At 42.0% G+C, this 144179-nt stretch overlaps 4 protein-coding genes across 10 annotated transcripts; 2 read left to right on the top strand and 2 right to left on the bottom strand.

Moving 5' to 3' along the window:
* Window positions 1-20104: 20104 nt before the first annotated feature.
* phox2bb (paired like homeobox 2Bb) lies at window positions 20105-21857 on the top strand. The gene is made up of 3 exons (XM_035161855.1): window positions 20105-20345; window positions 21008-21195; window positions 21384-21857. The coding sequence occupies exons 1-3, from the start codon at window positions 20105-20107 to the stop codon at window positions 21810-21812; spliced, it is 858 nt and encodes a 285-aa protein (XP_035017746.1). The 3' UTR covers window positions 21813-21857.
* Window positions 21858-24208: 2351 nt separating this feature from the next.
* Window positions 24209-100979, bottom strand: LOC118112182 (LIM and calponin homology domains-containing protein 1). 6 transcript variants are annotated; one of them, XM_047340556.1, is made up of 30 exons: window positions 100867-100979; window positions 99650-99992; window positions 69336-69406; window positions 66485-66554; window positions 60064-60170; window positions 55971-56001; window positions 52558-52668; window positions 51280-51478; window positions 46246-46504; window positions 44807-45043; window positions 42363-42734; window positions 40850-40885; window positions 38835-38961; window positions 38348-38505; window positions 37564-38047; window positions 35998-36306; window positions 35343-35448; window positions 35120-35220; window positions 34914-35019; window positions 34386-34460; window positions 33563-33591; window positions 32638-32751; window positions 30282-30374; window positions 29965-30129; window positions 29773-29867; window positions 29432-29590; window positions 28174-28269; window positions 27615-27723; window positions 27160-27262; window positions 24209-26302 (listed from the first exon to the last, which is right to left on the bottom strand). In XM_047340556.1, the coding sequence occupies exons 2-30, from the start codon at window positions 99749-99751 to the stop codon at window positions 26277-26279; spliced, it is 4050 nt and encodes a 1349-aa protein (XP_047196512.1). In that variant the 5' UTR covers window positions 99752-99992; window positions 100867-100979; the 3' UTR covers window positions 24209-26276. The 6 variants fall into 6 exon arrangements, with proteins under 6 accessions (XP_047196512.1, XP_047196514.1, XP_047196515.1 ...); XM_047340558.1 differs by lacking the exons at window positions 99650-99992; window positions 100867-100979 and adding an exon at window positions 69543-69613; XM_047340559.1 differs by lacking the exons at window positions 99650-99992; window positions 100867-100979 and adding an exon at window positions 69513-69563.
* Window positions 100980-115440: 14461 nt separating this feature from the next.
* On the bottom strand, window positions 115441-117012 carry LOC118112417 (macrophage mannose receptor 1-like). Its single transcript, XM_035161706.2, has 3 exons — window positions 116881-117012; window positions 116404-116778; window positions 115441-116290 (listed from the first exon to the last, which is right to left on the bottom strand). The coding sequence occupies exons 1-3, from the start codon at window positions 116915-116917 to the stop codon at window positions 115908-115910; spliced, it is 795 nt and encodes a 264-aa protein (XP_035017597.1). The 5' UTR covers window positions 116918-117012; the 3' UTR covers window positions 115441-115907.
* A 3926-nt stretch (window positions 117013-120938) lies between these two features.
* LOC118112368 (transmembrane O-methyltransferase) lies at window positions 120939-124593 on the top strand. 2 transcript variants are annotated; one of them, XM_035161618.2, is made up of 4 exons: window positions 120939-121146; window positions 122146-122444; window positions 123655-123851; window positions 123927-124591. In XM_035161618.2, exons 2-4 carry the CDS (start codon window positions 122186-122188, stop codon window positions 124260-124262), a joined length of 792 nt encoding a protein of 263 aa, XP_035017509.1. In that variant the 5' UTR covers window positions 120939-121146; window positions 122146-122185; the 3' UTR covers window positions 124263-124591. The 2 variants fall into 2 exon arrangements, with proteins under 2 accessions (XP_035017509.1, XP_047196540.1); XM_047340584.1 differs by lacking the exon at window positions 120939-121146 and having other exon boundaries at window positions 122151-122444; window positions 123927-124593.
* Window positions 124594-144179: the final 19586 nt, after the last annotated feature.

The following is a 144179-nucleotide window of genomic DNA, read 5'->3' on the forward strand; positions in this document are numbered from 1 at the left end:
AGGCTAATCTGATTTCCAGCTCTGATAATGGAGGCCAGGCTAAATAAGAAAAATTCCAGGCAAATTTGTGCAAATGAAAAAGGATTCCTCCTGACATGATGGTACGGTGCAAGGCAGCCTCTAATGAGCAATAATCTGTCTAAGAGCTTCTCTCTCGGTTTCTCCCTCCATCTTCTATCTCATCCCGTCTCACCCTCATCCTCCTCCCCCCCAGCTCTCATCAGCTTCTCCTCCTTTCCTGAGGAGGTGCTTGTCACAGCCGTTATGACACAGAGACGGAGGAGAGGGTGGAGGAGGGAGATCCCGACAAGAACCGCTGGGTTTTATAATAGACACTGCTAAATAAAACACAAGGTCTTACCAAGCATTTACTTTATAGGAAACATGTGGAATATGGCAGAGATGAGAAGATTGATATCACTTTTATATTTTTGTAATTGATGGAACATAAACAAGCATTTTCACAAACTTTCTAAAAAACAAGGAGGAAATGACGATTCAACTTGAGACAGACGACTAAGATATAAATAATAAAAGGAGAAAAGATGCTGCGTCACAATGGAATCGTAAAAAACCAAACTATTAAAACAATTCTATGTGATTCCACCTGTGCTGGTTAGACAGACCCAGATCAGTTCTGTGTCCTTGTGTTGTGCTAAGCTGACGAGCTGTAGTGGAGATATGAGAGTGTTGACTCTCGTCTCACTATGTAAGAAAGGTATAAGGACATTTCTACAATATTATTTTGAATAAACTTATTCAAATTACAGCTACAACCAATACAACCTTCTACAGATTGTATGAAAATGCCTCATCAGCGTTCGAAACAGACTTAAAGTTGTGTTGAATCAATGTTGTGGTCATTTTGGAGGGTGCATAGTTTGTGGTGCTGTTGGACTGTGTTGTGTTTGGGGTATTTTCTCTGTCCTCACTGGTAGTAATGGTTTGGAAACTTTCAGGGGCTGTTAATGTGATGCTTATTCGCAGTTTAAAGTCAAAGGTCAAAGGTTAAACGTGAACATATAGTGATGCTTTTTCCTGTAAGTCTCTTCATTTATGAAACAAACAAACAACACAAGATCACCTGTTTCCCTCAAGTTTTATTTGTGTAGCAGTAAATCACAACACACATTATCTCATGGGTCTTTACACAGAACAGACGAAACTTTGAGAAAATCCAAACAGGAAGAAACCTCCAACAGATCCTGACTGGACGTGGGCGGCCGTCTGCCTCGACCGGCCGGGGTGAGGGGAGGAAAATGGGGGAGAGAAGAGAGAGAGACCTGGAACAGCTGTAAATACTGTGTGTATTTTTGTACACTAGGATTTAACTACAGCTCGAGAAACACACAACTGAAATGGCAATAACACTGAAGTATTTCTTCTTCTCCAGCACCAATAACCAGCAGCGTACACTGAACTGTAATATGTGTTATAACATCACAGTCCACAGCAGCAGCAGCGGCAGCAGGAAGACAATTTTAACTCCATAGACAAATAACACCCTCTCCCCGCCTTCCCCCCCTTCGGCAGCAGAAGCTTGGCTCTGTGTTCCTGACAACTTCCATAAATTATTGGAGATTTTCATATTTCAAATTTCATCTGCATTCATGCGCAGCGGCCAGGGCCCAGCGGAGGCCAGCGTGGGGGTGTCGGGTGTGGAGGCAGCAGCGGCAGCAGCAGCAGCGGCAGCAGCAGCAGCAGCCCCCTCGGTAGCAGCGCTGCCACCGGCTGCCTGGCTCGGTGGCCCCAGAGACCCTTGGCTAATTGAATTGCATCCCCTGATTAGATTATCCTTGCGGCAGCTTGCTGCCAATCTGAAGTATGGGTGCCTTCTATCCTACTTAACCCTTCTGCCCCCCACCCGCTGCTGCTGCAGGCACATACACACACACACAGTCACTAACGCACACACACACACACTCACACTCACACACACACAAGGCAGAGTGCCCAATATATTCAGGGGCCATCAAAGTTGGCCGGTTTTGTTATTTTTCTTTTGCATTGTCTTGCCTTGTAAAAGTGGCCATCTTTCAGCGCCTGGCCCTCACCACCACTCGCTCTTTGCCAAACAGCCGACTCTGGCAAACTGCGAGTGTCATTACTCCAAGTTTGTTTTTTCTGTTTGTTTTGCGTTTTGTTCAGCGGCTGCGACGCCAACTTTCTGAGGGAATGGATTTAACTGTGGAGACGAAGCCGCTGCTTCACCAACGTGTAGCTTCAGACTCAACAGGGATCAGTGACTGAAGCTGGGACTTACTGTTGATTCCATTTCTCCAGTTAAATTTAGTTTTATACCGATCAAAACTTAAGTATCCTCTGACTTTGTGGTTGTGTTTTAACATTAAACTTTCATTGTTATTGATGGATGGCACATGTAGTGCATATAATCTGTGCTTTTCTTGAATTTGCTAAATGCTCATAACATATTCTAGTTTCTAATAAATTTCCAAGTATATTCTATATTGTATCTTTCACTATGTGCTTGTGTTAGTGTGTTTTAACTTGAAAACCTTTTTGTGTACATTTTGTAATAAATATTTTTGTTATAAACTGATCTGTAATATGAAGAAATTAACTTTTGTCATGTCAAATTATTACATTTGAAAATAATTTGTAGATAACTCTGAAAAGGTCTGTTGTGCATATTGAATATGTAATTTGTGATATTTGAGAGACTTTACTCTCAAATATCAAATATCAAATATCAGTAAGTAAGTTGTCAACAAAGGCATTTGAAGAGGTGTGATTTTACAATGTACTTTTACTTTAATATTTTAATCTGAATACAGCTTTCATAACTGTACTGAACACCAAGAAAAACACATTATAAATGAAAATGTAAATATACCTCAAACAACAACCGTGATGTTTTCTGATGCTGCATGTGTGTAAACGTTGTTAAATCAAGATCAGTTGAGAAATGCACATTAATGCTGATCTTAATGATCGGTATCAATATTAAAAAGTGCCAACAACACGTTTACTTACAGAAATGCTGTATTTTTAAGTGAATCTTGTAATTTTCTATAACTGTGGATTAAAGCTGTCAGGGTAATTCATCAATCCGTGTCATTAAATACACATTGTGTTGTTATCTTTGGACAAAGAAATCCAAGCAAACATCACAAATGGACTCTCGCCTCATGACCCGGCAATGACTGCAAACGCCGCCTCAGCCCCCCCCACACCCCAGCCCCCCCGGTCTCTGGGACTCGCAGCCCATGTCATCTCGTGCGTTGCCACATTTCAGTTTTGGGCCGATGCATAACCCAGATGAATATAAGTGTTCGCTGAGGAAAAAGTCATGTTCTGATGTAATTATCATCTATTGCTTCCTGTAATCACATCAAATCTCTTTTGAACAATAATCTCATGGTGAAAGTCTGGGATCGGAGCCCTCCTCCCTGTTTATTGTTCTCCACTCCGGTAAAACACAATTCAATTGAGGACTCAGCTATTAGATTTTTCGCTCTGTAGAATAAACTGAAATCGTATTCTTGGTGGAAATTATCAATACGTCTTGGAAGAGCGAGAGTAAGAAGACGGAGCAAAAGTATATAGAGGCCGGGCGGAGAGAGAGAGAGAGAGAGAGAGAGAGAGAGAGAGAGAGAGAGAGAGAGAGAGAGAGAGAGAGGGAGGGAGGGAGGGTGAAATAGATGAAAGATGAGGAAGAGTGGATGGAAAGACTTTCACCAACTGGAAATTTATTGACATACTGAGGTCAGATGTATAAACTACCGTTTGCAAATCACATCAAAAACTGCAAAATACTGCTGCTTCACACAAGATACTTTATTGTGCGCCCGCTAAACCCATGAAATGAAGTACGTATTGAAATGTGGAGCAGACGTCCTGTACATAAAAAATACAATTTTAATGTTGCAACTAGTAAAAGAAATTAAGCCGAAATTGCCTTTTTTTTGTCGTGACACAGAAATTAAAGTTCTCAGAGAGCACTCAGCCTGAAAAGTTTCAAAAGATATGAGGCTCATTTATCAGATCAATTACAGCGTCAACAAAAGAACAGAGAATATTGCAGTGGTTTTTTTTTAATGTTCTTACACCGAAACAAAAAACAATAACTGTGCACCAACATAGCTGCAGTTCAGACCCATATTAGATCAGTTTCCTTTCTTCTCTAAGTGACTGTGACAGAATCTGAAGATAAAACAAAGTCCTACTTACAGATTTGGAAGCGATTGCTGCAGTGTTCTGCATCTGTCCTGTGACACATTGATGACATGCAGAGTTTGAGGCAAAGCAATAGCTGTAATCCGATCAGTGGAGTCCGACAGTAAACATGGACAGATGAAGAAATGAGATTTTTTTTAAAAGCCAGGGATTCTGTGTCTGCTAATAAGATATTTAAAAAACAGACAACAATAGCAGAGCTACCTCAGGCTATGGAGGTCAAAGGTCAAAGATCGGTCCCCCGATGGATCAAACTCTGTGGCTCAAAACGCTGGTTTTGGTTTTCTTGTATGAAAATAAACCAATTTGACTGATTGTGTCCGTTTCTTTGACACCTAAACTAAAAACATGTTAATTGATTGACAGCAATTAATCTAAAGAAAGAAAATCCCCTTGCAGAGTTTGAAATTATACACATTTATAGTCATTAATAAGGGGATTATGGGTAATTTCAGCCCTCATTTTTGTCTTGATGGCGAATTTTGACGACGGGGACATATCTTCAGTATCGATTGATCAGGATTTGGGGATTTTTAAAAGCAAATGAGGTCGATACAGACTCAAAAAACAAAATTTACACATGGTAGGAATTTAACCTGCAAAAACATTGTAGATATCAGAATAAAATGTAGGGAAATCGAACTGACTGTTTGCTAAACTCCTCCAGTGAACGGAGATCGTCTGTCACCAGCCTGATGAGCAGCATAAACAATATGAGGTGTGGCGTCTTTTACTTTTTAGCTTTTTCGAAAAATAAAAGCAAATCAAGGACTGAACAGTCTTCTGGTTTTAAAGCATTAGCATGTGTGGCAAAGAATATAATCCTAGATAAATAATGCTCCACAGTCAGACCTGCTGTCAGTGCAGGGGGGTGGTCAGAATACTACATTACCCATGAGCCTCAGCTGGGGAACAAAATGCCATAGTCCCAGAAGTCATCCAAAATTGATCCAGGATCCAAATGTTAATCGGTTCCAGCAGCAGATTGTTGGTTTTCTGAATCTTTAGCATCTGCAAACCGACAATTTTAAACACGCTGATAGTTCTTCTTCCTGTAGTTTCTATGTAAAAAGGCATCATGATACAAATCACAGAACAAGATACAAAGACCTGACGTCTCAAATGGAAGAGTTTCATGTTAATTGTTAATTTGGTCCTTGAGAAGAATAAATGAGACTTGATGAGCCCATTATCACTAAATACAAGGTTTCTCTTTGTTTCAGAATGAGGGAGAATTTTGAATTTTTACCCAAATCTGAGTAGTTTGCAGTTATTTCAAACTACGATGTAGAAATGTGTTCACCTGTTTGTGTGGGACCTGGAGGCTGAGGATGCTCAGGCACGCTCAGGTTGGCAGCCTCCCTGCCTCCCTCGCTGGCCCTCCGACCATCCATCCGTCCAGCCGGCTCTCCTGAGTCACTTTTCATAATTATTGAATTACATTCCTGGCAACCCATTAAGCAGGACATTCTCTTCTTAACCACCTGCTCTTCCCCCCTCCTCCGCCCCATTTTACGCCATCAATCTTTCAGCGTTACCGGAGCCCCTAAAAGCTTTCTGACTGCTCTATAATGGGGGACAGCGCGGGGTCAGGGGGTGCTACAGGACTGTGTGCTCAGAAGCAGTGATGCCTCAGCATTCGGGTGGGGAGCCGGGGAGAAGGGACGGGCGGTGGTGTGAGGGGGCAGCAGGGGTCACTCTGTGTGGCCTGGCTGTAAGAGGTCACTGGCTGGACCTTTGGCTCCAAACTAGAGGGAGAGAACACGTTTGTATGTGTCATTATTTGACTGTGCGTGTGTGTGTGTGTGTGTGTGTGTGTGTGTGTTTGTGTGTGTGTGTGTGTGTGGAGCCTGTTCAGGTGCTTCACAAATAGAGCTCATGTTAGATCCTATAAATCTAACATGTCCAATACTTTAATTGTTTCTATAAAATGCAGTTATTTATACTCTTGTGATGAACCAACGTTTCCTCGGCCTCCCTGTGCTGATTTCCTACATTTCCCAGAATGCACATTTCACATCCTCCAAACACGATGACAACATCAAACACTCACACTACAAAGTCAAATCAGTAACTGATCTGGAGCATTTTATTGTTTTCTCAAGTGTTGTTTCGAGGAGCAGGAATACATTTTCCCTTTTCAGTTTTTAATCGAGCACGAACGAGACGTCCACAAAGTGCTCAGACAACTTTTAATTGGAACTAAATTAAACAACATTTAATGTAGTGAGAAAACACTGAAGATGATGTAATCAAGAGCTCGATACATTATTATATAATATAATGTGGAAGATAGTGGTAATATTATACAGTGGCAGTACATTGTGTTACATTGTGAAGCAGTAAAATGATAGAGAGGAAAAAGTCACTCCACTTTGCGTCGTCATGAGCAGAGGAGCATTAAGGAAGTTATGATTTTACCTCTCTGTGCATTTGTTTATTTGTTTTTCAGCATAATGTCGTACTGAACGGATTTCCACGTGCAATTCTTGATCATTTTAAATTGCACATCGGAAAACATCATTGGGTTTTATCACTTAGTTTTCATCATCCACGTGGTTTCCCTTAAATAGTATAAACTATAAATATAAATAGTAAATCTGATCTGATCTGTTTCTTTCATTGGATTATATAAGATTTAAATACACTGTAAATTCTGTGATCCTCTCTGGTTCCACACATTCTAAGATGCATCTCAATTTACAGTGTTTACAGGCAGAATGATAATATTATACTGTTCAGTGTAATCTTGGCATCATTAGACACGTTGAGACGCTGAACACATGAACACCAGCAACATTTTGACTCGCAGGGCATTCTGGTATTTTAATGCACGCTGCTCTTTTCATGTCCAGGAGGTTCCAGTCGAGTCAATGTTAAGTGAATAGTAAGGTCGGGTTTGACTTTACCCTGCTGCTGTATCGACCCGCCTGTCAATACGACTGCAGGGGAAATCTATAAAGCGGGTAAATGTTATCACAACATCCGTTTGTGGGCGTGCACGTTCACTCATGCACGTAAGGCTTTAAAGGGCTTGAATAATGTGCATTGTTGTTTACCATTCATCTCCTCTTACATGGCTGTGTGCTACAAATAGAGAATTGTCCAAGATGGAGAGTGACACAATATTCAGATGTTCCTTTGTTTATGTTTTCACAGCTGAAAGTCTGAATCGTGGTCCAAACCAAGGTTCCTGTGTTTGCTACATTCACAGGTATCTTTTTGGTTGAATGGAGAAAATGCATGAACCAGTTCTCTTTGTTTGTCGTTTAAACTTTATATCGTAGGAGGTGAAGACTGCAGCAATCCATCCGGCAACTGGTCTGACAGTCTGAGCAATCCAAACCAGTCGGACTACATTTATGTCTGGATCACGGTCCGAGAAGCCAGAGGGTCCGGATCCAACAAGATGGGTGTGGAAGTGTCCTAAAAAGCTGCAGAGTCGATCTCTGTGATCGCATCTCTACGAGTTTGAACCACTGGTCATGTACGACATGTGAATGAGCTGCAGGTCCTGACAAGTGTAGCTGAACAAATGCGTTCGAGGAGTAAACAGTATCAGTGCAGATGGAGGGCTCGTGCCTCACCTCACAGCATGCTGCTCATTACCCAACGCTCAGATCCCAACACATATTATTCACCTCTGACAGCTCGCTGTGCTGCATAAAACAAACACACACTTCCACACACATGCACACGCTAATCTGTGTGTGTCGCTGCACACACACTCGAGAACACGTGTACACGTAAAGTAACAGGCTGCTGTGAATACATACATACTTCACAGCTCCTCAAATCCCTTATAACCTACTGTATGGACACATAGAGCACTGCATACTAAAGTGACCTTGCAGAATATTCTTAAACATATGCTACAGACACACACACACACACACACACACTCAGTGAGCATATGAGTAATGAACAACCTTAATAACACCTCCAACTTTTCCTCTTCTTCTCTCTGCTGGCTGTTTAAATTCACATCCCCCTTTAACGTCGCTCTAATCTCATTACTGCCGGCTAATAGCTCTCCTTCTGCTCCTCCCAGACGCTCTGCCCAGACCTTGGATAACACACACACACACACACACACACACACACACACACACACACACACACACACACACACACACACACACACACACACAGACACACACACACGTTCAGAGTGTGCGTGCTGCTGCTGCAGAGGAGCTGCATCTGCAAAGTGTGGCCCAGGGAAAAGAGCTGAGAGGAAGCGAGAGAGGGTGAAGTTGGTGTGTGGTGTTTATATGCATGCGGGTGAATGTTTTTGTGGGCGAGGGGTGGGGGGGGAATGGGTGATGGTGGTGGATCAGCAGCCAACTCCACTCTCTCTCTCTTTCTCTTCCCTGCAATACCAGCGCCTCCCCCCCCTCCTCCCCTCGAGTGAATCTATAGGGAGGGAAGGCAGAGACAGGTGCATTTCTCCACAAATTGAGTTAGCCAAGACATGCCACATCCAATTGGGCCAAATTGATGTGAGAGTTTGTGATGTCTGCCGTGGGTATTACAGCAAAGGTCAGTGTGCCGAGACAATGACATCAATCTGGTCCACGTGGCCGAGCACTCGGGCCCCCGCCAGCCCCCTGATTCAGATGCAAACCTGCAAACAGAGTCAGGGGAAGGAGAGGGCGGACGAACGCCGGTTTGCAAACTGGTGGGCATTTTGTGATTGCTTTTGAATGGGAAGCGAAATCAAGAAGTCGACACACCCAGGTTGTTGCCTCTGAATGACACATGCAGCTGGTGTTGGTCAGTGAATACTAAAGAAATCCATGAAAACAGATGTTTGGATTGTAAAGCCCAAAAAGTGATCAAGGCTTCAAAAGGGCCTGGATACTGGGTTTACTGCGAAACTTCAAGAAACCAGTTGACAGAATGTTATTCTCCGTCTGTGATGTGGCTCCATCAGCAAACAACTTCAGTCAGTGGCTAAATTTCCCAAGTGGCAGCAAATCAAATCACATTTATGCAAAATACTTTTGACATCGAACATCAAAGTGTTGTATTTCCCTATAGCATTGCACGTTAGCATTCATGACGGCCATGTTGTGTGTCCTGAGAAATGATTGTTTATAAACTTTATCCCGCTGTACAGGTTTGTACGATTTGGAGCCCGCCCACACACATGCTCGACCCATTGTGAGCCAGTCTCAGCTGTCAATCATGACATGTCACCCCATCTCAAACTAAACTCACCAGAAACACGAACACTTGAACATCTTTGTGATAAGAACTACTACTACTACTTTGACTTTTTGACTCTGACCCATGTCCTATCCACTAACATGGAGGAGGCATGGTTTATCACCCACACTGCAGCCAGTCAACAGAGATAAGGTACTTTGGATTCACTTTATGATTTTAACGGGTTCTTTCTAGGTCCATTTCTCATTCTTCCACCACGTTTTGTGGAAATCCGTTCTGTAGATTTCATCAACCAACCAACCAACCAACCAACCAACCAACCAACCAACCAAACGCCCTGCTCAAAGGTGCCTGGACAGCAGATTCTAACTCTCCTCTTCCTTGGTTGTGGGACTACAACCATTCTTTACTAAATCACCAATAATAACATCAATAATAATCTACGTCTGTTTCTGCAGGTCATGACGTCCATACAACTACGAGTTCTACTCACACATCATTACTCGCTCCACTGGATGTTTACGCCACATCGTCTCGAGTCCACAATCTTACAAATTCTGCCGGCGTAATTTTCCCTCCGAACACACTCTGCCTGTCAATTTCAGGTCCAGCACGTGAGTGGCAGTGGTTTAAGGCTCCTCGGCCTCTACTCTCAGGAAATCCAATAGAAACTTCATCATGCTGTCACCTCTGCCGGGCCCTGCAAAGCCAGATCTAAGGGGTATGGCTTTCATCCCACCTCTATTCAGAGAGCCATTCTCTTTGATCACATTAGCGTTATTGCTCCTCTTACGGTTCCCTCCGTCTTCTCACTGCTACTCTATATCTGCCCAAGGCTATTGGTTTTTTATTCTGCGGCTTCAATCTGGACTTGGACCAGGCCGAGCTCGACCAGCTTACACTGACGTTAATTCATATAAAAGCTATATGAACAGCCCAGTTCGACTCCTTGCTTCACAGGCTCACTCAATCAACGGGACATAACTCTTGACGGAGAGTATTAAGAGGTAAATAAACAGCCATAATAATTTACGGATGAATGTAGCAATAACTACCGAGTGCTCCCGTGTGTTCAGGTTTGTTTGACCTGAAATTTACTTTAAGCAAACATCAAAACTTTGTTGATAAAAGGTGGATGTTTTTAAGTGAAGGGCTCCCTCCATCTCCCACAACCCACCGGTGGCAGAACCAGGGAAGCTGCTGCGCTGTTCACTTTCTTTTAATTTTAACTTTGTTTTTCACCAGGTGACAAATTTTACAATAAACTATCTGCAAATCACCGGTCGATTAAGGACAAGTCATCATCTGCTCGGGTTTTTCTGGAGCTCATGGGATCCACGAAGAAGGTTTCAATTCATCCGCGGTCACCAGAGTCCCAGACTGGAGATTTGTCTGAGAGGCAATTTACTGTCATTTGCTGGAGAGCACCGGCCTGATGCATAAACATCGTTCTTAATATGCCAATTCATCATCGGGCAGCCAGGGGGATTCTGGGTGTGTTCTGATCAAATTTGCACCCAGCGATGATGAGGGGCATGTTGGTTTTGCTGCAGAAAAGTGCAGATCCAGCTATTTGTCACGTCAGGCTCACACAGGGGAGGGAGGATACTCAGCATAGAAATACAAGCGATAGAAAAGAGGCGTACCTCAGCAACCTTGCGGTCTCCTTTTGTGCAGCTAAGACAGATGGAATAAATTTGCCGCCGTGCTGGTGACTATAAATCGGTCAACTACTTTAGTTAAGACTGAAATATCTCAACAACTAGAGAACAAAAACTATTTTACAAACATTAATGGTGACTAACTGTGGTGATCCCCTCACATTAGCCTCACCATGAGGATGTTGTTGAGCAGGGGCGTTGCAACAGGGTGGGCAAAGCAAGCAATTGCCTGAGGCCCCCGAGCTGAGAGGGGGGCCCCACAAAAATGGCTGATAATATTAGTCCACAGCAACGGCAATTGAGACAGTGAGAGCCCCATTAGAGCCACTAACGTTCTGCCAAAAGCTTGATAATGAGGGGGTGGTGTGAGGGGTTCAACAGATGTAGGGCCCCCCAGGTCCATTTTTCCTAGGGCCCCTAAAATCCCATGAAGAGCCCCTGGTTATAAGTGAAATGTCCCGTCAATCATTGGTGGTAAAGTCATTAATGTTATAAAGGTTCATATTAACTAACTATTTGTTAGTTTTGATTGTTATGACCAGATTTCTTTAACTATGTAAAACTATCAATCATATTTCACATCTGATCTGCCAACTTCTTCTGTCAGTGTTTGTGTTAAGAACCATATCTCACCCACTTGCTATTGGAACAGCTACGAATACTCGTGCTTTCCACTGTGGTCAGACAACACATCCTATGAACTGGGTATTTTCTCTCCTATACCTCCTTTACTTATCTAAACAATTAGACAGTGTTTGTCTCAGAAAAGTGGAAAATACAGACATGCTACAGCTGCAGGTCCTGATTTCATCCCATGAGTTTGTGCCTCTCATCCTAAAAAACAATAGATTTTTAAACCATTACAACTAGACAAATGTATAGATTAATTAATTACATATTTTCAGCCATGGTTTCATATTTGGTAACGTTTGGTTGTGTTTTTGGAAACCAGTGGAGCACAGAAATAAGATATATCGGCTTTAGATTCACAAACTACTGGTTTGGCCCAAACTATTTGGTATTTGTTAACAAGCAAAAGAAAGAAAAACATAGAAGATCAGTGACTTATCCTTCAGAATTTCTATCATTACTTTCCTTAGAAATTCAATATACTGCTGTTGAAAGTTATTGAAGCAACATATGGGTTTTCTAAGCCACAAGCAGCGCAGCTCAACAACACTTATTGAGAAAAACACCCATTATCTGTGTCCCGGCCAGTTCTCGACCCTCGTATTGATTTCAGTGGAACCATCGAATCTACGTCTTCCAGCTCTGCGGCGCAGCCTCATCCTTCAGCGCTCAGAGAGCTGCCTTCTGGGAACAGGAAGTGAATCAGAGTCGGCAGTGGACAGGCACACGCTGATGACTCCCATCTGGCTGTTCTTTAAGTATTCCATCCAATCAAATTAGGTTTGATTGATCAACAGGCGCTGCCATTGGACGGTGGTCATGGCGATATATAAATCACGCTGTGCCATCAAGGCTTCTCGGAGGGAGAGCAAGAGCATCCATGAAATCCAAGGAACCTGACTTCCTCCTGTGTGATGTTGATAATTTGAGGTTTTCTGTGATGGGAGTGACGATGGTTTTCAAACACGGATGTGATGCAACAAAACATAAAGAGATTCTTGGTATTAAGGTGGAGAGATCAGAAATCAGTCACCTGGTATCATCACATCAAACTCTGGATTATATCAGATGTTGTTGGGAAGTTTGTTTATCAGATAAAGAAACTTTTACATCTCGATCGTTCTTAATTAAAGGTCCACAGTCTTATCTGTCGATTAATCATTAATACTTTTCACTTAAATTCATTTCAACACCACATTTATCCTTTGTGTTTGATGAGCTGCACAATAAAAGCTCAAGATAATGATTCTATCAAACTATGTTGGGATTAATAACTTACTTTTTATTCTTGTAATCGGAAACAATTTGGTGCTTTTGCTAAATTATGTTGTACTGGGGATAAAATAAGATAAATAGTTTGTATATTTTACCTTCAAAGTTGGTTATTAATCTCTAAAATACAAGTAAATCCAAAGCAAAATATGATAAACGCTAGTATTAATTAAAACTGGAATAATAGTCTGGCTTCTCCTGTTTAGAAACACAACTGATCTCCAGTAACATTTACTCAAGTATAAGTACAATTATCAAGTATAGCAGCTACTGTAATTGAGTATTTCCATTTAATGTTACTTAATACTTTTACATCACTACATTTATTAAACAGTTATAGTCACTGTTTTCTTTGCAGATTCCCACCAGACATGATTACAACAACATTTTATCAGCGAATAACTTCTGACACAGCAGCAACGATAAGTACTTTACCTCTGTACTTTTACTTAAAGGTAAACGTTTGACTGCCAGACTTCACTGTGGTGTTGCTACTTTCTGCACTGCTGTCGCCCAATGGCAGGATTTTAACATGATTCTAGACAAAAGGGAAGGTCAAGCAAAAACACTTCATTTGATACAAGACCTAAATCAGTCTGACCTCAACGTGATAGAGTTCAATCCCTGCCGATTTGTGGTATATCTAAAGTATCTGTTTATATACTTACACGTATCTACTTTGGGCATTTAACTTTCTTTTTAAAGTGCTTTCATCGGAGGTGTTTTCAGTGATGGTTGGTTTGACTGGAGCCTGCAGCTGAGTGGATGTGGCTCTACTGGACGTTTGCTGATGTCAACAAACTCCACAAGAATCAATTAAGATAAAAACCTTGAAGTGGGACTATATCCTAACAGGTGAAACAGAACTACAGAGGTTATAGTGACGTAGACACCAGTTAGACACACAAACACCTGAGTGGAGTCGGTCAACCACAGCAACTCAGACGGTGCCTGGATGAACAATGGAGGCTTCAAGGCACTGAAGCTGATTCAAGGGATGTTGGTCCTCAGTGATTAAAGCTTTATTCTAATATTAAATCATCACAGTCAACATGCAGCCTAATCTCTCCCTGATAGATTGTTGTGTTTGTGTCTCCGCGGGTCCACGGGGTCTGTGAGTGTCCTGTTGTGCATCTAAGTGGATGTGAGGCCCTTGTTGTGACTCTTTTGACTATATGGAAATCATAATTCACACGGAGCCGCCTGATGGTTTATGCAGATGGGCGGCTGGGGGCTAAAATAAAAGAGTCTGATATGTACAAGTGCAGGACGCGTGTTCGGCCATAACACATGAAAAGAATATGAAATTTGGGGGCTGCGGAGGCGAGACAAATTAGCAGCTTTACAAAAGTGATAGCAGGTGTTTACATGTGGAATGTTTTGCATATTGTAATGTTGGAGTAGGAGAAGTGTTGGGGGTAATAAACATCACAATGCGTCGGACAATAATCAATACGACGCACAATGACCTTGACGTTTTATGATGGATTGGGAGACGTGGCCTACTGTAATTGCTGCAGCCCTCCCTCCTCCGTCCTTCTCTCCATCCTTCCCTCCTTTCACCCGGACGCCTCCTCTCTCCTCCTCTCTCCCTCTTTCTCTCTCTTGGACATTAAAAACCGCTCCATCATTCTCGATGCGCCGCCTTGTCGCCTGCCGCTCAGATGACCATTAATCGCTTAATTCCAGTAAACCTACGTGCGCACAAAGGGCCGCTGTCTGCCGCTTAATGCATGTGTGATTAAGCTTTTAGGGCCGACCACACGGCATTATTAGCCAGCAGGTCCTTGTATAGAGGGCCAAATGCCTTCAGGGGCCTGAGGACGGTGCTGGGGAGGGGGTGGATGTGGATGTGGATGTGGAGAGGGAGGCAGGGAGTGTGGGAGGGGGCCAAGTTAATGACACTGACCCTTCCCCAACAGCTATTCAATTCAACAATAATAACGGGTCACGCAGCTGATTTATGGAGCTGGGGCTAATAATTGTCAATTGCTAATGCCCGGGTGTGTGTGGGGGGGGGTGCGGGGGCGATGCCAGTGAAAATATGGTTTGACCCCCACATGGGGGGTGAAATGCAGGAGGGAAGAGAAAAAATTGACAGATGATGTAGTTTTATCCCCTTAAAGCTAAAACACAATGCAGGTTAGGAAACATGCAGCAGTAGAGTCAGTGTGTGTGTGTGTGTGTGTCCGTGTGTGTGTGTGTGTGTGTGTGTGTGTGTGTGTGTGTGTGTGTGTGTGTGTGTGTGTGTGTGTGTGTGTCCGCATGGCTGCGATAAATTAATAACAAACCAAACAATGTGTCGTGGAGAGGCGGATTCAATTACTAAGTTTATTTACAGGGGGAAATCTCATGAAGGCCATTGACCAACGTTAAGCAGCAGCGCGGGATGAAACGATGACAAGAGCCCCGATAAGAATTTAATTCCATCTCATTTCGGACGATTTTATGAATCAGATTCTTGAACACTGGCAAGAGATTTAATGATCACATCTTTGCGAAATCTTATTTCAGAAGCGGTCGATGGCATTTCTCTGCGTTAATGTCGACTTAGAGGTTGGAGTAATTTAGTAATTGATTCCTTGCCTTGGCTCGCGCTCGTGCCAAGGCCGCGTTCGAGGGTAATATGTTTCCTAATCTTATCCCCCGGAATAAGATTTTTATGTTAATCCGCTGGCTGCGCTCTCGGTCACTCGGGGAGCGCGGATAAAGGCGCGGAGGGGCCGGAGAGGCCGGAGAGACGAGGCGGGATCTGCAGGAACCGCAGGCTGCAGCATCTGGAAGAACAACAGGGCGAGTCACTGGGAGACAACAGGGAAGATTGAGACTTTAAATAACATTGAGAAGTAAATATTTACCTTATTTAACTGCGTGGGGAATAAATCTGTTATTTCCACATTTATAGGCGAAATTAAAAAAGGAGAAACTGACCAACACAGACTTTCCTCCACTTTCTTATCAGTGCTTCACCTTATTTGTCAGTTTAACATTTAAAATGAGCTGCAAACATGCAACCATTACATTTAAGTATAACATATAAACGCCATGTGTCACCAGCTGATCACCAGCACAAGACAGATCGGTGCCAGGGACAGAACAAAAAAAGACCCAACCAGCTTAAAACGCGTAAAAACACCAGTCTCCTTCCACACAGACTGAAACACTGACGTCTTTTGTGCTGCACGTTTTTTTTTTTTTTATTCCTCGCAGACACAGAGCGAAGGCACCAGCTTCTAATTGAATTTCGTCTCTTCTCCAGATGTCACTTTCCATCTGTGCGCTTGGAAACGCGATGCGCCTTTTTACGCACCGGCCTGGAACACCTTAAAGTCTGCTTTAGTTCCCCCAACATTCAGCTGTGATGACTTCAGAGATCTAACAACTGCAGCATCACACAGAGCAAATATAAAACACTGATTGGTTTGTTTCTGGATAAAAAAACGTGATGTCTCAGGTCTCGTTCCAACAGTTTTTACAGGTGAAATCTAGAAACCTCGCCTTCATCCATTCCTGCCAAATTAAGACATCACACTAAATCGTCACGGGAGCACCCCCCCTACCCCCACCCCCACCCCACCCCCAAAATGATTTGTTTTTTGATCTGCTGGCGAGCCCCTCCCCTGCAACACGCGGCCTTATTAATAACCGTTTTGATAAGCGTAGGATCTCCTCGGGCGGAGGAGTGAGACATTGTCGGTGCAGTGTGACAGCGGGACCCTCCCATCGCTCGCTCGCTCTTTATCCTCCTCTGTTTCTTTGCCTTTTCGGGGGAGTGGATCCATCCAATCCATCCAGAGACAATGGCATTTTGTTCCTCTTTTTGTCCCTCCTGTCGACCCGCATTCCTATATTGCTGAGCAACGATAGTGCGCACTAAATGGAGAGGAGTCGCTCCCGCACACCGGCTATTGTGCGGCACTTGCCGGGAGAATTTAGGGTCTTGCACACATCGCATTTCCCTGATTTATTTAAGTGAAGGCACATGGTTAAAGCTCTTCATTTGCCACATAATTGCGAATTAACTGCAGCTTCCCCTTCAATTAAAGGACCATTATGTTACTGTAAATCACTGGTTTTACGCAGCGCTCCAGTGCCACCAGGCCCATGTGCACGTAAACTGCCTGGACGTGTTGCATCTTGCACAAATATCTCAAACAAAAAGAAAGACAGTTGAATAAGAAACATATTTTATTGCAGCTCAGAGACGCGCCTGTCGGATTTAATATTCTCGCATCAGATTCTCCTCCCGTGGCTCCTCGGCCCACCCGAACCAGCTGAAATAATTAAAAGATGTTGAAACTATAAAAGAGGGGGCGTCTCAATAGCTGGTGGAGCATGGTGCGGGGACTATAGAGCGTCAGGATAAAGAGCGGCCTCAGTGAAAGAAACCGATGGCTAAAAGCTATAATTGTATTTGCCTCGGCGAAATATCAGAAAAGACTCCTCGTTTCTTTGAGCGTTATTAGATTAATTCCCAGAGATGGGTTCTTTTCTCGCTGCCAGACGCGTGGAGGGAGGACGGTGAACCATTTGGCTCTTTGGTTTCAATAATCAAATTAACCATTTGGTACAACTTTTGGGTCCCAGCTCGTGTGTGGAGAAAAAGGAGGGGGGTGGGGGGGAATAAAAAAAGAAAACATTTACATAATAGGAACCGGGTCGTCTCAAGAAAGAATTAACTTTTCCTTTTTTAGTCTGGTTGATCTGTGAGGAGACAATGTGAGAAAGAGAAGAGGCAGAAACACACTGCAGCACGTCAGCGATTGTGGAGGCAAAATAATTGATGGCGAATCTGCAGCGGGTCCTTGTGTGTTCTAACAGAGAACCTGGAGCTGCACCTCGAGGCCACATGCACGAAACGCCCGGTGCCCTATTCTGTGTTTGAGGATAAATTATAAAGCAAGTGGACATTTCATTAGATTACAGCCACATTTGAGTTTTGGAGATGAAAATTAAAACGTGAAACTGAGGTGAAAAGGAATATCTCAACTTTTCTAATAATAAGATTTTAAAACGAAATTGACCCTCACAAGCTTCTGTCAACATCATTCGTTTTTAACATATAAACTCTCAATTATAAGGAATAAATGTTTTATGTGTTTAAATGGGGATTTTTTTTTCTTTTTTAACTCCATCCTTCCTCAACTGTGATGAAAAATAAGATCAATACTGTGAAGGACAAATCAAATCAAAGCCAAAGAATCTATAACAACACTACAATAAATAAATCTAATAGGTTGCGAGACAAACGTTGATAATATCCAGAGTCCAAACCGATGTCAGTGTCAGGTATGATGAAGAAATCCTGAAGCAAACACACACACAGGGAGAATTAAAACTCAAGTCCCTGTAAGAAGATGAGGATTTTAGAGCCTGAGAAGAAGAAGAAGAAGAAGAAGAAGATGAAGATGAAGATGAAGAGCAGAACACAGATCAATCACTGAAACACAACCGGAGGTGAAGAAATTTAAAAATCAAACACTCATCGAATAAATCCAATTGCTGCGCCATCATTCAAGTTGCGCCTTTTCGCGTTTGGATAATTTGGAAGAAGAAGAAAAAGAAAAAAGCTTCAAACGAGGACTTGAACTCGGTCTCGGTGAAAAAAAAGCCCGAAACACAGAGAGTGTGTGCGCGCCATAGAAAACGCTTCACCTTATTACACAAACCGAATTAACCACTCAGCCAATATAGTGCAGCCTAAGAGGTCCGATGAAAGCCTCACCAGTTCGTTACTTTCATTACAAAGATGTTATTTGCCAAATAAACGAAATAATGAAAGTAATAAAGACAATTACAAACTCATTTGAATCATAAGAAGAAGAAAAACCCACAGTTTAGCAGAGGTGCAGGAGGAGATTCAGGAAAAAAAACCCTGAATGAAGCCAATAAATCTGTTTAATACTCTGCGTAAAAATGTCACAAGCAGGGTTTGAAAACCCACTGAGACACTTCCTGAGTTTCATTTGAGGTTTAGTTGCTGCACAGAAATTGCAATGTGCTCATTTAAATGTTTGAAATCCTAATTAAAGCAATAACAAGTCATTAGCGTGAGGTGAGATGAGACAAACAGAAATCAAGGGGGAAAGCGTGTGGCACTATATCGTTTTGGATGTGATTGGTGCGCATGAGGGGAAATGAACCCGGAGAAGCCGTTTCTCTGCACGTTCAGTGTTAAAATTATATTTCTGTCATAGGAGAAAAATGAAATAGTGACATGGAATAATTCACCCACATGCAGATTACGTGAGTGTTTCTGTGGTAGAAAACGAGCCTCGTGAACTTGATTGTGATGAAACTACATATTTTCTGCTACCAGTTCCCAACGAGTCCTCGTATGTGCTCGATGATCGTGCCCGTGTTCCGGCTGCACTCATCGGGGGGGGACCACAGTCAGGAGCCGCAGTGAAAAGCGCCGGAGCAGACGGACGGAGAGAGGAGGCACGAGGGGGGGAAAATACTCTGTGAAATCCTGCCCAAGGTATACGGTCGCTTAAAAGGCTTAAAAGCTTGGAGAAAATTGGATCAGGGAGAATCGTCACCCAACTTTCATTATTTCCAAGTGGTGTGATTGAATTAAAGGGCAAGATGGTGGTTGGAGAGGAGTGGGGCGGATGGGTAGAGGGATGGAGGGATGGAGAGGTGGAGGCGGTGGAGGGGTGCGTAATGGCGTGGTATTAAATTCTAATTAGAGATGCAGGGGATCAATGATAGGGAGGTTGGACAGCCCGGGCCCCCAGTGCCAGCCCAATAGACTGATGAGTTATTGTCATGTAAAAAAGCGCTAGCAATAAGACCAAACGCTTTGCTATTGTCCAAGCGGAAAGAGCCAAGTTTATTATGAGGACTATATGCTCTAGAGACCTCGGGCTAGGCGGCTCTTAGGGGGATTTTCATAAAACAGGGCTAGGTTCCTATAAAGGAGGCCAGTTTTGGAGCAGGCGCTGAGCAGTGAACATCTACCCACCGTCCAGCCTCCTCCAGTCCAAACCAAATCCTCTCTCCCCCAAACTCAGACCGCGCGTCCTGCTCGCTTTCATTTTTTATTATTTTTTTTGTTCCTTTCCAAACCCCAGGTTTTTTTTTGGGGAGGTGGGTGTTTTTTTCTCCGCCGTGTTTTTTTTGGGTTTCTCGGGGAAGTGCAGCTTTCTAACTCCACCGAGCCTTCTCAAATGTATAAAATGGAGTATTCTTACCTAAATTCCTCTGCCTACGAGTCATGTATGGCCGGGATGGACACGTCGAGCTTGGCATCGGCCTATGCGGACTTCAGCTCGTGCAGCCAGGCCAGTGGTTTTCAGTACAATCCCATCAGGACCACGTTCGGGGCCACCTCCGGCTGCCCGTCCCTCACGCCGGGGTCCTGCAGCCTGGGGACCCTGCGGGACCACCAGAGCAGCCCGTATGCCGCAGGTAAGCAGCGGCTCCGGAGCCACAACCCCGACGTATTATAGGACGCCTTGATTGCATTTGAAAATGGAAATGTGTTTAGTATTTACCAAACGAAATTTGCTTACACAAATGAAAGAATTTATCACGTTAGAAGCGATTGCAGGCAAGGGGTAATTCGGTTACCGGGTTATACTATCCCAGTCACACCCAAAACCGCCAACAGAATTATCGTAAGCTGCCAAAATGATAGGCATAATTTATTTACTTTGCGATGAGACATAAAGCTTCGAAAATAATTAGATAACCAAAGACTAAAGCTCATTATTGACACCGATTCGGAGTTACAGTAGCAGCGCGCGGGGCAGGATGGGAACATTATGACAAGTTCTCAAACTCGAGCCTCAATCTGAGCAGCAACAATTAGTTTAACATTACAATTAACCGCATCACGGGTCAGCGACGTTATCAATTCACAACTAATTCACCCGCAACCGCGCGCGTAACCGGATTCAAAGCTTCGCCTCAGCGTCCTTAACCGGATTTTATACAAAAATATCGAATTTGAATTTACTTCCATTTGACAACACACACACACACACACACACACACACACGCTCCTCTTACTGATAAGACCTCTGCTGTACTTCGCACGTCTGACGGTGACATTTCTTTTCTGTTCACAGTTCCATACAAACTGTTCACGGACCACGGAGGACTGAACGAGAAGAGGAAGCAGAGGCGCATCCGGACCACGTTCACCAGCGCCCAGCTGAAGGAGCTGGAGCGGGTGTTCGCGGAGACGCACTACCCGGACATCTACACCAGAGAGGAGCTCGCACTCAAAATCGACCTGACTGAAGCCAGAGTGCAGGTACACAGCCGCTTGTTCTCCAGTTACGCGCAATTACGCACAGTTACGCACGGGTGGATTTATTATGCAAACAATTTTTTTTTAACATTATCACTATTTTTTAACAGTTTCTAGTTAAGTTTAATGCTTTCACGTGATGCTTTAGTGTTTCCCATCAACAGTTGTTAAACCCTTTCTCAATTTTCCAGGTGTGGTTTCAAAACCGACGCGCCAAGTTCCGCAAGCAGGAGCGGGCAGCTGCAGCGGCCGTGGCGGCAGCCAAGAACAATTCTGGGAAGAAGTCCGACCCCAGAGACGAAGACATCAAAGACAACAAATCCACCGACCCGGACAGCACAGGAGGCCCCGGCCCGAACCCGCTGCCCACCTCCAACTGCGGCGGACCGAGCCCCACCGGCGTGCAGGTCAACACCAACGGGAACGGACAGGTGGACCAGGCGAAGACCTCCGTGTCCACCGGCATGGGGGTGACAGCACCGGGCCAAGGCTGGGCCACCGCCCCGGGGACCATCACCTCCATCCCGGACTCACTGGGCGGCCCGTTCGCCAGCGTACTGTCGTCTTTGCAAAGACAGAACGGAGCCAAAGCGACATTAGTAAAGACCAGCATGTTCTAATGAAGCTCTGTGGCGGCGGAGGGAGGAGGAGAAAACACAGAGCAGAGGGAGAGAGAAGTTTCCTCCTTCTCCGGAGACTGAAAAAGCAAATTGCTCGAGACTCAAACGGACAATAAAACGCAGTTAATTAAACAGAAGACGATGACAACTCCTGTTCTTTTATTTTGTTGCCTTGCACCGTTTCTTGTGGTCAGTCTAAACACTTTCGCTGTAAAAATATCCATCTTGGCAAGTCGTTTGTTTTTCTTGAAACAAGTCGGGTGGATTGTTTCCGGTCATATTTTAGGGCTGAATATCTAAAGACAATAAGAAAACAAGTGTTGTGTTGAGATGATTCATGCGAGACTCCATCGAACGTATTCCTCGTGTTTTTAAAGGAAGAAAAACAACAACAACAACACACACAGACACACACACATCTCAGAGTGAAGAGTGGATGACGAAGACTTGTTAAGGTGAATATTTGTGGCAGTGGCCCATGAGCAAACACCCGACGTCTGAATCGCGTCGTTCAAGTCACATCACAAGTCAAGAGTTCAACAGCTGCTTTGTTCGGCAGAGACGTTTAACAGGCTCCACGAGGACAGACCCACGAACCCTGACACGACAAATATCACACTGTGGAAGAACGACAGCTGAGTTTTCTTTTTCCTTTAAACTATCGATATAAACACAATTATTTCCTCGAGAGAACAAAAAAAAAAAGGCACAAACTACTGCAATGTTCGCCCCCGTGACAGGAAACCTGTATGTTTTGTGTGTCTTTCTACGGCAGTGTTTTTGTGGCTCAAATTGTATAGTGTGAATACGTATTACTGTCTCCTATAGTTGAACCATAGGCCATACTCCCTCGTAGATCGATCATACAGAGTCTTTTTCGATGTTTTACAAAGATTTCCCTTGGAAGAATTTATTTTGGGTATAAAAAAAAGGGGGGAATGGATGCAAACATTGTATTTATTTCTATATAATTTGCATGTTGTCTCTTTGTCTGATTTTACAATGAGTTCCCTCCCATTTTGTGAGCATTGTGTAACATGTTTTGTCCCGGATCTGAAAGTTATTTATATGTAGGTAATGAATGCTTATATTTAAGAAGGAAATATTTCTACATGTGCACATAGTTTTCCAGGTGTACCATTGAAATGGTTGTTGATGATAAAAAAAATAATAGTCCAAGTTCATTTGGTCATGTTTTTCTTTTTGACAAACAAACTATTATCATTTATCATTATTAGTGTTATAGAAATCAACTTGACACGATCTTTAAGTATAAAATTCTTAAGTATTTGTTAGAATTTTCTGTCTCATAAAAATTAGTTTATTTTGAAAAGGCCCAAGATTTCAGCACCACGGACAGCAACGCACTGTTTCTCAATTCATTCAGTTTTCTGGATTTATTTTTACAAACAGTTTGGATACAGTTTGTATTTAGATGAACAGAATATCACATATTTCAATTCATTTACAGTCAGTCCTCTAATGTAGAATTAAATTCAGAAAATGAAAAAACAAGAAAATGTCCCAATAATGGGGAATAATAAATAAAAACCAGCAGAAATTGTGACACCGGTGATCAGACATTTAAAAAAATATTTAAAAAAAGAAAGTGTGTTTTAAAAAGCCTGATGTTGGGTTGATAATATATTTTAGAATATATTGAATTCGTCAGGTTGTGTGCGACTGGAGATTCAACTCAAAGGAAACATATTTATGGATTTAACAAACATTCACCACTGAGGCGTTAGAACCAAAATATATTTAACCACCAGTTTGTGGATTGGAATCAACACATTACATGATTTTATGCAACGGAGGTTTGGCAATTTTTGCAAACATGGAGCAGCTGAAATTACAAATTCAGTCACACATTTTCCAGATAGTTAGAATGTTGCCCCCCCCTTTACTTTAATCTGAGCTTCACATTTACCTAAATCAGTCCTATTAATCGATTAATTTCCAACAACAATTTGATCAATCACACATAAATCATATCTGGCAGAATCTAAAATAACTACAGTTACTTCTTCATTAAACAAAACACCAAACCCAAAAAATAGAATAGTAAAGTAAATTTTTTTTATTTTTGGTGTAGTGTTTATTCATTGTTGGATTTGTTTAGTCTGTTATTAGAGCAGAGATTCGTGCGGCTGTTTTTCCTTCATCTCAGGTTTCCAGCCTCAACAGGCACCTGGTTAATAACAAGTTTAAATTAGAGAAAAAGAAACTCAGGTTTGCAAAAAGAGACGTTAGTTTGTGTTTTTCATGTTTCACAGCCAGCGGCAGGAATTCATCTGCAGGATTAATCTGTACAAGTATATAAGCAGTTATGTTCGACAAAAATATCTGGTATTTATTCAAGGATCGCTTCAAAATTAAAAGACGAAGGCACGTGGTTTAAAATTTATAACATTTTATTTATAAACATACAGTATGCTATAAATGCCGTTGCATTTAAACATCAAATGAATCTATATTTCAGATAGTGTTCAGGTGAATATTACAATAAATACAGAACAGACGTTAAAGGTTTCCATTTCCCAGCTATCCCGTCAAAGAAGACCGTCTGAATGTAGAGCCTCCGTCTCAAAGATCCTGCTATAAGAGACTCAGCCGAGATTTACTCATCAACTAAATGAGGATAAAAAAAGAAAATACACAATCGGAACAGAAGCTTAAAAATACTGTAGATCAGAGAGATGAACCCGGAGAAGCGTGGCTATAGATGGAGGAGGAGGAGGAGGAGGAGGAGGAGGAGGAGGAGGAGGAGGAAGAGGAGGCTGCTAGTTTGCCTTCATACAGCAAATCATTTGGTTTTAGGCTTAAACGTGCATTTTATTTAAAAAAAACATCCACAATACACGACCGAGCTCTTCTCATACAAGTTCATAAAAAGAAAAGAAGCAACTGACTTGAAGTTTTTTCCAGCTGGCGGCACAGATCTTTAGTTTTCATCCAACCAAATATTGCACAGGTGCAACTGCTGCTGCTGGTGTGTGTGTGTGTGTGTGTGTGTGTGTGTGTGTGTGTGTGTGTTCATCTTACGTCGGCGGTTTTTTACGAGATGTAACATGTACTGGTGACTTTTTTTTTTTTTTTCTTATTTTATAAATGAATCCTACCACTGAGCAATTATCAAAATTACCTCAATTAATAGCATACAGGAGTCTAAATGGTTCTAGAGTCAAACATTCAAAATAAAATCAATGGTTTCCCCTGCAGTAGATAGATATATATATATTTATATATATACACTCTACAGGTATATTCTTCCAGATAGACAACAGACGTCCTTTCTTTGCATTGGGTTCGTCACTGCAAATCACAATAACAGGAATAACAGGGGAGCGATGTGAGAATAAAAAAAGTTCTGCAGTAAAGCGCGACGTGAGGGAGGGCTGCGGGTTTTAAGAGTTTAAATTTGGCCAAATCCCTCCCTACACCCCAGGTGTTTGTTTGTCTTCGTCCTGCGTCACCTTTGCTTTCTTAAGGCACATTAAAGTCCTGACTTCTCCTGACCCGAGCAACAACCTCCTGCGGCCCAGCAGCTGCTGTTGCCCCGATGATGACCTACATCCATAATATGTGTTTATATCAGAGGGTGTTTTCTTTTCCCCGAGCACAGACGAAGGGACGTGGGATCACTGTTTGGGCCAAAGGATCAAAAAAACAACCAGAAACTCACTACGGTGGATACAGAGGATTTATACTGACCTTCATTTCACTTTCTAAGTGAAGCTTGTAAAACCTTGTTGTTGTGGTCGTGTAGTTTTGCTGCAGGGACGTGAAATTATTAAAACTAATTCAGATCCAGCCTGTTGTGAGAAATTAAGAAGTCAGATCTGAGCTGCCTCATTTTTCAAATCCTGGGTTTTTCTGATTCTTATCAAATCTAATTATGAAAATAATCTTTCTTAAATGATGACATTAAACTAAACGATATACTGCATTTCCATCATATGGAACCGAAAGCGGAATATTAACATTATTTTTCCATCCAGAAAAGAATAGAATCTGATTCTACTTCTTGATTCAAACACCCATTTTTCTCTTTGTGTGCTCACTCTTGACAGTGAAGGACGTCGACTGTGTTCAGAGCGAATCTGTAATCTGCATCTTGTGTTTTTCTTTTCAACATGGCCGCCGCCACCCCCGAGCCGTCTCCCTCTCTCTCGCCGCATGATGGAACGGAGTCCGTGGTGGTTGCGTGGACCAATCAAATCCAGATTTCACTCACGTATCAGATGACATAAACACGATGAATATATTTATATATATATTTTTTTGTCATTGTCTGACTGTCCCCAGATCCCCAGTCGGCCCCACATGATGAATCTTCATTGGTTATTGAGCTGCAGAGGATGCAGAGACCCGGCCACACGCTGAAGGACATGATTTGCAGATAATCGGGTTAAAGCAGGGAAGGGGCTTCTTCTCTGAACCTTGTGCTTCTTCTGCCGGGCGTCACAACGTGGTCGGCTGTCCGGCCGCTTGAAAGGAGAAAAGACACAGAGAGGGAAGAAGAAGAACATTTTTACAAATCACGGTTTCTTTTCCTGGGATTTTAAGGTCGAGGCAGGAAAAAAAACTCATAATGAGTCAAGAGTCTTTTGATTGAATCTCTTGATTTGATTCTGTGGTTTCTCTGATCCCTCGGATGATATCCGCTGCTCAGAGGTTATTTAAACATGAGCGACTTTTCCTTTTTTTTTTTGCACAGTCAAGGTGAAAGGGATGGAAAGTTACAATCATCCTCTCTCCGCCGCAGCATCACCAGTTTCTCTCCACATCCATCCCTCCGTTCAGCGCAGCGCCACGGTGTCTGACACTTCTTCATTAAAGCTGCAGGTGAAGATTTTTATATTAAAAATCCCCCCTCGTATTATCAGCCTCACAGCAGGACGGCAATAAAGGATTAAAACCTTTGAAATGCACCTCGAATGTATTAATCATGAAATAGTGTCGTGTTTACTTTGAAAACAATAAATCAAACACAGTCACTTTCTCTTCCTGGTTCACGATCGCTGTGTTTACTGCTTTGTTGAAAAATGCATGTATTCATCTTTTTGTCCCCGATTCTTGAGAATGTTTATGAACCTTATGTAACAGGAGATTGTTCGTTTATTTCTGGTCGTGTTTCGTTGTTGACTGTGGTTGATATTTTTGGTAATCTGCTGACAGAACACGACCATATTCATAATTAATTTTTTGCTTCTGATGGATGGAGACAAGCATCAGATGATGGAAGAAGAGAGAGGAAGAGGAGGGTGTATGGAGACAGGCAGGGCAGAGAGTGGTGAGGGGGTGAGGACGACCTGGGATGGGGGATGGGGGGGGTGGTACTCACAGCGGGAGCGGATGTAGCACTGGTGGCAGTTGAGGAGGCCGTTTCGGATTCGAACGTCCGTGCCCGTGGTTGTGTCGCCTAACTGACCCTTACACACCCCACACTGAGGAGACACAGGCAGAGAGCAGCTTGAGGAATATGAAATAAGAATCTATTGGTTATTACAGCTGAATCTAATCGGACGAAGCTTGTGTTATTGTGTAAAAAACAACACAAAAGAAACACAACAATCAATGTGTCACTGCACGTCTCAGAATTATCTGCTCAATTCTGTCTGTGGCCCATTGGATTCCCATTTAATAATTTCTAAACAATCCTAAAACAGTGGTTAAACAAGAAGCTGCATGTGTATCTGCAATGAGCCGGATTCTCATTCTCACACAAACATAGAATGAGACTAAATCTTTGACTAAAGGAAACACGTGAGGAAGCCGATCCCCCTCTTCATCACCGACCTTAAAGCAGTGGATGTGGAAGTAGAGGCTGAGGGTCTCGATGATCATCGCCGCTCCCTTTCCCAGCGGCTGCCCACAGCTGGAGCACAGCTTCTTCCCGCTGACGGACCTGCAGGGGGACGGAGAGCCGCACAAAAACCTTTGACACTCGAAGGGAAACAAACGTCATTTCCCTAAATGTGACAGATTAACTGTGATGACGGTGGATGTGAGAGGGAGAACTGAGAAAGACAAGAAGAGGGAAGTGTTGATCAGACTGACACATGATTTAATATCTAACTGAAATACAAGGAGGCACAAAAACACAAAAACACAGCGACCAGCCTGAATATAAACAGGAAGACACGAGAATCGATGTGAAAAAGATATTATGGAGAACATGAACCACATGAAACTGTATTTCGTTGGACTGCGCTAAATTGGAAATGAGGCAGGCAGGTTGTGGTTGTACATGTGATGTTATGGGTGGAGAGATGCAGCGAAGCAGGAAATGACAAAGCAGAAATGAACCTCCCTCCCCCCCTCCCCTCCCCTGTGTGGGCTGTTTGTGATGCAGTACCTGTTGGGGGCTGGAGGCAGAGTGTCTGGAGGAGGTGGACATGCTGCAGGGGGCTTTGATGAGCTGCGGCTTGTGTTATTATCAATGGGACCCCCCCTGGAAATGGACAGTGACATGAGACATGATGGTGACTCATAGATACGGGCCACACAATTGGCTGCAGGAGTCGGGACGTGAACCAATACGAGCCAGGGGGCAACCGGCAAATCTACTCACAACTGTTTGGGCATTCTTTTAAAATTCAGTTTTCCTTCTGTACACGACTCTGATGATTATGTTTAAAAGATGTTATTCTTGTCATGGTGTTCTCTGACGTTGTACTGGGTGGTGGAGGGGAAACTACATGTGCTACAAGATGCCACCTGATGGACAAACAAGGGAACTGCAGCTGATGCAAAAAGATTCAGTATTGTACTTGTTACTACTCTAGTCGTCTGAAATTCACATTTACACCCGACATAAGAATGAAAGATGTAAGAAAACAAAACAGACATGAAGACATTTGTGTATAATAACAAAAAAACTGTATCCCTGTCATTTCAATGTGGAAGTAAATGAAACCTTCATGTTTGTAAATAGTATGTACAGTGTCCGTTCATTAATATGTATGTTGTCTATATATTGTGCGTCTGTACCAGTCAATTGTTTGTGGCCAAGTGTGTCTTGAATCACTCTGACATGTGAGAGGAACACAAATCCATGACAAGTTTTAAAATGACTGAGCTCATCATCTTTCTCAAACTGTGACATCTCTCTCTCTCTACCGTTCACACACACTCACACACCTCCTCTCTCTCTCTCTACCTACACACACACACACTCACACACCTCCTCTCTCTCTACCGTACACACACACTCACACACCTCCTCTCTCTCTCTCTCTCTCTCTCTACCGTTCACACACACTCACACACCTCCTCTCTCTCTCTCTACCGTACACACACACACACACTCACACACCTCCTCTCTCTCTCTACCGACACACACACACACTCACACCTCCTCTCTACCTCACACACACCACCTCCTCTCTCTCTCTCACCGTACACACACACTCACACACCTCCTCTCTCTCTCTCTCTCTCTCTCTACCGTCTCACACACTCACACACCTCCTCTCTCTCTACCGTACACACACACACACCTCCTCTCTCTCTTACCGTACACACACACACTCACACACCTCCTCTCTCTCTACCGTACACACACACTCACACACCTCCTCTCTCTCTCTCTCTCTCTCTCACCGTTCACACACCTCCTGTCTCCTGCAGACTGGCCGGCCTTGTTGCCGTCTGTCGTCAGGTCTTCTTGTTTCTTCACTGGAGTCGAGGGTTTGAGCGTCGCTGGAGGTTTCTGGCCGTTCTGCAGACTGTGGCCGAGTGTTTCCGGCTGACTGCTGCTGTGACTCACCAGGCTGAGGATCACAGGAGGGAAAGATGGTGTGCTGTAAAGTTTAAAGTCTAACTTTTAATATTGCCATCATAATAGTTATTGTGTTATTACCCAGCTCTACTTCAGAGCCTCATCCTAAATCACTGTTATTTTCTGAAACTGCTCAGATGCACCATTTCCTGCTTTGAGGCCGAGTTAACCAACCTTCTGCCTGTTTTCATGCTGTCGTCAGCAGTGCTGATGTCACTGGTCCTGTCGTTTTCTCGCCGTTTCCCCTCCGCGCTCTCCGTGCTCCCCCTCTGCACCGTCCAATCAGACAAACAGATAAAAGTCAGTCGATTTGTTTCCACTCTGGAGTTTTTACCTTCCTGCTGAACTAATCAATCAGTTACTCACCGACTGCCGCTCCAGAAGTTCTTGCTTGCGTTCCCAGTCGGCCAGTGAACGGACGATGGTGTCGTGGGGCTCAGCGGAGGAGGAGAGCTCCCCGCGGCTCGGGGACGGCAGCGCCGAGGAGCGAGGCGTGAGCGGCGCCACCGTCTCCTCCAGTATCCTGCGCTCCTGTTGTGATCGGAGGTGAGTTTAGCAACATGGCAGCACTGTCATCAGTTAGAAAATAAACTTTTATTTCAGTTTAAAAACACACGACTCACACAAACACTACACATTTCATTTAATAAACATGTGCCCCCGAAGCATAAACACACACACACCTCCTCATGGTACTTCCTCTCCTCCTCCGCCACCTCCCTTTGTGCCTTCTCCCACTCCTCCTTCAGCTTCTCCTGCTCACGGCGGTACTTCTCCTGTTACCATGGCAACAGACACATGAAATACAGCACAGAACCTCAACAAGGAGGAAGACTGAACTGTCTACGGGGGGGGGGAGCATCAAACGAGCTTTGAGAGGTTTTAAAAAAAAAATAAAAATAAAGCTTTCTGAATCTGAAATTTCTCTCCTGGTGCATCCTGCTTAATTTAATCCAGGAGGGGGCTGGTAGTGAGTGTATCTGATTTCCGTGAGAGACGCTCTGTGCATGTTCTCTGGATGTGAGCCTCGACTCAGAGACATAGATGGATGCAAAGGTAGCTTGATGTTCCTCTGTTATGGCCGAACACTTGCTCAGATCTGATTTTACTTGTTAGTGATTATAAAGCGAACAAAAGAGACCAGACGCAGGCGATGCAGACAAAAGGCAAGAAGCAGAGCATGCAGAGCACAGGGTTCCTACACAACTGTCATTTGAAAAGTTCCCCTAAATCCTTCAATTTCATTCAGGTTGTTACCTGATGTACGGTAACGTTAGAGCAAATCACAACATCCCTCTAGCACTTAGGATTATTCCACACAAGAACCGCTTTTGACTCCTTTTCTAAAGTCGTGTGTGAACCCTGAAATAAGACCAAATGAAAGAAGGAAGATTCAAAGTGAAAGCAACATGAATAAGACGGATGACGGACCAAGGTCGAAGCACAGAGACACGGCACAATACAAACCAGGGCACAAGCACATTGATGCACCAGACATTCATCCATTTTAGAGCATCTCATCTCAAACAATCAACTGCAACGACAGGGGAAGAGGAGGAACCTTTTCACGTCACCGTTACTTATCTAGAGACTGCAGATCAACGTTTAAAAAACACGTGGCCCTGAGATGCAGCTGGTATTGGCTGAGGAGGGAGAGGGTGATTTGGGCAGCAGCAACAGCAGCAACCTCGGGAAACAATGTCTGTGTTTTGTGCATGAGATGGAAACAAAAACCCAACTAGACGTTCTTCAATTGCACAAAGTCCCCATCTAGTGGCCAGAGGGTGCATCGTCAGGAGGAGATATGCTTTTAGAGGAGGGCACGCTCGGTGTAGAACAAACATGGAGGCAAGCTTTGCAGGTAGCAACGACATGTGGTTAATTCTTCTGACTGTGAACTGAGCAGATCAGTGACTGACGCACTGAAACTTACTGGGTTACTGGTTTAGATTCACTTACAGGGTCAGTTAATGGTCCCAGACATGTGAACACACCAGAATAACTTTGGTTTGAGTCACTTTGGTGAAGTTTAACCTTTTCAATAACATTTCATTCACCATATGTCAACATCTAATGAGTATAAATGCCGTTTAAACAGCAGTTATAATGTTGACTTTCAAGGAGATGAAGCCCAGTTTACAGCCAGAAATCTTTTTTCAATTGTTTAACTGCAAAACAAAAATTAAGGGTAAAAAATGTAGTTTATAAAAACTTGCATGTATTGACTGTTAGTTTTCTTCACAAGTCACGTGGATGACATAAGCAAATTACTAGAGCCCGACCAATTTACTGGTCGATGAGCCTTTCACAGTCATAACGGCATCTGCTTGTTTGTCTGCAGATATCAAAACTTATATTTTGCAGAATAAACGATGCAAAAAAGATGTAATTGTTTAGTTGTATTACTGTTTGATTTGTATCTTCTTATATCTTATTAATGTCTATTTATTCATAATAAAGTTCATGTTTAACCTGTAAAATATTCTAATAATAACTTTGATATTAAATGTAATGATGTGTGTTTGTGATTTGCTGAATCCACTGAGATGTTGTTGTGCAAGAGACCAGTTTGAATTAGTCAATAACAGAAAAACCTATGTTTCAAATATTGTGCATTCTAGTGCATTATTTACACTAAATCATTATCTACAACTGCATTTAGTAAAAATCTTTTTCCAGTGACAAAGCCTTTGATGAACTTTGATGAAGCTGCTGAATGTTTAAAAGAACCTAAACCTAATATGTGCTGCCTGCTGAACGTCTTAGTTTGACCTTAAATAATATAAAGAAAACTAGCTTCTCATTTAAGAATATATTTTTCCACTCAGGGGCGGAGTTTCACCTCAATTAATTCTTTCTGCCTCTAGGACAAGTTAGTAATCTACAAAAATGCAATAGTTTTGAAATTTAAAGTCAGTTCTGGATCTAATCCTCACAGTGTTGGTGCCTTGCTCTACCCACTGAGCTCCACAAGGAGTTGAACTCCTAACCTTGCAGACTCATGCGCCCATGCTTCACCCTATGAGGTTCACTGTGTACCTGCAGCATGCGCTCCTGCTCTTGCTGCCACCTTTCCTGACGCTTTCGCTCCTCATCCGGGTCCCAAGACCAGCGGTCTGCCCGCCTGGCCTGGGGCAACACCGGCACTGACACCTGATGGACCCCAACACACAGACACACACAGACACACACACACACAGAGAAACATACACACAAATCCACCCACACGCACACATCAACATGCACAAAATACCCCACACACGGCACACAGATAATCATGCATATATTCACACCCTCCCATAAACACACACACACACACACACACACACGCTCACACATACACATACACACACACACCAATGTGCACACACGTCCACCACAGGAAAAGAAGAAGGGAAGGGAGGAGACAGAAATAGTTGGTCTACCACAACAGCACTACTCCAATGCTAGCCAAAGGACTCCTACTAAGAAGAGAGGAGACAGAGAGAGAGAGAGAGATGAGCTCCAATGCAAACGGAAGCGGTCTCGGCCATCGTCGTACAGCATCGTCGTCTGTCATGCTACATCAACAGCTCGGTGTGACTCATGACATCGTGGCTGAGCGCTGACGTGGTGAGTTCAACGTCTGAACCAAAACATCACTAAGAACTAAAACCTGTTACCCAACAACTGTCCTTTTATTGGCTTGTGAGACACGATAATTAGAATTTATAGAATAATAGAATAATTCAAACTATACAGGATGTAAAGTGCTGACATTAAAACTAATGTTTTGCTTGTGTAAGTGAGAGAGTCTCTAAAAGCTCCCTGGAGGTTTTATTTTATCTTACCTGCAGGATGTGGTCATTTGTTTTTCTGTCTTTATCAGTGAAACTAAGCTACAGGAACCATCTGTGATGCAGGAGGTGATGAACCAGATGAGGTGCAGTGAAAAGGGCTTTTAGCTCAAATGATTATAACTCACATTTCCACGGAGATCCTTTTCTGGAGCCTCTGCAGAGTAAATATGAGAGAACATTATTTAAAATACAGTTTAAACAGATATTATAGAGACAGGTGATCAAAATAAATGTGTTTTTCTTTTTTTGATGGGACAGATGTTTGGAAGAACCTGAGAAAGGAAGATACAGATGAAAGTAGGCGACAGACGGACAAGGGGAGAAAACCAGTTCACCAGCAGCAACGAGTTTCATCTGAAGTTGTTCTTCTTGCTCTTTTGATTTTACATTTGAACATTTTCTTCTATAAACATAAACATTATATGAGCAGGTATAAAAAAGAATTTAGTCAGGATATGGATAGAAAACCTTTTAAAGCCAAATGTTGTTGCTTTTGGTTGAAAGGCAAAAAAATGCGAGACGTGAAACTGAGGCTTTCAAACTGTTACAGATAATTAAACTTATGATATGTTAGAAAATATTCTTTCAGTATATGAAATTAACGTGGTCAGTATTCCCTCAGATATCTGGTAGAACTATTTTCTTTAATCTTACATATGTAGATTATCTTTACCAATACATCCTGATCAACACGATCGAACAAATATGACTTCCAATAAATGATAAATAAATTATGAGCTGGACTAGAAAAAAATGTTGTTTGTGCATAATTGTAGCGCAAAACAATAAAAAACATTTAAGATGGAAAAAAAATCTGTGATCATCCAGAACCGGACACAAACACGAGTGAAGTGTCGTCCGACTGTTGCAGACGCAGCAGAGACTCTCTACACGTTCAGCACCTGAGGAAGGAAACACGAGCTCCGCTGATGAATGTAAGGATTTTACCTGGCGGAGCGAAGAACTCCCAACGTAACTTAGGGTTGCTGGTTGCCGGTGGAGAGATGACACTGTTTGCAAACTCTAAAGCGAAATAAAAAAAAATGTGCAGGTGGAGGGATAAGAGAGGGAATGAGGGAAGAAAGGAAGGGAAGAGGGATGGAAATGATGAGGGATAAAACAAATGTCAAAACCAGGAGCTGGAATGGACATTAGCAGAATTACAGAGGTCCTGTGACACTGAAGGATAAACAGACTCAAACTGGTCAACCAGTTTAAAAGTCCTTATAGAAGCTTCAATTTAGCTTTAAAGAAAATCTTTTCTACATAACTTGGTTCTACGAGGAATAAGAAGTTTAGTTCTTTCAATACATGTTTTTTTTGTTAGATCTCATTCCTTATTAGCTGTTTTTTTATTAATTAAACTTCACCCTAATTTCACTTAAGAAAACAAACAAACAGGAGGAGGAGAAAAACATGGAGGTGTATGGAAAAGAAGCTGCTGGCTTGGTGCTTGAACGTGAGCAGTTCACTGACCTGCTGTCAGTTCCTGTGCCGGGTGATATCCAGACGATCCTGGTGCCGTTAAGTTTGGGACGTTTTCTCCTCCCTGTGAAAACTCCTGGGAACTGGGAAAACTTGCCTGCGAGGAGATTCAAGGGTTAAACGAAGCACAGACGAGTGATCGCTGCTTCTGGATTAAAGGTGAATAAAGTGTGTATTTGTTTAGTTGGCAGCTTCACCTGTAAAGTTACTGTGTGACACTGCTGTGTGCTGAGCCCCGATTGGACCAGAGTGGCGACGTTTGGAACAGACGCTTCAGGTTTAACTTCTTGTTTGGCTTCTAAAAATACAGAAAACACAACGTTACCACTAATGTTAAAATCAAAGACACTCCTCCTCACATGTGACTTGAAATGGGCTGTAGAGTCTCTGAGTGACCACAGGGTGTCAGTGTGTTCAGACCTGTACGTGTTGTTGGTTGAGCTGCAGCATTTGAGGTTTTCTCCTCTGGAGCAGCTGCCGTCTGGTCTCCAGTCTTCCAAAAGCTTTCTTCTGACTTCTGCAGTTCCTGAATGGGCCACAAGATGGTTTTAAATATTAATGTCCAGTGCATGATCTGACTATAAAGTGATTTAAGGCTTTAAGGGATTTTACGGTTCATAATAACATTTGTTCCTTAAACTTAAACTGTTCCAACTAATTTCTACAAAAGTAGAGTGCAGCCATGTTAGACGTGTTCAATGCATGCACACAAAGGCAGATTGTTTCAGTTTTTAAATGATAAATATATTAGAAAACAGGGCTTTTTATCGACATGCAGCTCTATTGTGCCTCCACAGAACTAATTCCTTTGACAGAAAACTTTAATTTTAGTCCAGTGAGGCAAAATATTAGATGTAGATATTAGATATAGTGTTTTGCAGATATCCACACTGGACCCAATGAATGGGTTTACTGGTCTGTTTGTTCATCCACAAATGCTGAGTGAAGGAAACTGCCCTCTACTGGGCATCTACCAAAAAAATACTGACTACAATATTTGTCTATAGAGGAATATGAGTTGATGCAATGTCCTATTTCTAGAATGTAATCAACAATAACAGCTCCTCATCCTGACCGCTGGCAGTGAGGTCGGTCGACTCAGTGGCGATGAGTGCTCAGCCCCTCTCTGTTCTCGGACGTCCTCAGAAGCTGCTCTAGTGCCACCCCGTGCCTCCTTGGCCTTTATCGACGCCGGGCTTCCTCCTGCGGGGGAGGCGTGTGGACTGTGTGCGGGCGATGCTGCCGAGCAGGGAGCAGCTACAGTGCTGTGGCTGGTTCTGGAAGGAGACGCCTGGAAGTGAGGAGGAGATTCTGTTCCTCGACTCTCGGGTGCGGTGGGAGCGTCACTTCCTGCATTGCCGTTGACTCGGAGCAAACCGTCCGCCTGCATCAGAGGACGACAGGTATCATGTTAGTTTCTGAATATTGCATTTAACACTAAACTGTTCGGTAATTACAATACTGGTAACGTGTAACATCGCTTGATAAATCCAGGTCAAAATTAACTTTAAGGAAAACCTTCAAACAAACCCTACAACTAAAAAAAAACTCAGTTTGCTCATTTGTGCTCATTACCAGCCTCTCGTCTCATCGGCCATTCACCGGGCTCACTACACCGCGCTGGCCTCCGTGACAAAGACGCAGTGATGTATGTGTGAGGAGCTCCTATAGTGAGCGGTAACTTAAGACACAGCGGTGGAGTTGGGTGAATGCGGGCTCTCAGTCTGCGCCCCTCCGCCTCCACCTTCTCATCCTAACCCTCGCAGCCTGTGTGGGCCCTCTTTGTCTGCTGGGAGCCCACTTCACATCGAGAGGACCCTACTTGTCAACTTCTTAAGTCAATAGGGAACAGAGGGCTCCATTCAGTGGCCGGGCTCCGCTCAGACTCCCCGACAAGACATTCCAGAAAAGCGCCCTGCTCCATTTGGTCTGATAATAACCCGCCCCTCCCTCTCCGCCACAACAAAACATGAGATCGCATTTTGAATATTTCCATTTGGACGTTTTCTTTCTTTTTTCCGGGAGGAAAGGAAACGGATCCTGTTGAGAGAGCTAAATTGAAACATTACATGCTTCTTCTGTGAGGGGGAAGTCTTGTGTCCTCCAGAGAAATCAGTCGGCTCGTCACCATGGCGGTTCTTTGGCATTCTAATGTAAATGCCAAGAGAGATGGAGGGGAATTTACCCATCAGCGCAGCCAACACTGGAAACTCACCACAGGCAAAGTGGTTGAGACCTCGCAACTGAACCGTAGCTCGATCATTTAATTAATCTAAGAGGGAAACTAGAAATAATGTTAGAAAATTAGGCAATTTAAATTAAGTATCATTACACCACGACAACCAAAGTACTTCCTTTTAGATACAAAACCCACTGTTGCTATGTTTACACCTGTGTTCACACTACGGAGAGTTTTTCAGCCGTTTGGTATCGCAGCTGGCCCCATTTTATTTTGAAAACTCCAGGGTTGCGTTGTAGCATGAATGAAAACCCACATGTTCATTTAGAAGGTGCTATAATCCAAAATGTGTTCCAGCAGCACAGGTGCTTCCACTGTTATTGTTGGGAATCAAAACCCAGGTGGTGTTAGGAGGTTAACTCGACCTCTGTCTGCTGATATGATGATGAGCATCGAACTCACCTTGTTGGCCCACGGTTCAGCCGCTCTGCCACGGGACTCGAAGTAAGGCTTGGGTGTCAGCAAAGGCACCGGTTTGGGCGACAGGGCTCTGGTGGACGGCGGCTCAGACGAGCGCGAGCGAATTTGAGGCCGCTGGTGAGGTGAGGACAAGTCTTTGGGAAACTCCTCGATTCGCGCCTCAAGCGTAGACGTGAACTTTGGAGCCGGGGCCGACTGCTGGCGCAGGAACCTCAGGGGCCCGTTGGGGTCCACGTCGAAGGGATCTGGCGTCGTCGGGGAGGAGGAGAGGGAGAGAGGGAAGGGTGAGCAGGCGAAGGAGGGGTCAGCGGAGATGCTGCGATCCAGGAGCTGCGGCAGCTGCAGGCGTTCCAGGATCGTTTCACTGATGGAGAAACGCTGGGCGTAACGCTGGAGGATGACTGACGCCTCCTCTGGGGTTCTGGCTCGTCTGTAGGTGTCACGCAGGTCCTCCTCACGACGCTCCCTGTTCACGTGAGGAAAAGAAGTACGAAGGGATAAAGAGTGAAGCAAAGATAAAACAGTCTTGGCAATTACAACTATTTTTTCTACTTCACTATTTTGCAAAAGACACGTTCTTCCATTTTCTTCCCCTGTGGGAGAGATACTAAATTAAACCCGAGGAGGAGTCACTGTCACCTTTATGCCTGCTATCGGGAATTAGGTTGTGTGAGACCTACTTTTCCACCGCTCTCATATAGTGCGTGCACCTTGGCTTCTTAGTGGAATAATAAGACATATACTTGTCCTACTGTGTTTCACATACTTTTCCTCCACTATCTCTCTGTACGTCTTGATGCTTCTCCTCCTCTGGGCGGGACAGACGTCTCCTGTCAGCAAATTTTCCATCATCTTCCTCTCCTCCTCCTTCTTGATCAGGTCCTGAGAAACGCTCCTCCTCCGATTCTTCCATCGTGCCAGGTCCTGACGGGTCCAAATGAAACACAGAGAGAGAGCTTGGCTTAGTAGTGATGGGAGACTTGCAGCACTTCTGTGGCTCCATTGAAAACTGGTTTAAGTTGTGTAACTGGGGCAAGGCAAGAGGTTGCAGGCATTAAAATAAAAAAATAATCACTGCTTATATCTGATGAACCCCAGACACCACAGAGACAAGAAATACAAACTGTGCAGATTAGACACACTTCTCATGGGACTTAAATGTTGTCTCACACCAGCGAGAGAAAAAAGTCCCAAACAAATAATTACACAGAGATTAAAAGTGATGTAAAGTCAGACAGATCTGAGACACTCACGTCCTGCCAGTGATCCTCCTCCTCCTTCATCATGTTGTACTGATTGTGCATCAGTTCGTGACGCACCTGACTGTGGGGCTGCAGGATGCCCTCGTCCTCACCACGCATGTCGATCATACTCACACTCCTGGGGAGGAGGCAGAGAGAGAGAGAGAGAGAGAGAGAGAGAGAGAGAGAGAGAGAGAGAGAGAGAGAGAGATGATGAAAAACTTCCAGAAAAGGACAGAAGTTTTGTTTTAAAAAAGAATAAGTCGAGATTGGGTTTTCTAATGCTGCTAGTCCTTCTATCCATTTCACTCAACTCATTGTACTGCAAGCACAGTAGTGTACGTTTGTCTGTCGGCCATTTAATCTGTGTCATACAGTCTTGTGGACACTGGGAAAACAACACTTTGACCCTAAAACTTCACAGACTCAGCTGTGACTAAAAAGTGTGAAGCTAAACTTCCAGTAAAAAAAACCCCACATTATTCACAAGATTTCTTTTGTAGAAATCAATCATGACAACGCTGAACCAGTGGCTCAGAATCTGACAAATGTAAAACTGCGCATCTTCAAAGATAAACTCAACAAAAATGTCAGAAGTAAAAGAAAATCCCATCCTAGTACAACTCCACTCTGGTCGTACTTTTTGACTCGTCACATATAGTTTCATGTCACATTCAAACATTATTTTTAACAGGAAATGCATAAACATTAAATATGTGAAGACAAAATTAAACAAGACCTTCAGCTTCAGATGCAGATGCTGTTGTTATAAAGCTTTTAGTAACATCCTGATGTGAGTATATGAGATGCAGCATCAAGTATATTTCAAACAGGCAAAAAAGTGGTTACAGAAAGTTTCACACTGATCTTTGCATTTGTAAAGTCAGTAAATGTTAAAGCATCGATTTACAGACAGGACAGTAAAACGCAGCCTCACTGTTAGGAGCATGCAGCTGGACTGGGTGTTCATCACACAATTAGAATGGCTTTAGTCATTTTATTCTTGCCTTTACAATTTCCCCACAAGCCACAATTGTGAGGATTGTGGCTTGGGGACTCAGAAATTGATGCAAATAGATGAGAGTTGGTTGAAAATGAAAAAAAAGAAGCAGAGTCAAACATGACAGTTATTTTTACCCTCACACTTGAGGACAAATATTTATGGAGCCCGCTGGTCTATCTGGAAACTTGGAGATAACTGACTAAACTATACATTTATTTATTTACTTCAGTCGTCTGAGTAATTAATCATCTACTCATTTTTGAGCAGCTGCACTTTTATCCTTGCAGCATAGGACATGACCATGATAATATGTATTTTATTAGAGATGGGATGTCAGGAGGGAAGTTGAAACGGATGCGTCCCATGAAACAAGCATCTGGCAGAAGCACTGTTGTGATTTAAGAGCGGTGTAGTTTAGTAAGTTCCCTCCACGGCCACTGCTGCAGGCACCGAATTAAATCAGGGAGGAAAGGACTGATTCCAGCTTCCTGACTGTCAACAAAACAAAAACTGATTCCTCGAAAACGTCTTTACAGATCAAGAGTAATGGCTGGGAACAAGTCATTTCACTGATGATTCTATAATGTTTTTAGTTAAGTGGTGCAGGTTTTATTTTCCATGAGTAGAAACCTTTTTAAAAGAGACGTACTACGACCTAAGCCTCCATGGAAACAGATATCTGCATAAATTACTTTCGTTACATAAAACTTTTTGGTCTGTTTCACTCTTCAGTAAAGTTATATAAATGTATTCAGCTTATACAATACAAATTGCAGCTACATATTATTTTAATTGAGCTACAAGACAAATTCAAGCTCTAATAATTGATAATTATTGATAATTTCAGTGTTAACAGCCATTTTAGAGACTTTATTTTACTCATGCTGCCAATAGTCATTATTGCAATCTTTGTAATTTACAAAATAATAAACGTGAGGATTTAAAAAACTTTGCCAAGTAGGGTTTGTTTGTCGTGCAGAGCAGCGTCGTGCCAGGCAGCCGGGTGGTTACAAACACAACTTACTGTGAGTCATCTGACACAATATCTGTGTGGCTGAATCTACAGAAGGATGGAGAGAGAGAGAGCATGGAAAGAGAGAGAGAGAGAGAGCACAATCACAAATGAACACAGATACACTGGAATCGTCCTGAATATTAAACACAGTGGTGACAACGAGGTAATCAAGACAAATACAAAATACGCAGCAGATAGTGTTGATAAATAATGTTTTAAACAAGTGTGTCCCATGGTTTGCACAGTGAGACTCAAACCAAACACAAGGGGGCAGTCTTATCCAAAACACAAGTAGAGCAGAATAGAAATTTACTGCAGCACAAACACTGCTGACGTTCAACAGATGTGTTTAGCAAAAAACTAACTGCAGTAAAAAAAAATAAGCGCATGCATCTTTTATCAGAGCGACATGAAGGATGTGGCTTCTCTTTGTCTGTGACCCACAAAGGAGCTTCCACTGTGAAGCTGGATGGGCGTGAGACAGCTTGTGGTTGTTATCACATGAGAAGCAGGAGACTTAATAAAGAGAAGACTCAGATGGCTATTTGCCATATGGTATATGCTGTAATAATTTGATATGAATTTTGGTAGAAGATGTCCGCCTGTGACACCAAGGGGGTTTCCATTAAAGCCGATTTCAATATTTTGCTTTGTTGTCATACGGGGGAACGACCAACACAGACAAACAACTTAACAAGCACAGATTCATTTAGATAAATTTAAAGCAACACTGTGCAACTTTCTTTTTACTTCAAAACAGCAACTGTAAAGTAGTTTGACTTTACTCTGTGTAACTTGTTGGTACGATTTCCTGCGAGAAGTGTCGCAGCTTCAACTGTCAGAATCAGGTCCAGCAAGTTAAAGAGTAAAGTAGATCAGTAAAAAGTAAATATGTCTCCAATATTCAACTGGAAACTTTTAAAATATGAAGAGTTTTATACAGTGGAGGCTCCACTGATTCAGTGAGCAGGGGCTTATGGGTAATATCCTTTGTTTTTGTTTTTCTCGACATGAAAACAATTTAATTGTCGGATATGGAGCCCGACAGAATCAATCACTACCCACAGAGGGCGCTGTTACTGAATAAAGTCACGTACTGTTGCTTTAAATACGATGAATGAGTGAATTCAAACATATTTTTTGTGATAATCTGGATGAAACCGTATTTGGGTTTCATGAAGAGATCAAAGATTTAAAAAAAAACATCATGTGTAGTTAATCAAAGATCACATTGTTTTTTTTTTCTTATTCAAATATTTTAAAAGCAGAAAAATAGCAATGCAACGAGGAAATAACACGTTTCCATGCGTTCTGTGTACAATAACAACAGCTTTATAACAATGAGACTTCATCTTAAGGTTGGTAAGTCATCCGTGCTCATAGGAGCGTTGCTGAGGTCAAGGTCACATGCTGAGATGGAGTTTTCAACACAATCATGGGGAAAGTGGATCCCTTTGGTTAAACAGTGATTTTCTTAGCTCTAGTTCCTAAAGTGTAGTGTAGCTGCTGGACGGGGGCTCACGTTGCAGGAAGATTGCCGTCAAACCAAGATCCTTGTGGGTCGTCACTCTCGCTCAGGGCCCTGCCCTTTCGTCGGCCCGTATTGGCTATTTCTTTTGAAGTGGTTGCCATGGCAGCAGGTACAGGAAGTAAGTGGGAGGGACTTGGGGTGCGTTTGGGAGAGGTCAGCGTTTGACACGCCAGCTTCGCGTCCAGCTCTGCACCTGCGACTAGCGGGGCACCAGCGAGTCCCTTGCTCACTCCAGCTTCCTCCCGGTCTGTTGCAGGTGAATGTTTTCCGGGGCCCGTTGCGACCACTGACGCCGCAACGGTGTTTCCTGCCAGAGTCGTGGAAAGGTGGAAGAGTTCCTCGGAGCACGAGCGAGCCGGAGTGCTGCGGAGAGCAAAGCAAACTAAAAACGTACTGCTGTCTGGTTATCATCCTATGTCATCAGACAGCATTCCTCTGGAGGAGTCAAGTGCACATGAAGGTTTTTCGAAACATAAATTTAAGAAAATAGCACAGTGTGGTCACTGGTGCTGTCCGTCGCAGACTGGATGGGAAAACAAATTGGAGCCACGAAGCCAAAGAAAAGAAGAAAACACGCTCCGTTGTTTGTCACCCTGTGATGAACAGCTACTTTCTGGGAGACTTATTATTGGACTGTAAATTCCCAGAATGCACAGCAGAGTGAAACACTGGCCAGCTGCCGGCAGTGAAAGGACTCGGCTTCATTTCCAGCCCACTCAGGGTCAGGGAAGGAAGACGGGCTCATTTCCTTACATCCTGAGGGTGGGTCACATGTTCATGTTCCCTGTGCGTGGGTTTATTTGTGTGTGGACACATACAGTGTGTTTTTGTGTGTATAAAGGTTTGTGCAGGTTTTGGCAGACGTCACGTCAAGTGTAAATAGAAAGGAAAGGCCAATAATTAGGGCTTTTGTTGGTTCATTTCTTGTTTTTGATTTTATCAGTTTAAAAAAACAACATAATCACATCATCATTTTCATATTTTACTCAGCCACATCCTTTGTTTTTTACTAATGAGTATATTAACCCCTGAATATCAGACGTCTGCTCATGATAAGAAACCCAGTTAACGGTTAACAAGCAGCGCCACAGGGCCGGATACAGGCTCCACTCTTCCATCCAAACAAACCGAAACAAACATCTCAGCCTTGTTTTGCTTGTAGAAAAAAGGATGTAACGAAACATAGAAATGTCGGTGTGACACAACCCTGAAGAATCACAACAGTCCCGGCCTTATTTTCCCTCTTGAACAAACACCAGCTGGAACCAACTGAAGAAGCTCATATCAAATCCTTTTTTTTTTTTTTTTTTTACAAACACCCAAGAAATCCCACTTTCTCCTCGGCAAACAGCAAAACACATGTTAGATTTCTCCTGAGGGGAATTCTTCTCACTCCCTTGACATGCCGACGATCCAATCAACACCATAACATCGGTGTCAAACAAACAAACAGCAAACTGGAGGCATGGCTGTAGCACCTCCCCCGACAGGACTGGGAATGAACAAGAAAGTGAAACTGACATTTCTCACATCGCACTGGACGTCTGAGCTGTGAAATATAGAACAACACTTTTTCCTAACAACTCGTAATCCTCACCTTGTTAGCTGACACCAACTGTGAAGTTGCGTGGCCCTTGGACCAGCCTGCTGGGTAAAGACTTTGTACAATAACAACGAGTTCCTCTTGCAAACTTATTGTTAGGCTGCTCGTGGATAAGAATAGCAGTGGAAGCGATGACCTGGTAATAACAGGGTCACACAGGGAAGTAGCCAAATGGAAACACCAGCTGGGGAAATTCCAAACTGAAGAGACGGTCCTGGCAAAAATAACTGAAGTGTGTGGATTATCCTCACTGACGGGAACAGATGTGCTGCAGCGGACAGTCTGAAGTGCAATTTTTGCAGTGGTTGAAAAATGTAATTCACTTTGCACAGAGGTAGTAGTGAGGCAGCAGAACCAGAGATATCATCCTTTTTAACACATCACATCTATTTGTACTTGTCTAAACCTGGTGCCTGCATGACCCACAATGCAACCTGACCACAGACAGTTTGCTTGCAGACTCCAGTGTGTTATGCTCAGGCAGAAATCATGCGCAGCTTCAGAGGTCTGGTAAATCTCACTTCTGTCTAATTCCTCAACCTAATATTATTTTCATTTTCTAAACATCCGCAGCCAAATCTGCCTCAAGTGACATTTGGGACATATTTCAAATCAGACACCGCACAGCTTCCTCTGGAGCCACAAACAGCTTTCGATGACATATTAAGTGTCTGAAGGAAACCCAGTTTCTCCTTTAGAAGAATCTTCATACAAACAATATGAACATATAAACTAATAATTTAAAAGTTCTATACAACTAAAACACTATCAATAATCACTTTGTTGATGATTTCAGGGTAAGAGAAAGAAAAAGATGAATTAAGGTGAAGACCTTTGTGCAGAGGCGCCCATCAGGTGCGTAACGGTGTCCGCGCGGGGCTCTGCGTGGGGCTGGGGGACGCTACAGGGCGGAGGGTCACTGCTCCTCCTCCTGTTCGCCGCATGGATCTCAATGCTAGGTATGGAGACAGTGCGCGGCCCTTCATCCTCCCGATGAATCTGTGTCTGGGGTTCAAGGGGCGGGGGGGAGGATGGACTCGGGGTGTCTAAGCTACGGACTTCATCTGGACTGTTACATCAGCCATTCACACACATTTGAGTTGATCACATTGAAGCGTAATTAGCAACAAGGACATGAAGGTAATTGCATAGTGACAACGACACGGTGTGGAAAACACACAAATGTGTTGATGGACAATTAGGTGCACGTAAGTGGTAAAATTAGGGTTAAAGGGGGGGGGGGACACAAATATACACAACAAGAGGGAAGGAGGTGGAGAAGGAGGAAAAGGAAAACAATAAATGCAAATTAATAAAAAGCACTTGATGATGCAAAATAAAACGGTGGATGAATTTAACCAAGGGAAATGAGAGATCAGCAGCAAACAATGGGTGATACACACAGACACACTCTCCCTGTTGTATATCCTCCTACTCACAACCACAGACCACAGGAGGTAAAACCAAGACCAAGTTCCTGCTGTTGTCCGTCGATGCAGCCAAAGAATTATTCATCCAAAGCCTCAAAACATTAGCCCTTACAACCCCAACACTCCCTTTCTCCTCTCACGCCCCCGACAATAACATCGCACACTGATCAAAAGCACATTACGGAATCTACCGAGCCAGCAGAAATCTGAGAGTTCAACACATGAGATCCACTGAGGAGCAGATGCTTAAAATACATACGATCCCAGAGCTCTCGCACATTTAGCCTTTTTGTCCATGTACCATTTTTCACACTTTTGCTTCAATCGGAGTCAGAAACCAAAGGGAAGCTCACATCTGGCCTCGATCAGCCACTCCCATCTGAACTGCACTGGACAGAGAGAAATAACCAAAAGCCGAAAGGTGCAATTTGACTAAGTGACAACTAAAATTATGCCCTTCCTCCACCAATACATCACTCTGTCTAGATTTTATTCTACTATTTTAAACATCGAACTTGCAGAATGGAGACGACATCATCATAAAAGATGCAGATTTACAGGTGAGAAAAAGTATAATCAGCTAAAATCCTTATTTGAAAGAAAGAAATCAATATCAGGCAAACATAAGTTCATGTTTGTAAAACTTGTGCTGTTTACTCAGCTCCTACACTCTTCATCACCAGTGTCAAGACAGTTTGCTCACTCTGCACTGTTACTATGAAAAAATGCTAAATATGTGAGATCTAGCCACAATTTACCAAAAACGTTGTATAATTCCCAACTGAATAATCGAATAACTTCCCATTGTCATTTTAAAGTCTCTCCGATTAGTCGCACTCACCTGAAAGGTCTGTCTCCCCCTATAGGCGAAGTGGCAGTACTCCAGCTCTTGCGTGCTCCCTCCTCTTTGTCGTTTTTCTTCTTGCGCAGCGGCGTGGGAACGTATCCACTCTGGTTGCTCTTGTTGGGAAGGTACTGGTTAAAGGGCATGGCGGTTCGCAGCTCGCTGACGGACGTCCGCCGCGCAGACATGTCGTCCTTGCGGATGTCCGGCACCTTCCTGTGGGGGGTGCCGTCGGACTCTGAGTCGCTTCCACGGCCTGTTTCAGAGCAGGAGATGAAGGGATGAAGGAGATTATTAATGGTGTCATGGAGCCTTGAACATGAACATTGCCGATAAATTATTTGCAGATGATTTGGTGGTAAAATTGGGTTTTCCTTTAAACGCAGGCTGAACCTCATAATAACGACACAGACATGAACCTTAGCCAATTTTAAAATCTGATTTTGAACAGCTTATGCATTATTCTGCTGATTAAACAAATACAACCAACAGACAGTGGCAACAACACAACCTCCTTGGTGGATGGAATTGTGTCAATAAACTGTAGTTAAACAGGAATCTTTGCTGCATAAATATTGAAGCATATGAAGACAACACTGTCTCATGTGTGTTGTAATACTTGAATGATAACAGCTTTTGAAAATGACTGAATCCCCTTTAAGCCTCCGAGAGGGAAACGAAGCACAGAGGCTGCTGAGTCATGGTCAGAGACAGACGGGGAGCGAGGGAAAGAGGGAGGGAGAGAATAAATAGTAAAAAAAAATATGAGGAGCAGAATAACTATTGATTGAGGACTCAGACTTCCCCTCAAAACCATCAGGTTATATAGGCCTACAAAACATTATAGTGCCGTTACTGTGTTATTATATGTGGTGCATTCCTGCGGCAGAACATAAATCAACTCCGAGCAGGTTGACGACCCTTTTTTTTCTGACACAAAACAAGCAACGTGAATCATTACTAAACTTGTACGGTGCAACTCGTGCCGACTAAATTCTAGCCTGCAGCTCGGAAGAATTCACTTAAGATGCCAGTGTGTCTGTGTGAATCAGTTTCTCAAACGTTTTAATGTCAGTGGAAACACCTGGATTTGCAGAAGTGCATTGCTCAAGGACCTTTCCCGCTCGGAGTCTTCAAATTCCTCCGCAAGATGTTCTGATGTGATCCTGAGAGCGCGCCTCACTGAGGACATCACATGTTTATAATTCCAGGGATCTACCCTAAGCATACCAGTCATCTCCACTGTCATTAAGGCCTCTTTCTGCTCATTCCGCTCCACACTCAATACGTTCAAACTGCAGAAAACGGATACCTGCAGCCCTGCTTTACCCAAGGTCTCCCAGAAATTCCTCTGCCCAAGATGTGCAGCACATGTGCTACTGGAATTCCCCTCCCAGTGGATGCATGTGAGCTCCATCCATGACCCACGAATATATGACTTAATTTATATATTCTCCCAGTATAAACCCACAATTTCAACCCATAAAAAGTCTTGAGTTGGTTTTGAGCAGATACACGTGGAGGAGGCAACCGCAGCTATCGGTGGAAATAAACGTCACATTTTGAACTTGTGAAAAACCTCTCGTTCTATGAATAGGCTTTTTGTTTTCATGTGGTCCACAGAGATTGACAGAACAAGGTCCAACAGAGGCCTTGAGTTATCCGCACTCCCAACAATGAATGGTTCAATTATGACTCTTAACCCATCAGTTGGAAACATGAGTGACTCTGCCATCCGAGTCCATCTTTAAGGAGCAACACATGTCTTCACGGGGTCGATCTCGTCTCTCGGCACATGTGGTAACACTGAAGCCGGAGCGTCTGTCCGGGGTCGGTGCTCGTACTGTAGCGGAGCTTCAAAGAATCTTATTTACATCAATAACCATCAACATGCAGTCATGCTACATGGGAAAGGAAAAGCAAGGGTCCAGTTCAATGTGGTTTAAAGTGACTGAAAGGCGGGAACAGAAAAACAAATGAAGATCGACAGAGATTCGCTTAAAACCTCCGAGAGCAATAAAGTGAAATAAATGATGACACTTTCAAGGACACAAAATACGATTCCAGTTTTTCCGATGATGTAACACAGATGTACTGAGCTTTTAGTGTGGCTAAAAGAAGCCTGGTTCTAAGTATGTGTTGAAAAACCCATTCATTCCAAACTATTATCTATAGTGCTCATCCTTTGAGGGTTGAGGAGGGGTTGGAGCTAAAGTCAGCTGACATTGAGAGAGAGTCGGGCTGCACGCAGGTCGCCAGTGAATCGTAAGGATGAGATTTGGTCCTGAAAGTTGTGTCCATAAAATGTTTGTGGCAACTGACTGGGAAAATTGCATTCTCACGTACAGCCACCAGGAAAATATCTGGACTATAGTGCAGGTCTGAAAGCAACTAGAGACAAATCATACATATTGGAAATTTAAAATCTGATAACTGTACAATATTTCCTGCAAAACCCTTGAAACCATCTTGGTGCCGTCATTCAGGTTTTTTTTCAGGTTTCACTGACTGTGGGTTTCTTCCGACACAACTATAGTAAAAGAGGAGAATAGATTAAACTATATTAGAACCAGGAGTACAAAGTGCTTCATTTATCAAAACTGTCTCCATCCACAAACTTGGCCCAAACAAAAGAACCTCTCCAATATTGAATTTCATTCAGAGATCGAGTAAAACTCATTTTTCCTGTTCCCTAATTACCGTTAGGGTGAAGTCGGTTTGCAGGTCTGAATAGTGAAAGGTTTTTTTTGTCTAAAAGGCCGGGGCAGCGGAAACCTGCCCGGGTTCAGCCTCTGTGCCTGTTAATAAATGGATACTCTTGTTCTGGGTGTTCTCAGAGTTAACGGTGATTGGTTGATAACATCATTGTTGTCCTGTTCTCACTTTTCTCACCTGTGCCTCCTGGGTCTGATCCCAACACTGACAATATGAGAATAATGGCCAGGGCTTAGAAATATGATCAGACGGGTAAATCTCCATGAAACGGTTTGAACTAAATGAATGTTTTTGACCGAATAACTTCAACTGAACCTGACGAGTCACAAAGAGCTTTAGACCGAGTCGGTTTTCTTTACACTTCCCTCAAAACAGAAATGCAGTCGGACGGGATGCTCGGCCTCTCTCTGTATTTTGTGAAATGTTCATTACATTTCGTCACGAGTGCTGTAACCTTTAATAGGCCGTCATTAAAATGTAAAACGGTCACATTCGAATGCAGAGCAGCAATCAACAGCTTTCAGTGACGTGCAAACTGTAGTTTAACTCCGTTTATGACTCCAACACAACATAAAAACGTTTCTCTTGACCTAAACTTTAAATATTGTGTAAAAACTGTTGCTTTGTAAAACTTCATATGCCAATATGAGGTTGTCTAAACTTATTATAGACTCGCATTGTGATCTGCTTTTTTCTTTATTACATTGAAGACTGGCAGAATGTAGAGATTTTATGCAACCGCCTAAAAAACACAGAAAACCGAGGAAATACGAGATTTTGTCAAGGAGATATAGAGAATAAAATGTAGAAATCAAAGAAATACTAAATTTACAGCAGGCTGGGAGATGCAATAAGGGAATTTCTTTGTTTATTACTTGATATCTAAATACATATTCCTAAACAAAGAGCCTCTGTTATATCTTCTGTCACGACAATGAGGATATAATAACATATGGTACTGTGTCCTTTGTTCTTACGTTTCGTCATCGCTGACAGATGAGTCAAGTGTCAGATCAAAAAACCACTAAAAGCCTCCATTCATTCAACCGCACCTCTTTCTCTCCCGTGTTTCAATGGATCAGGACGCTTCGTCTCTCTCTCTCGCTCTCTCTCTCTCTCTCTATCAATCATCTCTTTCCGCACTTCAAGGGAGCCATCAAACAGCCGTAACCCAGGACAACCGGCACAAACACTCAGCACAGAGGCACTGTTGTGCGGATGTCAATGGCAGGACAGGAAATCCTCCGTGACAGGTGTCACAACTTGCAATGAGAGCATGCACGCTTGGAGATGCCTGGTGGCTGTGGCGTCCATTCACTCACATACATGTCACATATAAACTGATAAACCCACAAAGACGCAGAGACGACTGTAGTTTAAAACAGATTTGGTGTCTCAGTGTTCAAACTGCAGCTGAAAGTCTTGACGAGTTGTTATCTCGGTCACAGGACACAGATCTGCGATAAAGCAATGTTTCATCTGAAGGAAAAACAAACGGACACATGGTTGTAATTCAAATCCTGTCACATCCAACAAATTGCATCATTTGAGTCAGAATTGGTAATTATCACAAGGTAAAAAACACAAATCTAATATCTTGTGTTTTTTACGTCTCTTGACAGTCATAGGTCATCTTGGTGGAGCCTTGTGTGAATATTACATAACTGAAATGTGTTGAAACAGAAACAGATGTGACAGACGTTGTTATTGTAACTCAGCTTTTTGACAACAGATAGAAGGAGCTGATGACATAATCTAGGTCAAAGGTCAAAAAGTGACAAGACACAGGATCCCTGATATGTAGAATTTCAAACTGCAGATACAGACAAGCTTCACCTCAGCAGCACCACAGGTACAAACTACCTCATTCAGTGCATGTGCACGTATCTATAGCCTTCATTGAATTTGAGCCAAATGAAATCAGCACAGCCTGCTCTGAATTTCTTCCCTATAGCTGTTGCATTAAATAAAATGAAACAATGGCCATATATTGACTTCAAAATAGCACTGAGATCTTTCACGTTTCTCTTTTGAAAAAGCCTTTGACTAACACTGGGAGTTGTCCTGTGAAAACACCCGGGGGGAGAACTACAGGCTTTACTACAGTAGCTCTACGAGGACAATGCACCCCATTTATCTATACACTGTATCGGTGCACCACAATCCAGCCAAACAAAACAGCCTGTACCGAATTACTTCCCTTCCTCAAGATAAATGCCTGTGACTAACACGACAAAGGCTATTCAACAGATTTAACCTGCAACCTCTAGCAGTCTTTTCCACTATATCACACATTCCCAGTGCAGTGTCGCCTACCATCGCTGCTGCCGCGGGCAACCAGGACGTCTGGCGACGGGGTTTGACGTGAGCGTGAGCCGAAGGAGTCCAGGCTGTCGAACGAGTCCTCGCGGCCGTGGCGTGGGGGGGAGAGAGAGTCGCTGCGCTCGGAGTCCCAGCAGTCGATGTAGCCACTGTCACGGATGCTGCGTTTCGGGCTCTCTGCCTCCTCCGCCTCCTGGACATGTACACACACACACACATCCACGTTATATAGAATACACAGGTGTGTAAACTGCATGCACACAAAAGGAATGAAAATGACCAAATATTTCCTTTGAATAATCCTTTAATTAACTAAAAGTCTGTAAACTTGTGTTGTACGTCCACTACAAACATCTCACACTAACTCTGCAGGGTTCCCACGTCCATTTAGCAATCATCCTCTGCATCTTCCCCATCTTCTCTTCTGCCTTCATCGCCCCTTCATCACTCTCTCTTCACCTCGCTGACCCCTCCCTTTGTCTGTCTACAGTTGGAACATGTCTGTGCAGCTAATGGGAGGGGGGGGGAGAGGCCTTTCCTGTCTACAAAATAACTTCCTGTTCCTGACCCCGGGACCATCTGTGATGCAACTCCCAGACCCCCCCGACAGAGTCTTTATTATGCTTTCAAGAAGGCTTTACTACTACATCATTTCTGTTTGATTTATGTCTTTAGTGAAGTCATGACATCACAGAGTTAGGGTGCACCGGTAAGGTGAATGTAAGATGTTACGTTTCAGGTTTTGTAAAACTCCAGCTGAGCGTTCACCTGCTTCTTCCTTTTCCACAACCTTAAGGTCCAGTTTCCAGTTAATAAGCATTAGAAGTGAACTGAAAAGCACCGATTCAATCTTGAATGTGTGCACCTGATGTGCTTTGCTAAGATTTTCCAAATCCAATTTCATTGTTATTTTTTCCTTTTGTTTCATGGAGACGTGGCTTTGTTTTGGTTCGGCTGCAACGTGTTCACATCTGGGGAAGTGGTTGTGCTGAGTTGGCAGTAATTCCTCAATTTTACAGAACAGCACAGGGACGTCACTTTGTGGAATAAATTGCACGAGGGCGACATCATGGCGAGAGACTTGCGGGTCAGTTGTGTGCGTGTGTGGGGGGGCTCACTTATCTGTCCTTTTGGGTCTGTTAAAATGATGGAGACAGGTCAAGATGAATTAAACATAATCATGGGGTGTTTATACGCTGCTCAACATGATCACACTAAACATACTAATTCAGTTCAGTAATTCGGACCATCACCAGATGTGGCTCGACAAACCTTTCGCATCTGTGACAGCAGGCCCTCAAACTCTTTCAGGTCCAGCGTGGGCCCGTTGTAGGAGGTACAGCCGTTGGCAGCACGACCCAACCAGTAGATGGTGATTAAAACCTAAGGGACAGAAAAAAGAGTCTGGCAGTCAGGCATCATGATGAAATTAGAGAATTCTTAGTTTGCAAAGAAAACCCACACTTTTACCCCCATATTTGAATTAATGTTTTAAAATAAAGTGACAGCCCGGATGCACAAACACATCACAACACACAAATTGAGCCTGTTTAGGTGTAAAAGTTAATATTCGAACTATAACGACCTGTTGGAATTTAGTTTGAAAAGTCAGAAACACTCCAGACTGTCTGAAGTAGTCTTCCTTGAGATCCAGCAGAGGGCGCTCACTATCAGCTTGACCTATTGAATGCCCTCTTGACCCCATCAACATGGTAAGACAGTAATGTTATGATGTTTAGCAAGGAAAATGGAGGAAGCTAGCAAGGCCCTCCACAAAAAAAGCCTCCGAGAAGCGGCTGTGTGGTCGCGTTTTGGGTTCTACGCCGAAGACAACAAAGTAACCGAGAAGGTCAACACTGTTTGTGCAGTTTGAAACATGCAACTGTCTTTCTCTTTACATTAAAGAAAGATAAAAGTGCTTCAGGCCAAACACTACAACAATCCTCGACTCTGTTCCGTTCATTTCTCCTTCTACAAACCGACACAAGCTGGTTTCCTGGCCATTACAATCCAGCCTCTTTCAAAGAAGTTGCATGTTAGTTCGAGGCGTCCTGCACAAACATGACAAGACTGAGTCATTGTTCTGACCCTGAGAACAGGCGCAGGCCCTTTTACCAACGTTGATCAAACCTTCAGGCACCAAAGTGATTTATGTTCGCCTGTAGCCCCACTTAGCCCAGAGTGCATGAATGACCAGGTCAGTTTCATCTCCTTCCAACACAATAATCCAGTGGAACCAGGAGCTGTGTCTTACTTGTGCCTTGAAATGGTGCCGACTGTGATGGAGGAACCAAAGTTTTTATGCATTCAATGTAACCCCCCCTGTGGAGTTAGCCAAATGGCCGAAATGCAGAATGCACAGATTGGCTGTGTCAACTGGGAGAGCTGCACCTGTAGCACTGTTGGCAAAGTGATGTCAGCCATATTGACTGTGTCCATGTCAACCAGCACTCCACAGGGGATTGCTTTGATAAGAAAGCTCAGCGTGGTTTAATGTGTTCATGTCAGTCGTCAGTGTAAACACCCTCTGTCGTTCAAACACACCGGTCAGCTGATCAGAAGACACACATCTAACAGAGGGTCAGCCTCACTGGGATGCAACTCTACATCTGGGAGAGATTTCAGTGTCTTGCTCAAGGACACGTCCACATCACACCTGGAATCAAACCAGAACTCTATTAAAATAGATCAAAACTGCTGGTTTTTCCTTCATCTCCATATAAAATAGCTGCACATCTTGCTTCCGCACGAAATGCCACTAATACAAAGGAGCTGTGCTGAAGCAGTGCTGCACTTGCTGTGGTCGTGGGTCGTCATCTGCACACTGTGGTACGCAGAGCAGCAGATTGTTTCCCTGTCACCAGCACAATGACCACATCCGTGCCAGCTCCCATTGGAAGTGGGTCAGCACCAACTGTGTTTCAGTCGCTTACTACTGTGCTTTAAACGCATCCATATCGATCTGTGCTGCACAAACACAGCGGGGGGGGGAAACATGCACGATTGCACTCACATGATTCAGACATGCAACATTAAACCTACTGCAAACAACAGTAGACAAACAGCAACTTGGACTGAGCTACAGTGGATGAAAGACTGACTGACTGTAATATAAGTGACAGGCCTGACGGTGACGTGATGCACAGTGTCAGACTTGCTTTGCCACTTGAGTATCAGCAGCTGTCCTTCTCTGGCAGATGTGGAAAGACCTGTCAAAGAGGTTCCACTGAAAACAACAGTCATCTCTTTGTTTCATGTGCAAACACACTTGATCACAAGTGATGCAAAGGCATGAATCAACAAAAAAAACCATCTACAGTGTAAACACACACACACACACACACACACACACACACAAAAGCACCTGTCACAATCCACAGACCAGTTCTTGTCCATATTAGGTACAAAGTCCATATATCCATTATTAAAATGCACAAATGCACAACCCTTCCTGCTCCCACCTGCAACAGCTAAACTGTCATCTCATGACTCCAGCAAAATTCCACCCATTCATGCGATACCCTCTTTGTCCCATCTGTTTGCTAAACAACACCTTTTTTTTTTTACCACATCAGCAAATTCCACTTGGTGCAGTTCCTTCACCTCTCAATATGTGACGTGCAGCAGAGACAGCTGCTATCAAATCCTAGTCGCCAGCCTTAGTCTGCAGGGTAGATCCACAGTGGAGCGGCGTACCGTAGCAGCAGTGGCTGCTGGAGGTTTACAGGCCGTCTGTTTTGCTACTGCTTGTAAATTCTGGCTGAGCTGTGGCTGAGAGCGCCTGTGTGTTGTCAGCTGGATGAGCTAGCAGCCGCTGCCAGCTCTGCAGCTCAACACATTAACTTGAACCGTGCACAGCAGCATCACAGAGAGAGAGAGAGAGAGAGAGAGAGGGCACGCTTTGACTGCAGAGTGGGCAGGGCTAACGTTATGTGTTGGACTTCTTAAAGCAGCATTATTAGGAACAGAGGAGAGGGATGATGAAGAATAGTTGAAGAGAGCAGGTATGAAATGAGTAGGTATTGGGGATTAAATATTTCAAATAAAACAAAAAAAGCAGCTGAGGCACAAATAAAGTGACTAAGGGCAGATTAGGTAGAGTTACAATTAGCTACTATCTATTTAATTGATATAATTAGTAAAGTTATGTGTGTAATATAAAGACAAAGAAAGAAGACCTGAAGGAACACATTAAAACTGGGAGGGCAGAATAAGTAAAACTGGAAAGACCAGCACTGATAGACCATAGAGTGTGGTCATAAACCTCTTCTCCTCCATGTTTGCAGATGGGACATGGACCAAACAAACAAAAAATCTAAGTATGTGTGAAATCAAATGTTTTTAATCTCTGGATAGTGGGAGAAAAATGTGTAATCCATCTTAATAAAGTCTATTTCAAAAGCTGGTGAAGTGAAATGTTTGAGATACAGTAGATAAAGGAGAATAGCCTGCATAGATGAAGCTAGAATAGACGAGACAGAATGAATGGAATTCCACGTGAAGTATTTAACAACACAGAGCTGCTGTGGGATGAACAGAAGTGGTGGAGCTGGAACAGGCAGCTGAAATAAAGGATGACAACCGCAGCACAGACAGAAACACAGGGCTGTAAAAACTGTTTCCTTCCAAACATACAATTAGAACACAAGCACATTATCCCACTGTAATCCAGAAGTGTCACTTACATTCTTCAGCTTTCGGCTGCAGTCACTTCCCCTGGAGAACGAGACAGAGACACTGAGTTACATAAAGATACCAGCAGACACCCAAGATGCCTGAACTCCCACATATCCATGCAAAACAGCAGCAAAAAGAAAACTGATTAAAACTATGTGGGAATCTGCGGTGAGTTCAGCCCACACAGGGAGAACTCACAGCCTCAGTAGCTCAGTGATTCAATGACAACATACAGTAGAAGAATATCTGAATATCTGCTGTAGTTTCTCTGCTTCAAAAAGCGTTAGGACGCGTTACAGCTGCTCTCTTACACCAATATTCTTCATTTTTTTTTTCGACAGTGCGTCTCAGTTGCGGTCAGTCGCTTTGACTGCCAAGTGAAGTCAGGGAGGTGCAGTGCACAAACACCACAGCCGAGGCCACTTAGCGCCACACGTGCTGCCAAAGTGAGAAGATGTGGATCGTGTGGCTTGAAGCTATAAATGGGAAGTGAAGCAGTTAAACTGACCCCAACACACATGGTGTTGTGGAAATGCAAACTTGCATTTTAAGAGAATAGATGAAAATACATAAACATGCATTAAGAGATATGACGACATTAGTTGGAAGAATGCCACACGAGATGCACACGTTTCAAAGTAACATATATTCCACAGTGTGTTTGAAAAACACCACACCCTAAGGCACAAAGTTTTAAAATGTTTTTAAAGTGAGAGGCAACAAGGAGCTGCCAAAGCTTTCTGGCCAAGTCTATGCACCAGAGTGAAGAAATGTGGTCATCCTTATTCTGGATTATGACCAAAAGACCAATATACCAAAACCAGAAAGAGTAAAACATTTTTTACAGACATAAAGTTCACTATACTTCGTGCAGGTATTAACAAACAACATACTTTATAGAAGTAGATTTAAGCTTCTCTATTCATTTGAGTTAAATCATAGAATAGCTCTCAAACATAAACGACAGCATCATCACTGAAATATAAGAATCTGTCTTCTTGTTTATTACATCCCTTCTGAGAAAGGGCAAAAATACTATTCATTTTCTCTTTAACTGACTTTAAATTGTTGAATTACTTGTTAACGTATATAAATGTAAACATCGGGGGAGTTTCCAGAGCCCAAGGGCCACAAATCCCAACTCACTCAACCTGCAGGTAAAACCTAAGTTGCAGTTGCATGGGTTTTCCATAACAGCAGCGAGCGGAGGAAGAAAGGAATGTAAGAAGAGGAGGTGAGGAGCGAGGTGACAGCAGCTGGAGGGAATGTAGTGTCAGTCCTCTCCTTCCTCCTCCTCCTCATCATCCTCTCTTTGTCAGCCGACTGAATAAACAGTGCGACAGGTAGACAGCTTGTCTCTTGCAGAGGTAAACCTGAGGGACAAACGCAACAGATTCCACCAGATATGAGATCACACTCAGGGGCCAGGCCAGAGTAACATCTGTCAGGCTCGAGTGTTTTCTTTCCTAAGACTTTAAATAACGTCATGGTTACTGACGCTGACAGAAACAAACAGTATCGATGATAAACCAAAACCTTTATATGTTGTCAAAAGGTGTGCAATCTAAAAACTGCTATTCCAATCATATTTGGATATAACCTACAATAGTTATAGGTATTGCTTTGACTCGATTCTTATTTAAAAACCATATCTCTATACGTAACATTTACTTTAAAGATGTGCAAAAAGTGTAATGACACATCAAAGCTTTCAGATTTCATGAGACAATTAACACTGAACTTCAGACTTTTGTTTTTATCCTCATTTGTATTCTACCTAATGTCCCTTTTGACTTTTTCCGTGTTCTCTTTTAATTAAATGCTTGCAGCAAAGTTGTATCATTAAATGATAATTTGAATCAAAATGATAATAATAAAGGTCTGTATTTATGTATTTTTTAAATCTATTCAAGAGAAAGATATCTCAACTGGGCTCCATGCTGTGTCAGGGCTGGTTAAATAATTACTATGGATATCACAATGTGTATAACTATGATGGAGAAGACAAATAGCAACTTACTACTTATCAATATTAAATAAATCCTGAAGACTTGTTTGTACTCGTGGACTGTTTTCCATCACACGTATTTCAACCCAACTGCGAGGGGAAATCCATTTTTACAAATTCAACGGAAAAATCTCCTCCACTTTCCTCCACCTTCCACTTCTGTCTGTTTCCATCAACAAGCAGAGGAACAGGATATATTTCAGGGCCTGAGCTCATAGTGTTCCACGACCTGTCTTGTCTTTACGCCTCCCTGTCTCAGAGGAGTAAACACCTGTCCAGTGCGACGCGGGGGGAAGCAGCAACGAAAATTTTTTCCTGTCGTGGGTACACGAGCTACAGGAAAAGAGGATCCTGTACGACAGATGTTACATAACAACTGGAAATAGAACCGGGCCACTTAAACAATGACAGCGATATTTCCTCTCGGGTCTGTGATTGCTTATTCCTGACATTTTGAAGAGTGAAACCTTTTTCTCCGAGTGTGGAAATCACCGAACAACATGAACCACTGCAGCTCATTGATCTTTACATGCTTTTGTAATGAGTATATTAAAAATAACACAGATTAAGTCCGTCACTTTTTATTGGAAATCTGTTCTATATATTTATTGGTTGAAGGGGAAAAACTACATATATTTAATTAGTGATGAATTGTCATTACGTCTACCTCAAAAGAGTGGGAAGGTAAATCCTAGATGAAAGCTTACGTTAAGTTCCTCTATTTCTTAATTTAAACGAAAAACACACAATCTGGATTTGTTTAACTTTTCTAAACCAGTCAGGGAAAAAATTATTGCTTTAAAAAGTTAAACGTCATGATTTCCTTATTTACAGTGTCAAGATGAACAAGGCATGGACTATTACCTTTACTGTAAACTTACACACATGCTCAGAATAAAAAGATCTATAAATACTGTATTAAAGTACACAATCTCACACACACACACACACACACACACACACACACACACACACACACACACACACACACACACACACACACACACACACACACACACACACACACACACACACACACACACACACACACACACACACACACACACACACACACACACGTCTTTGTCCAAACGGAGCCAGTGGAGCAGCTCCTCTTGAGAGCAGCTAACATTAGCACCGTCCTCTCTCTACCCTCCATCTCAAGCAGCACCTTTCTAAACCCTCCAGTGAATGACGCCTCGTTCATGCACAGCCGGCACATGGACGGCACATTCACATTAAAACATACAGTATATATAAAAAAAAAAACACATACACATGGCTTTGTTACCAAGCAACTGTGGTTCTGTGGGTGATTTAAAGCTTCTTGTTGTATTTGGACAGAGACTGGTTGTGTAGAACAGATATGCCGTTGTTGCTCTGCTGACACACACTCATACAAACTTCCATTTACTCCCATTTAGTTGTTTGTGTTGGCCCTGAACTGGTTTATTGTCTGATGCAGAGAATGACGGACAGTGTGACACACAAAGAGACACACAACCAGTGTTACGGACAAGCCATCTATTAACACACAACTGAAGTGATCATCATCATCATGAGCGCTCAGTCACAACCACTTAATAACAACACAACTCTCCCTTTATCCTAAACATTCATGAAATACACTCAAAAGCTCAGGACGGTTTTGGAGCTTCCTTGGTCAAGAGTGAACTTTGAACACAAAGTTAAAGCAGAGGTCATTAAAGAGCACAATTGTTTTTATATTTAATCATCTACTGTACATCTCCATGACAACCGGGCAGAATACATCTGCTAATAAAGATCATATGATAAAGTCGAAATGTTCTGAACAAGAGAGCCTGAGGAAAGATTGTTATTATGATAAAATGTTTTATTTTTACCAAATCAAAATCTAGCCTGCATTGGTATATTGATAATTTTTGTCTAATATAATTTTGTCTTTTCTTTGCAATCTGGATAAAGAGACTGATCGACACATTTCTTTTCACATTGTTTAATTTCATCATTCTTAAACTACTTTGAAAATGTGCAGGGGAATCAAACTGAAAGGCTGAAGCACACAGATTCACACACAGTCATTGAACAGGGAGGTCACAGTGAAGTCTTACTTGGCGATGGGGCGTGTTGACGTGTCCTGCAGGTCTCCAGGGTCGAACAGCTGGGAGCCTTTCAGTCCCAGCTCCTCACAGCCTCGGAGAAACACACTGAGGTTGTCCTGCACCAAACACACACATTCATATGGGTTAATACACTGTTTGCCGACACACAAGGCAAAGCAAGGTCAGGCTCATTCACTGCACAGGGTCATGACTGTGATGACACTCTCACAGTGCCTTTCTATACGATTCACATTCAATCAGAAAAATATTGAAAAAAACATGTAAGTGTAATTTGTTCTGGTTTTTATTTACACTAGAAAAGTTGAGTCTGGCTTCACATGGTTGCGTCAAACATAAACACACATGTAAACACAGGTGAAGAATTACCTCTCTTACTCTAAACCTAACATACACCCGACTCTGACCTTTAACTTACACCAAGTCTCAAACCTCATATAACCCATCAGAGCACTATGAACTGTCCAAACAGTTGTAATGGTGAAAAAACGTCCTCACTGTTAAAGTCAACAGTTTAAAGAGAGAAGTAAAACAACGGTTCCACAGATATTTAGATAAAAGTTCAAGTTTCTCTTCATTTACTGCACAGTAAGTCTCTTCCCATCGCAAACACAACTTCTAAATTAGGTGCTTTCAACATTTCTCTCTCAGATAAACACACAGAAGAACGTTTGCCAGAAATGTAGAAACAACAACAACAAGTCATGAAACGAGTGCGTGTAATTCATGTCCCTGGTCAGAGGAGGTTTAGCTCAAACAAACATGCAAACACACACAGTCTTTGCACAACATGAAAATCAGGATACCTGCTCGACAGAAACGTGACACTGCCAGGTTTCGTGTCCGGTTTACGTGCACCCCCCTCTCAGATTACTACAACTTTCACTCATCACTCTTCACTTCCTTCCAGTGTTGTCCCGCTCCTCGTTTATCTCCCCTCGTTCACCTGCTCTTCCTCGATCTGTCCCCTTCTTCGTCTCTGTCCCTGCTCCTCAGTCTATCTCCATCTCCTCAGTCCTCACTCTCACATCCCTGCTCTCTGACAAAACTCTTTGTTGGGTGCAACCTGAGCTGAGCTCTCCTCTCTCGTTCCCAGGTTCTCTCTCTCTCTTTGTGTACGTCTCTCTATCCTTCTGAGGGCCACAGCCAATTGCCCTTCCCTCAACCCCCCACTTCTCCTCCTCTCTGGGTGTCACCGTTTCCTCTCCACCCTGATTGTCCCAGGCACACCGTATCTCTCTCACACACCAAAACACAAATACAATGTGCAATATACACAGCATGCAAATTTACATAAAATACTATTATACATCAATCCAAGTGCATAGAAACACAAAACTAAGATACTTATTTTACATGTACACACTAGGTGGTGAGAGAATACATGCATTGCTTCAAACACACTCTCTGAATCACTTTTTTTCTCACGATCCTTTGCCATTTGGTGCAAAACACCACATCTGAACCCACCCTGCAGCTTCCTGTGTTTTTGGGAAAGCTACGTCTCTGCTCTCCCGATCTCACACACACACACACACACACACACACACACACACACACACACACACACACACACACACACACACACACACACACACACACACACACACACACACACACACACACACACACACACACACACACACACCTTTGTCAGAGGACACAGTAATCTATTCTACTGAGTTTGACTCCAAGGGCACACACCTACAGTGGGATTAAATGGGTCTCTCTCACACTCACACGGCGGTGATTGTTTAATCTTATTGAACTGTTTTACTATTAATGACATTTACTGTCCCTGCAATCTGACTTCAGTCTGTTTCACTGTGATAAACTGATACACAATAGACACAAAAAAGTGTACAATGATCAGGTTTTGGATTGTATAGCAAATTTAATTAATGAGTTAGTATAATTTAATTCTATTCTAAATATTAAAGCACTGTCAAACAAGAGCTCTGAAAGCAAGGAACATTGGTGATTAATAATCATTTAATAATCAATCAATAATCGGCTGTATAATGAGCCACCAATGAAACCATGCTTGTAAGAGTGTGAGTCGAATTGGGAGCACATGAAAAGTTACCGTCGACTTCAGAGAGCAACTCCAACTTTAACCTCAGCAGCTAAACAATCCTGTCCCACATATTTCCTCATCCTCCATCAACTGGTATTTATAACTGGCTGGAACAATTACCACCAAAACCAATAAGACCAACAACAAATGATTAAATGGACTCATTTAGCAGCAACTTGCAAACAGGATAATTCAACGGGAGCATTGGGAGCGAGTGTGTGTGTGTCTTAGGAAATGAACTCTGTGGTGAAATCGCAGGTCACTGCCACAGGAAACTGGGCGTCTACTGCAGAGACTTGACTGACAGCTGAATGTGTTCGTAGACATGGGAGGTAGAGAAGTGGAGTCTGACACAAAGCCTGTGCATTCACATAGAATTAAAAAAAAAGGAAAGACGTAGTAATAAATTAGGGCAAAAGGCATAATGTGGAATGTGGAAATAAAAACACTGTGGTGAGATTAACTACAAGCAAATGTGTGCGAAGGGTCATAGAAATAATATTTACAATCAAATCTGAACAAAATTAAAGCCAGTGCATTTACTTTGAGTGTGTGAAAAATTAAAAAAAGATAGCATGTGCCCCTCACAACAATCAATATCTGTCTACACCCAGGATTAGACAGGTTTCTCAGGGAAGAGGTGTCGTGTCCACGCCCTGGGTCGGGACAGACTCCAGATGAAAGATGGTCAGGGCGAGAAAACAAGACACTTGGACGATAAGATATTTTCCTTATTCTTTTTGTCCCGTGCCAAGGATAACACAAAAAACTAAGACCAAGGAAACATGAAGGCAAGGACCCAACCTGATAAAAATAAAATAAAAGGTTGTGCGGCAATTCCTTTTAAGCTTTTTAAACCTTTACTGTAACTCAATGTGACATTATCTAAACTACAGTGGCCAATTTCAGAGATGTAAGCAGATGTGTACATTAATCAGGAGATGATTTTGAATGTATATTAAATACTCAATAAGAGACAATAATAAGGGAAAAACATTACAGAAAAACAACAGCTAAAATAATCATTAATGACCTTATGACAAACTTGTTTATTCTGTTTTACTCAATTTATCATAAAGCCTCTAACAGAAAACTTGCTTTTTCCAAGAAGAGCTCTAAACTGGACTGACATGAATGTCTATGCTTTGATTAAAACTCAAGGGACCCAATTTTCTAAAGATACTAATGAAGCAGATGGTGCCACAACTGGTGAAAACTGAACAGGAATAAACCTTGAAATATATTACGAAAACAGTCTCCAGTGTTTTCTTTCCACGTGTGTGCGTCACTGAAAAACAACACGAGCGCCTGTTGCCGTAAACTTGATGTCTGGAAAACAACACCTTTTTTAAGCATGTGAATTACAGCCATTCAGCTCAGGGGCCGATCACCAATGTGTCTGTTTGCACACTGTAAAACATGAACATGCCAGTCCACCCAGAGACAGCTGGGAAACAGAGCACGCCACAAGCAACCTGTTCAGACGAACACGGAGCCACACAGGCCGAGCAGCACTGAGGTGGCTGCTCTAATTACAAAACAGCCCCAACTCCTCAGAGACTCATTTTCCCATTAGCCCCCCAAACAGGAAGAGGAAGGGGGAGTAGCCTGTGTTTTATTACGATGGGCCAGATAACAGCAGGACCCTTGTTTATGCGTTTCTCACCTCTCTAATCGCAGCCGGGGGGGAGGGACAAAATCCAAAAGCCACAAGAGAGTACAAGACAGAATTATGAAGAATAAAGACTCATACTGTTCAAACATGAATAAGTAACTACTAATGTAAACATGTTTTCAGTGGATGATTCATTTTCCCCTTTGGGCCAATTAGCAGTGGTCACATTTTGTTTTCTTGTCCTGTAATTGCCTACGCTTGATTGGGATTTTTGTATAATTATGTTGTCATTGCACGGATCGCCCCACCGGTGTTTGAGAAACCATTCAGACATTGTGACATAAACTAACAATCACACAATCTTTTTCAATATATTCACCAGAACAAAAACACCTGAATGGTCCATAAAATGAAGTTTGAATCAACTTCTCTCAAGAAAGGATATGATCCATAATCTGATTTGTAACTTGGCTTGTGTAAGAGACACATTTTAAATTTTTTGGAGGTGGAAGTGTTCCCCTTCTGCAATAATAAATATATGAAATTAGGATGGAGAATATAGGGTAGACACAAAAACAAGAATTCGCAGAAATGTTACGGAGATGGAGGGACTACATTGACTCGTGGGTTTAAAAGCTCTCACAGGATCATCACTTGTTATTCTACTCGTGATTGTGGAAGGCTCGTAAAGAATGTGGCTGTGTAATTATCCGCCACTTGTAAAAAGCCAGAGACGGCCCATTGGCAGCCATTAGTGACGCCGTTAGATAAGAAAAGCCATTTCAGCCGGGGACAGACTTCCTTGTTTGTTTTGTCATGCTGTGATCCAGAAATACCCAGCATCCCTTGCACCGTTTTCCCTTTAAGTACAAGAAGTTCTGTCCTAATCACCATCGACATCTCTCCCTCATACGATCACAACATTTTAAACTCCATCGTCTGTCATCACCGACCGGACCAGACTGGTTCAACATTTCTTAAAAGCAGCCATTACTTTGATCTGTGTTGTTTCGGGAAATTACTTTCTTTCAAAATTCACAGCGAGTGAAGCGAGTCGATGATGTTTCTGGACACATGATGGACACGAAACCGGAAGAACACAAACATCTCAGGATGAAAAGGAGGTTCCATGTGTAGAAGAGGCTGTGAGTCCGGCCTCCTGCATCCTCTACCCAGGTGCCACTGCTTGTCTGTATATTCCAAAAATGTTCCTGGTGTAGTAAACAAGTCTGACTTGGTCAAGCTCCTGCTGCATTGTTTGTATCTAAAATGCAATCTTCAGAAAATATCTGGAAATCTTGGGTCCAGACATTTTCAGGAGCTCTTTTTGAGTCTTGCTTTTTTCTCTGAGACCTGATTTTCTGCGTCTTCACTCAACAAAAAGATTATTGACAAAACACCAGGGAAAAATATTCAAGAGCAAATGAGGAAGGAAGAGATTAAAGCAGATTCAACATGAGCTCCAATACGATTAACTTTTTCCTCTGCCTATGTTTACATGTCTTTCCTGGTCCTGAAAGGCCTCTTCATCCAGATCAAGGTCTCAGGTCATCATGAAAAGGCTCCACTGTGTTTCACTGTACTCGCCTGAAGGCATCAGTGTTCAGCTCTACTGAAATCTACAGGCTCTCGTTTAAAGCAGGAGGTGAACTCCCCCTTAGATTCCTAAATGAAACAACAGGATACAATGCACAATCTTCCCTTAAGGTTTTTGGGAGCAGGCAACAATTTCCATCTGCACAAATGAAATGTTAATGCCAAGGCAGTAAGTGATGTCTGGGAAATCTACAGTCTCATTGTACAACGAGTGAACCGTGAAGGGCTCAGTGTCGCACGCGGCTGCTGATGGACACGTTGGCTGTTGGAACTGAAACTGAGGTCTTTCAGCAGCAGGTATCTGTGATCAAACCCAGATAACACACCTGCCGGTTTATAATGTCAAGTCCGGCCGAGCCACTAACTCTTGACCTCACATGATCTTTGTCAGTGTCTCAGGTTGTTTCCTTGGTTGAAACTGTACTTCAGCAGTAAGCAGACACTGGAAAAGAAGGAAAACTGCTTTTTGAAACAAAGCTGGGGGATACAACCAGAATCTGATACTGTGATAAAAGACATTTAATATCCAGGAAACGATATATTGTGTTACTCATACCTTCTGTTGGCTGTGTAAATCTGCAGATGTTAAGTTGCAATGGAAGCTATTGTCTCCATATTGTAGATTATTTGCCATTTGGGTCCCGGTTTTGTTTTGGGCACTTGACTCATCTTTCTACTTTCTAACATTCTTGCCTCGGTGCTATAGAGGACGTTAGTGGTGTTAAATCTCTTATAGCGGCCGGTTTGCAGTCTAATCTGCCAGCAGGTGTAGCCCCTCATTTAGGAACAAGCTCCTTGTTATGTCTTAGGTCGAAGTCCATCTCCTACTTGGAACTACTCTGTTCTGTGTCACGTTCACTCTCCCCCATAAAAAATCATGTATAAACATTAACACTTTGTTCAAGGGAGGTTACAGCAAGTTTTTAACATTAAAGAGCACTGAACCAAACACACATCTAATGTATTTCTGGAGAAGGAAATATGAAGAAGAAAGGAGAGGAAGAGACACAGACATAAAGCAGGAAGAGGCAAGAGACAGAATACGTTATATATTAAAGTTGTAAGCTTCGGGCGGAGAGGCTGTAAATTTGGGTTTTAACGATGAGGTAGTGTAGTGGACTTACCAGACCAGCAATGGGTGTTGGAAGTCTATTAATTTTCTTCACCAGACCAGGTTTAATGGAGCTCAGCAACCTAATAAAAAAAAAAGACACACAGAGAAGAGCACAACAAAGGGTGAATTTCAATCAAACACAAAAAGTGACTGTAAAACTTGTCTTACCCGTTCTTGTCATATCACTCACTCACACACTCACACACTCACACACTCACACACACACGTGAAGGTTATGTGCTGGTGTTGTTATTCCTTATTGAAAACATGGATGCAAACCCTTTTCTTTTACAGTTCATTTCCGACTAACTCTGCCTGCTTGTTACTCATGAACAAACCGTTCCCAACGTCCCACATCTCCCTCTGTCTCTCTGCACTTTCATCTTTGATGAACGATTATGAGTCAGCCCTCTTAAAGGAAGAACCCAACCTTGGAAACACTAGGCATCAGATATCAGCAGCTCCTGTGATATTCACAGCATTCCACAAGTTATTTTGGAATGAAATGCTGTGATCTACCTTTCTAGTGAACCCTTTCCCCTCAGCCTGCCTCATCACACTTTACCTCAGTGAGGTTTCCTGCTCAATGTTTCCCAGAATAACTTCAAAACGACCTGAGGAGAACTCTCTGCACAGTGTGTGTAGGTGGAGAGAGAGCGAGCAACAGTGAAGACAATATTTCCCCTCTTGAAAAATTGCCTGGAATGAGAATAATGTTTCAATGTGTGCTTCCATTTTTTTTTTTAATGGCAACCGAATGGATTTCTCTAATTTGTTTTAGATGGATTTCTGCCCGAAAGATTGACGAGCATTGGTTCAGACGACTTTTACCATATTTTGAAAAGTTGATGTGATAAATGTAATGATACTCGTGATCATCATTTTTTCCAGTTATCGGCAGGAATGTGTTTGTTTCTGTCACAGTTTAAACTTATTACAGCCTCATGATAAAGTGGGAATAAGAACAAGAGTGAGAATTATTTGCTGCATTTTTAAAACCAAGGAGACAACCAAAACAAACTAAGCACATAAATACATCATCTTACGAGTATTTTACAGGGACAAACACATTTCCTGAAGCCTTAAAGGAAGAGGTTGGACGTTGCTTGGATACCGGTTCAGTGCATTGCGTGACTGAACACTTCCAAGGTAATGGGTATAAGGGTTGATGATTAAATCACATCAGTAACCTAAACGTTTGGAAGGCTGCCCACAGGATCACAGGTTTGTTCCCTGTAACTGACTGAATGAAATGTCATGTTGAAAGTTTTTCTGCAGCCTTTTACTTAATGTAAATCTGTGTCTCCGGGTGAGAACATCCACTATAAGTGATGATGAACGCAGTGTTTTACGAGGTTTAACGTGGATGTTTGCCAAGTGATTTGACTGGTGAATATACTCTCCATGGGTTGTGTGCCGTAAAACCAATGCATGTTTGTGAAAGTATAAAAGTCTGGTTTCAGTTTTTCTTCTGTTGATTTCAAATAGCTCGATTTTTTTGAATCTATGATGAAAATAAATCTCACTTATTGCATGAACAGAACAATAAGTTTATTTAATGCCAAGTTCAGACTTCACCACTTTCAAACTTGTTGTTTTGCTGGATCGCTGTTCACAGTAAATGACTAACAGTCTTGTGAGTCTGTTGTGAGTTCATACGACACAGCTGACTGGTGACACACTACATTATCTTTCACCACGATATCGAATCAGAGGAAGCAACATGTCGGTATCTGGTAATCTTATTTTTGAGGAGTTCACACATAAAGATTGGTGACTGCTGAACGACCACTGATTTGGCTCCAATCTGGGGATTTTTTCTGCAAGTTGCAAAATGTGTCCGTAAGTAGAAAATCGGGTATGAATCATGTCATTCATCTGTAGAACTAGGATTAGTGATCGGGCAGATAGATCTGCATCGTGAAAAAACACAATCAAGTGGTTATGTCTTGTTTTGTTTGACCAATTGCCCAAAATTCAAATTAAGTTCCAAAAATACAAATTGCCATTTATAAAATCACCATTATTCTCTAATTATCAAGGCCTGAAGGACGACGGGATCTCCCACGATATTCCAGAAATTCCAAAAGCAGTCGGACACTGTTAAATTGTTCCAGAGGTCTGTACTCACAACAAAGACAGAGTAAACACTGGGCTTGTGTAACTGAACTTGGCACCGAGGAATGCAGAAGAGGGAAATTGCAAGTGTCTGCGTGTGTTTTCAGTCTCATTTCAGCACCTCTGCTTATTATGAGCCGCTGAGACAAAAGTTCAAGTGTCACACTGGAGAACAATTCAACAGAACGCCAGTCTCTCTGACCACTGGAGCATGGTGCTGCAACAAATCAGTGTAGGTATGAAAGGGAAATCTGTTCTTCTTGTCAACTTTATTATAACCGCATGGTTATTCTAGGTTCACAGGATTGATGTTTTCTTCTTTCAACTTCCTACATTTCCCCTCTGGAGCAATTAAGTATATATCAATCCATGAATTGTCAGGATTTTATAGCTCTGAAACGATCACATGCATAAGACCCTGTATTCATTAAGTGATTTAATAATAAACTTTGGAGGGAAGAATATTATTATATTATTGAGGACTCAGTCAACCTATGAACATGACTTTTCTGACCTTTGCACAGGTCTAGAACTTCTTTTTAAGAGTAACAGTATAATTTTAATGGTTTAAATAAAATAGAAACGTTAAATTAAAATGACCTATACTTTACGACCATATTAAGAAAGCATCAGTTCCCTCAAGAGAATAGGAACAAAGACAAAAGCTTGACAGACAGCAAGGGAACAGTTAGATATACTAAAGACAGTTAGATTAAAAATAAAGGTGTATAGTCAGAACTTACTCGCACAGCAGTATGCCATTCTCCAATCCTCCTCTGAAATCTCTGTCACCAAAACATCTTCCTGTCACAGCCTACAGAGGGAAGAGAAGGAGTGTTTCAGCAAAATATAGCACAAAGCAGTTCGGATCAAAAAAAGCAGATCAAAAGATAATTTCAGTTTCTGAAGTCGAGGCGCACAAACTGCAGCCGAGAAACAAGCGCAGCGACCTTTATCAACGCTCCTTTCACGTCCTTCCCCTCACAGTAAATCCCGGGAACGGTATGGAGAGGAGCACAAAGAGCGGCCGGCCGTATATCAAGTCCCCCTCTGGTTAACAGTGCTAAACACTAACAAGCTTGACATAAGCCGCCATCATCCCGACCAAATGGCTCTGGCAGGCTAATGTGTCGTGACAGGGGATTTATCGGGTAGTAGTTGCTCAGACCCTCTGAAGGAGGAGAAGCAGCCCGTTTGCATGTGTTTGCACGACTGCAGTGCATCCTGAGTTATGTGTGCATTATTACAACACATATAGATTTTTCTTTTTATAGCTGCGAGCTAGAATACCTGAACATATGCGAGGTTCAGCTGCAGCATATAGGAAACACAAGGACTCTGAAATGCTATTTTGTTGTTGCTCCTGGTGTTCACGCTTCAGCTGAAGTTTCAACCTCTCACCTTTAGTCATGAGAGTGAAGAGAACATCTCATAAATACATACATCCCACGTTAACTCAAACGAAACACTCGTGCAAACACAAGCACCCACAGTGAAATAATAATTGCCTCCTACTCAGAAATATCTGCTGTTGCAAGACTTTTGTGACTGAGTCAATTTAAAATCCATTTGTTCACACAAACACTGGCACATATAAAAACGTAGGAACCCATTTGGGCCGCCGGTTTGGAAGCCAAAACAATTACAAGATTAAATTTCCTGCAGAGTTTCCTTCACATGTATTTGCACAGCTGTGGAGACGTAGAGTCGTCAGCCAGCTGTGCGTCTCTGTCGGCTTCTTGCCTCGACGTGGAGCTTGGATCCGTTACAAAAGAAACGGACTGCTGTATGTCAGCATGTCGGCCGTCAGGGGGCCTCATGTCCGCTGCTGGGGGGTGGTGAGGGTCGGGGGAGGCCCCGTGAGGTGCTAATGTTTAGTAGGGAGCTAGACCAATAGAGATGGAGATATACAAACACAGAAATGAAAGTGCCACAGTCCTTCCCTGTGTGCTGGCATTTAGCTGCTCGCCCCCCCGACTGCAGCAGCACTTGTGACGAACACATTGTGCGTCTGGAGTTGACAACACAAAAGCGATGAGTGAAGCCTGAGTGTGAGACCTCAAAGTTTGCCCCTCAGTGCAAACACATGGCCCACAAAACCCACAAGCTGTAATTACACTATATTGACTGGATGAGGAAAAACAGGTTATGCTATTTGTTGAGTCAAACATCATTGAGCAGTGTTAGCTAAGTGGCAAAGTTGATGTTTAACACCTGTCCAAGGGATAATAAATCTCCCCATCGACACCTCTTAAGCTCATTAATTACTAGGTCGTATCTTGGTTTGTTTCTGTAAAAGAACCAAAGGATAAAACCTCAGTTTCTGGATTTACAGGGTTACGTGATTGTCTATGTCTTGGCTGGACAGGGTCACTTACTGAAGTCTCAAAAAATATATAACATAATGAATATATTATGCTCATTAGAGAGCTTTAGAGCAGGGTTGGGGAATCAACAGCCTCTGAAACATAAACTGCCTGGGAGAAAATCCGAAATGCTACAAATTCTCATGACAGCAATTGATAAAAGGCTCGTAAAGCTGCTCTAACCTTAAAGATGTATTATCTCTGTTTGACACAGGCAGTCTAATGTCGCTACACTGCAATTTCTCAATTATATAAAACAGCAGCAGCAGTAGGATTCGTGGTAATTATCTTCCTCCTCTCTTGCCTCCTGCCTTTTTCCATCGCGCTCAAGCCTGAAGTTACTTGGCCAGAAAAACCTCCTTTGGCTCTGCAGCCCGGTGAGGTTTAACTTAATCAATGCATTTAATTCTTTCTCCAGTTCTGCCAGACAAATAAAGTTAAATTTAAAAAAGTGTTCTGTGCGCAGCTAAATGGCAGCAGATGCAGTCTGTGGATGCAATTATGAGTCAATAACATTTCCATATTTTATACACAGATGAATGGCATTTCCAGATCTGATCTTACACACTGACATTCTCGTACAAGAGGGAATAACATTAAATCTTCATGTGCAAAGATCCCAGCTTTAGCACACTGGAGAATAGTATTCCCTGGTTTTGTTCATGAGAAAATAACATTTCATGGTCTGATCTCTGTGAAGATCCAGTGGCCTAGATACTTTTATATCAGCAGCCTAAAAAAAAAAAAAAAACCTGCAGCCGAGCAGATGACCTTGATTTAGAAGCTCTTCAATAAATGTGTCAGGTGGATATTGGTTCTGTGCTCGAACTGAATGACCTTTTACTTCTGTGAGATGTGGCCGTCACCGTTATCCAGAAACCCATCAGCATGTACAACAAACACGCTCAGGTTTCCATGTCTTCCTCACTAAACAAACTCACAGAGGAAAGCTCAAGGGTTCGGCCTGTGCGTGCTTTGAGTTACTGAACTTTAATTCACTTCAGTTGGGCTCCAGGTGAAAATCTGTGTCTCAAATGAAAGCTCAATATCCTGTCGTTTTGTTGCATGCACGTTAACAAGTGTTTTGTGTCTATGTTTTAAATGTTAATGATGTGCATTGTTGAGTCTTGTTTTTAAATATGTACTGTGTGTTGTCAATTGTGAATTATGTGTGTGTATTGTTGAGTCCTGTCAAAAGGAGAATTTCTGTCACTTGGGACCGACAATAAAGTTCAATATCTATCAATCTACTGGCTACAACATAGTCAACAGTACTATTCGGCTTTCATGTTGCCTTGCAGCTCTTTGGCAGCAGCTCTGGAGCTACAGAGGATGTTGATTTATATACGTCTGCCGCTCCCACAAGTGTCGTTCTGAGCTGAAGAGCCCATGAAACTCCTGTCTGGACGTTTTGAAGCAACAGACGTTCGACCAACATAAAACACAGAATTGATATATTGATTACATCAAAGATCTTTGTGAGGCAGGATAAAAAACACACGAGTTGGACATGTTAAACCGCCAGGAAGTAAAATTTGACCAGCCTTTCATATAAAGGGGATGATTGGCTGGTGGGTTTAGCGTTTGCATTACCTCGCAGACCAATAAAACCTCCTGAGTTACAGCAGGAAGGTATCGTGCTAAAGTCGAGATGGCATTGCGGGGAAGTGCTGTTTGTTGTAGGTTAACGGCTTAATGTCCAGGAAAATAAAAGTCATTTGAGGCTGCTATTAAACACTAAATCAGAAACCCCAGGATCCTCGTCGGCATCAGATCGAACAAAGGAAGAAATAAAATACCCACAGAAGACCACCTACAGTAAAAGTGGTACTGTTTCCTGATCACAAAACAAATATTCATACAGAGACTGAAGAATAAAGAGAGTCTGAGATAAATCTGATGCAGCCGGTACAGTAAAAATCACCTCACTGGGAGAAAAACATCCTAAATGTGCTGGAAACCTCTGGATCTGTGTTGCACACCCATGCAGGTCAGACGAGGGGCCTCAATTAAAAAGAGGAATGTGTCGCGTTTGTTGTTTTCAGTGGAATGTCGCCCGCATTGTTTCACAAACAATCAAACGATGCCGGTTGGCTTTTTTCCCTCCTTTTCACTTCCTTCCTCTTGCAAACCCTTTATGTCTAAACTGGAGTAATTCTCAGGGATTCATTATCCAACAGCAGCCGTCGCTGTGTCCACAAAGATAGGACGTGTCTGTAGGTTTAGAAACTGCACAAGTGAACTTTGCAGACGCAAAAGCAGCTTTTTTGCAGAATTCTGCTTAGCTTTGATGAAATATAAAATATTAAACATGAAGAAGTTCCAGCATGAAAACTCCCCAGAGATACAGCTTTCATGCTTCTGAGAAATAAAACATCACTGTGATGAGGAGAGATTCCTCTACAGTCAGCTCTGTCTGGCATGGAACACAACTGAAATATCACTGCCAAGAATTCCTCTTTTAATCAACATACAGAGAAAACACTTGCACTGCAGATTCAATCAGGACAAGAGCCAAATCAAGAACTTCCTGTAACACAGCCACTCAGCTCATGGCTGTACTGATCATAAACTGACCATTAAATGAACAATATGACAGCTACCAGGAGTGAAGCCAAAGCTTTGCTGAACACCCCCTGGTGGCTGGCTGGAGTAGAGATCACAAACCCTGCCTCCTCCATGTCAGTGGACGGGACATGGACCAAACTAAAAAAGTAGATAGTTATCTGGTAAGTTTGGTGATTTACAGCTGAGACTGACTTGCGATTGGTTGACAACAATCGCTGCAGCACATAGTCTGTCACGACGTCATTGGGCACTAATATATATATATATAGACACAGTATGGTATTGTTATCCACCCTGAGGGAAATCCAATGAAAACAGACCTATTGCAGCGGGACTGTGATCTCAGAGGCCCCACAGCATTGGACAACGACCTGTCCCACATTCAAGACCAATAACTCAAGGTTTGTAGACAGGCAGGGTTCCGTGACTGGGTGAAGTTAAAACACTACTCGCTTCATGGCCCGGAGGCAAACTACGATCAGCCTGTTGAAGAGTTGACAGCTGTGAGCTCAAGAGCTGGCAAACACAAACAGAGACGTGTGCTCCCGGCCTACAGGACAGCCTCCGTATCACACGCCTGCTTTGTAGCCTTCTACCTTTCATGCTGCTGTCTTAAGGGCGTTGTGTAATCCTGACTGGATCCCACGCTTTGCTAAAGCCAAGTTCAAGAACACATGTAAACAAATCTTCTGGCCCGCTGCCAATAATCTCATTAATTCAACTTGGCAAGAAGAGCTTAATCTGTAAATGCTTCTGGTTTTAACGGTACAAAAACAACAGTGGACACCCGGGCTGTTCAGTGATACAAACTCCACGACATGAGCAGGAGGAGGAGAGACACACACAATACCGCTGAGTTTGATTTGTGTAGTTCACTGTCTTCTCCAAGCAAGGGACTGGACAATAGAACCTCTTAAATCTCCAGCATTGCAGAATCTAAATCAACTGTTTCACGACAAGGTACAAAAACAAAGTCAAGTTTTCATCATCATTAAAAAGATAGAAATCTTTGGCTTCATGGGAAATTGGGATTTCAAACAAAATATGTCAAAAGACAAAGAAAAGTATTAAAATTAGGAACATCTGACTCTACATAGAAGGGGGGGGCCCTCTGGGTGAGGGTCCCCTCAGCTCTTAGAGGTTCAGCCAAAGGTCAGGAGTGGTATCGGCCTGCGATCAATCATCCAGGCCCTTTCACAAGCTGCCACCCCTGCCACCGCTGCAGGGATCCTCTTTTGTGACTGTGGACTGTTTGCTCTGAGCTCGGTGTGCTGGCATGTCGGTGGATGGTGAGGGCTGAAGAGGGAAACAGGAACTGGAGGGGGGCCATCACAGAGAACATTTAAACGTGTCAGCTTGTTATGCTTCTTCAAGATTACTTTTCAGCCTTTGATAGAGTAACAAAAAAACATGGGATGGGGGTATGCAAAAAAGACCCCAAGCCTGAAAGGAACAGTAAAGGTTGGCAAAACTGAAAAGTATCTCAACGTCTTTTACAACACTGCCAGGTTTATATGTTTTATATTTCTGAGAATACAAATCAATAAAATTTGCGTGCCATGTACAAGACCAAATAGAATTAGAGTTGAAATTATAAGATTTATCAAAGAAACACGGTTTCCAGCTTCTCAAATGTGAAGATTTATTGCTTTTCTCTGTTTAACATCTCCGGTAGAATCTTTGACTGTTGGTCTACTTGAAGGCGTCAACCTGTGCTGTGGAAACTTGTGATCAAAGGGATCGTAAACTTCTCTTGACATTAGTCGACAATAAAAATCATTATTCGGTGCAGCTCAGCATTTAAAAGGAATTTTCCATCTCGCTTAAGTTTCCCAAAGCAATGTGCAACTGAAGGGTTTACCTACACGAGATCAACAAAAAAATGAAGAGAATACAGAGTTATCGACAAAGTAAACACCAATAACACATGTCAAATAGTGGGAGAAAAGAAAGCTGCTGTAAATTCTCCCTTCCCCGGAGCAGACAGAGGCACTCCATGCATCTGGGTCCAATGTGGCTCTGGAAAACAGAAAAGCTTGTGTATCTTTTTTCCTCCTTACCTAATTTTAGCACGCATCATGAGGTTTCCCTGAGTTGGCAGAGGCTTTTATAAGATTTGGGCTAATATTGGATCATGCTTCTACAGCCCGCGTCGCAGATCACCACTAAACAACCGCAATCAGTTGCAGATCCGAGCATTTATCATGATGTCCCGCTGATCTGGAGACGGTGACGCCAGCAGATACTGTGAAGACACTGTAGAAACAGCCAGAGAGATGATCCAACATGCATATTCAGTCCAGAGGCACATGTAAGTGAGATCCGGACGATTATTCATTAACTGACACAAACAGAGAGATTGATGGACCCACACACGTGCAAAACAAAAACCATTAACTCACTCTCCCACCAGCAAAGGCCCCAGTTTTTATTTTTGGTGGAAGTTGCGACGGAAGTGGCTGAATTTCTCAAATCAAATGAGCCGAGCTGGAATAAGCAGCAAAGTCGCTGCCCGGGACGGAGACAATGAACAATTCCAGTATTATGAAACACGGATCATCACGGGTAATGATGGTTAATAGAGCATAATTGGCAAGGTATTATATACACAGTGGAATCAGCACTGGAGCGCAACAGTCCAATCCCTGATCTGGACCCCGGCTCCTGAGGGGAATATTTATACACCGATTTGGTGACAGTGGACTATTTAGACTCAATGTGTTGTTGTGGATGAGCGCGTTTCACAGACTGAACCTTGCTATGGCTAGAAAGAGCTCTGTCAAAATAGGAGGCTACAAAACGGCCATAAGATTTTCTAACACAAAGATAACGATGAGAAAAATGATGCGTGGGACAAACTGTTATGTAAGTTCTTTGTACTGGATTTGCACAAGTTCATCATTCACATGTGCCAGCCACACGCTGTAGGCAGCAGCAGTGAATTACGGTGATTTGTAGTCATGGAGAGCACAATAAAAAGGAAGGGAAGACATAAATAAAAAAAGGTACTGGTCAAAGGTTGGAGGAAAAAAAAGAAAAACCCCAGAGCCGGATCAGTTACACAGAAGTGCAAGTTTACATTGCAGAAATAACATTTCATGTGATCACAACCAGATTGTTTGCCAGGGTTTATACTAAATACAAGCTCTTTATCTTACAGTATGTTGTGTGTTGTCTTTACTACAAGTGTGTTGTGGCAAATTCCTCACTGATGTTTTGTGTGTCAAAAAAACACAAACACACTTTTCTAATCTTGCTCTCATTTTAGTCAGAAAAGCACAAATGTTCCCCGGCACATGCGAGAGTCATCTGGTGTGGGAAACCTTACACAACCGCTGATTAGTCATGTTTCTGCTCCCACTCAGCAAGACTCATTGGTTTTATCTGAGCAGAAGCTACTTCATATATTCACATGATGGACTGTAATAGTCGACTCACCCTGAGCAGATTATAACGTGTTCTGGAGCTGCAACAATAGGTCAATGAATCAATGAGTCCAGGGAGAGATAATCCACCTGCAGCTATTTAGATTTTCAAATAATCTTTAAGGTATAACTTAAGTAGAAAATCACTATTATTAAGGGTTTTGGCAGCTAACTAAGTTTCTTACTGAATATTATAATGAGTCATTGAGGGTTAAACCAGTAGCCTTCTGGTTACAGAATAGTTTCATTATCTGATTGATGAATGATTGAAGATAGACACAATCAGAAACACCGAAGCATCTTTACCATATGTTTGGTTTCTGCCAACTAGACTCTAATTTGGATTCTAATAAAAGATCTGCTTTTGCCTTACCTCAGAGGAAAACGAGCCAGCCAACTCAGCATATTGTAATCAATAAAACATCTTCAATAATTTATTGTGCTACTGTTACTAAATTCCTGTCACTATACCACCAAATAAAAAGCAGCCCAGGGGGCATTTGTTTGTCAGCCTGCAGAAACACATTTACTCACAGCAGATCGGTTTTCGATGTCACACCTTCGTCTCTGGAGACGGGCCGACTGCCTGTCACGATGAGCTGAGCTCTGAATGAACATCTGCTGTCTGCGTTCACACTGTATATCTGTGGACCACCTGGAAGTCTGGTGCATATGTGGCCGAGTTCCATAACAACATGTCATCACCGACCGTTAGATAACGGATGAAAAATAAACCAATGATGAAATTAAATTATTTATTGTACGGCCTTCTTGTCGACCTGCACAAACTCTGCTGATGCATTCATCGTGTGTGTGTGACCAGACTCCTACAATATAGAATATGACTAGAAAACCATACATCGTTCTTTACTTTCAAAATGTAGCTTCTTTTGTTCAGTTCTCCAGAAACAGTTACTGCACAGAAACTAGTGCATATCCCGGCTAGTTGTATATAGTGAAAATATAAAAAAGATCAAATCTCGCAATGTTAAAGAAAGTTTAACTGGCTCTGCTTTGTTTGGATCCGGGCTGAAAATTATTTCAAGTCTTTCTTTGCCTGTGTCCTCAGTAGTTTTTGCACGATCCTGCCAACAAACAAACAAACCAACAACCACAGAGCCGAATGCACAGGGGACGAAAACCTAACCTCCACAAAACACAGGTATACTCTTCTTTCTGGCCATCTACTCATTACACCACGTCTTTCCAAACTTACAGTAAATTGGCAGGAAAGCTATGATTTTTTTTATTTTCAGTGAACAGACAGTGACCCCCCCCCCTTAATCAAAGCCAAAGAACCACATGAGGCCTGGCAGTCTTGAAGATGAAAGCTGCTTTTAAGTTGTCTCCTCTCTATACATACAGAGAGTTCATGGCTGGCCTGAGTGCACTGCTGTTCAAAATATCCCAACTGGTACAACCCATGTTCTGTTCTAGAGAAAAGGATACTGACGCACTCCTAACATTTAGCTTTTATAATCCAGTTTAATTCAGACCCCTTCTTCTTATCAAGCCCTGCAGACAAACATGGCTGCAAGCAAAACAGCCCGTCACCTGCTCACGGTTAGAAGGAAATGTGCACACCACGCACACAGAGACTATCAGATTCAGCTAAATACTCTGTGAAAGTAATTGCAAAAGACAAGTGAGAAACTTGGAGTGCTCGCAGTTTTCCAGACTTGGCTCAGCTTGTGCCTCTCGCTTTAGCAGAGCAATGAGTCAAACGCTTCTCAGGAGAGAACCGAACCACGTGGGACATCAATATTGACACACAAGTAAAATCAAAAGCTTCCTCGTGTATTTTCTGTTACTCAAGAGTTTGACGGTGTAACGAACAAGCTACTGCTAATTTTTCCCCGTGACACACGTCGGTTCAAGTATGTTGGGAATCGCCTTTTAAAAGGGTCTTTGCAAAAGCTGCATTCTTAGCCTTTGCGTCATTAGTCAAGCTTTAAATACACAGTGTCAGTGGACACCAAAGCATCAAAGGCAGTGGTGTCTGGGGCTGGGCTGATGGACAATGTCCTCATCCCTTCTCAAAATACAGAGTCTGTAAAAGCGTGTCGCCATCGCCCACAGTGACGTGACATGAAGCGCCAGGATGTTTCACTCTGTTGGTTTTTGCAGGAACACTCAGCTCACTTGTGGTTGTACAGTGGCATCACAGCGTGGTGGTTCTTCTCTCACAAACTGTCTTTGACAAGATGATGGCGCGCAGCGAGCACGCAAACTGACAACAGTCGAGTTGAATTTAGGGCTGCCTTCAAGTTAATTGGTTACAGCTGATGCACACGAACCACAGACCGGCGACAGAGAGCCTCAGAACCAGCTAAAGATGAGGAGCAGTAGCTAAACATTTTTGCTTTACTTATGATCTCCGCTGATGATCATTAACAGTCAGTAGACCTGCACCTCCTCATCGTCAGGATGTCAACTAGGAACCATGAATCAATTGTTTACCATTCCATTCATTAAATGTATTCTGATTCTTTAGTTTGGAGATCTGTGTCAGGGGCAGGTCGGCAAACAACGTCAAGCACTTGACTTTCAAAAGACTTTTCATTTATAACATTTATAGATCGAATAAACTTGAAAAAGAAGTTTTGCTCCAGTAAAACGCTGCTGTTTTTATGATGGCTATAAACTTAAACGCTTGGTTGACTTAATTACTTTTTTCTTTTTATTAACTGGCCCTTTTATTAACCTGCTTTTTAAACTTCTAGATACTGTTAACCTTCATCTCTCCCATGATAAACTTCCACTTTTCTGGGGGGTGGATTAACAGCTTTGACTATTCTCTGGTACATGTGTTCACAGACAAATACAGCAAGGCTCCTGATGATTGGAAATTGCAATTCCCTGAGATGGTAAGAACTGCAAATTTAAAAATGTTGCTCCCACCGTTATAACATTTTGGATAAACCTCAAAATCTTAGTATTTTAAAAGGAGACACATTCTGCTTTTTTCAGGTTTTCTTTCCCGTGGTGTGTTAAATTGTTCTGCAAAGTTAAAAAGCCCTAAGTCCTAAAACACTGCTCCTGAAGCTCCTGAAGCTCCTGAAACACCTTCATCAGCAGCCGACACCATCGTGATTTCATGTGATACATTTACGACAGGCTGCGAATTCTTCTTTCCTATCACCCTGTCACTCTAATTATTACTCAGTGAGGCAAAAAACTGCTAAACAAATGTGCCACATACTCCCACTTTGCAGCCAATGACATGCCAGACTGGGACATTTCTTCTCAGGCTTGCCCGGGCCAATTATATATTTAGATGTGAATAAAAACAGGGAGCCGGTGGAGCAGAAAGTTTTCAAATCTGATTAAGTTCAGTAGTTTCTGACTTTACTGACAAACACCACAATGTGATGCCCACGTCATATAAAGTGGTCTTTACATTCAAACCATACACATGGCATTCAGACAGAGACCACTTTCTTGCAGACTTGTTTTCCTAAGAGCTTAAACTGTCTGAATTCCATCCCCTGGTTCCTTATGCCTCCCTTGCCTCTTGATAGGTCCCTCTGATTAAACAAGCAAAGTTTCCTGCGACTGAAATGGCCTGGTCCTGAGCTAAATGTTAGTATTCCAGCCAGTCCGTCCCATTTCCCCCCTGATTAGATGAACAATGTTTGGGTTGTGGATTAACCCCGCTCCTGGCCCCCACTGGTGCTGCTCACTTCCATCCCCATTCCCTCCTAGCTCTCCCCAAACTCTCTTCCAAGCTTCGGGAGGCCTTGGGCCCACATAGCAGGAAAAAGGAGAAGTACTTGGACTCAGGATGAGTCTGCGATTGACGTGAATAAAGAAGAGAGGAGGCGAACTGTGCTCAGAAGGACAAATGAAACTTTAACTCGAGTCACAGTGAACTAGGGTGAGAGGCAGGTTGATTACATTATCCTGTTTTAGCTGCAAGCTGATGCTGAGGCTGTGACTTGCATAACAAGGCATTTAGCATTTCAAAAACCTGCATGTGTGTGAGTGTGAAGTAAGAACATCTAAAAATCGGTCATATTCATATATTCATAAGCAAATAAGAAAAATAGATCCAAAGATTTTTGTGTGTGGGCATGAATTTTACAGTTTAGTTTTTAAAGATGAAAACCCAACCCCGACTCAGCTTAGTTTATTACTTATGAACAGTGAATGATTCAGCAGCTCCCTTTCTCAGAGAGCACACACATTATTAAGACAAAGAACGGTGCTACATTATAAATATTGCACTTGGCGGATCAAGAGGGAGTCTTTACTTTGCCAATGCAAAATCCATATTTTGAACTATGTTACTCCTTATGCTGAAACTTTAGAAAAGAGAATGGACTAGGACTATGGATTAAAACTTGGCTCAATTTCCTTTGCTTACATGCAAACATTTTCGAGATAAGACAATATACAAAATCAATTTCTTACATTATGCTGAGAGGCCTTCGATTTCTACTATAAAACTTAAATATATATCTTTCTAATAACTTTTTATGGATGTAAAATTAGCTGAAAATTCGAGGTAGTTTACTGCTGTGCTAAAACCATAGAGAAGGTCGTCCTCTAATCGGAAGGTCATTGGTTCAATCCCTTGCTCTTCAAGTCCTCATGAGCAAGATGCACTTGGCAAGATACTGAACCTTAAATTGTCTTATATTTATCCATGTACATCTGAATTACGGGTTGGGTCTCTAATGTTTTGATAACCCTCTGCTCTCTCTGCAGTGCAAACTTACCACAAGGCCAAAAGCTGCAGGGAAAGCAGTGGCGTGAAAGGAAAACAGCCTGATCTCACCAACAATGTCCCTTTAGAGGACTAGGGTGACCACTGGGAAGGGGCAGGGGGAAACAGGGCTTCATTGTGTCACCCCCCCATGCTGGCTTTAAGGCTTGCGTACAAGAGGGAATGAACCTTCAAACCTCTCTGTTCAGTTCACACTCCAGGGTCCTCTAGATTCCCCTTCGTGGTACAAACTCTGCCTCTTTAATTTAGTAATTACCCTGGGTGTGCAGTCACAAATCCCCATTCTACTAACCCAGCCTACTTTACATCGTCTCGGTGAAATAAGACACAGGAAGTGAAATTGTGAATCAGAGCGAAAAAGGAAGAAAGTTAAAAAAAGAAATAGAAGAAACTTCATTTTCTCTTCAATAAAAACAGGGATGGACAATTTCAAAGATTTCCGTTGTATTCAGAGTAAAGCACTTGACTGTAAGATCCCTTTGTTTTGTGTTTTGCTGGATTATCCACTTCACCGTTAGACTTTCATCACTTCCATTAAGACAACAGAGTTTTGCTGTTTTGCTTTATCCGTTGTGGAATAAAGATCACTGTTTATCTTGGTTAAGTGCGCTGTCGACAGTGCAGATGCCTGGTAAACTTTGTCAAGTACTGAGGGGAAACTGACCCTTAGCACTATAGGACGTTCCAATAGCTAAGACCCTTTGTCTTAAGATCAACAATATCCTAACTGGTGGTTTCTGATTCATAAACCAACCCATGCAGATACCTTACCAGAACTTACATCCCATATCTACCAGGATTTTAGTGACAACCCCCCACAGCTTTGCAAGATCAGTAACAAAGAAGTCCGTGTCCACACCAGCCCTCTTATTTAAGCTTCCTAAGCAGCAGGACTTTTCCAGGGGCCTTCACTAGTCTCCAATATCCTGCCTGCTACAGTTTCCATGAGGCCGGGGGCAACAACCAGCCACCGGCCACACTGGGAGCCACAGTCAGAAAGTCTGTTAGACAGACAGATAGACGCCCTGGTCTTTACTTATTGAGATGGACATCTTGAAGCCAGAGTCAGTGAGGTTCTCAAACTTGCTTTTATAGAACAAAGGGCCCCATAAACAAGCCTTAATTATCCACTGAAACACACTAGAAAGAAGTCATGAGTCCTGTCTCCGTTTAAATAGAGAAAAAATACACATCATTAACCTTAAAAGCAACTAAAAACATTTCTCAGCTGCGTGGATGCTTCATTTCAGAGTCCAGAAGTTAAACCAAGGTCAACTTGTCTTAGTGTGATTTAGACAGACTTATATCATGAGACAGAAATCTTCACCCAATTAAGGCAGGTACCAGATTAGCATCACAGCTAACTGCTGCAATTATACTGAATCACTGAATGTACCAGCTAATATTAATCCCAAGAATATATATATAATTTTTTTTTGTTTCTCAAAGAGTGGGCCACACCAGCTCTGGCTCTGCTCAGGCATGATGCTCGGTACAGTATCCAGGCAACGGACCTTGGATCATAGTAAATACAACAACAACAAAAAAGATGATACGCAGATTCATCTGATGTTGTCATTTTAAGAAAGGGAGGCTTGTGTAGCCAAAACAAACAAAAACCCATTTAAACTTTCAACGTGATAAGATTCTGTCCTGTGTACATGTTCAGACATGTCCCCCCATCAAGAAGCTTTGTCCTCCATAAGGCTGAACTAATCAGCAGCTTCACTGACATACTGTGTCAACACTGCAGCACAATGAGAGTTAATCAGTGCGTTTACAATGGCTTCTGCCATCAAGTGTGTGAGGATTGAGACACTCTTTGACTGCTGGTGTAATCGTGATGAAACAGCCACTTGAAAAGAAACTCAACACACTGATTGCATTACAATTTGCTTTTTACGTTACGCTATCAACACAACATGATAGCAGGTGTTGTGACAGATAGCGGTTGTAAAAATATTCCAATACTGATATCAATATTTATATCTAAAAAGTAAAGTGCAATTATTCCCAAGACGTCATTATTCTACCTTTATTACATTTTCTGCATTGTTTATTCTGAAACAAACAAGTTTTCATATCAGAAAATGTTGGAAAACACATACGCTTATATCAATATCGGTGAAAGGCTCATTTTGGTTGATTTTTATTGTCCAACTGATAAATTGTAGAGGTTCTAACATACATACTGTGTAGTGAGTTTTGTGATTCAATTCAAGAAATATCTAAGATGAATTTAAAATAAAACAAAAATCTCTAAAAATCCTCTATCCCACATTTAGAACTCAAAATCTGTAAATCAGCTTTTGGAAGGTGTTGGAATCCATCCTCCCTGACAGTTTCCCCAAGGCTAAGCCCCTCCATCACCCCTGGGAACATGGGCGTCTGTCAGTCCAAGTTAGCACTGAGCTCCCATTAGGAAGAGGAAGCACTGGAGCCAGGCTTTCCTCACCCAAGATGCACAGGAATCCTGCCATTGTGCTTCTCCCCAGGGGGTTTAGGGCTTTTGAAGAAAGAATCCTGTGGGACTGACACAGTATCTCCAACAGGGAACAGAAAAACGAAAGAAGGTGCAGAGGGATAGTGATAGATCGTGCAGAATAGGTGCAATGGCCCAGAAATTAACTGAGAAACACCTAAAAGGATTTAACACAAAAAAATGTGGTATTCATGAGCGGCAACATACTGGAAATATCTCTTTAGAACATCACAGTCACTCCATAGATGCTGATCAGCTCCACTTCACATGATTCAATTACAAAAGGTATTGATTAGATAATACTTAAGCATTCAGAAGCTCAGAAGTCTTCCCTTACTCCATCACTGATTCACCTCCAATGTGAAGATGATATTACATAAATATGATATCAGCCTCAAAATCCTGCACAATAGAGTCCACAGTACCGTGCAGAGGCTAAAAGTTATGTCCTGTAATAATCCATGTGACGACAAGCAGGAATTAAGACCGCAGAACACCAAGCTGTGTGATTGTGTGAGCAAAACCTCAAAAATGTTCACGTGCTAAAATGAAATACTTCCTTAAGCAGATTTTAAGAGGAATTTATTTATAGGATAAAGGTTTCGTGTCAGCTGTCGGATCATGAAAACCAACAGAGTACACTTAATTACACAGTAGCACTAAGACACACCTGCCAGTGTGTGTGTGTGTGTGTGTGTGTGTGTGTGTGTGTGTGTGTGTGTGTGTGTGTGTGTGTGTTTACTGTAAACCATCCAAGACTGATGACTGATCAGTTTGGATCAACATTAGTGTTGGAATTAAGCTTTGAAAAGAGAAATTCTTTGAGTTGCTTTGCAAAGTCTGAATAGTTTCACAACAGCTATTATGCCTAGAAATCTAGAGGGGGTGGGGGTGGGGGGTGGTGGGGGTGGGGGTGCAGTGACTGAAGCTTAGGCTTTGCTCACATTGCATAAGTTGCTTAGTAGCTGTTTGAATAACTGATTATATCACTGAGAACATTAACAGTCCACTTCTGAGTGAGTGCACAACGGGAACATGAATATGTGATTCAAAGTGGACCTGAATGCGTCAGTCTGCAAACCAGGTAAAATAATGTAGAAAGACACAATCTGTTCATTGTGTTCTGTGACATCTACTGTATTCTATGAGTTCTGTTTGTGATTCCACCAAAACCATTAGTGACTTGTTAGAAAAGCCTTTCAACAACCCCCAAAGAAGGGCCATGAACCTCTTCCTTCCAGCTGTGGGCTAAATGTGAAGATGGGGAAAGCCATAACAACACCACAGTAAGAGAAGGCAGACCGTTTCCAGTTAATAAAATAAAAATGGCTGTTGTATTATTCAAACATAATGGACCCAGACAGGTGACGTCAAATACATCACCACTTACTACTTTTTAAGTAGAGGTCAGAAGTCAAAAGGTCAAAGTCACAGTGCCAAGGAAATACATGTAGATGACCTTCCTGTCAACCCTTAATGACCGGGTCGGAGTTTGCCCCAGGGGAGCTGCCATGCTCGCTCACCCCCTGAAAAGAGGGAGGTGCAGCTGGCTAGATTAGTCAGGATTAACATTTATCCCCTGCTACCAACAAGCTGATGGGGATAACCGCACTCAGGAGTCCAGTACTGTACACTTAGCCATTCCATTGTAGGTATTTAGTTGACACTTAAAAAGGAGCAATGTGTAAGAATTGGCCAACTGTCAAACAAATACCCCCAAACACCTAGTGGGAAGTGGAAAGTTGGATGTGTCCATTCCTAAAGCAGGAAACAGGGAATCTGGTCGGCTGCTGCATAAGTTGTCTTGAGGGCACCTTTGCAAATCAATTGTTAGAACAACCTTTTAGACAGCAGAGCCTGAATTTGAGCAAGTGGACTCCTTATCACTGATGTAACATGCATTATTGCAGTGTTTGTGTATCGGGATAGTACTTAAATCACAAATGGTAAATGCAATGTCACAATTTAATTGTGACAAGAGTTTACACATAGTGTCCTCAAATTGCCGGGTTGGCTTTGGTCCAGGCCTGAAAGAGCCTGCAGAGCCTTATGCCTGCTGCTGTCAGAGAGAACAGGACTCCCACTGAACAAGTCAAACATGTGCCATTTAGAAGATGCTTTTATCCCCTTCACGAGAGTGAGTGCTTGTGTTCTCCGCATGGTTGAGCCCAGTGGAAATCTGAACTTCCACCCTGCTGGTGGCAGGCTGAACGCAGAGCTCCAAAAGAAACCCCAAAATAACTATTTGTTTAGGACTGACTGCCAGACATCTAACCAGCCAGCAGATTTGATTATAAGTAGGTTTAAAAATAAATTTTTGATATACTGAATACAGACAAATCTGAGGTTTCTGGCTGTATGTTGTTTGCATGTCTTACTACAGACAACAGCTTGGCAGGTAACAGCTTGACTGTACACCAACTGCTCACTTCTAATTAAGCAATAGGGACAGATGCCCTCTCATTTGCCAAGAGGTATACAGGTATAGAGGTATATATATATATATATATATACACAAAAATCGAGGTATACGTTTCTGGACAGCAGGTGGAGCTCTTTATGGATTCAGGCATTGGGGTTTGATCACTTATATGTTGATTGCACAATTCTTATTCAGTTCTGCTCACTTGCTATTTCCTCCTCTAGTATCATAAATCATAAAGCGTCTTCTTTTGCCTGAACTCTCGATGACAGACTCACCTCACACCAGTTATGAAGAATAACAAATCAGGCTGATGTTGACATTTTCATGGGGATAACTTGGATCACAGCTGTGTTGTGTCGGCCAAATTTCTATAACATTGTTAAAATGCATCAGATAATTTGGACATCGATCAAATCCTATTTTCCATTCAGTTCATGCTTGTTCATGTCGTGAATATAGGTGCAACACACACAGCAGGTTTTCCACTTCGCATAACAACTGACGCTATATTTATAGGGATGTGGTTCCAAGCCTTCCAATTGAACTCTATTCTCAGTAGTGACATGTCTGACAATAACTGATGGATGATGGGGAACCATCAGAACACATAGCTGGTGTCTACATCTTAAGTTTAACTCTGAGGATTCACTCATGGAGGAAAACATCCAATTAATCCCAGTCTCTTACACCATGACAAAACCCCCCCACAAATACTGAGGATGATTACCAGGGCCCCAAGACCCTCTAACTCAGGATCAAGTATGGTTTTCATTCTAATGCTGTGCAGAAATAATAAAAAAAAGAGCAAGCATGAAGCGTGAGAAAAAGAAAAGAAACCAGACATTGATTCTGATGCAAATAGAGGCTAATGGTTTTTAGCAGAATAACAAATAAGATTCAGCGACGGGAGCAACGGGGGCAGGACCGTGTGTGTCATCTATCTTCCATTAGAATCTTTCATTCTAAACCAGCAGTCATTGTATTTAAATGTCCTTCTCATATTAACTCCTAGAATGATCACAAAGAAAATGAATTCATTCAACCAGCCTGCACACAAAAAGAAACACTTCAGTATCTATGTTCTCATCAATGCCTGTGTACACCTTTTAAAATACAAACCAATAGGCATTGAGTAGAAAAGTAAAGTAAACTGTTGAATTCTTCCACTAAAAATGGACTGCATGAGCCTTCAACATCACAAACATACATATTTTCAAAAATAAAATAAGGCATTGTGGTGTCAAAAGCTTTAGACTGTGTCTCCAAAGCAAAGCTATACCAACTAAACAGGCATTCACCTGTGAAATGACAGAAATGCGCTACAGACAGCAATGCTGCATCACGCAGACCGGGGCAGACAAACGCCAGTCAGCTGAGCGATGATTGTGTCACTTTCCAGAGTGTGATGACAGCACGCATTGTGACCGGGGGCGACCAGCTGGGGAGCAGTGTGTGTGTGTGTGTGTGTGTGTGTGTGTGTGTGTGTGTGTGTGTGTGTGTGTGTGTGTGTCAGTCTGAATGGGATGGGGACCGAGGGGCTCAGGAATGTTGGGGTGGGTTGGCTGAGGTTCATGTGCATGAGACTGTGTGTGAGACAATGAAAGCCACCTCACTCAGTTCTAAAAGCCTCCATTCATGGGGGACCTGAGTCATCTGGTTCTCTGCGGCGCATGAATCTAACAATCTGATTTTTCCAACTGAAACAGCAGATGATATCTTGCCATGTTTTATAGACACAGTCAATTTTCCGATGAAACAGGATCAGGCAGGTTCAGCTGATTATTATCTGATTTTAGATACCGTGACTTTTCATTCTCAAATAAATAAACATAACTGTTGATCGCAGTCACTTTGACAGTGAATCCAAAGCTAAACCGAAGAAGACCGGTTGACTGCAACAGCCAGAGATCGGTCATATATTTCAGGCAATGAGTCGGAAGCTGTCAAATCCATTAGAAGGACAAAATGAAGCTAAATGCTAATGCTAGTATGGTAACAAGCTCGCAATGCTGATGCTGATGCTTAGCAGGTATATGTTTATTATCTTAGTTTACTATGTTGCTAATTTGAAGTAAACAGACAAATAACTTTGGTTGTTTACTATAACGAATGAGCATTAGCGTAACTCCCAAATGTCCCGCTGTAAAATGTGGCAGTTCAGTTAAGTGTGGCTTGATTCTACAGGAAAAAGAAATTGTGGAATATCATATTGAACAGACAAATCTGATTCGAATGACAAAATTTGTAGTCAGTGAGACCACTTAAGTATTGCGTTGGAAAATTGGACAATTGGATCATTTGAAAGTTAGCCAGTACAGCCAAAAGTTATTAATATTTCAATCTAGAACAGAGTTGTGTATTGAGCAACTGTCCAACAGACAGACGCCAGACACAGACCCCAAAAATAAATTCAAGCTTAGAGCCAGCAATAAAACTGAACAGGGACTTTATTCACAAGCCAATCAGACACTGTTGCTATACAACTGTCAGTCTTCCAAGTTCCAACCATCCGGGTTGCATTGCTCCCTCGATAGTCAGAAAGAGTCCAGCTCCCCGGTGCCCCAGCTCAGAAAAACCAGGGAACCAGCTCAGCCCACACGACCTAATTAGAAACATCCCCTGGACAGTGGAGGAACATCAGTCTCTGTCACATCCATCATTTGTCCCATCTGCCTGTTCAGACCAGCTCCAGACATTGCTGGAAGAAGAGAGTAACACCTCCTTTAACATGCTTTTAATACTGCTCATGTTATCTTTCCACAGAATTAGTTTCACACCAACCTCAGCCTGCAACTGCTGCTCAATAAGCTCCAGCACATGTGGGATAAGAACAGCACACAATTATTGGATATTTGCAGAAGGGGTTTGGAGAACAACAAAAGTTTCCCCTGTTGGTCTAAGAACTTATCTGTGCCCTTTCGGTCAAAAGCTCCCACAACAATCAATAAATCAGAATTAAATGGGAGGCGTGCGAAGTGACCCACATTGCCTGTGAAAAGGGCCGATCAATAGCCCGATGGGAGATTACATGACAGTGGAGGAATGCCCTGTAATTATGGGGAAAGATTAGAGAACAGGCTTGTGATTGAACGGCTTGAGTCTCTAAATGGGTCGAGAAAATCTGTTTGGAGGAAGTGAGGTATTTTTGATCTTTTGATTTTTGAGTGTTTGATCTTTGAACATTTACCGAGCTGTGGCAGATTTTCAGGTACGGCTGCTGTCTCCATGTATCATCCCCACATGTCCAGAGGTGAATATTTTAGATAAACGTGATTGATTAGAAGAAGAAAGGAGAAAAAGCTAAAGTATGTCTGTTTCGGGGCCCTCTTTGCTTTGAGTCTGCCGCTTAATGAAAAGGAAAGCTGGTCAAGGAAAAGCTTTAATTTTACGGTCGGTTCAAAAGAACATTAATAACTGAAACTACTCCGGGGCTTTTCGGACATCCTGTGGCTTTGATGAGGAAGTAGCATACCAAATGTCCTAGAAGGCTGCATAATAAATTCTACATTAAGGGGGGCCTTGTTGTGGTGGCTTTATTTGACTTAAAACAAAATGCCTAATGGCAGCATCTTGATTGAAGTAGCTTTGGTTAGAACAGAGACCAACAGGAAGGAAGGTTTTTGTCAGCACATTTCAGGAGTTTGAGAGTCTGAATACACGCTCGGCAAAACACCCCAAAAGAGGTCGTCTTGGTCTGGATCATCCTGAACTATGGTCCAATTTGTTTGCAGTGTGAAAACACTTTATTTGGAAAGTTCAGACCAATTGCAATAACGACACAGCATTTAACAATAGAATGAGAAACAGATGCCGAAGCAGCTCACAGAATTGCATACGGACGTCAACTTGGCTCAAGTGTACTAGTGTTGAGTACAGGGTGACAAACCAATCAGTGTCAAGTATTAGCAGACACAGCCCATGTAGATGATGACAGGACATACACATGTCAAACTAAATTCTTTAGTCCGCTTCCTAAATTAGAGCGAGAAACCAAATCCAACCAGATTATAAGGTAACAAAGACATGAACCTCGGTTCAGGTCATCGTTTGAACTTTCAGGTGTGAAACCACCCGAAGAATGTAAGTCATCTGTAAAAAAAACACATTCTCTAGATTCTTTAAGCATAATTTTAAAATTCCTCAATATGCTGTCATCATCTGTCAGTTATGTTTCTTCTCAGGTTGAGCTGTAGGTGCAATGGCTCGTGTGGCAGGTCACAACAATTGTCAACATCTTTCATGCACGGTGAAGCTGTGCAGCCCCGGCTAACAGCCGACTGTGCCTCCTTCACTCGAGTGTGACGCCGCCTCGCTCCCTCTCCTCCTTGAAAGCAATTTTTCTCCTCCAGTGCATGAACACACAGGCCTGACAGCTGAACAAGACGAATATGTTCGACCAGACTTGCAATATCAGGCAATAGACACACGCAAACATAAAAGACAGAAAGTCAAAGGGACACATTCAGACCAAGCATCAGATATGTGGCTGGTTCATATATCTATTCAAATGTTAATTTTAAATGTTACTTAGGAGGAATAATGGAGTTTGGTATAACATGTCATCAACCTAACCCAGTCCTGTGGCCACCTCTATTTGAATATATTTGGTTTTAAAATGAAGTTACTGCAGCTTTTAGGAGATAAGTTTAACCAGTTGGTATTTTCTCCCCCTTGCTGGTTCAGACAAGCACCTTTGTGTGTGTGCTTCCCGTCAGCTGTGTCATCTCCTTTGGCAGGTGAAGCCTTTCAAATATCCACTTTCCATTATTGTAGGTGAATGGCAGCCAACAAGTCCTCTGCTCCATCTGAAAGTCTTTTTGAGATGAAGGGCATTATACAAATCAGCTCCAGGCAGCAGGACACACATGAACCCAGGAATGACTCGTGATAAATGATATCGCAGCAAACGGGGTAAAATGGTAACCCTGATCATCACTAGTAAATCTTTAACTGTGTATATAACATCTGATGTAGGCAGATGATTTAATTGTCCTGTCTCCTTGTGGTGCTGGATTACAGAAATTGCTTGGGGTGTGTTAGAGTTCTGGTGCCAGGTATGACACGACTTTAACTGTAAAAAGAGTGATCGTTAGAGGTAACATTATTCTTCTTTTCTGTTATATGGATTTTGTGTCATTAAAAACACTTTCTTCCCGGCAGAGCAAGTAGTAAAAGGTTATTAACAAAGATATTAAGGTCACATCATCAGGGATGATCTACGTGATGGCAACTAGGTACAGCCGACTGTACTCCATTTTACAAAACCCACGGAAACCGGTCCAACAATGAAAAGGTGCCATATAATCAAGCTTCAAAAATGTAATGACAGAATTATCAGCCTTAAAATTTGTGTCAATTGCATGAGTGAAAAAATATAACCATAAAGGGCGTTAAAAGTGACACTAGGGACTCTACAAGGGATTTCCAGAAACTATGTAAATGTGGAATAACGGAGTGGATGGATGTTGCCTCAGTGACTGCATGAAAACAAACGTACAGACATGCACACATACTGGAGAGGGGGGGGGGCTAATCTCCACTCCACTTTGGTAATCCGCCACATGATCAACCTCTCACTGCAAACCTGCATGCGTGTTCATAAAGACCCATCTGGACCCAGATTTACTCGCTACTGCATCGTTTATGTTCATGTCCCATGGTATTTGTTTTACAATAAATCCAATCCTGCTGAATTGTACTGAAAACCTTACATGAAAGCATGTAGCAATATAAAAATTAAAGCTAGTATGAAATAAATACTTCAATTATGTGGCGGAATAACAGGAAACATGAGTGTGAATGAGAATTTCATCAAGCTGCTTCTTTGAAACATCTAATCCCTGTTTTTTTTTTCACTTAATGCCTCCGTGTCCACGTGCCAGCTCGTTTCCCTGCTTCGCTCAGATTAAGAAGATCATAACCACTGGATTAGCATCTTACTTTCAGAGATGTCTCATTTGTGTTAGTGCCACAGCGCAGCAGAATGTATAAACATATATATTGTGAGCTGGTCGATCAGCAGTCCTGCAGGCGCTTCAGTGTGGGGAGTATAAATGTAAATGTTAAAAAAACTGAAGTTATGGCTAAAAGAGTTAAAAACCAATTGGGTAGTTGATTTTTGCTACTGAAAAAGAGGTACTGCTTTTTTCAACATTTGCACCGTTTTCAAAGGGAATACTTCATGGATCTTGAAGAAAAAAAAACAACATTATTTATCTTCATATTACATCGATTAGAGGACTGATATCTATGAGAGTGTGACAGTTGGTGCAGCTTGATTGAATTTGAGCAGACTGTTGGGTGACATCAGATTTTAAAATGTAGCTTCAAACGTGAAGAACTGAAGCAAAAGTCACGAGCAGCTAAAATTAAATCACGTCCATGTTTCAAGTTAATTCTCCTCCTGGAACAAGACACTGAACTGTGGAATCTGAGCTCATCTTTCGAGCAGCACCACTCAGAACAGGGAGGTCGTGGTAGACCATGGATTTCCAGCTCATCGGAGCATTAAGGTGAGTGGTGATGGGGACATCCTCAATCTACCCTGAACCCTCCTCTGACAGACACGTCCCTCTAACATTACACTCTTCCACAGCTGGTAGTCATAGCAGCGCATCTGACAAAAAAAGGTTTGAAACTAGTAAAGAAGGACAATGCCCCAAAACTGGGAATGACATCATGGAAGGACTGGAGAACGACTGCACACAGACAGAGCGACTACAGATCTGCGGTGACTTTCCAAAACAGCCCAGGGCTAAAAAACAAAGAGGTGTGAGCTAATTGCATTTCAAAGGGTGTCGCCGTCAAGACATCCAACTAAGAAAAGAGTCACTCAACCAGAACATAAACCTACAGGTATTTTGTTGAGGCTTTACAGAAACCACAATCCTATGTTCTCCAAAATAACCCCAATGTATCCGTCTCCATAGCAAACCATGCAGACAGTGTTGGTGTGGAGAGATGATACATTTTTCTTGCTGAGTGTTGAGGATCATCATCCGTGTTAAGAACTCTCCTTGGCAACGAGTATCTTTGTTTTGACCATTTTCTTGGCTCGGTTGGTTGTTCCCTTGCTGTTCAACTCAAGGTTTCCGTGGAAAACACCTCTGAGCTGTCATCGGGTCTGGTCCCATCTGGCACTTTTCACCTGATATACAGTATCTCCCTCCAGTCGGATGAAGCTGGCTCTGGTAAGCGACAATCAATCACCACGTAAACGCGTTTGTTTGGCAGCGGAGTCCTGCTGTCTAATGGATGTCTTCCATTTGCCCTTTGCACAGGAGTTAGCAAGACATTTATCAAATGAAAATGTTTTTTTAAAAGATTCAGTTATGACTTAGAAAAGTAATAAATACCAACAGGAGGTGGGATATTGGTTTCAGCTGGTTTCTTTGTGTTGATTTCTACATACTAAGGAAAATGCATTGAAAATACATCACAGTGCGATAAGAACTACATAAAATGACAGAATTATTCTTTATTTGATACCCAATTTTTTTTTCAAGATCAAATTTAATTAGGATTAAATCTCCAGTCATAATAATAACTACAGTGAATACAGAATTTAATTGCATAGATCAGTCTGTGTTGATTGGACTGCTTTGCACAATGATATCACTGGAATGCTATTAGCCATTGACATGTGATGATATCCCTGTTGCCTACAGGCATGTCACAAGGAAAGTTTGTTTTATTCTCAGCAACCTCAACATGCCATGACACGGATAGAAGGAGGAGAAGGAGGAGAAGGTGGAGAAGGTGGAGAAGGTGGAAAAGGAGGGATTTCAGGAATAGAAGAAAAGAGAAAGAGAGAGACTGAGACAATACCGAACCGGTAGAGAGGAGAAACAACGAGTTGAGACAAGCGGTGGAAAAAAACAGACGTCTAGCTGAGGGAATTTATACAGTTTAAAACCTACAAAACAAAGTAATGGACGTAACACTGCTATCTACGCATACAGAACTGTATGCAAAATATAATCTATATACAATAATTAAAGATGATTGCATTCATAGTTTTTGTCTTTATCAGCAGCTTAAACTGAATCATTGAGATTCCATGAATAAAAGCTGATTAATTAACTCTGATGATCTTCAACAATTAGTCAATTAAGAGAAAAAAAATTGTTGTTGCTATTTTGATGATGGAATAATTGTTTATCAAACTAAATTATATGAAAACTCTGATCTGATGACCTGCAAAACAATTCCAGCTTCTCACTTGCTGCTTTTTGGCATTTTTTCACATCTCAAGGATTTACAACTTTATCCATCAACCCAAACTTTTGATTAATCCATCATTAAAATATTCCACGAGTTGCAGAAGAATACTGCGATGGTCATGACTAGAAGCATCTTTCTGTCATATTGAATCTTTTTACACCTCATGTACATGCACTGTTTTTGGGCGAGTTTTATATAGTTATTTATCTGTAGGATATTTTCTGTTGGATATTTTCCCACCGTAAATGTTTGTTATCATAACAAGGCGAGTGAATAACAAGTTACCCAACTCTCACACCATTATTTTCTCACAGTTGTGTTTTGATATTAATTTGCCGGCAGCAAAATAGTCCTCAACCACCAAAAAAACTATTTATCAAACCACTAAGGTGTGATCTAAGAAAAAGACTAAGTCAGTTAATATCGATGGGTTTCCAATTCAAAGCAGACACCCTGTGGCTGCATGATGCAAATCAATCTAGGGTTTTCCGCCCTCATCAAAAGGGTCAGACCGACTCATCTGTGGTGCAGAGGAGTCTGAACACTGTCATTAGCTGGGTTGCGCTGACATGACGGTGAGCGGAAGTGGCCATCAAGGAAGTAACCGGTGTTTGGTTACCATAGTGACACATTTTAAAGGACTCATTTGAAATTCAAAGTGGACAGTAAGTATCTGCTGCATATTAAGAATTAACTTAACAAAACCGTGGTGGAAATTTACCTGATTGGTTGATGTGACAAGCACCTTCTTAAATAGAGAAACCATTGAGACTGTGATTAGTCAGCGAGAGGTGCTTATCTTTCCTCCTGCATGTTTCCAATGCTGGTGTAGATTGATGATACTGGAGAAAACATGAAGCAATTTCAAGATTCAGCAATTCTTTTCCTTCTCAGTAACACGATGTTTGCTCGAGAGCCTGTTGGAGGATCGGCTGTTCAACCAAATCAGCTGATACGAGTCTTTCACACACATATCCTATGTTTGCTGATATAAAGACTTTTATTTTACAGAATAAACCACGTAGAAAAGCTGTGGATTTATTGCATTTAGTTATTTATATGTACATTATGTGCATTTTCTTAATCCAACAACTATAGTTTCTCGTATTTTAGTTTTCTTTTTATTCAATATCCAGTTTTCTCGTCTTGCAAATCATTTACATGCAAGAAATGTCCTGAACAAAAGAACATAAACATGACGTGAAGCAAACAGTGTACGTCTCCTTTGTAGCAGGTGATTTACAGTGAGAACCATCCTGTCTTCGGTCCATGTCACATGTGTGAGGGAAGACTTTTACATATAACAAATGCGTGGTCACACCTCATAACTCACAACATGGCCATTCGCCATGACAGTAGAGCTTCAGCAGAGAACAGGACAAAATCCAGCACTGAACCATAAATCAGCTCCAGCCCTGGATGTAGCTGTGGCCGGACGAGCAGAACATGCTGACAGAGAAGCATAAATTTGGTTTTCAACAGCAGCTCCAAAGGGTCTCAGTGCAGTTAGCTAGTGCACAACTGTGGTCAAATGATCCTCACCTGCCAAAGCAAACTGCTCCAAGTTAATACAAAACTTAGAATCACCCCATACACACAAGCCAAAGTTATCCAGTTGTTCAGCAAAAGTGTTAAGTTTGAGCTTCTAAGGCTGCATCACTACATGCGTACAGGTGTAAACAGGAAGCAGATCTTCTCTGCAGTTGGTTGCTTAGTTTAAAAAAATACTGCGAACAAGAAACAACTAAACTGCAACAAATAGAAGTTCATATTTCAACCCAAGTGATGAGGAACACTGAACACACAGTTTGTTTCATTTAGGATATTTTAATATAGAATTAAGTTCATTGCTCTTTGACAGGATGCACTTCCATGATTATGATATAATATTATCGCTGTACCAGTGGTTTTAAATGGTTTCACAATGATGACAAGAGTATTATTTAACGCAGTAATTTCTGGGACAAAATACCTTCCAACAAAATACGTTACTGTGACAGACCTACCTTAATATTTTTAAGAATGCACAGAGTGAGAGGTTTCCTTGTTCAGTTTACAGCTTTTATTCTCTGAGAATTTATGTCATATCCAGGTAAAATTTGTATTGTACAATGAAATATCCATAACTGAATCAATATTGAATTAAAACCTTGTGAATCCAAATCAAATTAATTTAGGAAATCAGTGGCGATACCCAGCCCTAGTTAAGAAATGAACAATATATATAGATGGGAACTGTCAAGTAAAGGTATAAAAGGTTTATTATTGTGGTGCCAAAAGACGCAGTGAAAACTTTTGAATGCACCTAAATGGCAAAGTCTGGCACACCAGTGTAACCAATGTGAAAAGTTAGTCTGGAGCCCTGCACTGTTCTGACTAGTCACTGACAATAACTGGCAAACAGAGGCCCTGTTGTTCTCACCTCCAGCCTCCAGTCCTGACACCTTATCTGGCACAGCAGTTGAATATAAGCAGTCAAAGATTGACCACTGTGCTGCCGACTGAGGCTTTGTGTTGATCTGTTCATTATGGAACCAGCAACCGGTCTCTGGTTGCCTGAGGTGACAGAAGGACGGTCACCAGGTGTGTATGGGAAATTAAATCAGTCCCCCTGGGAAAAGGGAGATAGAGGAACAACAACAGAGGAGCTGTATCACTTCTCTCTCCTTTCAGCGCTCAGCCCGGAGCCGCCTCTGTGATTCTAGGTCAGTAGTGGCTTTTTAAAGATGTGATACGAGCCTCGGAGGAGTTCGGTGCTGCTAAATAGGCCTGTAATGACCTCTGATAATCTGACACTGAGGAATTAACTTTTATTAATACCAATACGAATAAGATCAGTGTTCTCTGCTAAATGATCGCCACTTCAGGATCAGGGCAGACGGACGCACATTATGAATCCAGTATCGTTACACCTTTGCCACATGTCCCTCACTCCCCTGCTGACCTGCACCCACTTTACAGAATAACATTAAACACTAATCAGAAGTTATTAGGATCTGAACAGTACTGAAGATAACTTTGGGTTTGTTTGATTCACTCACTTAAACACGTTTAAAAGAAATACATGAGACGAGACATGACGCACACAGGACATCACGGTTAAAGTGACTGGAACGATCCGGATTCATGATCCGATACAGACACATGTGATCACTTTTGTTTGTGTGAAGAGCGACAGATGGGCAGACCCACACACAGACACACACACACACACACTACTGCAGACTATGACGCAACACAGTGTTTTAACTTTAAAGAAGCAACGCCCCATTTATCTAGGAACATAAATATGAATCCAGCAGGTTTTTGATAAAGATCAGTTAAACGTGTGAGTGATTAGAAAAGAGCAGAGTCGCTTGTTGACCTGTGCCACCGCATCAATACAGTGGCGCTGCCAAGAGAGGCTCTGCCAGCGGGGGCCACCCGGATACTGACCGTCAAAATAATCAAAATATAATAATCACTATTGATTTTATAAAATATTTAATTCTAATGTTCCCAAAACACATCACTGTCCTCAGCCTGCTCATTGCTGCAGCTCCTCTTTTCAGCCTCTGTCTGAAACACTTTGTTTTAGTTACTGTTCCTTCAAGGCCCCCCCGATAAAGCCCAGTCTGCTCTGCTCTCACTTTACCAGGGGCCCGATTAGCTGCTACATGTGCATTATGTACTGAAAGAGCATCACATGTCTCCTTTAAGAACCTTTGTGCTGTTGCTTAACGTGGACACTTGTTAAGATATACCTGGTTTCAAGTATTTAACTTTACAGTATTCTGACATTTATCTTCCATTTTAAATCAAAGGACACATCTGGGATCAGAGGTCACATGTAGGTGAGCAACATATTGATGCGTCTCAAGAAACCAACAGTTGATGAGTGACAAACTAACCCTAACCCTACCCTAAAAAAATATAGAAAGCAGTTAATGTGGGTACACAGAAGCGGTAAAGGGGGCGGAGCGGTCGGTGGAGGCACATGAAGCCCCACAATCTCTACCAACACCCCTGCTGCACTGCATCACCCACTTCATACAAAAGCTTCGTGCCACAGTGGGCTTCAGATCAGCCTTTTCATCCTCTGGGTGAAAGGCTGCAAAGCGGTGACCACATCCTGCTCACACGCAGCAGATAATGTGGCGGCCGCCGGTGTTTTGAGTCCTGACAAGGGGACGGCTCGGGATGACAAAGTCAACTGCCAACGGGGGCAGGCGAGTGTCGTGATTGAAATTCTCCCGGAACAAAACCTCGCTTGTGTGATTATTGTTCGCCCGGGCCCGCGATGAGGCAAAAAATCCATTCCACATGATGCATTCATTGTTTGCAGCCAAACATGCAGCCAGGCCCCACAGCAGCTACTGTACAAAGCCCCCCCGACCAACAAAACACAAGTGAGAGCCTGCTGCAACACACAGGAGGGTCCCTCACAAGTATGTGCAGCATCCTGGGAAGGAATATGGAGGCACTGCACTGCTTAGGGTGCATCATTGTGGTTTAATACATAACTTTTTGATTTGGTTATAGTTATTAACTGAATGTCTGGAACAAGTTAATAAAGGAATTTAAAATTGCACGTGATTAAATTCACCATATCCATGATAATTACTCCATTGTCCATCATTGTGACCCACCTCAGGAACTTCATGGGGGACGATATTTAGGATTTCCCTGCTGGTTGAGTCACATTTCAACAACAGGTGACGAGGCAATAAAAGGGAGAAATCCGGTTGCAAACCAGTAACTAATCTCACTGGGAGACCACACAACACAGCACCTGCGTCAAAGGGAAGCAAAGACCTGCAGGGTTTTAGAAAGCAGCATTTCACAGGATCCCGGACTCACCTCGATCCATGTCTGCGCCTCCTGAAACGCGGAGTCTGCGGCAGAGTCGCTGGCAGGGTGATGCTGATGAGACTGTCCTATGTCTGCAGCCGGACTTGCCATTGGCGAGTGGGCTCAGCTCTCCTCAACTAGTAAAAAGCCTGGGGACGTGCGGGATGTGCAGGAGCAGCTCGGTGCCGCAGGTATTCCACAGAAGTGCAGCCGTGCACCGCGTCAGGCAAGTCGGTCAGGCTTCTCCGTTTTGCGGATGGAGGTGTTTGCAGCAGCAGCAGGAGGTGGAGGAGGTGGTGGAGGAGGAGGAGGACGGAGCTGTTGCTGCTCCACAGTCGCTCCTGGTGGAAATCTGTGCACGGACGAGCAGCGTCAAGTCAAATACCGTCACTGCTGGTGTGACTTCCGGTTTGGACAGCACAAAATAAAAGCTTCAGCAAAGGAACATGCTGAATCATAGTGTTTTTAACATGAGCAGTACAAATAAGATTAGTCAAATTTGCAATATTACAGCAGGAAGAGTCAATAGGCAATAAGTAACATGCAATACTTAAGTGTAAGGAATATATAAAATATGAATGGTATAAAAATATGTAAATATAACAGTGTAGTCCAGATTTGATGCCGTGTATTTAGTAAAGTGGTTTTTTGTTCTTGGTCTAATTTGGTCTGGATGGGAAAATGAGTAAAATCACCTTCTTGTGTTTCTCTAATAAAGGATTCAAACATTTGAAATAAGGTTTTAACATAAACTGTGTATTAAACCATCGTTTGATTAAAAGCAACAGAAATATCAACAAAACACTGTTAAATAAGAAAAAGCTTCAACTTGACCAGAGGATAATTCTCACTGAAGAAAACAGTTAATGGTCAAACTAACAAGAAGAACACCAGAGGAGAAACTATGACACTAAACCCAAAATGGCGGTCTCTGAGACTCAGTTTCCCACAGTGTGTGAGTTTTGACGCTTGCTAGCTTAACAACTAGCTTAACAACAAGCTACATGAGAGTGGTTTATGTTAGCCTAGCATCAGCAGAAAACGAACATTAACGTCAGAACTTCGCACTTTGTAGCTAATCCCGGAAGCTAACTTGCATTTTTTTTACATTTCATTAGTGACTGATGGAGGTTTTCCTGGAGTCACATGACCTAGCATTGGATTTTCAAACTACCACATTAGCTTTAGCTTTAGCTTTAGCGGCCATTTCCGAACATAGAACCTACCTGCGATAAAGGACACGACAGACCAGACTCTTCTGTGTAGACGACATGAAGAAGATCCCATCGTTAATAAGATCTTTTCACATTTTCTTTATCAAGTTGCTGATGTGTTTATCAAACCAAACAAATCGGACCAATGCAAACAGGAAACACGTGCCTTTACTTTGGCGGTAACAAGTGTAACCAGAAATGACGCACCGTTTTTTCGCGGATTTCTGGGGAGAAGCATTAATAATGTAATCTTGACATTAATAACCTGAAGTTAAAAAACTCTTTTAATTTAACTAGGTGTTTTTATGAATCCTGAATTCAAACTTTTTCAAATGTTGAGCATCTTTTATGATTAATTGTGAAGCTAAACGAGCAGTGACATGTGAGTGAGCCTACAGAGAAAGAAAAGTCATTACATTATGATTAAAATATTATATTAACATTTAATATTAGGGGGGAAACATGTGATGATGTTTTTAAGGCTCCTGTCAGTTTTACGATCATTAATTCATTTTGTCTTTTGGAGCATTGTATGTGCCTTTGATCCTTTTATGTATATTTGTTGTGTATATTTTTGCTGCTTTTATGTTTTAATGTTTAAAGTTTTGACAAACAATGACAGTAAAGAGCTGCTCATGGCAGTGCACAAATTGAAACGGTATTATTATTATTTTCTGAAGGCGTTAACTCTATTTGTTTTAATATCAGAAATACTCTCAATGTTTACGAGTTGTAAAGACACCGTTTATTATTAGAATCATTACCACTCATTGCCTTATAGTCCTCCATCCGCCTGCTTTTATTTTGGTGGCGAACCCGCTTTAATTCCGGTTACAATCAAGCAAACTTTACTTAACTGGATGACAGGACCTGCACACCTCACCGCAGTGTGTGTGTGTGCGTGTGTGTGTGTGTGTGTGTGTGTGTGTGTGTGTGTGTGTGTGTGTCACTCAGCCACACTAGCGGTCAGACACTCGTGCAATCTTTCTCACAGCGTTAAAAAGAGGCATTCAGAAAACTCAACAACTCAGCTTCTTCAGAGGAAACTTTCTTCCAAGGAAACCTGTGAACCAGGGATGTTTGAAAGGTTTATTTATAAATGTTGTGATCACCTCTACTGAAATTTCACCCGTTCTTTCCAATATGCAGATCCATCAGATGAGAATAAGTAGAAAAGAGAAGAAATGGAAATGAAGTAACAGGACATAGTTCATAATTATTGTGTTTTTTCTCTTTTACAGTTTTGTATCTCGGACTCTAGAGCTGCAGAATCCAGATCTGACACTCAACAAGTGTGATTATGATTAATAACATCATTGCATGCATATCACTCTTATCATTCTCATTTTAACAACTAGTCGGACAGAGCTTAAATATGATGTGTACCCAACTGTTCCTGGTCTGTCTCTCCCCTCCGTCTCCCCGCCCCTCTCTCTCCTCTTTTCCACCCACCTCTCCGCTCTTCCACCCTCTGCTGGTCACTATTTCAATACATATATTTAATGAAGTTACTAATGTGTGCTGCTCAAGGTATTTTATGTCAAAAAGAAAATAGAAAAACAAATAAGTCATTTAATCATGTTGCATAAACATATATTTATTGATTCATTTATTAGTTTACACATTTTTTGTCTGTCTACTTAATCTTACCAATCTATTTTCTATAAGACAGGGGTTTCCATAAAACCAAAACTAGTGCATTTTTTGAGTTTTTTTTAATAATTTTGCTTTTAAATCTGACAAAAACAACTGCTGAGAGCTAAGAGCTGAAATCTCATTCACAAGGAGAATTAGTGAAGGAGTCTGAAACCAGACAGAGTCAAAATGTTCCAAAGTGTCCGTTTGTCTTGAAGAACCATCACAGAGCAGATTAATGAAGTGATAACATACAAGTACATCACAAGACATTTCTAGTTTCTCTCACTGTAAAGAAGCAATAGACAGAACAAACATCATCCAAATATTCATTAATGCGTTAATGTTATAAGAATCACTATTGAGACAATTACTGTTTTTCTAATGTCAGGATGTGTTCTCTCTTTCACTCAAGGAAGCACCATCCACGCATGCTGTAGCAGACAAATGGTATTTTTTTCACAGGAAAACAACCTCCACTTTCTTCCCTTCTTCAAATTTGCAACACCACATAAGACTTTCATCGAGCGAAGTTTTTTGTTACCCTGATACCTGGAGCTGAATGAGTAGTTACTCCCGTCGGACCAGTAAATCTGAGGATCTCTGTACAAACCGATCCATGCCCACCCGCCAGGTTTTATCAAGTTCTGTATATTGTCGTTGTCATCTTTGTTCCGTAAGTGGCCAGATCTGTGAAGTGTTCTCTGCAGTGCCTCTGAGCCTCAGACCAATTCTTTGTTGTCTTCACCAGCACAAAGTTAGGAATCCTCTAATGTTCCTGCAGTTAAGTTTGAGAACAAAAGAGGGATAGTTGAGTCACACAATGGTTTTCAAAATCACATTTTATACATTATGTTGTATCGTAAAGATCAATATAAAGCACAACATTACCTTTGTAGCAGACAAATCTTCTCTTCTCATGGCATTGATTATCCTGCCATTTTCCATTTTTCTTCATGCTCACACAAAGCTGATTGGCTTTGAAATTGTTTGGGTCATCATTCCACCTCCTACATTCAGCTCCACTCTCATTGAACCCATCTGACCACTTCCAGTCAATATGACTGTACAGGCCAATCCAAACATCAGAGCTGTGACCAGCAGCGGAAACTGTGTCTTTAAGATTCTTCATTTCTTCAGTGTTTTCAACAGTGGCCAGGTCTGTGTACATCTCTCTGCAGTAGCTCTGAGCTTCAGTCCAAGTCATTGCATCAGACACAAAGTGGTACTGATGGAGGAGGCAGGTGGAGAAGGTGAGGCACCCTGAGGATGAGACCAGTTATTTTTGTTATGTATGAGGACTCAAATTAATCTCTATATTCAGATTTCCTGTTAGACATCATACAAACAGTGAAATTCACTGACCTGAGAGACACAAGACACCGATGAAGATCCTTTCCATCCTGATGCTGCTCTGTGGACTGTCTGTGCCAGTGTTCACCACTAACACCTAACTTAAGTAGTTCTAATGTAGATTTAGGAAATGTAACACCAGCCCCTCCTCTTCTACTGACAATATTCAGTGTTCTGTTGAACTCTTTATGCAAAAGGCAAAGGTGCAAACATCAACATTTTTCTCGTTTTTCTCTGGGCATCTCTATGCAGATAGTTCTGATCGTATCTCTGCCTCCACCCCTGTGCAGGTGGTGAGTGAATGAATGAATGTTTGACTTGCTCACACCGTGGATCCAATGATACCTCCGTGACAGGGATGTTTGAAATGTTTATCTCTTAATGTTGTGATCACGTCTAATTCCATCCAATATGTAGATCAGATGGAAATAAGGATGAAAAGAGAAGAAAAGAAATGATGAGTATTATTAACAATAATTGTATTATTATTATTATAATGCTTTCATCTATAAATTATTTTCATTATAACAACCATTCTGACAATGTAACCCCACTGGATATTGAAGCCTGCCTTCAGGTATCCAGTGTTCATCTTTACAACATGGATGTGTTCATGGAGACACAATTTGCCCCACAGGTCTCAGATCCAGTCCTTCTAGGCCCGAGCACCAACTCAGCCCCAGCATGTTGTGTGTTTCCTGATCTCGACCAAAAACAGCAGCTTTACAGCAGCAATGCCCTGGAAGAATTATTCAACATCCTAAAATAATTCAGAGGAGTCAACATGATAACTCCTCTTTCCATTGGTCTGGCTGCTTTGCATTGTAAATCCTCTCTGGCAGGAGTTCTTTGTATTCAATCATCTCCCTCAGGGTTATTTGATGTCATCAAACTCTGTATCATATCTGTCCTGGGTCTATGAATGTGTTTCAGGGTGGATTTTGGAAACTTGCTGATTTCAGAATATCTGCTTTCACAGCAGGGTCATTCAGGTCCAGAGGAGTCCTGCAGCTTCACTTCAAGAACGAGGAGAGAAAGAAAACACAAGTTTACAGTGGTACTAGCTTTGTGAAGAAGTACTTGGATCTTTTATTCACAACACAGTGAGGAACCTCTGGTCTCCAGGCTGCATGTTGCCCACAAGACAGTTTGATCAGGCCTCTCAGACAATTCACAAAAACAGAAACTCAGAAATAAACTTCACTCTGTGGTTGTTTGCCGCCTTCAACCAGTGCAGTTTATTTCTGCATACATATTTTTCTGACTCATATGAGGTCACCCTGACCTTTGACCACTGAAATCTAATCTGTTCATCTTCAACATCTTCAAGTGACAACGGATCAAAATGTGAGGAAATGATCGAACCACAGACTTGAAATATCATGTTCAAGAGGCCAAAACATGTTTTATAAGTTAACCACCACCAACTGAAATCTAATCAGTTCATCTGTGAGTCTATGGCTGTGTTCCAAATCCCTCACTAATCACTGTATAGTGCACCATATGCTGAGTTCGCCATTTTTTTGTGGTTTCTGAAGGTTTACAGATTTTTTTAGACTCTATGTAATTGATTCATTGTTTCCCACAATGCATCATGAAAAGTAATGTACAACCAATGGTCACTAACCAAACAATGTAACAAGCTTTGCTTTCCAACGCACTCCTCTTCTCCTCCAGGGAAACAGTGTCGTGTCGACTTCAGCACGTTTTTAAACCAAAACAGAGTCACTCGTCGGACCACGCAAAACACGAGCCGGTAGTTTCTTGTCTGCAGGAGACAGACGCTCCTTCACGAGGCTGTGATTGGACCAGCCCTCTACCGCGTTGACGTTAACGAGTGACGTGGCATCTTCAGGAACGGACGTTTTCAGAGTAAAACTTCACAAAGGACCTTTTCACTTTTGAAGCAGCGGTTATAACAGTTTTTAAATTGTACTTTACATTTATATGGGATGAGTATGTGACTGAGGACCAGTTTATTCTTTCTGGTGTTAAGTTAATGTACTTACATGATTCTGGCTGTTCTGTGTTTGTACCTCATAGTTCAATGCACCTATTGTAAGTCGCTTTGGATAAAAGTGTTGTGTGTTTTAATGGAATACTGAGAAAGTTTAATAACAGCAATAGGACAATTGAAGTTCAAATTATGAGGCAATTTCAGCAGAGTCAACAGCTTCGCATGCCATGGACATGTGAACATGGTGCTGAGTTCTCCAGTATTTTGGGAGGACAAATGGTTGGAACTTTGACACGCGATGACACAACTGATTTATGTGAAGCACAGTGTTTTGGTGTCAGCAGAAAGACTTCTCTTAGAAAACTGTACAGTGGTGCCACTCTCTCCATTACAACATATTATCTTGGATGAGCTTGACAGGCAAATGTTGAAATAAATTGCACTGTTTCAAATTTTGTTCATAGCATTGACCTTTGCTCATGGTATACAATGTAATTCATTATAGCACACTTACTTACATAAGGGAAATCTATATAAGCTACAATTTCAGATTTTATATTTATTTTAAGCCTGGTGTGCTTATTTTAGTTGGTACCTTAGTTAGTACCTTTTAGAAAAAGGTGTTACCTCTGCACCACTGAGTGAAACTATCCTGATTTGCATTTGTAAAGCTCACAGCATTGTGATTTACATGTGAAAGCATCCCCTGGGCCTAGGAGCAGGGGGGGGGGGGTCACCTGCCAACATTCTCAGGCTTGTGAAACTGCCAGAAACTGGAACCCCGCGTCAATTCCCGGCAGTTCCTGGCAGTTTTCTGTGCTGCCTGCAGATTCCAGTGAACAGCCGTTAACCTGAAATTCCACCAAAATTTGCAGCGACACTAACTGACACAAATTCTTCTTTTCATGCAGTTACTCGTGGTGGAGAGGCGGGAGGAGCGAGGGCAGCAGGAACAGCCCGACCTGTCGTTCTGATGTAAATAGAAGCAGAGCGGCGAATCACAACACAAAGTGTGGGAAGCAAGTTTATTTCCACACTCAAAGATGATCATCCAACATGTTTTTTTACATTAAAGCTGCAAAATAAACATTTAAAATTTATTTTGGGATTTTCCATGTTGTTGTACATTCTTCGATGCAGACAAAATGCGCTGAATAGTGTGTGAAAGCTTTTTTGTTCTTTTCCGATGAGCTCACGATATAGTGCTTTATATAGCAGTCACTTTTTGGACTTTTCATTTAGGTTATGATCTTTTGTTTGGACTTTGTTTTTGTGTAATTGGGTTTTGGATTTGTACTCTGTATTTTAATCTTCCCCTTCCTTGAATGTCCCTCGCCTCAGTTTAGTTACGTCCATGTTGTGCCACTTCCTGTTTCATTGTGACCTACTCCCTGGTCCCCCCACGTGTCATTGTTGGTCACTTCGATCTTGTGATTGTGTGCACCTGACCTCATGTGTTTCACCTGGGTTCAGTTATTCCGTCTGTGTCAGGTCGTCTCTTCACTTTGGTTCTGTTCAGTCCAGCTCCTGTGTCTCTGTTTGGAGTTTCAGCTTTTGGATCACCTGAGTTCTCGAACCAGCCTTCTGAGTGTGAGCAATTTAATTTGTTGATTAAGTATTTTTCCCTGCACTTCTTGTTTGGTTCTGTTTCTTTGGCAGCATTTGTGTCCAGTTATACAACAAACGGGACATTAACGAGGCAAAAAGGCTTTTTGAAGTCGATGACCTTGAACTACTTTCAGTTGTAATCAAATCATCCTTGAAGTGAATATTTGTGTTGGATGTATCAAAATTCCTGAAGGTGTTTGTGATATATCACATTCACAAGAACATGAGGTCACCGTGACCTTGACATTTTACCTTCAGTCACCAACATCGTTTCAGTTCATCTCTGAGTCCAAATGAAGCTTCGTACAGAATTTGACATGTGTTCATAAAAATGGGGCAAACAAACAACCTGAAAACCTCCACCTAGGTTTCTCTGCATCAAAGGAAAAATCCACATTAGACCAACATGTCTGTCAGTGTGGTCACTTCTGGCTGAATATGTCTGTCAGGTCACAGTCAAGACCTGTCAGACTGTCCAGAAGAGAAAAGTAATGAGTTCAATATTAAGGACAAGCTCGCTTGGGGGGTTGTTCTCCAGAGGCTGGTGAAGTATTTTCATAAATCAGGGGCCACAATTTACACAGAGGGGCCAATGATATATCAAACATCCATGTCCAATTCCTGATTCAGTAACATGCACATTTAAATATTCAGAATTAGAATTTGGGGACATCTAGTGGTGAAGTTGCATATTGCAGCTGAGTACCCCTCACATATCTCTTCCCTTCCAGACCGGCTCCCTATCTACATATAAAGTATTTAAATATAAAGGGCTCATTCTAGGGTAAAGACCACAATTTGTACAATTTAGATGAAACACAATAGTGAAAACATCAGTAGGATTATTTCATATTCAATTTCTGCAAATAGATCCTTTCACCTAAATCTTACTTTAGCTCTATAGCTTTGAACACACACCATTAAATATATTTAGAAATTTAGTTCTCGTTCAGGCAAATTGCGTTCTTCCAAAAAAACTGGAAAATAAAAAGTTATTAGTTTATTTAGACAACTGACAGGACCTTACCTCAGGAAACATGCAGCTGAACTGGATGACCGGAGAAAGGTTCCGGGCCATCAAGACCAAAACCTCACGCCACCTGAACAGTTTTTTCCCCATGGCAGTGGGGCTCACAAACAAGCCCCCTGCATCACACTGACTCTGCCCCCCCGCACATAATTTATAACTTATATATTATTGGCACTATCCCGGAACCAATCACTGCACCTTAGCACCGCACGTGCCCATAACATAACTTATTGTTCTTTCTGTATATATTGTTGTTTTATGTCCGATTGTTGTTTTTATGTCCAAATGCACCAACCACACCAAGGCAATTTCCTGTATGTGTAAATATACTTGGCAATAAAAAGAATTCTGATTCTGATTTGATGAGTTGTGTGATGCAACAATATGACAATATCAGACACTCGCCCATGAATTGCATTCCAGGCAACAACTCAGCTTCTTCAGAGGAAACTTTCTTCCAAGGAAACCTGTGAACCAGGGATGTTTGAAATGTTTATTCATAAATGTTGTGATCACCTCTACTGAAATTTCACCCGTTCTTTCCAATATGCAGATCCGTCAGATGAGAATAAGTAGAAAAGAGAAGAAATGGAAATGAAGTAACAGGACATAGTTCATATTTATTGTGTTTTTTCTCTCCCACAGTTTTGTATCTCGGACTCTAGAGCTGCAGAATCCAGATCTGACACTCAACAACAACAAGTGTGATTATGATTAATAACATCATTGCATGCATATCACTCTTATCATTCTCATTTTAACAACTAGTCGGACAGAGCTTAAATATGATGTGTACCCAACTGTTCCTGGTCTGTCTCTCCCCTCCGTCTCCCCCGCCCCTCTCTCTCCTCTTTTCCACCCACCTCTCCGCTCTTCCACCCTCTGCTGGTCACTATTTCAATACATATATTTAATGAAGTTACTAATGTGTGCTGCTCAAGGTATTTTATGTCAAAAAGAAAATAGAAAAACAAATAAGTCATTTATTCATGTTGCATAAACATATATTTATTGATTCATTTATTAGTTTACACATTTTTTGTCTGTCTACTTAATCTTACCAATCTATTTTCTATAAGACAGGGGTTTCCATAAAACCAAAACCAGTGCATTTTTGAGTTTTTTTATAATTTTGCTTTTAAATCTGACAAAAACAACTGCTGAGAGCTAAGAGCTGAAATCTCATTCACAAGGAGAATTAGTGAAGGAGTCTGAAACCAGACAGAGTCAAAATGTTCCAAAGTGTCCGTTTGTCTTGAAGAACCATCACAGAGCAGATTAATGAAGTGATAACATACAAGTACATCACAAGACATTTCTAGTTTCTCTCACTGTAAAGAAGCAATAGACAGAACAAACATCATCCAAATATTCATTAATGCGTTAATGTTATAAGAATCACTATTGAGACAATAACTGTTTTTCTAATGTCAGGATGTGTTCTCTCTCTTTCACTCAAGGAAGCACCATCCATTGCCCACCATTTGTCTGCTGTAGCTGTAGCAGACAAATGGTATTTTTTTTTTACAGGAAATTAACCTCCAGTTTCCTCCCTTCTCTGCAACACCACATACGACTTTCATCGAGTGAAGTGGGTTGTGACCATGATACCTGGAGCTGAATGAGTAGTTACTCCCGTCGGACCAGTAAATCTGAGGATCTCTGTACAAACCGATCCATGCACATCTGTCAGGTTTTATCAAGCTCTGTATCTTGTCGTTGTCAGCGTCCTTCCTCACGGTGGCCAGATCTGTGAAGTGTTCTCTGCAGTGCCTCTGAGCCTCAGTCCAATTCTTTGGTGTATTCACTCGCACAAAGTTAGAATCCTCTAATGTTCCTGCAGTTAAGTTTGAGAACAAAAGAGGGATAGTTGAGTCACACAATGGTTTTCAAAATCACATTTTATACATTATGTTGTATCGTAAAGATCAATATAAAGCACAACATTACCTTTGTAGCAGACAAATCTTCTCTTGTTATGGCATTGTTTGTCCAGCCATTTTCCATTGTTCTTCATGCCCACACAGAGCTGATTGGCTTTTAAATTGTTTGGGTCCTATCATTCCACCTCCTACATTCAGCTCCACTCTCATTGAACCCATCTGACCACTTCCAGTCAATATCACTGTACAGGCCAATCAAACCCAGAGCTGTGACCAGCAGCGGAAACTGTGTCTTTAAGTTTCTTCATTTCTTCATTGTTTTCAACAGTGGCCAGGTCTGTGTAATTCTCTCTGCAGTAGCTCTGAGCTTCAGTCCAATTCATTGCATCAGACACAAAGTGGTACTGACGGAGGAGGCAGGTGGAGAAGGTGAGGCACCCTGAGGATGAAACCAGTTATTTTTGTTATGTATGAGAACTCAAATTAATCTCTATATTCAGATTTCCTGTTAGAAATTCACTGACCTGAGAGACACAAGACACCAATGAAGATCCTTTCCATCCTGATGCTGCTCTGTGGACTGTCTGTGCCAGTGTTCACCACTAACACCTAACTTAAGTAGTTCTAATGTAGCATGTAACACCAGCCCCTCCTCTTCTACTGACAATATTCAGTGTTCTGTTGAACTCTTTATGCAAAAAGGCAAAGGTGCAAACATCAACATTTTTCTCGTTTATCTCTGGAGGCATCTCTCTATGCAGATAGTTCTGATCGTATCTCTGCCTCCACCCCTGTGCAGGTGGTGAGTGAATGAATGTCTGTTTGACTTGCTCACACCGTGGATCCAATGATACCTCCGTGACAGGGATGTTTGAAATGTTTATCTCTTAATGTTGTGATCACCTCTAATTCCATCCAATATGTAGATCAGATGGAAATAAGGATGAAAAGAGAAGAAAAAGAAATGATGAGTATTATTAACAATAATTGTATTATTATTATTATAATGCTTTCATCTATAAATTATTTTCATTATAACAACCATTCTGACAATGTAACCCCACTGGATATTGAAGCCTGCCTTCAGGTATCCAGTGTTCATCTTTACAACATGGATGTGTTCATGGAGACACAATTTGCCCCACAGGTCTCAGATCCAGTCCTTCTAGGCCCGAGCACCAACTCAGCCCCAGCATGTTGTGTGTTTCCTGATCTCGACCAAAAACAGCAGCTCTACAGCAACATCATGAAATAATTCAAAGGAGTCAACATGATAACTCTTCTTTCCATTGGTCTGGCTGCTTTGCATTGTAAATCCTCTCTGGCAGGAGTTCTTTGTATTCACTCATCTCCCTCAGGGTTATTTGATGTCATCAAACTCTGTATCATATCTGTCCTGGGTCTATGAATGTGTTCAGGAACGGACGTTTTCAGAGTAAAACTTCACAAAGGACCTTTTCACTTTTGAAGCAGCGGTTATAACAGTTTTTAAATTGTACTTTACATTTATATGGGATGAGTATGTGACTGAGGACCAGTTTATTCTTTCTGGTGTTAAGTTAATGTACTTACATGATTCTGGCTGTTCTGTGTTTGTACCCTCATAGTTCAATGCACCTATTGTAAGTCGCTTTGGATAAAAGTGTTGCGTGTTTTAATGGAATACTGAGAAAGTTTAATAACAGCAATAGGACAATTGAAGTTCAAATTATGAGGCAATTTCAGCAGAGTCAACAGCTTCGCATGCCATGGACATGTGAACATGGTGCTGAGTTCTCCAGTATTTTGGGAGGACAAATGGTTGGAACTTTGACACGCGATGACACAACTGATTTATGTGAAGCACAGTGTTTTGGTGTCAGCAGAAAGACTTCTCTTAGAAAACTGTACAGTGGTGCCACTCTCTCCATTACAACATATTATCTTGGATGAGCTTGACAGGCAAATGTTGAAATAAATTGCACTGTTTCAAATTTTGTTCATAGCATTGACCTTTGCTCATGGTATACAATGTAATTCATTATAGCACACTTACTTACATAAGGGAAATCTATATAAGCTACAATTTCAGATTTTATATTTATTTTAAGCCTGGTGTGCTTATTTTAGTTGGTACCTTAGTTAGTACCTTTTGAAAAAGGTGTTACCTCTGCACCACTGAGTGAAACTATCCTGATTTGCATTTGTAAAGCTCACAGCATTGTGATTTACATGTGAAAGCATCCCCTGGGCCTAGGAGCAGGGGGGGGGGGTCACCTGCCAACATTCTCAGGCTTGTGAAACTGCCAGAAACTGGAACCCCGCGTCAATTCCCGGCAGTTCCTGGCAGTTTTCTGTGCTGCCTGCAGATTCCAGTGAACAGCCGTTAACCTGAAATTCCACCAAAATTTGCAGCGACACTAACTGACACAAATTCTTCTTTTCATGCAGTTACTCGTGGTGGAGAGGCGGGAGGAGCGAGGGCAGAGGAACAGCCCGACCTGTCGTTCTGATGTAAATAGCAGCAGCGGCGAATCACAACACAAAGTGTGGGAAGCAAGTTTATTTCCACATTCAAAGATGATCATCCAACATGTTTTTTTACATTAAAGCTGCAAAATAAACATTTAAAATTTATTTGGGGATTTTCCACGTTGTTGTACATTCTTCGATGCAGACAAAATGCGCTGAATAGTGTGTGAAAGCTTTTTTGTTCTTTTCCGATGAGCTCACGATATAGTGCTTTATATAGCAGTCACTTTTTGGACTTTTCATTTAGGTTATGATCTTTTGTTTGGACTTTGTTTTTGTGTAATTGGGTTTTTGGATTTGTACTCTGTATTTTAATCTTCCCCTTCCTTGAATGTCCCTCGCCTCAGTTTAGTTATGTCCATGTTGTGCCACTTCCTGTTTCATTGTGACCTACACTCCCTGGTCCCCCCATGTGTCATTGTTGGTCACTTCGATCTTGTGATTGTGTGCACCTGACCTCATGTGTTTCACCTGGGTTCAGTTATTCCGTCTGTGTCAGGTCGTCTCTTCACTTTGGTTCTGTTCAGTCCAGCTCCTGTGTCTCTGTTTGGAGTTTCAGCTTTTGGATCACCTGAGTTCTCGAACCAGCCTTCTGAGTGTGAGCAATTTAATTTGTTGATTAAGTATTTTTCCCTGCACTTCTTGTTTGGTTCTGTTTCTTTGGCAGCATTTGTGTCCAGTTATACAACAAACGGGACATTAACGAGGCAAAAAAGGCTTTTTTTGAAGTCGATGACCTTGAACTACTTTCAGTTGTAATCAAATCATCCTTGAAGTGAATATTTGTGTTGGATGTATCAAAATTCCCTGAAGGTGTTTGTGATATATCACATTCACAAGAACATGAGGTCACCGTGACCTTGACATTTTACCTTCAGTCACCAACATCGTTTCAGTTCATCTCTGAGTCCAAATGAAGCTTCGTACAGAATTTGACATGTGTTCATAAAAATGGGGCAAACAAACAACCTGAAAACCTCCACCTAGGTTTCTCTGCATCAAAGGAAAAATCCACATTAGACCAACATGTCTGTCAGTGTGGTCACTTCTGGCTGAATATGTCTGTCAGGTCACAGTCAAGACCTGTCAGACTGTCCAGAAGAGAAAAGTAATGAGTTCAATATTAAGGACAAGCTCGCTTGGGGGTTGTTCTCCAGAGGCTGGTGAAGTATTTTCATAAATCAGGGGCCACAATTTACACAGAGGGGCCAATGATCTATCAAACATCCATGTCCAATTCCTGATTCAGTAACATGCACATTTAAATATTCAGAATTAGAATTTGGTGACATCTAGTGGTGAAGTTGCATATTGCAGCTGAGTACCCCTCACATATCTCTTCCCTTCCAGACCGGCTCCCTATCTACATATAAAGTATTTAAATATAAAGGGCTCATTCTAGGGTAAAGACCACAATTTGTACAATTTAGATGAAACACAATAGTGAAAACATCAGTAGGATTATTTCATATTCAATTTCTGCAAATAGATCCTTTCACCTAAATCTTACTTTAGCTCTATAGCTTTGAACACACACCATTAAATATATTTTGGAATTTAGTTCTCGTTCAAGCAAATTATGTTCTTCATAAAAAGTTATTAGTTTATTTAGACAACTGACAGGACCTTACCTCAGGAAACATGCAGCTGAACTGGATGACCGGAGAAAGGTTCCGGGCCATCAAGACCAAAACCTCGCGCCACCTGAACAGTTTTTTCCCATGGCAGTGGGGCTCACAAACAAGCCCCTGCATCACACTGACTCTGCCCCCCACATAATTTATAACTTATATATTATTGGCACTATCCCGGAACCAATCACTGCACCTTAGCACCTACGTGCCCATAACATAACTTATTGTTCTTTCTGTATATATTGTTGTTTTATGTCCGATTGTTGTTTTTATGTCCAAATGCACCAACCACACCAAGGCAATTTCCTGTATGTGTAAATATACTTGGCAATAAAAAGAATTCTGATTCTGATGAGTTGTGTGATGCAACAATATGACAATATCAGACACTCGCCCATGAATTGCATTCCAGGCAACAACTCAGCTTCTTCAGAGGAAACTTTCTTCCAAGGAAACCTGTGAACCAGGGATGTTTGAAACGTTTATTCATAAATGTTGTGATCACCTCTACTGAAATTTCACCCGTTCTTTCCAATATGCAGATCCGTCAGATGAGAATAAGTAGAAAAGAGAAGAAATGGAAATGAAGTAACAGGACATAGTTCATAATTATTGTGTTTTTTCTCTCCCACAGTTTTGTATCTCGGACTCTAGAGCTGCAGAATCCAGATCTGACACTCAACAACAACAAGTGTGATTATGATTAATAACATCATTGCATGCATATCACTCTTATCATTCTCATTTTAACAACTAGTCGGACAGAGCTTAAATATGATGTGTACCCAACTGTTCCTGGTCTGTCTCTCCCCTCCGTCTCCCCCGCCCCTCTCTCTCCTCTTTTCCACCCACCTCTCTGCTCTTCCACCCTCTGCTGGTCACTATTTCAATACATATATTTAATGAAGTTACTAATGTGTGCTGCTCAAGGTATTTTATGTCAAAAAGAAAATAGAAAAACAAATAAGTCATTTATTCATGTTGCATAAACATATATTTATTGATTCATTTATTAGTTTACACATTTTTTGTCTGTCTACTTAATCTTACCAATCTATTTTCTATAAAACAGGGGTTTCCATAAAACCAAAACTAGTGCATTTTTAAAGTTTTTTTTGTAATTTTGCTTTTAAATCTGACAAAAAAAACTGCTGAGAGCTAAGAGCTGAAATCTCATTCACAAGGAGAATTAGTGAAGGAGTCTGAAACCAGACAGAGTCAAAATGTTCCAAAGTGTCCGTTTGTCTTGAAGAACCATCACAGAGCAGATTAATGAAGTGATAACATACAAGTACATCACAAGACGTTTCTAGTTTCTCTCACTGTAAAGAAGCAATAGACAGAACAAACATCATCCAAATATTCATTAATGCGTTAATGTTATAAGAATCACTATTGAGACAATAACTGTTTTTCTAATGTCAGGATGTGTTCTCTCTCTTTCACTCAAGGAAGCACCATCCATTGCCCACCATTTGTCTGCTGTAGCAGACAAATGGTATTTTTTTTTCACAGGAAAACAACCTCCAGTTTCCTCCCTTCTTCAAATCTGCAACACCACATACGACTTTCATCGAGCGAAGTGGGTTGTGACCCTGATGCCAGGAGCTGAATGAGTAGTTACTCTCGTCGGACCAGTAAATCTGAGGATCTCTGTACAAACCGATCCATGCCCATCTGTTAGGTTTCAACCTCTGTATCTTCTTGTTGTCATCGTTGTTCCTCACAGTGGCCAGATCTGTGAAGTGTTCTCTGCAGTGCCTCTGAGCCTCAGTCCAATTCTTTGTTGTATTCACTGGCACAAAGTTAGGATCCTCTAATGTTCCTGCAGTTAAGTTTGAGAACAAAAGAGGGATAGTTGAGTCACACAATGGTTTTCAAAATCACATTTTATACATTATGTTGTATCGTAAAGATCAATATAAAGCACAACATTACCTTTGTAGCAGACAAATCTTCTATTCTTATGGCATTGTTTGTCCTGCCATTTTCCATTGTTCTTCATGCCCACACAGAGCTGATTGGCTTTGAAATTGTTTGGGTCACTATCATTCCACCTCATATATTCAGCTCCACTCTCATTGAACCCATCTGACCACTTCCAGTCAATATCACTGTACAGGCCAATCCAAACCTCAGAGCTGTGACCAGCAGCGGAAACTGTGTCTTTAAGATTCTTCATTTCTTCAGTGTTTTCAACAGTGGCCAGGTCTGTGTAATTCTCTCTGCAGTAGCTCTGAGCTTCAGTCCAAGTCATTGCATCAGACACAAAGTGGTACTGACGGAGGAGGCAGGTGGAGAAGGTGAGGCACCCTGAGGATGAGACCAGTTATTTTTGTTATGTATGAGGACTCAAATTAATCTCTATATTCAGATTTCCTGTTAGACATCATACAAACAGTGAAATTCACTGACCTGAGAGACACAAGACACCAATGAAGATCCTTTCCATCCTGATGCTGCTCTGTGGACTGTCTGTGCCAGTGTTCACCACTAACACCTAACTTAAGTAGTTCTAATGTAGCATGTAACACCAGCCCCTCCTCTTCTCACTATGCAGATAGTTCTGATCGTATCTCTGCCTCCACCCCTGTGCAGGTGGTGAGTGAATGAATGTCTGTTTGACTTGCTCACACCGTGGATCCAATGATACCTCCGTGACAGGGATGTTTGAAATGTTTATCTCTTAATGTTGTGATCACCTCTAATTCCATCCAATATGTAGATCAGATGGAAATAAGGATGAAAAGAGAAGAAAAAGAAATGATGAGTATTATTAACAATAATTGTATTATTATTATTATAATGCTTTCATCTATAAATTATTTTCATTATAACAACCATTCTGACAATGTAACCCCACTGGATATTGAAGCCTGCCTTCAGGTATCCAGTGTTCATCTTTACAACATGGATGTGTTCATGGAGACACAATTTGCCCCACAGGTCTCAGATCCAGTCCTTCTAGGCCCGAGCACCAACTCAGCCCCAGCATGTTGTGTGTTTCCTGATCTCGACCAAAAACAGCAGCTTTACAGCAACATCATAAAATAATTCAGAGGAGTCAACATGATAACTCCTCTTTCCATTGGTCTGGCTGCTTTGCATTGTAAATCCTCCCTGGCAGGAGTTCTTTGTATTCACTCATCTCCCTCAGGGTTATTTGATGTCATCAAACTCTGTATCATATCTGTCCTGGGTCTATGAATGTGTTTCAGGGTGGATTTTGGAAACTTGCTGATTTCAGAAGTTTATTTCCACATTTAAAGATGATCATCCAGCTTGTTTTTTACATTAAAGCTGCAAAATAAACATTTAAAATTTATTTTGGGATTTTCCACGTTGTTGTACATTCTTCGATGCAGACAAAATGCGCTGAATAGTGTGTGAAAGCTTTTTTATTTTTTTCCGATATGCTCACGATATAGTGCTTTATATAGCAGTCACTTTTTGGACTTTTCATTTAGGTTATGATCTTTTGTTTGGACTTTGTTTTTGTGTAATTGGGTTTTTGGATTTGTACTCTGTATTTTAATTTAGATGAAACACAATAGTGAAAACATCAGTAGGATTATTTCATATTCAATTTCTGCCAATAGATCCTTTCACCTAAATCTTACTTTAGCTCTATAGCTTTGAACACACACCATTAAATATATTTTGGAATTTTCTTCTCGTTCAAGCACATTGCGTTTTTTTCAAAAAACCTGGTAATTAAAAGTTATTAGTTTATTTAGACAACTGACAGGACCTTACCTCAGGAAACATGCAGCTGAACTGGATGAGTTGTGTGATGCAACAATATGATCGATGGTTAAATTCCCATATATCAGTGTTCACTATACCTGACAATCATGGTTTCTTGTACAGCTATCATTGTGAGGACCAGTTTGAGTCGACAGCCTACGGAGTGAGGACGTTTTGGGAAAGTGAGGGTCTTTTGGCCAGTCCTCACTTTGTGACCCCCCCTTTAATGGACTGTTTAACCCTAACCCTGTTTGGGGGTTAAGACTTAACCCTTACCCTATGGTTAGGGTCTAGGGAATGCATTACGCCAATGAGTGTCCTCACTAAGATGTACAAACGTGTGTGCGTGTGCGTGTGTGCGTGTGTGTCAGTCACCTCCATTCACTGACACCATTTGCATCTTTTAATATTTGTTTATTCATATTTTCTCACGCTTTGATCAGTTCGACTCTGGAGTAAATTATAGTTTCTGTCATTCTTGTTGGTCTAAAAGTAAAAGAGTTGAGTTAGACATAAATAGGTAAATAAAATAGCAAGTAAAAGTACAAAATATTGTAAAATATAGGCAATGATATAAAATATGAAAAATACAAAGACATGTATACGCACCTCCGACTTCAAAGAGAATATCATGGGTCGATAAAGTAGAAGAATAAAGTGCAGTGGCAGGAGGATGGGACAGTATAGTTATAATAACACATGAATATATATATATATATATATATATAACTTTACACTGTATAGATTAGTTCTGTTCTATGTATATTTTCAATATTTTTTATATCCCATTTGTATGTATGTATTGCATGTTTATGTATCATTACTTCACTGACATCTATTTTTTGGGCCTAATGAAGGATTATATTATTTTATACACTACCGTTCAAAAGTTTGGGGTCACCGAGACAATTTCGTGTTTTCCATGAAAACTCACACTTTTATTTATCAAATGAGTTGCAAAATGATTAGACAATATAGTCAAGACATTGACAAGGTTAGAAATATTAATTTTGTTCTTCAAACTTTGCTTTCGTCAAAGAATGCTCCATTTGCAGCAATTACAGCATTGCAGAACTTTGGCATTCTAGCTGTTAATTTGTTGAGGTAATCTGTACAAATGTCACCCCACGCTTCCTGAAGCCCCTCCCACAAGTTGGATTGGCTTGATGGGCACTTCTTGCGTACCATACAGTCAAGCTGCTCCCACAACAGCTCAATGGGGTTGAGATCTGGTGACTGCGCTGGCCACTCCATTACAGACAGCATACCAGCTGCCTGCTTCTTCCCTAAATAGTTCTTGCATAATTTGGAGGTGTGCTTTGGGTCATTGTCCTGTTGTAGGAGGAAATTGGCTCCAATCAAGCGCTGTCCACAGGGTATGGCATGGCGTTGCAAGATGGAGTGATAGCCTTCCTTATTTAAAATCCCTTTTACCTTGTACAAATCTCCCACTTTACCAGCACCAAAGCAGCCCCAGACCATCACATTACCTCCACCATGCTTGACAGATGGCGTCAGGCACTCTTCCAGCATCTTTTCACCTGTTCTGCGTCTCACAAATGTTCTTCTGTGTGATCCAAACACCTCAAACTTTGATTCGTCTGTCCATAACACTTTTTCCAATCTTCCTCTGTCCAATGTCTGTGTTCTTTGCCCATATCAATCTTTTCTTTTTATTGGCCAGTCTCAGATATGGCTTTTCTTTGCCACTCTGCCTAGAAGGCCAGCATCCCGAAGTCCCTCTTCACTGTAGACGTTGACACTGGCGTTTTGGTACCATTTAAAGAAGCTGCCAGTTGAGGACCTGTGAGGCGTCTATTTCTCAAACTAGAGACTCTAATATACTTGTCTTCTTGCTGAGTTGTGCACCGGGGCCTCCCACTTCTCTCTCTACTCTGGTTAGAGCCCGTTTGTGCTGTTCTCTGAAGGGAGTAGTACACACCGTTGTAGGAAATTTTCAGTTTCTTCGCAATTTCTCGCATGGAATAGCCTTCATTTCTAAGAACAAGAACAGACTGGCGAGTTTCACATGAAAGTTCTCTTTTTCTGGCCATTTTGAGAGTATAATCGAACCCACAAATGTGATGCTCCAGATACTCAACTAGCTCAAAGGAAGGCCAGTTTTATAGCTTCTCTCACCAGCAAAACAGTTTTCAGCTGTGCTAACATAATTGCACAAGGGTTTTCAAGGGTTTTCTAATCATCCATTAGTCTTCTAAGGCGATTAGCAAACACAATGTACCATTAGAACACTGGAGTGATAGTTGCTGGAAATGGGCCTCTATACACCTATGTAGATATTTCATTAAAAACCAGACGTTTCCACCTAGAATAGTCATTTACCACATGAACAATGTATAGAGTGTATTTCTGATTAATTTAATGTTATCTTCATTGAAAAAAACAGTGCTTTTCTTTGAAAAACAAGGAAATTTCTAAGTGACCCCAAACTTTTGAACGGTAGTGTATATAGAGAGAGACTGATATAAATATATAAGCAGGTATTTATACATATTCGTTATTAATTAGTCAGATACATTTCATATCTTACAGGCTTTAAGGGCAGATGATGCCAGTTTTAACTCTTCCTGCAGAACCAGTTTCCCACATGCGTGTTGTATTTCTACATGTTTGCTGCCCTCTTGTGGAATCACGCAGCATCACCGAGAAGCAGGGGGAGGAGCCTGTGTGCGTGTTTCCAACTGGACTTTGCCACGCCTCCTCTGAGGGCGTCTATTTCCTGGAGAGTGGAATCGGATTAACGTGCTTTTCCTTCTCGTTGGACTCTTTTCTCTCAGGATTTGATTCAGAGGTTAAACGATCCAGGTTTGATTCCCAGCTGCTGCCACGTGTTTGCTCGTGTGTTTGACTGACAGGAGACACAGTGACAGTCCCACCTGTGTTTGACAGGACTGATCCTGGAGCAGCTACAGGGTGAGAAGCTCCTCTGTCACTTTTCACAATTAAAAGTTTCCTTGTTCGTGTTCATGTTTCTATCAAACAAAGAGTGTGTATTGTTATTAATTTGGACTGAAACACAAAGGTCTTTATTCATATGACCACTGTATAAACATCGAGACAAAGTCGGACATGAAGTCATTGTAAAGGTTTGATTTCAACATAATGTTTCTAAAAGTCATAATTCATGTTTAAACCTGAACGTTTGTTTTGATAAATAATTGTTATGAGATAAATCTCTGCAGAAATGGTCTGTTTCTGTTTGTTCCATTGTGTCATGTTCGGTTTGATATTAAAAGTATGAATATGGTTGTTCCGCAAAATTGTTTCCATGACAGAAATAAATAAATCAACATTATATTCAGCTCACAAAATAATATTTTACATTCAAGTTTAGGAAAAAGCTTATTTTGTTGTTTACCCTAAAACAAAATACTGGTTTGATGAATTTTCTATGTTTTAAGTTGATTTTCCAAAGAGCTTCACATCCATTCAGGGAACAATACAATTATTAAAATGTAAAAACAACAGAGTGGCTAATATCTGAAAGGATGACTGGAAATCTGCAGATTGATTTAAAAAAACAACAACTGCAGACTCAGTCCTGTGCTTTGAAAGAACCTCATTTTACCAGCAGGAGGCGATAAAGAGCAATGTTTTCCTCGTATTTTACAAACAACTAATAAAAGTTTGAACATTCTAAGACAGTTAAGCATTAAAATTTCAGCCAAAGATAATTGCTAAATTATGTATATATAGAATAATCTCACATATATTATATTACTACATTATTATATATGACAAGTGATTTTGTATTAAATCATTGATAATGATAATCTGGATCCAACAGGAACCATCTTCAATAAGCTCAAATTGATGATCAAGACTTTTCTTGTTGAGATAAATCAATAACCAATGTGTCACTTCTCTGAAATCAAACAGTTTTACCTCATTCTCTCCATCTTGTGTTCACAGGTTTTTGAGATTTCTCCCCGTTTCCCCAGCAGCCATTAAAATGTGGCTGGTTGCCGTTTCCGTGCCGCTGCTTCCTGCCATCGTCATGGCGTCCCGTCGTTACCACGTCCAACTGTCCTCGCTGTGTCTCCGAGCTCTGGGCTGGGTGCTGAGGCTGCTGCGGCGGGGGGGAGTGTGTGTCCGGAGCACACACTCCTTCGTCTTCTCCAACTGCACCCACGGCAAAGTGGACAGTGTCCTGGAGACCTTTGACCTCTACGCTGAGACGCACCCCTCCTTATCCATTGGTCCAGAAATAGGTAAGTAAATGCATCTAAAGTTGTGAGGAACTGTCGTTGTGATATTTAACTTTTCAGACCAGTAGAATCTGAAATCTGTGACCTGTGTGGATGTTCTTTTCCTCAGGAGCGTAAAGTTGTTGACGTCCTATGACCTAAAGGCTTGAATTCAGGTGCAGATCCAGTGGAAGCGTCCGAGTCTGACACAGTTTTGTTCTGTTAAGTGATGAATCAGTGGCCGACATGTTCAAACCATCAGCATCTGGGAAAGTTGTTAAAAAACATCCAAACCTCGCTTCACAGAAATGTTCAGAGATTTATGAACTTCAAAAAGCCGCAAAGAAACTTGTAAAGCAAGCAATGTTCTGTGACACAGATGTGAATCTTTGAATCTCGTGAGCATCTGCGGTGCAGGAACATGAGGAACTGAAGCAGTAAACAAAGCTTATGCTGCTGCTATCAGAGGTTTGCTGTTCGTGAAGTGTCCAGAGAGTGGCGCTCTTTCCCCTGTCTGTTTTAGCCACAGCAGCAGTTTCTTCATCTGGTTTAATTTTAAATAAACAATATATGTATTTAAAGCAGTAAAATTATTTTTTTTAATGCAATGATGAACCTGTAGTTTATTTACAGACATAATTTAAAGGTCAAATGGGTTTAGAAATCCTAATATTCATCACTAACTTCCACCCATTGTATATATGACATTAATAACTTTGACACTTATGGAATAAATGTAAATTTTAAGTTCTGCCCACAGTTTAGTAGAAAATCATTAGAAAATGAAAATGCTGCTTCCATGTTTTAACCAGGAGTCTTTGTCATTTATTCTCTTGTTTTATTAAACCTTAATCCTTTCAATTAAATAAGTAGCAAGTTTGAACCTGTCATTTTTTAAACATTATTGTAATATGATGATTATAACGTGTCCATCTCTGCACGATGACGTCTACTTGTGATCCAAAACAACAACTACACTAGAAATAAAACAAACAGGCTTGTTTTCCTTCCTATACGAGATTTCTTCAGTCTCTTCCAAATGAAAACTTGTGGACCAAAGTACCAGATGAATCACATTGTTGTGAAATGTACTTCTGCTTGTATTGTTTTTAGGCTTCATTTATGTATAGATGTATTTAGTTTACTCCCTGTACAGTTTCCTTGTATTGTAATGTGTGTGTGTGTGTGATGTTGATGAGGCTGGTTTTCTAAAGCCTTGTTTGCTCTGACCCAGGTGAGGCGTTGGATGCTGTGGTCAAGCGGGTCCGTCCCTCTCGGGTGTTGGAGCTGGGGACTCACTGTGGCTACAGCTCAGTCCGCCTGCTGCGTCTGCTGCCCCCTGTTGGCAGACTGATCACAGTGGAGGTGGACCCCCTCACAGCAGAGCTGGGGGAGGAAGTCATACTTGTGTCTGGATTCAAACACCATCAGGTACATTACAGCTTCAAGTAAAGACTGGTTATCAAACAGGAAATTCAAATCTAACTGATTTTCTGACGTCCTCAGTTCCAGGTGTTGACGTCGAGCTCAGCCGAGGCCGTCCCAGCGTTACGCTCACATCTGGAGCCTGATGTGAGTGAAGGGTTCAACCTGGTGCTGATGGACCACGATCCTCTGCTGTACCTGGCAGACCTGCAGGCGCTGGAGAGAGAGGAGCTGCTGTGTCGCTCCGGCTGCTCCGTCCTCTTCATCGACAGGAAGAGACGAGCTGGAGGTCTCAGAGGAATCCTGGAACACGTCAGAGCGAGATCTGACTCCTGCTGCGTCAGGACTGAGCTTCCATCTATAGTGGAGGTCTTCTACCAGAAGGAACGTGCTGAGGTAGAAGCTGAGGGAATCTGAAGACAAGGTGTTTGTCAGGAAATAGTTTTATAAACTTAAAAGAACTGGAAGATGAAAACGTGCTGAATGGATTACTTGAAAATCTACTTTTTTTCCTGGATAATTAAATTACAAATAAGTTAATAATAATGAAACGTGTGATATCTGTGTCACAGTGTTTATGAATAGAACAGCCACACAGTGAATTAGTCTTTTGAGCTTGAGGTTGACTTATTATTTAAATCGAATCAATCAAATATCATATTATCTGAAATATATTAATATGATTTTTATACGGTGTTGATCTTAATGTTAACTGTGCTAACTTCCGGGATATTTACAGCAGAAAATAACAATAATAAACTAGGGCTACGTTGTAGCACTAACGTGCCCGAGCTCATGCATTTTGAAGCCTGTTGCGGTTAGTGGAGAGAGCGATCAATGACCAAGCGCATGTCTCTGCGTTGCATGCGTTTTGGGGCTCTGATGTAGCGTGAGCAATTTTGTGTCAATTGGACAATGTTACAACAAATCAATTTTCACACTGATCAATAGGTGGCGCTATGACCCTGCACTGATATTAATATATGGAGCTGTTCAGGTCAGGATTGTGATCATAGGTCAGTAGTTCGGGGCCGGTTGGATAATGCAGAGTGGATTTACAAAGTACTTCCTGTTTCATGGTGAATCAGTAGGTGGGACACTATGACACTGAGGAAATATTGACACATAGAGCTGTTCAGGCTTGGACTCTGATCATGTGACAGAAGTTTGGTGGTGATAGGACAATGCACACTGGAGTTATGACAACATCGTGTCCTTTGGCGAAGGATGATCCTTCGCCGCAACGCAATGTTTACACGGTTTGAGGAAATGTCACAATTCTGACCATGGTCCAATGACTTGTCTCAGCTCATTTGAGCTGTATATTGTTAAGCAACCAGGAGCAGTGCATCAAAGTATAAAACATGTCACTTTCTGTCGCCAGCAGGTGGCGCTGTGACGATGAGTCAATATAGATACAATTTTCACCACTTCTGAGCATGTTGAAGGCTCAAAAAGCCAAATCATTTGGGTTAGAATAATAATAAGAAGAAGAGCCAACATTAACTTCAATCTAAATTAAATATGTTGTAAGAATTTAGATATTATTGTTATAAATCATTGTTATTATAGTAATTGTTAGAGACAGACTGTTTCTACAGTTTCCGCATTTGTCCACCAGGTGGTAGTGTTGTACTGTTGTTGTACTGATTATGCCGCGGAGGGGGACCGGGAGACGGCTCAGAACACGGCCACTAATCACGCACTACATTCCACGCCATCACGTCAGCGCTGTCAGTATCACTACGCACAGACTGATCTGTTCAGGGCAAAACTAAAAATCGTCATGTTTTTAGATGACGTCTATTTCGATCGTCGAACGTGTCGTCAAAACGTCAAAAATTGACGACTTCCTGTTGCGTTTTCCATAACGCTCCGCCATAACGCCTTTTTTGTGGAACTGGTATATATGAATATATATACCAGTTCCACAAAAAAGCCGCACTATTGTTGTACTGTTCCTAGAAAAAAAAATGAAAAAAACATAGATATAAAAAAATATACCACTAAAGCCAAAATGGTGGGCTTCCTGTTTGGTCTAGCATATCTATCCAAGAGACTTATTTGTTTGTTATGAAAAGACACATGTCCCCATCGATTTTTGTACATGTCGGCCAATCGTGGTGTCGGGGCTGCCCTTTAGGGGGCGCTAGTCAGTTATTTTGCCACGCCCATTGGCAAAATAACTTAATAATTCCTTAAAACCATATGAATATTTTCAGGGGGGGAGTGTTGATACACAAATGTAGTTTGAGGGAGGTTGAACCTCGAACACTGAAGTTACAGCAATTTCGTGTGTCACAGCAAGTTGATGAACTTTGACGCCACGCCACTATTATGGCTTTTGACGAAAAGATAAGAATAATCCTTACAATTTCAAGAGGGCCTCCCACCGTCGGTGCTCGGGCCCTAATAACAAAACAAACAAGCGGACAGGGGGTGAAAACATAACCTCCTTGTGGACATAAATACCGGATGTAGAGCCCAGAGTAACCACTTGATGGCGTCCTCTGCTTTTTTAAAGGAACAGAAACCTGCACATTGAACTGGGTTTGATGGGAAAACCTTTAAAGGACAATTCCACCCAGTTTAAGAGTTTACATGCGGCTCAGTGAACATCAACATCTTTTGCTTTTGATATTTGTCATGTGATCAGTCTCATATTTCCTGGTTTATTCATCACGAGGCAGCAGATTCCCCCCCCTCCCCTTGTGCACGTTGTGTTGTTTACTTTCAGACTCACGTTTACAATTAAATAAATAAAGCACGATTGGGGGAAATTGCTCCCAGTCGCTCCCTCCCTCCTTTGTTTTTACTAACATCAGCAATCTTCCTCTAAGTGGCCGTAATGTCTGAGACCCTGTGTTCCAGCGAGCATCTCAAACGAGGGGGAGTCGCTGTTGTCTTCGGGGAACTCAGGTGGAGTTTTCTGAACTGAGCCTCTAATGGCACCGCCGAGGCTTTTCAGAGCAGCAGGAAAGCCATTACACGGTTTAGAGACAATTTAGTGCAGAATTTAAATAAATAATATTTGCGCAATAACACGATTTAATTAGATGCAATATTTGCAGGGGCCTTGGGGTGCGTCCCGACCCCGGGTCACAGCGTGGTGGATGCTGCAGTGGGTGAGATGATTCTAACTTGGAGAGCGTGTGCTGCAGTGAAAGGGAGACAGAGAGTCAGGGGGAAGGGGGGGGGGTGCACCTTTAAATTAGACATGGAGGTTAGGTAATACACAGAAACTGGATGAGAGTGGTGTAAATCCGTCCAGCTGCAAAACAGGTAATTGTGCTGGCAGCATGTTGACGAGCTGCATGAATACTTTATAACCTCAGACACCGATCACTGTCGGCACATCTGGGGGAGCAGCTTCTGTTGAATATGACTGAGGGAAAGAAACACTGATTTCCTGGAAACTCTGATGCCACCGGGGTCGTTCATTATGAATTAGCTGAGCGCCGAATACTGTCGGACACATGATACACAAAGTTACAGGGATCTACAGTTCAACATGAAGCACTGACAGGAGGCTCTGCTCTCTAACTAGTAACAGTACTTGTACTGAGGAGGATTGCAGAAGCATTATATTATGAAACCACTGATTACCTCTGACTGCCCAGGATGTAATCACTGGTTTCAGTGGTAATTTGTACCTTATTTTGAATCTTTTTAAACGAGATTACAGAAAAAACAAAACCAAACAGATTCCTACAAAACTTGGTGGAAGGAAAACACAGAAATCAGAACAACAAGGTGACAACTCGGTAAATGGGAACTTCTGAGGAGCAGGTGAAAAAAGAAAATCAGGGATATTTAGTGAGTTGATATCTATGAGTGTGTGAAGTTTGGGGCACTGTGATTAGATATAATAGATATAGTGTGGTCTCGGGGGAGGTATGAGCTCTACTGAGTTCTATTGTTATTGTTTTTATGAATATAAACAAAAGGTTTCTGAACTAACATACGTACAAATATCAGATTTTTTGAACAAAGAACTGATTTCCATATAGCAACAAGTCATTTCCTTTATTCTGCCCCGAACCAGTCTATAATGAGAAACTGCACTTGTATATTACATCTGTTAACCCAGGATGCTATTTTCATCTTGATATTTACACATTCTCCTGTATTTGAGACAAATCGGCTGCACTGCACTTTGACATAATGAATTTCTGACACCAGCCGAGTCGCTGAATGGCCGGTGTGTCACTGTGATTACACCGAGCAGACCGGCTTTAATGATCGCTCATTAGCCTCCACCACCATCTCCCACAATGCAACGTGTTGGAGCCGAGAGGTGGTCAATTTCTCAGCTGTCAGAGGTGATTTAACATTTCCTTCGCTGTCCTTTCAGAGCAGCGCCAGTGTACACAATGATGTACAACCAAATGTAAACACCGGGCTCCATGACCACCCAACCCTTCGCCCCTTCCTCAAAGTGAAAAAAAAAAAAATTAATGGCTTCAGTTTTCTGGGTTCCTCCTCCGTCGGGCTATGAACTGCACTCTGTGCCACGGAGGCTGGAGAGCGGATGTAAACACAGCTTTCAATTATAAATCAAACCCTAAAAGAGCCTCGCACCGCTGCCCCCGGGCTCCCGGCACAAAGGCCCTTCATACCCAAACACCCCACAATGCACTGCTGGGAACCTCTGGCTATTCACCGCCATCAGTTCACATCTGAGACAGAAACGTCTTCAGTGGCAGAGATATGCAGAGAATGTCATATTCATCTCTTGCATTGTGTTATGATCCCATGCTGCTCTGAAAGGAGACGCCCGACCTGAGGGCAGAGCTGCTGGAATTTTGTCATAACATGTTGGTGGTTTTACATCATTTCATCAAACATACATATAAAAGAGGACTTCATATATTTCTAAACCTGGGCCCTGATGTGTTTATACATGTGGATGTGTAAATTAATCATATTCAAAGCAGTTTCCACATGTAATAAGAACTAATACTTCTACTACTACTTTTTCATTTCGTCCATGTCCCATTTGCTAACGTGGAGGAGGTGGGATTTATGACCTATACTGCAGCCAGCCACCAGGGGGCAATCAAGATGAGTTGGCCTCACTTTTGGGGGGGGTTGTCATATCGTTCGTCTTTATAAACAGTCCATGGTTTAAACACTAAAACAACTTGGTTACAGTCGTGGTCGTGTTTAAAAGTGTCCGCAGGTACGATACATGATGTGAAGCTAGGCCCGAGAGGTCAAGTTGCGTCACATGACCACTAGAGGTCCCCGTCAGGTAAACGAGAGCCTCTTTAAAAACATGAAAAAAGGGTTTTCTCCTCATGTCCAGTGTTTAGTCGACCCATCGTCTACACCGACCTCCTCCATCTGCAGCTCTGTATCATCATCATCACACCGTTTGCTCCTGATGAAGAGGAGTCACCGCTCCTCCAGCTGCTGCAGCGCTTTGGAAGCTGGGTTCAAAGGAGGCGGAGCTTTGAACGGCGGCTGAAACAACTGACGCCGTCTTTTCTTTTCCTCGGAGGACGCTCACAGGTAAACATGAGTCATCCGGGAATCAAACAGTGACTGAGGACGGTTTCCAGCTGCTTAAAGTCACTTACATGTAAAAAAAACAACAACTCAGGGACGAATAAATGAACATTAAAGCAAAATGAAGATGACAACTTTTTTATATTCAACCTTAAAGTGCAGATTTAATGAGATGTAAGTTTTCTGTGACTCTTCACATTGTAAAACAAGTTATAAATTAGATTAGTTTAAAGAAAAAGAAGTTAACTGTCACATTTATATTTCCTTTTAGTTGTTTTTTCTCTGACGTGATCTGTACAACAATCCTCTGTAAGTTTCTGATGCTTTCTGTGAATTTCTGTCCTTTTTTCCCCTGCGTCCGTCGCGTCGAACAGCAGCAAAAACACTTGTTTACAGATTCACAACATGTTTCTTGTCAGGAGGTGAAAGAACAAAGCGTCTGAGTCTGGTTCATCAACTGAAGTGGGCAGAGCCGGAGTAGAGAGGAGACTCCTGATGGCCTCTCCAGAGACCAGGGGACTTCTATATTTGGTTCACTGTGACAACAACAACACACACACACAAGCGCACACACGCTGCATTTTGTTCATGTCAGGGTTGTGTAATGATTTTGTGTCCTCACGTGTGATCGCTGTCACCTGTTCCTCAAACATGTCACATCTCTGAAGCAGAGGCAGCCTCATTTTTAATCGGTCCAATGTAAGTTTACGTTATTACGCTGGTTTGAAAGAAAGAGTTTAGAGTTTTCCTCCATGGATCCGTACAATGCATTAATCCATCTATATGTACTCATCTTTCTTTATGGCTGCAGAGGAGAGGGGAGCATCCAGGACTTTTTAAACTAGAACAGCTCATACAACTCGATCTAGATCCAATAATTATTCTCTGGGAAAACGGCGAAAGAAAGTGAAAGTAAAATCCTGAACACGTCCCTTTGTTTGGATCCATGTCAAACTTCAGTGGGATCTTTCTTGGTGTGTTACTCGTCCTTCCACCAGGTTTTGTAGAAACCTGTTGTGTAGATTTTGAATAATCTGTCTGACAAACAAACAAACACCATCTGACACGGTAGAATAAAGATAAAGTCAAGTGTTTAACTCAGTTAATTAGCTCTTGGTGCTTCCACCTCATTTCATTCACACATCACAACAATGATCAGATTAGTTACCTGCTACTTTCAGCTATTGAAAAAACTTTAAACACTCACGTTCTCTCTTTTAATCAATGGATCTGACAACGTGAAGTGACTCCACCTCCTGCCTCTGACCCAGACTTCAACCTGCAACTCACACAATCCCACACACACACAATCCCACACACACACACACACACACACACACACACACACACACACACACACACACACACACACACACACACACACACACACACACACACACACACACACACACACACACACACACACACACACACACACACACACACACACACACACACACACACACACACACACACACACACACACCTTCCTGTGGAGTGGGGAAGATTGAGAGAAAATAGACCTCCTGTCATGTGGAGTCTTAAGAGGTTTGAAGCCTCTTTCAGATTGTTCTTTCTCTGCTCCAGGTTGAAGAGACCTCCTCCACCTCCTCCACCTCCTCCACGTCCTCCTCCACCTCCTTCTGAGGTTTTTGTTTTTGGGGCGGATTGAGACGTGCTCTCCATGTCTCGTACTTCAGAGCAGGTTTGGTGCTGAGGGAACATCGGACACGATTTTAGGGCTTTGATAAAGACACAGATTTGTCTTGTGATGCTGTTTGGAGCTTGTTTCACTCATTTCATCATGACTGAATTCACTCTGATGCTAAATACATGAATACATATCTACTTTATTGCTGGACAATAAAGGTGTCTTAAGGGAAAGTGAATTTTAGAGGTGAGGTAACTGGAGCCAGTGGAAATGGAGGCTGGAGGGGAAATAACAGAAGGAACCAGAGTTCCTGTTGATTTCTGCTCACAGCTCACATTAGTTCTGTATGTTTGAGCTAAATACAGGTAAATATTAATATTAATATTAAACTTAGACAACATTATCTGATAATCTAAAACCTGGAGCACGAATGATTGTTTCATCAATGCTGTGTTATCATTTGTTTTTTTGAGGTTCACTATAAAGAACTGGGTGTTTATTCAAAGTTAAAATACCAGTAGGAGCCCGATGGAATCACAACACCTTCAGCTGAAGTCAAACTAAAACAAAAGAAAAGAAAATGAGGTATTTTGTGGTTTGGTCAATATCAGTTAAAGCTGATATTGACCAAACCAGTTTGACTTTATGAACTGAACCACTGTCATGTGGTTCGACAGAGGCGCACGTGTTCCTAATAAAGTGAGAGTATAATCATGACAGGAGGCGAAGTGTCTTTGTCAAACCACTTTCTGCTGTGACGAGGTCCACATAGGAGAGAGGAGGAGAGAGGAGGAGAGAGGAGCAGAGAGGAGCAGAGAGGAGGAGAGAGGAGGAGAGAAGAGGAGAGAAGAGGAGAGAAGAGGAGAGAGGAGGAGAGAGGAGCAGAGGGGAGCAGAGAAGAGGAGAGAGGAGCAGAGAAGAGGAGAGAGAGGAGGAGAGATGAGCAGAGGGGCAGAGAGGAGGAGAGAGGAGAGAGAGAGGAGGAGAGAGGAGGAGAGAGGAGCAGAGGGAGCAGAGAGGAGGAGAGAGGAGGAGAGAAGAGGAGAGAGGAGGAGAGAGGAGCAGAGAGGAGCAGAGAAGAGGAGAGAGGAGCAGAGAGGAGGAGAGAGGGGGAGAGAGGAGCAGAGGGGAGCAGAGAGGAGGAGAGATGAGCAGAGAGGAGCAGAGAAGAGGAGAGAGGAGGAGAGAGGAGGAGAGAGGGGGAGAGAGGAGCAGAGGGGAGCAGAGAGGAGGAGAGAGGAGCAGAGAAGAGGAGAGAGGAGGAGAGAGGGGGAGAGAGGGGGAGAGAGGAGCAGAGGGGAGCAGAGAGGAGGAGAGATGAGCAGAGAGGAGCAGAGAAGAGGAGCAGAGAGGAGCAGAGAGGAGCAGAGAGGAGGAGATAGGAGCAGAGAGGAGGAGAGAGGAGCAGAGAGGAGGAGCAGAGAGGAGGAGCAGAGAGATAAAGCCTCCAGGACAGACAGAGGGTCGATGAGGGAGGAGGACGGGGAATATTCTTGGTGAAACGATGGGACAAGTGTAATTACTCCAATAAACGTACATCGACAGAACATCTTATTATCATTGACCTTTTATATATTATTCAAGCATTTGTGCTTGTGTGCCTATACGCTCTGTGTGTGTGTGTGTGTGTGTGTGTGTGTGTGTGTGTGTGTGTGTGTGTGTGTGTGTGTGTGTGTGTGTGTGTGTATACATGTGGCCCAATGTTCATTTTCTTGCTCAGTATGGATCGGACCCGACTGTTTTATTCATGGATCAGTTGTGTTTCTGCATCATCAACCTTTGGAAGCGTTTCGATCTCAGCACAAAAAACACACGCACACAAAAAAGGTGGGTCTGAAAAAACTGAGAATGCATTGATCTATAAGTTACCAGGGAAATAAGAGATGAAAAGCCACTGAAGAATCCTCACAGGAGAGCAGAGAAAATGATTATCTGACTAAAAGGTGCAGGGGAACATTCTCCGGCACCCGTATCCATCATTTAAGGAAACAAAGGGGGATAAATTATTCATAAAAACGGCAATAAAATGTTAACAGGAAAGGGCAAGTGTGTGAAATCAAAGGAGATGAGTATGAGTTCACATCAGAAGTCATCATTACAATACTTTGAGTTTAGTGAACTCACTGATAAATAGTAATTAACCTTAACATGAAATCTGTTGTTTCACATCACAACCACAATTTGACATTAACACAGTATTTCAATAAACTACTGATCACTTCCAGCCTAAAACTTGTAAATGGCTTGAGGCAGGACACTGTGATTTTAAACATGATTTGGATGTGATGACTGTGATGATTTGTTGTTCACACATTTGATGTTTAACACTGGACTCAAGACTTTAAAAATGTGACTTAAATCATACTCTCACAAGCCTTTGAGTCAATAGAGGCAAATGTGCTGTATACAAAGTACAGTGGTGCTCGTAGCTGAATGTTCGTATGTAATATAATAATAATATAATAAAATGCTTACAATGACAACAGGACATACTAGTATTTAGTTTCTAGAGCTGTAACGTTTTCCAAAAATTTAATTTGAAGGAATATGACAATTTGTTAGAATATATTTGAATGTGAATATGAACTTTTCCACCCATGTCTGAATTCATGTTTTCAGCTGCTAGCTTTACTTTGAAGTACGTAGAAACAGTCAACATGTACGAGGTGAACAGCGTTTGCTGGTTTTAATCACCAATAATAAAGAAACGCTAATTTCTCTGACTCCAGCAAATTTCCCCGAAGGACCTAATCTAATATTTACCGAATTTAGCGGAAGACAATCCTCAAACATGCGCCTCATGTGCCCCAGAACAACAAGTAATAATAACCTTGGGTCAAAATGTTAGTTATTCCAACAGTGTCATGGGTGGAGAAAACAGAGCCACTGAGTTTATTTCCCATGAGTCTATTACCGCTGAAGTAGCCATAGATATATTAAGGCTGGAGGCAAGATCACGTGATCCGTGACTGTTTTCATGGTAGTTGGTAGAAGCAGAGTATTATATGAAATGTAAATAGGATTTTTTTCTTTCATATTTGACCAACACATGAATTGAGGCCATCTCTAAGAATCCCTAATGATTATAAATTCCCTTCCAGGGCGCTCTCTGGTTTTTTCCTTCTCACCGTCCATCCTATTTGCTGCGTGTTGCGTGATTCCCCTGCACACGGCTGCTAATGGCTGCTCAGAATGTCTAATCTGATGCACCTCTCTGGTTTAATTTGAGAGCGGAGGACAAACCTTCCTCCATCCCCTGGTGCAGAATGGGTTTGGGTCACAGCAGCGGCACAGCTGATCAAATCTCAAACAATGGAGCTGCTGGCGCCGCTCCAGGTCGTTGTTTACTGGTGCAAGTCCAGGTGTGTGTGAGTGTGTGTGAGAGTGAGAGTGTGTGTGACTGTTGGCTGGATCTGAGCCCGTCTGTGACTCGGAGCCAGAGTGTGATCTGATGCATTAAGTATGTTACCGTGAAACTTGACCATTAGTGGATTATTACAGAAGGCCGTGGAGATGACAGCTGCAGAAATGTTTTCTCAATCTTAGACCACATGTCTTTCAGTCAGACTCAGACCACAGCACAGAAACAGCTCTGTTAAAAATTTACTAATGACCTTTTCATGGCCTCAGATAATGGACTTGTCTCTATGCTTGTCCTGCTGGATCAGGACCAGTATAGAGACCATAAGATTCTGTCACAGACACTGGAACAACATGTAGGGATTAAAGGAACAGCACTAGGCTGGTTTAAGTCGTACTTATCAGATTTGTTAATGTAAACAATGACTCCTTCATGGACACACAAGTTAGTCATGGAGTTCCACAAGGTCCTGTCCTTGGACCGATACTCTTCAACTTATATATGCTTCCTTTAGGCAACATCATCAGAAAGCATCACGTACACTTCCATTGTTACGCAGACGACACCCAGCTGTACATATTTATGAAGCCTGATGAATCTAATAACTTGGTTCAACTTCAGGAATGACTCTTATTATGAAAGTTAGGAACAGAAGGATTCTAAGAAACTAGTCCATGCATTTGTTACCTCAACTTCTCCATTTGTGCTGCTCATTGTGGAAACTGTTGTGTTTCTCTATAATTTCTAAGGTCTCAACCTTCTATGTTCTACTATTATTCGGTGCTTTACATATAAAATGTAATTTAATTGAAATTGAATTGGTTATTTTGTGATTTTAGGAAATAAAAGCATAAAAAAAGCTCAAGAAACTGCTGGTTATAAGTAGTCGAGAACCTTGTCTTTACACCATAATATCACAGGACTCGTTGCAGGGAAGTGTTTGGTACAATAACAGGTGATTTCTCTTTGCTCTCTTCCTCTTACACTCATGGTCATTATGTTTCTGAGAGCGAGCTGAGAAAAACTTTCCAATCCAAAAGTTTCCTCGTCTCCACAGATCTGCTGTAGTTCTTTGATAGGAAAACAAACGAGTGTATGATGTGAATGTGGCAGTGAGACATTAAGTGGTTAGAGGTTGTAAATCAGACCCTGATTAAATCAGTCTGGGCCAGAGTTGTCCATTTGCCTCGAGTGCAAAACTGACCTGATTTTGGCGATTTTCCCGACAGGTCTGTACATCACTGGAAGTGTTACTGCACCGTGGCACATTTCACACCATTAAAGCCGTCCGCGGGTCGACTGAACTTCCAGTAGAGTCTCTTCGATAGCACTTTTAATGCTCGTGCTACCTGCAGATAATGAGAATAATGTGTTGTTGGCTGCATCCTGTCATCCCGAGGTGTTAGCATCTGCTTTCCTCTTTCTGGTCCCTTCTAAAAAAAAATCCTGCCCATTTCTTCACTTGCTGACTTTTCGCTTTTTAAAAAAACAAAACAGGGATTTAAATAAATGAAAGCACCAAATGCTTTGTTCTTTTCTCTCTTGCAGCATTTCATCAGGCGAGTGCTTTTTCTTCCTTTTGAAAAGTCAGCCCTGTCAAGGCCAGTTTAAGAGCGAATACCTTTTCTCCTGTTTCCTCTCTCCTCTGCGCTGCTGGGAGGTAGACGGGAGGTAGAAGGTCACTGAGCTGCAGTATCCCCGGCTGCGCTATAATCGAGTAGAAGTGGACACAGAAATAAACGTTTTAATGAATTAATGCACTTATACCCTGAAAACATTTTGTGCTGCTATTAGTAGATGTCAAACCAGGAACTTAAAGTCATCTATTGTGCAATTTAATGTGTAACCTGCATCTAAGTACCACTTATTTTTGTTGACCAAGAGATGCTGCTGCATTTTACTGCACCCAGGGTTATTAATTACTTGATCTTTGTATTTTCCGTGAGGCGTTTTCTTTGTGTCACTACATTTTTGTAGTTTTTACTACATACACTAAATAATCTTTTGTCACAATACAAATGCAGTTGATGGGATGATGAATTCTGCAGTAACAATGTCCCAAAGCACATTTAGTGCTTTTATTCACGCTCTCACATTCAAGGTTAACGAACAACAGCTTATTGAATTCATTCATAGCACATAATGACGTCTAAAAGAATCTTTTAAAATTAAAAAGAACTCGTCTGCACAAGGTCAAGGAAACCGTAGAGAAAATGGCGGATCATGTCAAAGCACAAAGCGCAGTAGGTCTAATTGTTTTTTTAACGATGAGGATTGACGCTTTTAAATTTAAGGGTGAGAGATCAGACGAGATGTTTTTCCTACTTGCTGCAGTATAGGTCATGGACCTTGCCTCCTCCATGTTAGTAGATGGGATATGGACAAAAGAAGATATTTCTTATCAAGCTAAAGTTTGTTCAAGAGCTCATGTTCCTGTTAAGTTTGATTTTATTTACCTCGGCCAAAGAGGTTGTTTTCATTGGTGCTTTTTGGTTTTCTGTCTGTAAACAGGATTAAACAAAACCACCCAACGGATTACCACGGAGTTTAGTGGCAGGATACGATACGGGTCAGAGAAGAAGCGATTAAATATGTTGTGGATCCAGGAAATTTGTATCACTTTCTTTAACATTGCGAGATCATGAATATTGATTTAAAATATTATATTGATATTTGTGTACAATTTAAAGCGTCTTGACTGAATTTAACGGGACATCTGGGTCTTGATGGAGGTATGCACTCCACTTAGTGTCACTATAAGTTATCTATTTGATGCTATAAAAACGGGTGAAATGTCATGATTGGCGGTTGATACTGGCTTGCGATTGGTCGAGCCCATGTATAGTGCGGGACCTTGATTCCAAGGCTGCACACCAAGATCACTTCTTCGCAGACTCTGGCTCCAAATGACGTAAAAAAATCGCTAAATGCCAGCAGCTCTATCCGGGGATATTTCAGCTTCATTACTGAGGAAGTGGAGATGCATTGTCCATCTTTACATAATACTCTAATATTGGTGAAGTACTTATTTTAACCAGCACCCATAATCTTTTACGTAAACATAACGCTCTAATAGTTTGTATCCAAAAGAAGGGAAAAATGCTCATGATGGTCCTTTAAGTTGGAGGAATATCTCAATAGACCAGGTCACAACTCTTTGTGTGTCTGTCTGTCACATGTGATGATACATAAACTTTAACCTTTTAACACAACAACTTGTGGCTGACACCACTCAGCTTTTCTGCATTGGCTCGTAAGCCTTCATCTCACCCATATCCACATCCCTTCATAGCTCCTGAAAGGTAATTGTGAGAGAGTGTTACAGGGCAGCAGCGGAATATGAATCCAATCAATTGCTCATTGTATAGCAGCTTGTTCAGTATTCACAGCACATTTGGAAATCGCGCTGCATTCCGCTATCACAGGTAGAACACGGGGCTCGACCTTGTTTTTCAGTTTATTCCAACTGCTGCACATTATCATATGTGATGCAGCTATTCCTGTCAGACGCAGACACCATTATACGGAGGTTCAGGAAGACGCACGCTACTGTAATTAGACCGATCTGCATAGGCTCTGTGGGTTTTCTGCTGTTAGTTCTTCGATTTAAGATGCAAATGGAAGCCCACAGAGTCTTAAGAGTCACCTAACGAGCCTGCTAATGCAAGCTTTGATAGCGCTTCACTCGTCATAAAACGTAATTTGAAAGCTCCTCTGTTTGCATTAAATCTCCATAATGAAGACAAAAAAATGCCACGGCCATTAGCACACGGATTACAATTTTTAATCTGCCGAAGCTCATTACGTTGGGGCTCATGTGCAAGGGGGAGATTATTCAGAGGAGAAATTGCCATATTTCTTTTGTTACCGGACACAACAGCTGTTGTTTACTTTGATAAGACGAGTAGAGCAGTCGTGTGCAGTACATGCCAATGTTTACAAGTACTTTATAGAGTGTTACATGGTAATATTCACTGCAACAGCGTTCATGAGTAAGATTCCCTGAATATAAAATTGATTTAGGGGTTTTAATATTTTAACACATGCAGGTCCTGTAATTGACTCGCAACCCGGCCAGAATAAACCTCATCTATTGCCGCAGTGCATTCTGGGACAGGCTCCCATGACTATGCAATAGTATGTTGGTGTAGAAAATGGATAGAAGGAATATTTTAATACTGTGTAAGTGTAGTCTGTGTAAGACCATGTTCTCATAGACGTTGCTTAAATGTACAATATGTAACTTTGGCCAGTGGAGCCTCTCAATAAAACAATAACAGAAGAGTTTAATGAGGTCTTAAAGCAGTGTGGGATCATGGGAGTTGTATAATGTAAACATTTAGTTAAATGTAAAGTCAATAAAATACATGTAAAATATAGGTCTGGTGTTTTTAGACATTTCAATAAAGCATTGCTATATCTTAAATCTTTAAACAGGGTTTATTCAATGATTTTTCCCGTTATTGTAGAAAAATAAACGAGTTGTAAGTGGATGTCGTCAAACCCCAGAAAAAGCTGATCATGCATAACCAAGTTAACTGTGACAACTGTTAAAGGAGTAGTTTAATATTTCAGGAAATATTTCTGTGTGAAGAGGTCAACACACACAGCTCTGTCACAACAGTGAGGTTGCCAAGCAACTGGTGGAGACTCCAAGTGGTTTTACAATTCAGCTTTTATATGAATAACACAAATGAGATATAATGCCTTTATTATTAGAAGCTTTAGAGGCAGGTTGTGTTACGTTTGCACAGAGCGAGGGCGACTTGTTTCCTCCCGCTCTTTGTACGAGGTAAGAAAACTGTCCCCTGGTTCCGGCTTTATATTAAACAGGCAGATATGAAATTTACACTGAGCACCTGGAGCTCGGCAAGAAAAGCTTATTATCTGTCTGTCTCTCAGAATCTGGTGTTTCTTAGAACTCACCAACCTGAAACCTAAACTTCTTATTTGATCCATTTAAAGGGGAAAAAGGGAGATTTTGAGAAATAAAGTTGTAATACGAGAATAAAGGCATAATATTAGTGATATTACACGAAAAACTTTCTCCTCAGTTACCATGTAATTCTCATAATATTACGACTTTGGCCCTAATGCTCCCTCATGCTAAACTAATCAAGTACAAACATTTTACAAATTTGACTTCTCCAACAAGGATTTGGACAAAATAAACCTGCTGTGGCTTTTCCTTCCCTCCTCCTCTATTTAGCATAAACGTAACAAGCAAAGAAACTGAACCCCAACTCTAAATTCCTAAAGCTTGCTCACATTCTCCATCTAAACTTTTCACTCCAGCCCCGGGTTCCCCGTCGCTCTCCCTGTGCCGCAGCTGCAAATATCAGCGGTAACAACGGCTGACCTTGTGGGTCTGGCCTCTTGACGCTGCTCCGTGTTTGTCTCTGTGTTATTCTATAAATACGAGATAAGGGCCACGGCAGATCCCATGTGTGGCGGTGTGGTTAATTGAGACGTAGCATCGGTGACCCCGGTGTATGCCCGAGCTCTCCACACCACCGCCTATCACTCACGCTGGGTAATTGGTAGCAGTGCAGCTGCAGAGGGCGATACATAAAACTGAGGAGCAGTGACTGACAGAGTCTCTTTTGGAACAGATGTGTTAAATGTGTTGTCTAAAGGTGTTTGTTCTTCATTTGTGTTATTTGAACAGAGCTGCACCATAGACAGGAAAGTTACTTTTCTTTAGCCTAAAACACAAAATGCCAACATACCGTAAATCTTGCCTGCACCAAAATGAAACTGCAGCGTCTAACTGAGGAGTCTTCTTCTACCAGGGGGAAGTTCAGAGTGAAACACAAGCTGCCTCAACAGACCTGAGAAACCTGGGCTGTGTCTGACCCTCTGTCACTCATCTCGTTCATCCACGACTCCACAACGACCCTGTTTCAACGTTTGTTCTACAGTGAGCATAATATTACAATATAAATATATGAACGTAATAAATAATTAGCCTTTTTCTTTCATTCTGTGATGTGGAACATAAAAACTGAGAAGTCGGTCAGACACTAAATATGTAAAATATGTAAACAGCATCTTTCTCCACTCGTCTCTTTGATCGAGTGTTTTGCTCGAGCCGGCTACTGCATGATTTCTAAATATTTCACCTTTTCAAACACACTCCCATTTCAACCATCAGTCCATCCATCCATTATCTGCACTGCTTATTGTTTGACAGTCCCGAGGTGGGCGGGAGCCAATCTGTCACCGAGCGAGAGGCGATACCCCGACAGGTCGTCAGAATATCTCAGGGAAAAATAGGAAAGTCTCCATCCACCTAAGCTGCAGGTCTTTAGATTGTGGGAGGAAGCCGGAGACACACAGACACGGGGAGAACATGCAAGCTCCACACAGAAAGGCCCCGAGCGGCTGCAGGTGTGAAGCCAGAACCATGTAGCATGCAATAGTGTCCATGTAAAACTAATGTGCATGGTGTAGTAAGACTAATGACAAATTATGTGTCAAAGCATCAGAAAAAATGTTCTTTCCAACTGAGTTATTTCCCTTTGTTATCTGAAGCATCACAAGTATATATATTTGTTTTGCCAAATTAAAGCAGACTGAAAAGAATCATAGACAATGTGTGTTTAAGGCAAATCAGGTTTAAGAGAACAAGAGACTAAAGGATTGGATCCTGGTTTCAAAATGTGTTCCAGTCAACATTAACCACTCACCAGTTATGGTTCCTACAAAAACCTGCATCTGACTGTTGGTCGGTGAAGACATTATTCGAAGACTAAATCTGAATAGAGGTGAAATAAAGACATCAAATAAAGTCAAATATCAGAAAACCCCTAAAAACCAGAAAATGAGAAACATATCCCAAACATAATCAATCCCCTCCACCTTTTTCTTTTCATGCGATTTCCATCAATAGTTAATGTCTTCCTTCAAATCTCCACTCTCCTTTGACTCCAGCATCTTTTTTTTTTTTTGCATTCAATTAGCATGACCCTGAAAAGAATCTGCCCTCCACCGTGACTGTGTTCGGTTCCATCCTTTCTGCATCTCTACCCATGGAAGAGGTGACACAATGAACAGCCCCAGGTATTTAATTTTTTTCGCTCCTTTCCTGAATGGGTGGTGGAGGTAGGGTGTGTGTGTGTGTGTGTGTGTGTGTGTGTGTGTGTGTGTGTGTGTGTGTGTGTGTGTGTGTGTGGAGGGAGACGGGGTTGAGGGGGTGGTGGTGGTGGGGGGGGGGGGTTTGCAGTATCCCCAGGGGAGGGCAGCACAAATCCAAGGGAACAAAAAAGGATCCATTTTGGCAGGGTGTCTCCCCTGACAGCTGAGTGTACCGAGGGGGGGGCCCACAATAATGAATTGGATTAAATGTGAAAGTAAGAAAGCATGGTTCCTCAAAGGCCATGCAGGACGGGGGAGAGGTGGGGGGTGGGTAGGGGTGGGAGGTATGCTAATGCTGTGTACAGTTCCAACACTGAGGCGGATCAAAGATGCATTTTTTAGAACGTCGGCTCACCAGAAGAGATTAGTGTCACAAATATATGTATATTTCCCCCATTTTGACGCCGGTTAAAGGAGATTTTGTGGGAACCGATTGGCTCCTAAACGCTCACCGCGCTCCCCTTCCTGTCTCTTAAACAGGAACATGCTGGAGAGACCACAGCCGCTCGTCCCTAATGAGGAGAGAGGAGCAGATCACATACTGTACATGTGAAGTGTGTAAATCACCAGTCGCACACAGACTCACGAGCTGATTAAAACACCTGACACCAAAACAGTGGAAGTGCACGGCGCGGAGCTGTTTTAATCAGCCATCTCGCTCATTCTATATTCCATTACTCCACACTCTTTCAACATGACCTTAAACCTCGGCGGATTCCCTTTATTGCCGCACTTTAATGTATAAATCTCCCGAAGAGAGAACAGCGGTGATTTTTGATTTGCATTTTATTGAGCTTTAGATTGTGCGGAGATAATGATGAGATGTGGGGGCAGCGTTAATGCTCTTAACGTTGACCACCGCCGTGCACCCCCTTTGTCTTCGCCGCGCAGCTTCCGCCAGATCTGCTGCATGTAATTACTTTCAGATATCCGTAGCTCAGGGAAAAGGACGAGGCAGGGTGACCTCGCTGTGTGTCGCTGTCAAGCTGAAAGAACGCAAAATGATTTTCTGTGTGAGCGTTCCCCATCACATTACTGCAGGTGACACACCGGGGGAGGGCAGATAAATATTTGCAGACACAATTACGCTGTTATAATAATAATAATAATAATAATAATAATAATGAAAACTGTTGGGCTGTGAAGATGCTCCTCCCCCCCACCCCCAATGAATACCCATGAGTTTAATTAAAGTGTTTTGCCAAATATTAGCCGAATCAGAAGTTCAGTTTCAGGGGCTTCTTTAAATTCATGATCATGTGATGTCAAAAATTCTGGTTTTCTGCCTTGAGCTGTTCCTTGATCTGATTTCCCTCACGTCTGTTCTCAGTAGATTCAATACAACGTTTACTAAAGGTGCATTTAGGCTCATTTAAGTCCATATTTGTGTTCATCTTCAGAGAAGTTATGGAGCAGATGTGGTTCAGCCTGAAAACACAGGAGTGAATAGTGAAATATCACTAAAACATACACAGTACTATCATTTCACGCATTTATACCTACATATACTTACTTCAACACAATGAAAAGTCTATGGAGGAGAGGTAGGAAGTTAAAAGAGGTGCAAAGAGAAGGACTACATCATTTACAAGTAAAGATATTCACTTCAGTTTTCTACACTCAGTATTATGTTGTTCACAGTTTCACGTTTTGTTTCAGAGTAGGACTCTACATGGTCGAGGGTATTTCCTGTTTCTCGTGTGCGTGGTGAGCAGTAAATGAACGCAGCCCTCATGTGAAAACACTCAAACTCAGTCATGATCAGATAACAACACAACAGAAGCTTTTTGACCAAAGTAAATTACAACCGACTGTTTCCTGCGATGAATCACGTCGCTGTGTGGAAGTTGTTTTTCGAACCGGAGTGAACGGCAGCTAACAGCCTCTTGAGAAGGGAGGAAACAACGAGGCCGAGTTACAACACAAGTGTTAAAAAAACTTGTTTTTACCGTTCGATACCATCAATCACTTTGTCAGTCAAATGTTTTAATGCAGCTGGAAACGTTAAATTAGACGTTGCTAGTGTGGAAACTGAGCTCAATTTCTCCGCTGGACTAAAAAAACCATTACCGAACACTTCCATGTATTTTCATGTTGAAACATTATAATAAGTGCTCTGTGGGTTAATCTGCCGTATTTGATTATGTGTTTGTATTCAGGCAGCACATGAACGGTTTAAGTTTACCCCTCTGTCGTTATAGCAACCGGCTATTGACACAGTTCTACAGCAGCATGAATATCGACCTGCATGTTTGATCCGCTCCTCGGATTGTTGGAGCATTACCTGATCGTGTGTTTTATGTTGCAGCTGTTTGTGGGATTTATAAATTTAGTTTCCTCACAATCTGTTCACTGCTCAGTATTACAGCAGCTAATATGTTTCTAATGGAGCCAAAGTCAGGAGGCCATGTGGGGCCATTGTTGCACAGGCTGCTGCAACTCAGGGTAATCTCCTATTCAGCGTTTTTCTTTCAGTGAGCAGCTCAAATGCACGACTCAGAGACGTCGATAAGGAGTTCAGAGAGTTCACCCTTATTTAAAGCTACAGCAGGGAAAGGCTTGGTGAGTGGCAGGAAGTGGTCGGAAAGAAGAAGAGGCAGGAACGCCAGAGCAAAAAGAGCTAAAGGGAACAAGAAGAAGGTCGGGAGCGGGAGGTCAAAAAGGGGCAAACAAA

The sequence above is a fragment of the Hippoglossus stenolepis genome, chromosome 7 (genome assembly GCF_022539355.2).
Source record: "Hippoglossus stenolepis isolate QCI-W04-F060 chromosome 7, HSTE1.2, whole genome shotgun sequence".
Classification (NCBI taxonomy): Eukaryota; Metazoa; Chordata; class Actinopteri; order Pleuronectiformes; family Pleuronectidae; genus Hippoglossus; species Hippoglossus stenolepis.

What these genes read in the sequence shown, in the direction of transcription:
- phox2bb (XM_035161855.1), top strand. Translation starts at nt 20,105, where the DNA reads ATGTATAAAATGGAGTATTCTTACCTAAATTCCTCTGCCTACGAGTCA. An exon ending in GAGCAGCCCGTATGCCGCAG is followed by an intron (nt 20,346 to 21,007) that starts GTAAGCAGCGGC and finishes TTCTGTTCACAG; the next exon opens with TTCCATACAAACTGTTCACG. An exon ending in TGACTGAAGCCAGAGTGCAG is followed by an intron (nt 21,196 to 21,383) that starts GTACACAGCCGC and finishes TCAATTTTCCAG; the next exon opens with GTGTGGTTTCAAAACCGACG.
- LOC118112182 (XM_047340556.1), bottom strand. Translation starts at nt 99,751, where the DNA reads ATGGCAAGTCCGGCTGCAGACATAGGACAGTCTCATCAGCATCACCCT. An exon ending in GGCACAGGAACTGACAGCAG is followed by an intron (nt 34,461 to 34,913) that starts GTCAGTGAACTG and finishes ATTTCGCTTTAG; the next exon opens with AGTTTGCAAACAGTGTCATC. An exon ending in GGAGTTCTTCGCTCCGCCAG is followed by an intron (nt 33,592 to 34,385) that starts GTAAAATCCTTA and finishes TTTACTCTGCAG; the next exon opens with AGGCTCCAGAAAAGGATCTC.
- LOC118112417 (XM_035161706.2), bottom strand. Translation starts at nt 116,917, where the DNA reads ATGGAAAGGATCTTCATTGGTGTCTTGTGTCTCTCAG. An exon ending in TGGTGTCTTGTGTCTCTCAG is followed by an intron (nt 116,779 to 116,880) that starts GTCAGTGAATTT and finishes TCTCATCCTCAG; the next exon opens with GGTGCCTCACCTTCTCCACC. An exon ending in AAGATTTGTCTGCTACAAAG is followed by an intron (nt 116,291 to 116,403) that starts GTAATGTTGTGC and finishes ACTTAACTGCAG; the next exon opens with GAACATTAGAGGATCCTAAC.
- LOC118112368 (XM_035161618.2), top strand. Translation starts at nt 122,186, where the DNA reads ATGTGGCTGGTTGCCGTTTCCGTGCCGCTGCTTCCTGCCATCGTCATG. An exon ending in ATCCATTGGTCCAGAAATAG is followed by an intron (nt 122,445 to 123,654) that starts GTAAGTAAATGC and finishes GCTCTGACCCAG; the next exon opens with GTGAGGCGTTGGATGCTGTG. An exon ending in CTGGATTCAAACACCATCAG is followed by an intron (nt 123,852 to 123,926) that starts GTACATTACAGC and finishes TGACGTCCTCAG; the next exon opens with TTCCAGGTGTTGACGTCGAG.